Source organism: Cydia amplana, chromosome 7 (assembly GCF_948474715.1).
Source record: "Cydia amplana chromosome 7, ilCydAmpl1.1, whole genome shotgun sequence".
Lineage (NCBI taxonomy): Eukaryota > Metazoa > Arthropoda > Insecta > Lepidoptera > Tortricidae > Cydia > Cydia amplana.
The window spans coordinates 5,821,218-5,965,396 of NC_086075.1; the positions used below are offsets into that span (position 1 = coordinate 5,821,218).

The following is a 144,179-nucleotide window of genomic DNA, read 5'->3' on the forward strand; positions in this document are numbered from 1 at the left end:
TTTTCATGTTTCGTGTAACATGAGATCACATTGTTTCTCACTTGAGAACATGAGCTCGCTTTAAAGCTCCTTTGCTTAATGTTGATCAGATCGCTTTCCTCGCACAAACAGTGTGAAATACAATTGACAACACATGACAAGGAATTGAAGGAATCGGAAAGAAAACATTAGGTTCGTATCAAAAGTATTAGCTCAAAAAATATGTTATGTAAAGCTTTTTCACCGGATGTGTCAAATACATATTATATGTGACTAAATAGTTATTGCTACAACATAATAGTATTTTATACAATCGTGATATAATGGAGAGCATTTCAGTCGAGTACCGTGTTTAGGCAACGAAGCTTGCTGAGTTGCCTAAGTAAAGGTACGAGATTGAAATGAATATTATAGTTGACTAAACTGTATCGAAATAAATATTATAGTTGAGTTGGGGTCCCATAGTGAAAAAAGTATGCGATTTCACTTTGGTATACGAAGTCTTAATTGAAGCATTGCAGTCGACGAGTAGAATAATGAATTAACTTCCTTATGTTTTATGACAAATACCACTATTATTTTCCGTTGTCAAATAATTTTGCACGCAATGTACCTATTATAACTTTATTTTTATAAAACAACGTCGCACTTACAGACGTGACGTCACAATTGTCACATTTGATGATGTCTGTAAGTATAGTTGGTCAAACCAATTTGTCAGTCAGTAAGAACCAGGTAAACTATATTCATCCTTTTTTTTGGGCGCTAGACTGCTAGTACTAGTGTAAGACAAAGATAGTATGATTTTCTCTGTCTATGTTTGAAATGAGACAGTACTTTGACAAAATATGAACGCAAATCCACGTACTTTATCTTATATTTAGCACCTCTACGAGATTATCTTGTTAAATTATTCAGCAGAAAAAGAGATATTTTCTCAAAACAAGCTGTTTATATATTTTTTACATTACTCAATAGGTACTTACTCAACTAAACCGATAAAAAGCGGCAGATGTAAACATTTTGGGCGGATTACGATGTGCGGTTACCGCCGCGTCTGAAGTTCGTTGCGATAGCATCAATAGACTACAGATGAGGCACTCGGCATACAACAAGTATAGTTATGACAAGATATGTGGCATTAAGTTCGCCGTTCGTACAACTTTTACTGTGCAATAAAGTGTAAATAAATATATCGTCTATATCTTTCATAATTTACACAATCGTGTGGAGATTTAAACAGTTAAATAATGATAACATAATAATACCTAATTTCATTCTCGTAAACATTAGGTCAAATTCATTGGCTCTGTGATATGTCGATGATGTATTTAACTATGTTCGCTATGAGACACATAGTTTTTAACATTTGATAAGGTTAAGGTTACGTAATTCAAATAACAAACCCATATGGTTTAGCTGTGTCTAACAAAGTTGTACCGCAGAACGTACACTGGGTCAATTACAGGCTGATGAATAAACACCGACGCTCTTTCATTACTCCTAAAACATTAATTCAAAGAGAACGAAAAAACTTAACATATGCGCCCTAAATTGGAATTTATTGACTCGTTTTTTATGTTACGCGTGTAGGTAGTCGTAAATACATATATGTAAGAATAAGAGATAGTAAATGTCTAAGAACGAGCAGTCGCCTGTACTGTACAATAGATTAGTAATGTTCTTGAAAGAATTGAAATCGTATGACTAGAAAATTTAATCGCTAATAAGACTTACCTATCTCTAGCGCTTTCGATCCGTTGGGTTTAAAAAGAGTTTACTTTAACTGTCTTGTGGTAGGCACATTCATAATTTTAAAGGATGTTCCAACCGTTGAGCACGTTTATGTAAAGCAAGTCTGCGTTTCATTTATAAATATTCATTCTATGTAAATTAATACGAAAAATATAGGTATAATTATGAAAATTGACAATGTGTCCGCAATTTAAAAAGGGACCTTAACCAACCCCCCCCCCCCCCTACACCCCTTTAGCTTCACCCCCACCCTCCGGTACTTTTAGTATTTTGTTTAATACACCATTAATTCCCTACACCCATACTAAAATTGTTTTATACACGAATTAATTCCGCCGATTGGCAATGGTGTTCGTTTGGTGTAGGTACTATTATTTCGACGGGACGTGAAAAGTACTTTTAATTTTTATTTTTATTTATTTATTTAATTAAATGTGTTATTTTTATTTTGACATATACGCAATGCGAAACGAAATCACGAGACTTTGGTTCGTAACACTCGGCATTCGGCAGGCCTGTCGTACGCAGCTACAATATTTGTTAATCCGTGCGAAGCCGGGGCGGGTCGCTAGTTATTAATAATATCGGGTTGTAGCCACTTGCGTCAGTTGGCGTCTATGGCGGTCAAAAGTTTAAACTTAGAGGAGCAGAGCATCGTTTGCCATCTGACCTTTCAATCCAGAGGGAAAGCTGAGCATCGTTGTAAATTATCTAATGTCCTCACATTAGCTGCAAACTGCTGATACCAGAATATCTCACTTTAAATTTATTTAACTTTTCCAGAGGAGCTGGCATTCAAATCTTAATCTAGGCTAAATGGTTTCCCGAAAACTCAGTTATTGGTGGTCATGGAAGAAAAAAGTCTTAAATACAATGCCGAATTTAAAGTGTACTCTATTCAGCTCTGATTAGGTTCAATTTAACACAACCGTAAATTTTGATTGAATCATTGGCCTGCATCCAATATCCTTTGGTTTCACGTTTGTTTAGATCAAGAGGTATCGTTCCGAGTGCAGAACGTAAAGTTGAAGCTTCATCGAGCAAACCAGTGTAAGAGCATCCTGCATCGCCATCATCACTATAGCTCGTTTTTTTTAGCATTAGAAAGAACTTGCAAGAAGCTAAGCGATCTTGAGTCAAGATCGCTTAGCTTCATGTCAAGATTCTTGACATGATTGAAATACGCTTTTTAAAAATCAAAAACTACTTATTACTTATGAAAGCAGAAGAATATAAATGACCGTATTAGATTCATAATTGTTACATATTTGCCGTAACTTATTTTTAAAATGTCATTTTCAATTAAAAGACACATCAAGATTTACCTTATTTCTAATGCTAAAAAAACGAACTATAGTATTGTGTATATCTTTTTACCTATTTTCCAATGCCTAATTCGAACTTTAAGATAGGTACCCCAAAAATTTGCTAAAGATACGTTATGGATCGGATAAGTCGGTGTCAATGCGTGCATGCATGTGTGTGTCAGTGACGTTGCTGACCATATAATGTATGTACGTTGCAATGAGCAAATACTTTAATCCGTTTTCCACAGAAGTTAATGTTGTCCTGGTTTTCTCAGGAACTCGACTTGCCCGCAATTGTGCATCGAATGGGAACATGACCGCGTTACAGCGTTACTAAGCGATATCATTTGTCGGGAAGACGTGTGATTGACGCTGCTGGATACAAGTGATGTAACGTATCTTTACTCATGCGTATGCATCTGGACAAACATCCGCGTCTAATGTTTATTGGGCTTGGAGCAGTTTAAGTTGTGATTTGTTGTCTGCCTATAACGTCGAAATTACATTGTTTACAATTTACATAATACGACGCATTATGCGGAGGGCAGTGGACATCGTGAAATCACACCTCCCTGTTCGTACCACTTTCGCTGTTCATTTAAAATAATAAAATAAATGGCAATTCAGACAAAGTTATCCATACAGTGTTAGTAGAACATATTTAAAAAAACTTATATAACTATGTTAGTACCTACCTAAACCACAGGGTGGACACGCCATACATCATAAATCATTTGCGTTTATATGTGAGCACGGCACGTCTGTACACGCGTCATTGTGTATGTGTGGGTAAGTCGCTTTACTGAGAGCACGCCAGAAGTCCGCCAGATTAATGTCGCGGGATGGTCGCGGGGCGAGGTAATGCGAGTCGGGGCGGGGCGGTGCGTGGCCGTTCTGTCTGATAATACTATTTCTTATTCTGTGCCTAAATTTAAGTGTTGTGTGACCCAGTGCCTGATTAGGGCGCTGTCCCATCTCTCTGCCACGAGCCAAGACGACGTGTATTCTGCGGAGCGTCGCTTAGTGATATGATAAGTACCTATTTATAAGTAGTGTTAATATGTAGTAGGATTTTGTAGAGTTTTAATACTCTTATCCAGAATGCTGAAACGGTAATATTTCTGCCAACAAAATTGTCACTGTATTATCAAAACCGATGCTTGACAACCTAAGTTCACGAATGATCCCACTGCTGGGCAAAGACCTCTCCCATGGTTTTCCATAATTTTGTTCTTCCGGCCAGTTAAGGCCGGCCAGGAAGGTGTCAAAGTCGTCTCGCTATCTCCCTCCGGCTTAGGTCTCTATACATACACACTATAGGTAAGTCACACATTTGAACTTTTTAATTTCTTATTACTTCTCATGGAGTTAAATAATTCCTAACGTCAAAGTTTCAAGCATAAATATACGTTTATTCAAATTGTTGTTAGCTGGTTCTCAGGGCAGAATTTAGGCCCCAACTTTTACCAGCCCCGTATTTCCCTTTCAAAGCTATAGGGAAGGCTTTTAAAATTTAAATTGGGCATTAATTAAAACACCAATCAGAGTTTTAGCAATTCACCGGCGGCGGAGAAGTTGTAATGATCTGTTTTCATTTTTAGAATCTGATCTGATCCATACTTGAAGTCATATTTGATACATAGAGTAGTGCGCGACAACTCAAGTCTTACTAAACGGTCCGATTTCAGTTGTAAACATGCATGGATACCTGGAATTTATTCAAAATAGCGGAATCATATATTTAATATTTATTCAGTTTTAAGTTATGTTCGCGAGGTCTACAGCTCACAGGACCACTAGTATTCTAAATATCTACATTTAGCTAGCTAATTAATATCTGCCAGAGCTATTAAGATGAAAAAACTCATTAATATTCTTAAAACTGTTTGAATTTCCTGTTCTAAATCCTAATCCTAGTTTGGTACTTATTTCCCTATTTGGGTAATAACTACGATTTATCTTTATTCTTATTGCTTAACTGTAGGCGTGTAGTGGCTTATAAGCCAAAAATCGCCTTTAACATGCCTAAAATTTTAAGCTTGAGCCCACATTTTGTCAAAGGTCATTTAAGAGCCCATCAATAACGTGCATACTAGTGCCACTGCTAAATAATCGTGATTATTTAAATTTAACGAAATATATTTACAAAAGGGGGCCGCTACTTACTGTATCTTGTATTAAAGTACCTTTTGTATTACATCAAACTAGTTTCTATGTTGCTGGATTCGTCAATCTATGCGTCTACGTTTTTGTTTTGAGTTCATAGATTGACGAATCCAGCAACTTAGAAACTAGTTTGATGTATTCAAAAGGTACTTTAATACAAGATACCGTACGTAGCGGCACCCCTTTTTTAAACATCTTTCGTTAAACTGTTTATACGACAACGGTTTCACTCACTTGAATTTTAAATCGCTATTGGCGACATGTTTCGGGCCCTTCGGGGGTCCTTCCTCAGGCTCGAGTACTCGCGGCAACTGCAACTCGTGCACTGATCGCGCCGCCCGCCTCGTCGCTCGTTGCGCGCGCGCTGACATGTAACATGTCGCAAATAGCGACTAAAAATTCAAGTGAGTGAAACCGTTGTCGTATAAACAGTTTAAAATATGTCTCACGAAAGTTTAATATCGATTATCTTTCGTTAAATTTGAATAATCACGATTATTTAGCAGTGGCGCTTGTAGCCGCCGTGCAGGTCTGGATCTCGACGACTCAAATAAAAAGCTTCAATTCTTAGTGAACTGATATAATTCTCCAAAGTACTGGTTTACAAGGGGAGCCAAAACGGTTAAATGTAGAAGTGGTGGATATTGTTGTATGAAGGCTGATGATAGAGTGATTTGCAATATTTGAATAGTACAAAAGGTGGTTTAAATTTAGGTGCCTCTAATTGGCCGCGATACAAAGTATGTGGAGCGCTCCTATTGGTGCTTATTAAGAAAAAGCTTCCGAATTCTAGCCGAGCCCGACGGCCGCGTTTAGCTACTGCATTAGGAATATAAGTAGGTATTGAGATTTTATACAAATATAAAGGTTGCGTTCGCAACACGCTAGTGTGCACGTTGATGGGCTCTTAACTAATGTGTTCTGTAATAGCCGTCAAACGTGTGACCGTCACATACGCAACCAATAGAGAATATCGTTTTATCACTGACATGCGAAAAAAGGAACCGTCGTAGCCCCTATAATATAGTGTATATTATTATAAAAGTAAACATAGGGTCAGGTGGGGTTAATATAATATAAGACACAGGTAATACATAAGACAACTTTTTTAACACTAAAAAACTTATTTTATGTAATTCCTATTCCATTTATTAAGAAGTCTACACCCAAGGGTACGTACATACTGTGAAGTGTTTCGTTTAATTCAGTTACATGTTTTTAATATGCCGCAGACACACGTTGCAGAATATTAAAAAGGTAATCGTATATCAATGTTTCAATCGAAATAATAAGATAATAGGACCAGGATTGGTCATTCAGCGCGGTAACGCTGCCAGCGTAATGGGGACATTTGAGCCAGGTACGATTCGTGACGGTTATATTGTTTAACTTAGATTTTATAATGACGAAGCCTGTTGCGGATATCATCCTTGGTATGTTTGGGACGAAGCATGTTGCTGATTTGCATTTGTAGCCACCGGACGAAGCCTGCGTTGCGGATTTCTTACATATATAACTAGAGTTTTTTCTTGAATAAATAAATTATGGGATAAAAAATAAAAAAGGAATAGGATTATTGGTTTATCTTGGTTTCCAATATCGTAAGACTTAATGAACTTATTAGATAACTTAATCACTAAATACTAAATTCAAGCTATCGTTATGCCTGATGCGTGCAGAATGAATTTATACTGAAAATAATACAGCCCACAGCCCGCCTACAAGTTCATTTGTATTAGTGCAATCATAATAACAATATTAGTAATGGTATTATCTAAGCCTCTGGATCCCAGCATCCCAGTGGAATTATCCGGGTTACGCTTCTGTAATTTTACACGCCTTCCAAAATATCTTAAGGGATTAAAATTCTACATCTAGAAATATTCTTCTTAATACTGCTATCAGCTGAGTAATTTAGATATAGTCCGGGGCACCTATATCCACTCACATGATTCCAGCAACTAGAGTTTCAAGATTGCGCACCGCTAAAATGATCGTCGCAACTCGAGTTGCAAAACGGAGTGTATGCGGTTTTTTATTTATTATCTGTGAAGGGCTGCACAGATACGGTATAAACAATTTTTAAAACACAGACTACCAACGTGACAATATTTAAAAAATGTTTCAACCATATAGACATAACCACAGTATTTCTTATCTATTTTACTTTGCAAGTTGTTCAGGAAGTGCGATGTGTAAAAAGTTGCTGCGTGTTTTAAAATGCCTCAAGTATTCAAATTTAGATATTTCTATTAGTAATGTATATTAAACTACTCTGCGTTTATTGGTCTATTAGTTTAAAACTATATTTTAGACCTACTTAATATTGATGACCAAATAATATCACTTCAAAACAATAGTTCTGTAGATTTTTGACGTGTTTCTTATTTGAATGCCCTACATTTCTAAGATTACTAAATATATCTTGAGCAACCAATTGCCATTAAATAGTTCGATTATTAAGTTACATTAATAAACCATAGAATGTATTAAATCACTGTGTATTACACAGGATTAGCGATCAAAACATGTGACGGTAAATTGTAAGTACAAACCCGGCAACTGTGGTTGCTTAAAGCATTTCTGCATATCGTAAGGCATGTGGTGTACTAGACGCGTTGCATACGCGTTTTGGGATTTTTTTTACTACTTACTTATAATTTGTATTTACTAATATTTCTTTGCTATTTACATTGAATAAACTAAATAATTATACGATTAAATAAATAATTAATTAGGTATTACAATTTTAAAGTTCCTATTTCTGTTGAACATCTGCACCGCGCGCTGTTGTGTCTCCACCTTAAATGGGTAGCCATCTTTATTTTTGAGATGGAAGAAGTCAGTTTACCGGCTTATTTACGTTTGTAATCAGTATAATTTTATGCGTTAATAGTTATTATTGGTTTATTGTGCTTAATATGTTGTGAAGTGTGTGTTATGGTGGATGTATTAAACGTGTTAGTGTAGTTATAAGTTAGTTCGGTTGTTGGTGATCGGCAATTATAAAAACACCAAAATTTAGTAGGTACGTAGATACTCTTTTGTTATTTTAAGTTATATAGCTACTATCATCGTTATAATTGCATAAGTTATGCATTTTATTTCAAGATTCTTAGTGTCTTAAACTGTTTTTTACTATATTTTAGTACTTCAGTGTCTAAATTAGCCACAAAAAAATCATGAACATAATATATAGTTTCACAGCAGATTGAGCAATTCGAAAGTTTCTTATCGGAATTTGAATTAGTTTTACTCTGCAATTTCATAGGTGAGCTATCAAGGTGTTTAGTACCAATTAAAAGCTTATTAACTCTTCTTTAAATTGAATACAAAAAAAAGATATGTTATCGATTTAGATTTTTAATTAAAAATAGTTTTCTACTATAACGCGGACATTATTTCATTGGGTAAACTTTGTGAATTTTTAATAATTATTTTTAGTATAACAGCACAATGCTATAGTAGTAAAATAAATTCTTTGTTTCTTTAACATTAAAAAACCAAAAGAATCGTTGCAAATGATTTAGCAGAAGTAAAGTTATCGATTTTTGAAAATATCATGACACTGTGCCGTCGTATCTGCGAAATGGCAGAGCAGTTCAGGGCACCTTTCGTTAAAATCGGAATCATGTGAGTGGATATTGTTAATGAATAACATTTATATTTTCACATCAGCCAATGCCAGTTTACTCTCATTAATTATAAATATGGCTTAATACGCCACGAAGCCTACATTTAAGCCGAGAAGCCTCAAATAAATGAATCTTTAATAATTAAAATGCTGAAATTTTGAATTGATTTCAACGGAGTTCAAATTAAACGGATGAACGCTTAGAGCGAATAACCGTTTCGAATCTGATTTTATTACGGAGTTTGCGAGGATCACTCGTGCGTCTGTCTGTCTGTCACAGCCAATTTGTTCCGAAACATTAAAACAATGTCCTAAATTAAATGAAAAATAAATGAACACGGAAGTATTTTCTAAGTAAATTTTCTTTCTTAAGAAGCACACGAGCGGCACCAACGTTTTTTTCCGATACTTACAAACGCATTGTCTCGCGTGAACCAGTATGTGCCCTCAAGATGCCATTCGTTTTGAAAAGAGATAAGTTACTGACTGAAGAAATATAAATAGCTAATAGGTAACGAGTTTTGGAATAGTGACCACGTTTAGGTCAGCATGGGAATCCACTAGTCTGGCCTTAATTCAAAGGCAACAAAAGTCGCTAAAATAGCTAAAAGCTGTACAATGGCCCCACGTTGGGCGCCAATTTAATGTCGAAAATTTTTTTTTATAATATGAGCTGAATGCAATCCAAAATTAATTTTACGCTGTGTAATCAAAGCTCATTTATACTGGCTAACCCGAGGCGATACGCTCGGCAAGCGATAAAAACCAGTCAAGAAAATTGCTCCTCACAGAAAAGGTAATGGACAAATAAATTCTACGTGGTTTCACTAACACGCCATCCTGCTCTGATGAGTCTGATGTATCTCACGTATTAAGTGTGGTGTTGTAAAGAAGGCCCGACATTTGTTGACGTTGATTAGATTGTTAAGCCACAAATATTTAGCCATTAGAGTCCCTTCTTTTTATCTTAAATTTTATAAAAATATGTAAGATCCAGAGGCCGCGGGTGCCAGGATGCTACACTCATTTTTTTGCGTCAGTCGATGAACGTACGCAGGAACCAACACAATCCTAATCTAAACCCAATACGTAATTTCTTAAAGAACAACAAAAAAACATTGTTAATCATCCGCCAAAAATGTCTATTCCAGAATTGATCTCTTGCCCTTTACACGTGTACATATACGTTTTTTCCAACTGATGAGGTGGTAATGGGGTCTAATAAGCCGCAGGCCGTCTTAACGAGATAAGTTCCTGTTTTCGCTTTGATTGTGGGGGCTAAATCCGTTTGAAATCGAGTAAGTGTAATCTTGTTTGTGACGTGGCCACAGATTACATACTTAGTAGTAAAGGAAATTGAGGACAAGAAAAGACTTTCGCTATTATGATGCTTCCACACGACGCACGTAGCTGCTACGCACGCTACACGCTAGCTGGAGCTAGTAAAAGTACGACAAGTGCGCGAGCATTATTATATATTAGAACAAATTAAATTATTTTCAGAAAATATTTTAATTTGTTTTTATTTCACACACTACTATAAATTATAAACTTTGAATAAATGTCATATACTAAGAAAAAGTGACCAAGGCCTCCAGTGCCCCAGGCTAGAATCGAACCAGCGTCCTCTAAGATTAAGCGTAAGATTCCAGCCTGGGGCACTGGAGGCCTTGGTCACTTTTTCTTAGTGTATGACATTTACTCAAAGTTCATTATTATATAGGTACTATTAGCTTGTTGCATTATTTATTTATTTAAAAATTTAATTTAACAAAAAAACAAAATACTATTTTAGCAACAGAACGGCGTGGCTCCGTTGAATCGTCTGCCCTTGTGTCGGATTCGGCAGTTGGCCCCGAAACTTCCGAAACACGACACCTTTCGGCTAGAAGTCGCATTACCTTATAGGAGATTATACATGGTAATGGTTTTTTTTAGCACTAGACAGCAATATTTTTTGTTTAGCACTAGACAGAACTTCGTAGAAACAAGCATGGGGATTTTTATCGGGCACTTTTTGCGATTGACTAATCCTACCAAGAATGATTAATAATAACAAATTACTTCAAAATGTTATCGCATAAATTGCCTGATTTACTTTTTTGATTTGATCAGAAAGTTCTGCGCAGAAGTTTACTCGTAGTATGCATGAGGTAAAGTATAGTACGGATAGATAGTATCTATCCATAATTCTGCGGAGATCTTTTTATATATACCTAGTGCACGAAAGTGTACCTAACGAAAACTAATTTGCACAAGTTCGCTATACAAGTTGTTAGAGAAAACAAAAACTCGTATCAGATAATGATATGCGCTTCTGAGGAATCTCGATCAGTAGCCTGGACAGGTGATTAAAAATATGCAGATGGAGACAAATTTTAATGTCATACTCTACGTTGCAAGCTAAATGAACTTTAATAACGCAAAGCCAAAATTACTTTGAGCAATTTAAGCCAACCACCAGCCAGTTCAAAGCATTGGCAACCTCTTAGGACAAGTCAGATTTGACAATGATGTACAGCGAGCTGCAAAAGTGCATACCGACTTTATGAACGAATTCCATTCGTGTCATTTCGTGTGCACATATGTGATATCATATTTGGTAATCTGTGATTTGGCTTTGGAGTACATAAATCCTATTAACTAGGGATTCCGTCCATTTAATTTGTTTACTTCTCTTCCCAATTACCAAAAATAGATAAACAATTTATAAATAGAAATGGTTCTTTATAAATTTTCTATTTCGTTTTGGATTTGTAATTTAGTTCCCTCAATCCGAATTGTACACTCTTATAATTGTTTTTTTTTGTCGTCAGGTAAGCCTCAACGGAATGATCCAGCATGTATTTTATGCACTTTTTAGGGTTCCGTACCTCAAAAGGAAAAAACGGAACCCTAATAGGATCACTCGTGCGTCTGTCTGTCTGTCCGTCCGTCTGTCACATTGCCTATTTTCTCCGAAACTACTGCTGGACCAATTAAGTTGAAATTTGGCACACATATATGTAAGTCTGTGACCCAAAGATGGATGTGTAACGTAAATAAATGAATTTTAAATATGGATGCCATTTTTGGGTAAATGAGAAAAAAAAAGTTTTTCAAACTATATCGTGTTACATACCTATCAAATGAAAGAGCTCATTGTAATAATCTCAAATATATTTTTTTAAATAATTTTAGGATTAATAGTTTAGCAGTTATTCAAGAAAATAGGCAAAAAATTACCATCCCCCCCCCCCCTTCTTCTCTCCGAAACTACTGGGTCTAAAATTTTTGAAAAAAGTACACAAAATAGTTCTTTACCTACAGATGACAGGAAAACATATTAGAAATGTGCAGTCAAGCGTGAATTGGACTTAATGGAACCCTTGGAACGCGAGTCCGACTCGCACTTGGCCGGTTTCTTGTAGATATTAAGGTAATGTAATATGGTTGTTCGGAATATAATGGATAGCCTATCGAGGAAACTTATTGACACTGATAAGTCAAGACTTGCCCAAAGTACCGGTATGCCAGCAGTTCAATCATATTAACGGCCTATTATAGATAAAACACAGACAGATAATAAAAGAAAAACTGCATGCAAAATACCCTCTTACCTAGCCGGGAACCAAAAGACTTTATACGGGGTCTTTGTATGCGGAAATGACTGTAAAAAAGGAATATTATTGTATAAAACAAACGCATTGACGAACAAAACCTGCTTCTTTTCTTTTCATTTGACCAATGCTTTGATTTTGATAACTTGTAAAACACTTACAATAAATAACTTCTATTTCTATTTCTATTCTACTTCACACATTTCTCTTTTTACTTACCAGATTCCTATTTAGACAAGATTCTTGAAATTTTCTTTCAAAACAGATTAAGGTTAACCCTTAGCTAAAAAGTATTGCATAAATTTGCTTCGCGAAATCAAAGAAACTCTTTTGAAGGTGTGGGGTTATTACCAAGTGTTTATTTTGTGTTTACATCGCGTACGAGATGAGATTTTATTTTTTCCATGACCCAATTTTATATTTGTATCGTTGGATTTACAGGCTTAAATTAGGTGTTTTAGGCAGTTTAAACCTTAGTGGACAGTAGACACCTATAGGCGTAATCCCATTGTTCTTTCTATTTTGTATGGAATAGTGTTCAGCATATGGGACATGGCCATCTTATGGACACTTCTATATAGCGCAGCCCTAATAATATATTTATTATCATCATCATCGCAGCCACAAAGTGGCAAATGTTAAGCATTATTGCTCTCTTCGAATACTTAATTGGGTACCTGCGCCTATAATCTCTAAGGGTGTCACGGTGTCACCACACGCTCGTCGTTCTCAGTCTCACCCGCCACCTGCGAGCTTGACTACATTTTATGCTAGGTGTAGTCATGTTCTTCTTCTTTATGTGAAGTACCTAGCTGCATTTGAAATTGTATTAACATTTCGCTTCTCCTGGCGAGAATTGTATTCCGGGATTTATTTCATAATCTCTGCACTCGTTATGAGGGCGGTAAATGATAACTGAAACAGCGAATTGTGTTATTCTGTTATTTAAATAACATTACTGCTGCAGCATAGACGACGGCGCTGTCGCTGTCAATTTCATTTATAAAACGAGTAATGTTTTCAATGTTTGATTCCACTTTCCTCTACTGTCAAGAACTTGGGTGTCATCCTAGACCAGACACTCTCATGGACGCCGCATATATCGGAGGTCAGTAGGAAGCTATTTGCTTCGCTGCACTCTCTGAGGCGAATGCAAAACTTTCTTCCTCTTTCTACTAAAATCTGTCTTGCTCGCTCTCTCTTACTGCCACTCCTCGATTATGGTGACATTGCTTTTGTGGACCTAAGGGAGGAACTGCTTGACAAGCTAGAGCGCTTGCAAAATGTCTGCATTAGATATATATTCGGGTTACGTAAGTACGATCGCGTGTCTGCCTTCCGCTCGCAGCTTGGCTGGCTTCCGATACGTCGTCGTAGGGATGTGCATGTTCTGTCATTACTCTTTAACGTGTTATTTAATCCCGCATCCCCTACGTATCTATCAGAGAGATTTAGTTTTCTGGCTACTGTTAGCGGTCACCGTCTGCGATCTAGTGAAAATCTGACTTTAGCCATTCCGCCGAAAAAGTCGCGTGCGTACTGTAAGTCTTTCACGGCCTACTCAGTTAAGCTGTGGAACGATCTACCAGTGGACGTAAGGAAATCGCAATCTGTTGCCTCACTCAAGGAGAAGTTGAAAAAGTTGTGGTTATTAGACTCCTGATGTAGTTAGAACTGAATACTTTGTATATATATATTTATATATTATTTATATATAGATTATATGTTTATGTAGTTAGTAAACAGCGGTATGTTTATGTATACGTATATGTATATGTGTATATAGGTTATATATGTATAAGTATGTTTATAGTTTATGCGTATTTATGAGTAGGTAGTACTGGTTTTCTCTTTATTTATTGCTCTCGTCTTCCTTTATGTGTATCCAAAATTCTTATATTGCTATTTGTCCATATTAAATTGTCTTTCACCTGTTAGTGTTTGATCCTTTCGCATTTTCTCAAAGGTTAGCTGGAAGAGATCCCTTTTAGGGATAAGTTCGCCTTTGTACATAACATTCTTATTTTTGTTTTGTTTTTGTCCGTTTTATGTAAACCTGTTTATGTGCAATAAAGTGACATACATACATACATACATACATTTTCTGCCGCATTACTGTTGTAATTTGAATGTTTAATCCATCACTCAGTTTATCAAGGCAACAGACAGTGGCATCGCCCGTGTCAATTCCGCGCTGCAGTTGCCATCCGAATGTCACTTTTATGGGACACACACTTGACCAATTTTTATAATAGTTACAACTGTAACACTTTTAAATGTCAATTTATGTATCACGGTAGGTATAAGGTTGGTAGAGTAAAATATGATAAGGTAAAGTTCAGCTCACTATATTACGATTACAATGGCCGAAACGCGAGATGAGGAACCTTCGGGTGTCATATTCCCTACAACTTCCTAAATTCAATTATTTTCAATGTATTTTTTTTTTACTTTGATGCCGTTAAGATGTATTCTTGCGGCATATGTCGTTACGCGCTTCTCCGTAGCAACATTAAAGTACCTATTAGCCTATTATTCATAAAACTTCAAGCCTCATTAGTTAATTTATGTGTTTTGTAGAAAAACATTAATTCACTAATTGAGGCTTATAGCGCGTTTATGAATAACGCCATTAGTAAATTAATTGTTCTTACAATCTGACCTAATAATTAGAGATGCCACGAATATTCGGCAACTATTCGGTATTCGGCCTATTCGGCCACTTTGCCGAATATTCGGTATTCGGCCGAATGTTGCCTACTATTCGGCCGAATACCGAATATCTGTCGCACCTACTTAAAAAGAAAAATTGCACAATAAAAATAACCAAAAACTATGTAGGTATATTTAGAATGTGTTCTTGGAAAGTTGTTAAATACGAAGACCCTTTTTTGAGCATTTGTTGATTAAAAAACATTTTATTCTTATCATGAGTCTGTTTTGTTTGACTCTATTCTTTAATGCTGTTCAATAAAAATATACCTTAGCTAACGTTGAGCTTTGTTAGCGATCAGTTTTCATAATAATTGTGCCCCAAAATGTTCGCATGTGCCGAATATTCGGTATTCGCCCGAGAGTGGAGGCTTAATATTCGGTATTCGGCCAAAACCACTATTCGGGGCATCTCTACTAATAATACCTGATATGTTTTCGTTTCACCTTGAAAACATGTCGCTCAAGAAAGACAGTTGTTGCTGTAATGATTATATGTGACGTTATCTATGAAAAGGGACCTTATTGTCGATGGCGCTTACGCCATTATTAACGATGCTCCGATATAAATACAATGCCGCGCGACGTTGCGCGGCGTAAGTGCCATCGACAATAAGGTCCCTTTTCATAGATAATGCCCCATATTACGCAAGCGGCTCATCCGCATTATCGCGTGTCTACATTTGAATAACGTAATTACTGAAGGTTATTACTTTTACTTGGAAAATCCTTTTAGAAAACAGGTATTTTGGGACTAACTCACAGACATGACATCGAATCCTCTACACTGAGCATAGTAGCGCTACCCCCTCTCCCCTCTGCCACAAATATACGGTAGTTTTACTCCATTTTCGAGTCAAAGTGTCTTTGTGTGACGTCCGTGTCTTTGAACGGACCAATCACGGCACGGGACTCGGCTCACCTCGTCCCCCGCACCCCAGTATTTTTGGCAGCATCGGTTTCATGAAATAATTGCTCTAAACTCCGTCTAAAGGATTCCTAGTCTATGGACTAACTTTACAGGGTGATACTGATAAAAGCTCATCAACGTGGTGTCTAAACGTTAAATTTTCTTTGAATAAAATTAGGCGATAGAAATATTTCCTATATAAAAAAAAAAATACATATATTCTAACAATCCTTTTAACATTAACATTATATGCCCAGCCTCTAATCCTTAATATTTTTTTTTGCAAATTGTCTTAAAATGTAAACTTTATTCCCCTAACCCATTCGTTTTCAGGAGTTAACCATATCTCCTCTTATGCGCGAGAGGGCTTGGGCTATAGTCCCCACGCTAGCCCAATGCGGATTGGGAACTTCACATACACCTTTGAATTTCTTCGCAGATGTATGCAGGTTTCTTCACAATGTTTTCCTTCACCGAAAAGCTAGCTTCAGTTACATAACTGAAACTCGAAAAAAATATAAGAACGCGTAGTAAAAGTTACATTGTTTTAATTATATTTTGGAATGATCCCAAGCTAATTTACAGGTAATAGTTGCCCAAGGCCTTGTTTGTGTAGAAGCTTTAGAATGCTGAACAGTAATCGTTTTAAGGTTGCCTCAACTCCCTTTTGATTTAATAAGGAAGTTAAACAAAACAGCTTTTCAAGTTTCCTCCAAATCAAACGCTTGATCCTTGTCTGAGGAAGATGTATTGCTTATCTTGGCCAAATGTTGGATTGTTTTTGCTGATGTCGCTAGTACTTCTTCAGAGTGGTAATTAAGTTTGCATTGTGTTACCTTGAATAAATATTTTTGCTCCCGGGTATGTAGGTACTTAAACTACGCGCATGTAACACCTCTGGAGGCGTCAGTAGGCTACGGAGACTGCTTACCATCAGGCGGGCCGTATGCTGGTTTGCTATCGACGTTATGTAAAAAAACAACGCGTTTAACCACCATTCAGTATTTAAAGACCAGATATCGCGATTAGGCGCGCCTTACAAGAGCTCATAACCATACACTGTCTTGTACTAAGCGTACAATAATCAAAGTATAATTAATTTAGCTCTCAATACCTTGACACTGGCTAAATAATGTCCCACTGGACAGAAGCCATTTTATTAAAAGAACTGAACAGAACAAATAATAGAATAAGCCTCCAAAAAAAACAACCTCAGAAAAGTAATTTTGTGATTACCTAATCAGCCGAGCGTAGCCCGACATCCTTTACAATGAAATCGGGAAAGTACTTATTAGATAAAAGGCATAGAAAGACAAAAACAATTAGAGACGTAACGAAAAGTCGACGGCTCGATAAATTCCGTTTTTTTTTTATTTGATGAATAAGCCGCGGAAAAGTTTGTCCATTTAACCTTGGTATTCAATCAATAAAAGCATTGAATTAAACAGACAATAAAAGCTTTTAATCAAATAAAACACCGACATTTGAGTCTGCGACGCAGAATAACAATAAAGTCTCGAGTGATTCGCCGTCAAGTACTTTATTAAGGCAAGGCCACACAGTGCAAAGCGGTATCTTGATATTTAATAAATAAATAAATAATAATAAATAAATTTTACAGGACATTCTTACACAGATTGACTAAGTCCCACCACTAAGCTCAAGATGGCTTGTGTTGTGGGTACTATATTATGTATATCGTTGTCTATATACATAATATAATATACAAATACATATATACATAGAAAACACCCAAGACTCAGGAACAAATATCTGTGCTCAGCCATCACACAAATAAATGCCCTTACCGGGATTCGAACCCAGGACCGCGGCTTCACAGCACTACCCACTAGGCCAGACCAGTCGTCACAATTTAAATCTGTTAATGTTTTAATAGGTATCAGTGGCGGCGCGTCCATAAAAGCCGATTCTCACCAGCTTGCCTGTTTTTGGACGTTTGAGCAGAGTTCTAAAGGAAATATGTAAGCCAAATTAGCCCCGGCTTGCCTATGGATATGTTTGACGCGCCGCCACTGATAGGTATTGAGATTATACGACAGCTAGAGCTGATTGGTGTGCGCAAAGTGTTTGTCCTATCATTAGTCCCACGTACTCGTAGTAGTCCGCCAAAAATTGCGAGTGAGATGCACCTGCAGTAGTGTCAAGTTCATATCATAACAATATCAAAACTTTTTAAATTGTATTATAAGAATACGATTCCAGTTGTCTACACGTCGGTGTTCTACTTAGTTTTTCAGAAAAGTTATTTGACATCGTTTTTAATGGCTCGTACCGTACCATTACCAATACTAATTACTAACATACTTACACATTTTAAAATATAGTTTTAAAGGGTTCCTGAAATACCAACATCAGAACCCTTACATTATTTCGCTATATGTACCTATGCCTCTGTCCATCTATGTATAATGTATCTTACATTTATACGTACTCACGGAGGAACGGAGGCGATTTATTTAAACTTGCGGGTTTAGGGTGAGATGTTTGTTTGTGCATACTTTGTTCAAAATGGTTAAATTGCTTTCAGTACAGTTTCTGCAAATGTTTGTAATATGGCAGCCATTAGTTTCTGCGTCATAGTTTCAACTAGCTAAAGTAACCCAGGTCTCCAAATTTTTTGACCCGGCTGCCTGCCTGAAACAGTTGAATTCGGCACTATTCGCCAGGACCAGACCTGGGGCCGATTTTTGAAATTCGACCACTCGAAAATCGGTGGAAAACGGCGAAATGCTAATTTTTGAAATACGAGCGATAGAAATTGAGAATCTAGTGGTATGAATTTAAATGCCTAGTAGTGGAGATATTACTGAACGAAATACACGAAATCGAGCGGTCGAATTTCAAAAATCGGCCTGGCCCCCTGCTGAGAAGGACCCGGGGAGTTTGGAGATGGCTGCTGCTATATTTATGTTGGAGATTTACACGCCGCACTGTGTAGCTTAGACTTTACGACTCGAGGTTAAAAAACTAGTAATAAAATAGAAAAAAGAGATTGCTCGGTCAGAGAGCGAGTCGAATGAGCACAGGATTATGCAAGAGCCCGTTATTATTTTTATTGCCATTTACAACTCTCCAGTTGTTATAGTGGCCCAGCCAGCGAAAGAAGTCTTCTAGAAATTGATTTTCGCTCATGTCGTCTCGGATATGGATGAATATGGTATCGATGCATTCAGTGTAATGCCCTGAACCCAAATATATGAGATGACAAGCGCGAAAGTGGTGGGGGTAGTTGCTGTGACGTCTTAAAGTCGCCAGTACAAACTTTTTTTAATTTTCGTTTGAAAAAAATGAATGGCATGGACGGTTTACACGGTTACAATAGAAATTTAAATTTAAATAAACGCTGAAACACATTTGAATCCATACGTTTTAGGGTTCCATACCTCAAAAGGAAAAACGGAACCCTAATAGGATCACTCGTGCGTCTGTCATGGAATAATTTTCATGTCATGACCTTTTTACTTATTGAAACTCTGAACAAAATGTATCTATTTCATATTGTTTTACAAGGATTTGTTAAAAGTTAGGATGACGGTATTTCGCATGATATCAGCCTATCATTGCTTTTCAGAATGCTAAAAATTTGAACATTGCAAAAATAACAGAAATATAAACGAATAACGTTGTAAAAGCTTTGAAATCGTTAATAAATCCCTAGTAGGCAAATAACACATACCATACAAAACGCAATAAACGTGACAATGTCCATAGTTTGTGTAGGTACCTAGTACTATTATTTATTCTGTGGTATAGGTAGGTACCTGTTGCAAAATGGCGGACGGACGGACGCCGACATTTCCGCGCTGAGCAAATATTAATCGCGCCCGCAAAACTTTCTCACTTTGTTTCGATGCTGACGGAGTTCTGTTTGTATTGAACCATTGTGCCTCTGTATTGCGACTGATTGGTGACGGCGTACATCTAAAGTATTGTGACAGAATGAATAAAAGTGAAAAAAGCCCTACATTCCGTTTTATATCAAGCCTGTTGTTGTAAATTAAATTTCTATTACTACTACATTACTAGTTTTGAATGTAGGTAAGTATTATTTTAAACCAAATTTTTTAATTTTAGTTAGCAGATAGGCAGCCTTTGACAAAAATTTATAATTTGAACAACAAAAAAATGTCGTTGTTGACAAGTTGTGGTACGTAAAAACTAAAAACTAACTTGAACGTAAAATCATTGTCATAGACATAGAATTAAAAGATATTTCAGTATTTGATAAATATGTTTGACCACTGCAAGTGAAAACTGTTTATGTCAGCCAGTACTTATAGGTAACACTACTTTGACCGCTCGCTACGCGAGTTTTTGGATGGCGTACTTAATTATTTTGGCTCAGTGATCCAAAGTGAATCTTGGCCTCCGAAACGAGAGCAGCTGTCCTGTACTTAACTGCTCCTCCTTAATACTCGTCAACTCTCAACAAGCGTTTGGAATGACGCTCTTGCACTCAGTGCCCGTTTCATGCATGGAAAACTTTAGATCTCAGTTTAAAGTAAGGTGAGCGACTTTATGCAGCCATAGGTATGCAGTGCCATCTGAGACTGCTCCCGTCTAAAGGTCGCATATGTTACGTTCTACTTCGTCTGATATGGGTGCCTAGCTAATCGTTTGCGCCTTAGCGAATGATACGCTAATGTCTCTTTGTCACACTAATATGGAAGAGTGATAGAGAAACATAACCTTTTCGTTCGCTACGGTGCAAACGATTGGCATCTTGGCTAGGCCCTCGGCCCATTCATCCGGTACGGATAGAATGGTCATATTTGGTGACAACGTGGTGTCCGTTTTTGTCAATCACGTGGTGTTAAAAAGCAACACTTATTTAATCACGTAGATAAAGCTATCCAGCTATCCAGAATACACTTGAAGGGCAGGGGTGTCAAACTTTTGTCTGCCTATATATATTATTGTCTATGCGCCAGAATTTCTCATCTACATAAAATGGGTGTCATTCATTCCTTGGTGAATAAATTTGAATTATTTATTTCATTAGGTAAAGTAATCAAGTTAACTCCAAGCCAATGATTCTCATAGTATTAAACTGCCGTAGGAGTTCAAAATAATCCCCAGCGATGGTTTGTTTTTATACTTAAACATTAAAATATATGTACCTAGTTATCAGGTGTGTACCTAATGCTTCACTGCTCAGAAAGAAAAGTAAAAATAGATATAATAAAACTTTGAAGTTAAGCTGGAAACAAATTATCGGACGCAGCTGACGGACGCGGCTCACAGCCGCGACTTATAGGTATCTAGATAATGAATATACACTGAACTGTGCAAACTATCGGAGGTAAGCCGTGGACGTAACCTTGAGCCTTCAGACATCTGACAGAAATCTGGCGCGCTGGATGTTCCTGACTGTGCACACTTTTATGTCGCGCGCGTCAGCCGCGTCCGTCAGCCGCGTCTGATAATTTGTTTTCAGCTTTAGTTAGTTAGAACCATTCCGCGGGCAGTCCTATACAAACGCATTTTTTTCGTGTTTTAGAACTCATTATTATTTAGTAGGTATTCAAAAATATTTTCAATTGCCGAAAATTCTCCCAAAAATCCAGTAGGTGGTAGTAGGTAGTAAAGTCCATATTGAAGATCTCGCGTGAATTTAATGGTAGGTATGGTAGATACTTCTACGCTACATATATAATATGTATAGTCTGTCAAGCTGGATATGTCAGCAGCGAAGTATTTCGACTGACAAAATTTGCTTGACCAACATCTCTGCATTGTCAGCTCTTAAAACAGAAAGTATTATAACAAGCTTGGTTAGCTGAAAACTCTTTATCATTAAGCGGTGCGCGAGTGAGTTGTTTTTCTTTGTTTATTAAGAAGGTGAACTTGTTGTTAATGGAAGCATTTTTGCTGTTCAAGTTTAGTTTTAATAATGGATTTATCTCAAGAGCGTGCATTTGAATTTTCTTTAATAAATCCACGCACATGGGAGGATAAAACTAGGCTATTATAAATATAAATTGGCGCTCTTAATGAAATGCGGCTTATGAATGGTAGGTACTTAGTTAGAACAAACAGAAACTCGAGATCATAATGTTGGACTCAAGTTTATATACCTATCTACTGGAAGTTGTAGAGATTAAGTCATTAGTTAATCGTAGTAGTCTATATATATAAACGTGAAAGACCTGACTGACTGACTTAAATCAACGCACAGCCCAAACCGCTGGGACTAGAAAGTCCAAATTTGGCAAGTAGGTTCCTTATAAGGTCTAGGGGTCCACTAAGAAAGGATTTTTCAAAATTCATAAAAAAAAAAATTTAAAAAACTCTCCTGCGCGTGCGAAGCTGCGAGCAAAAGCTAGTATTATATTATCTGTGTTGTAGTAGATATAAATAAATGACACAGAGATCAAGGCGAGATATAAGGCTGAGTAAGCCATCATTCGCTTGCCCTTATCACATTCACCTGCGCCTACCGCAGCATGTTTTTTTCTTCCATACCAGGCGTGTCTCACTCCGCGATTTCGTCGCTTTGCTACAGGTAGCTAAAAGTACATCCGTTCGGCCCCAATTTTGGGGAAAGCCATAAGCCGCGCGTGGCGCTGTCGCCACCTAGCGGCCATATCTGTGCTGATCGTAACAGACGCGTTTTGTTAGAGAGTGAGTCTTCTGTACTTAGTACTATTATTTATTCTGTGTCCATACCTCTCTATCACCCGTTATCTCACAACTTGCGTTCGTTTCATATCTTCTAGCATAAAAGACGGTCATATAAGGTAGGTACCTACACCCGGCCGCAAAATCAGATGGCCGGCACTTTATGGATCAATTAGGGCCTTTGGATGAATCCATGGCAGCTCGCTGTTCTAACGTTCAAGTTTTTTTAGTTAAGTAATACTTCTTATCAAACTGATCGAATGGATAATAATATTATCTTATTTTCAAATTTCTAATCGAAGATTTTCTACACAATTTGCACGAAGGAAGCCTTTCAAATTAATTAGTTATCTCTCGCCCATTTCTCCCACGTCCTCCCGAATTTTCTAAAATATGATGTAAGTAAGTACTTATTTAGCTACCTACACGTGTTAAGAAGACCGGCAACGAATTTATAAAAATAAAAACAAACTGTTCTAAATTTTTCAGGCATAGCTACGGGCTTTGCTACGGGACGGGCGATACTTTCAAAAGCTTATTCTATTCTGCCAACCCGCTTCAGTTAAAATATCATAAATATAAATTCTATTTTCTTTGTGTAACGAGGCTTCCCTAATTTTTGGTTACAAGAAATAAAAATAAGAAACACTCTCAAAAGTCTCGAACGAAACATTTTTTAAGCTTAGAATAAATAAAATAGGAAAAATTACTGTCATGGGTGTGGACTTGAACTCACGGCCTCTGCATCGATACTCCAGCGCTCTGCCATCTGAGCCACCAAGAACTTAGCCATAGCCAGCAAATCTTTCCACCATATGGGTCATGTGGCTAAATTTATTCTAAGCTTATTAGCATCGTTCGCAGACTGCTAGTTAAAAATTGATTTTTTTTCCAAGTACATACATCCAAACGGAAAACACATAGAAATATGTTTTTAATAGGATAATCACCGAACTTTTAGACGGACGGCCGGTTTCCATCCTTACTTGGTAGATATTCCACCAATTCGCACGAAGCGCTTTGCTTCCTCTTTTCTTATGCGCACTGCCAAGGAATGGAATTCCTTGCCGGCGTCTATATTTCCGAGCTCATATAACCCGGCAACCTTCAAATCAAGGGTGAACAGGCACCTTCTGGGCAGGCTCGCTCCATCGTAGGCCACGTCTTCGCCTCGGCTAGTCTGTGGCCATGAGTAAGCCCAATAATTATTTAAAAAAAAACAGTTAGTTTATTATAGCATAGTATGTATATTATAAGTAGGCTTTCACTACAGGTTGGCCTAAAAAAGGTGTCTCTCATGTGTCTAAGTAATGGAAAAATAACGGAACTACGAGTATTCCTACGTAAAATACATAGATAATCAACAATATAATTTTATTATCTTAAAATCAACATTAAGAATTTCCGAATTTATCCCCGTTTTTAATGGCAGCATGCGACATTGTCACGTACAAGGGATCAATGTAAATTAGGGAGGAGAATAAAAATAACGCTAAAATATAAAGAACATTTGCAGATTGTGTAATAATAATTCCAATCCAATTTGGTTGATACGGTAATTTATGGTTTAGCTTCAAACGATAATAATGTGCCAAAAATCAGCTTGATAAGCTTAGGTTATTAACAATATTAACACGCTTTTATTAGGTCGACCTGTATGTAACTATGTAATGGAATCTTGCAAGTTAAATTTGATCCACTTCCCGGTTTCCGATTGAGCTGAAACTTTGCATACACATGTAAGTCGGATGACAATGCAATATTATGGTACCATCGAGCTGATCTGATGATGGAGACAGGAGGTGGCCATAGGAACTCTGTGATGAAACAACGCAACCTAATTGTGTTAGAGGTTTTTAGAATTGTCTCGATGAGTATTAGTTGTCTGTCGTAAGAAAAGTACAGTCAGCGATAAAAGTACCAAAAATGAATTTTTTGCCAAAAACTCATTACAGGTTAATTAAGGCAAGTTATGTTCATAATTCAAAATGTGTTAGAAAATCAAAGTTATTGAAAGTAAAAGCTACAAACTAAGTAACTAGGTAATAGTTTATGAAAGCAAAAAGGGTTTTAACTATAAATAAACGGAGAAATTCTGAAACCATGGGCCCAAAAAATAAGTAACAGCTGTTACGCGGCAATTCATCTTAGCACGTATACACGTAACTGACAGCAACCGAAGAGGACGGTGGAAATTCCATGTGGAACGAAGAAATGGCGTAACTATACACTAAAGTTACCTGTGTATCAAATAATCAGTGTTGGGTAAATTGACTAGCATAGACCGTGGGGACTGACCTGGAATCTGGTATGCTGTTTCCTTAGGGGCCCCTGGTCTGGTTCCTTCGATGATGAAATGTAGAAATCTCATAGGCTGGCGTCGGCAGACGACTTCTATTTGTGCTGGACACTTGTAGGTTTGATTTTGGGTTTAAAAGCTCAAGCTTTCGACGGAGCGAGCAGATACGGCGCGTTTCGATTTTTAGATCGTTGAGAAGAGTATGGCAACACTCAAGCTTTCAGTGTTGCGCGCTTTTAGAAAAGCGTTCCGTTTTAGGCTTATCCCGTTTGGAATATGCTAGTCGATTAAGTATTAATCGATTTGAAAATAATGAACGAAAATACGTAGTATTTGTGCGTACATATACAAAAGTACCGAACATGCCGCCGGCCATAAAATAATGCTTATTTTATCTAAGAACTATCATACAAAATGCTATACTATCTTAGGACTAAAACATGTAGGTAATGCTATACCTAAGAGGTGCCTATTCAACAGGCAGGGGGCAGACCTTAACTACAGGTCGCTTAGTAAGAGTATTACCGATGCGTACAGTTACGACTCTGGTAATACCGTCGGCGCCGGGATGCAGTTGATGCACGCGCGCGAGACGCCATTGCAGTGGTGGCAGTGTGTTGTCGATCAACACTACTACAGAACCCTCCCGAAGGGGTGTGTTAGTATTGTCGTGGAACCATTTACCTCTTGGTTGTAGCTGGTGTAAATATTCTACGCTCCAGCGTTTCCAAAAATGTTGAACAGCTTGTTGAATAACCTGCCATCTAGCGAGGCGGTTTGGATTGTCGTTAGACAAGTCAAATTCAGGTAAAGACGTTAATGGTTCCCCGATGAGGAAATGTCCAGGAGTCAGGGGTAAGGGATCAGTAGGATCATTACTAAGTAGACACAGAGGTCTTGAATTACAGACCGCTTCAATTTGACAGATCAAAGTGTTAAATTCGTCCTGAGTTAGTTTTAGTGTACCTATGACACGATGTAAGTGTCGTTTCAGACTACCTACGGCTCGTTCGACGAGACCGACAAAATGCGAAGCATATGGAGGATTAAACTGCCAGGTGATTTGCATGTTTGTCAGCTGGTTGTTTATAGCAGTCTGATTTGACTCGTTTCGCAGAAACGTGTAAAGTTCGGAAAGATACCTGTCACAACCTACGAAATTCTGTCCGCAGTCAGAACGGATTGTTTTGCAATACCCGCGTCGGGATATGAACCTACGCAATGCGTTAAGAAAAGATTCGGTTGAAAGATCGGGAACTAATTCCAAATGGATTGCTTTCGTTGATTGGCAAACGAATACGCATACGTATGATTTATAAACTTTCGCGTTACGAAGTTTACTTGTTTTGAGAGAGAAGTGTCCCGCAAAGTCAACGGAAGTATTTAAGAAGGGACGAAGTGATCGGACCCTAGTAGTAGGTAACTGAGCCATTGATGGCTGTGGTGCGACAGGTCGTGCACGAACACAAGATACGCAGCGTCGTGTGCGCATACGCACAGCATCGCGAGCACACAGGATCCAGTAGGTCTGTGCGAGGGCAAACTGCAAAGTTTGAGGTCCCACATGTAAATGTGTTTTATGATAGTAATCAATGAGAAGATTCGTGAAATGGTGTTTCTTGGGTAACAGAATTTGATGCTTGGCATCATACGGTACGTTGGCCCGATTTATTCTGCCGCCGATCCTGAGGAGTCCGGCATCGTCCAAGAAAGGTTTCAGTTTCTGAAGATGTTTTGTACATCTATCGTCGTCCTTGAGACGCGAGATGTCTTCAGAAAAGCATTCACTTTGGACAAGTGATATAATTCGACTGAGAGCTTGTTTTGTCTCAGGAACTGTGACATGTTTAGTCGTAGGACTATTGGCTTTACGACATTTGTTTATGAATCGTAACATATACGAAATGACGCGTAGCATCCTTGGAAGCGATGAGAATCGCTCAATGAACTCTAAGCTTTTAGGTTCATTGGTTTGTGTGAGAAGAACATGCTTGCGACGTTCTTCGTCGGTGTGACATACGACGTTAGTCTTAGGCCACTCTGACTCATCTTTACTGAGCCAAGCAGGTCCCTTGAACCACAGTTGATGGTTCAACTGTGATGGGAGAACACCACGAGACGCGGGGTCTGCGGGGTTATCTGCGGATTGAACGTGATGCCACTGCGAGGCAGGCACGTTGCTTGTTGTCTCCGCTATGCGGTTAGACACATATGTCCGCCACTTGTCTGGAGACGAACGTAACCAGGCAAGAGTTATAGTGGAATCGGACCAAGCGTAGACTTGGTCGAAAGACAATCTACTGCTGTAAGCAGTGAGGACCTTTTTTATAAATTTTGACAGAAGATGAGCACCGCATAGCTCCAATCGAGGGATAGTAAGCCGTTTCAACGGCGCAACTTTTGTTTTCCCTATGAGAAGGTGAGTGCTAATGGCACCGTTCGAGTCAACGACACGAATGTAGACGCAGGCGGCGTACGCCTTTTCAGATGCGTCTGAAAAACCATGAAGTGACACTTGATGTGTGCTAGGGAGCACATGACGAGGTAACGCAATATCTTGTAGCAACGGCAGTTCGTCGATGAACCGAAACCACAAGTCACAGATACCCTGTGGAGGGGCAGCATCCCAACCTGAGCCTGATACCCATAAAAGTTGGATTAAATGCTTCACGAATACAGTCACTGGACTTAGAAATCCGAGGGGATCGTAAATCTTAGCGATTTCTGCTAACATTATACGTTTTGTACATTTGCGTGAGTTAGCTACTCCATCCGTTTGATAGGAAAAAACGTCAGATTTAGGGTTCCACTTGAGCCCTAAGACTTTGACGGAAGTGTCAGTGTCAAGTGCTGACAGAATAAGAGCGTCATCATGACTGGAAGCATCATCGTTTAAATGCGATAAAAACTCGGAACTATTACTGGTCCATTTGCGGAGTTCAAAGGTTCCTGCCTTGCAAATGGAAGTTAGCTGATGCTGAAGAGTGATAGCATCTTCAACCGTATCAACTCCAGTAACGACATCATCCACAAATACTTCGTTAAGAAGTACTTGCGAGGCAAGTGGGAAGTTGGCAGCTTCATCAATTGCTAATTGACGAAGTGTTCGCAAAGCGAGAAAAGGCGCGGAAGCGACGCCGAATGTGACAGAGCACATACGATATTCCTTTACGGGATCATGGGGAGAGAATCTCCAAAGAATCCGATGGAAGTCACGGTGTTCTTTACAAAGACCGATGTAGCGATACATCATTTTGAGATCAGCCGTAAAGACTATTTTATGAAGTCTGTACTTCAGTAAAATTTCAGAAATGTCTTGATGCAATTTCTGACCGGTGAGAAGATTATCGTTAAGAGAACGACCAGATGTAGTCTTGCATGAAGCGTCATACACAATACGATGCTTCGTAGTAATCGTAGTGGATGTGGAACTCTTCACCACAATGTGGTGGGGTAGATAGTAGGGGGGAGTGCCAGGACTCGTTGAGTCAGTGACCGGCTCCATATGTCCCAAGTCTAAGTATTCTTGGATACCTTTGTTATAGTTCTCACGTAAGGCAGGGTCGCGAGACAGGCGTGCCTCTAGTTTAGTTAAACGCGAGAGAGCTATAGCACGAGAATCGCCCAAGGGCGGAGCGTTCTCCTTGAAGGGCAGAGAAACTGTATATTTCCCATTTGCATCTCGTGTGTGAGTATCGACGAAGATCGACTCACAGCGTAATTCATCTTTTGTAAGATGTGGATGTTCTGGTAGGGATTCCAACTCCCAGAACCTTTGAAGTTTCATGTCAAGTTGGCAAGTGTTCAAGTTGACACTTAGTCGTTTCATACTTTCATATGAAATTCTACCACCTATCAAATAACCAAAAATGCTATTGATGGCCACGGGTGTGCCCGGTGGGCCCTTGATATTATCCAGTAGCAGTATGCTATCCAGATAATCAGATCCCAGTAGTAGTTCAACAGGCCGCGTTGAGCGCAGTTCTGGGTCCGCCAGATCAAGATTTTGAAGGTGTTGAAACTTCCGAATATTCCCAATTGATTGAGGAATATAATTAATGTAGCTTGTCAAGTCAGACAAGATATAAGCTTCGATGTGAAGCTTCGGCTCGGGTTTGTTGTGAGGTGTGACCTCGCACAACACGTAACCACGTGGTTGGACTTCGCCACCAATGCCGGTGAGAGTGGTGCCCGGCGGCGCGGAGTACCGCGGCAGGCCGAGACGTTGGACGCACGACTCAGAAATGAGCGTGGTCTGCGCACCTTGATCCACAAGGGTGCGAACGGACCGCGGCGTGTAAGGCCCTTGGTTCCAGGGTCGTAAGTTTACAAGCGCAGTCGTAAGTAAGACCGTACAGTTCTTACTAGAAGGATGCCCCGTAGCTCCATGTAATGGAGTGGGCGTGAAGGTTTCCGCTACTGAGCGCAACTCAGGGGAAGAAGAAGACTCCGTAGTCAGTAAGACGTTTGGAGGCGGCGCATCTTCATGTAATGAAGAATGATGCCTTTGAGTGCAGACGCGGCAAGCATGGCGCGACTTGCAGTCTTTAGATTCGTGACCACTAAATAAACAATTGGTGCAAAGTTTATTTTGTTCCACGAAATGTTTTCGTTCCTTTAAAGTGAGCGTATTAAACTTCTCACATTTATATAAAGGATGCGAATTGTCCTTACAATACGCGCATTTAAATTTATTTAAATAATCCACCGCAGTTGTAGCATGTACACTCATAGTACGCGAGTTACGCGCAAACGAAGAGTTATTATTGCGCGGTGCATTATATTGCACGTCGGAGTGCGCGCGAGTAAGCGACATCGCACGCTTTCCCGCCAAAGCATTGCGCGATGACGTCACCGCAGCTGACCGGGCCGAGCCGGCCGCTCCGCCAGCAGCAGCGAGCGCGGGCGCCGCGCGCTGCGCAGGCCCCGCGGATGTACTTGAAGTACGCGCGGACGCGGTCATCACTTCGGATGCCGCTAGTTCCTTATCGAGGAAATCGAGTAATTCGGTCACGTCAGGAATTTCACATGAAGTTTTTAATGATAATTCAAAACGCCTACGAATATGAGGTGTAATTTTGCGTAGCAAAATATTTAAAAGTACGAAACTCCAGTCGTCAACTGGTAAACCTAATGATTTTAAAGCAGTAATATTCTCGTGATAACAATTCATCAAGTTACGTAAACTTGATTCAACATTTTTCTCGTTAACTGACTCACAGTCAAAAATGTTGTCAAAGTGTTTTGTTGAAATAATTCGTTTGTTTTCATAACGCGAAATTAATACCTGTAAGGCATTTTCGTAATTAGAATCCGTAACAGGAATCGATTTGATAAGATTATACGGTTCATCTTTTAAAAACAATAACAAATACCGGAAGCGTTCGACATTTGTTAAAGTGACGTTGTCATGTACAAGTGATTTAAATAAATCATAGAAAGCATTCCATTCAGTTAGAACGCCAGTGAATGTTTGAAGCGATAAGCGCGGTAAACGAATATGCGTTTGATTTGATTGCTGAGCGCAGCAATTTGCATGTGACACCCCATTTAGTCCGCCGCAAGCAGACGTAAATGACGCAATACTTTGTTTACGCTCCTCCTTAAACGTATCCAAGGCAACTTGGACCTTAAAGTACAAAGAATCGAATTGGTTTCTCACAGCTAAATTATCATCACGGTTGAATGACTCATTCTTTGCCGATAACTTTTCAATTTTCGCTTGAACTTGGAAAAATGATTTTTTGATTGAGGCTAATTCTTTAACTCGAACTCGAAATTCGGCTACATTATCCGAACAGTCTACAATTTTTTGAATATTATTAATCGCTAAATCACGTTCGAATGTCAATGGTTCAATCTCCATAGCTGTCATCTTGTAAGAAATTGAGTTATTTTACTGTGTAAAATAATAACGTTATCACGAGATAAGAGATGATTGAACTTGTTAATCTGTATAGTAGGTATATACGTTATGTTAAGTTATAAGACCTCTAAAAATGGCTAGGTACTAGCAAATATGTTAGTTTGTTAATAAAATAGGTATATATAATTTGTCGCAAATTAAAAGTAAGTTGTAATTTAACATGCAATGTCAAATACAAAGATAATATTTCCCGTCGGTAGAACCCGAGCTAAAGAAATTTGAACTCTGTGCCGTACGCAATACGAGCGACAGTTTACTCGATACTGTAATTATGACAGTAAGCGATAACTTCGTTTTCCGGTATGTAATACCTGAACCTTAAAATATACACTTAAGTACGTAAATACTAAATGTAATGTAATGTACGTTGTACAAAATAAAGAAATGAGTTGCGACAAACTATATTTAGATCTAGGTATTAGTACTAGGCAAATGACTCCACGCGCGCCGCTGTAGGTATCTACCGCCCGGTTCTCGGAAATTATAGACGAATGTAATTTCGCAAAAAATGCTCAAAACCATATAAAACTATATATAATTAGAATGATCTCGTTGAGATCTAACTGTACGTATCAGTATTTTTGAGAAATATTGCACGACGTTGTCGGAAACTCGATATTTATAATTGTAAGCGGAGGTAGGTTCTCGCTAACTTACGAACAAAGGAATAGGAATTTACTTGAAATTACTTTGGTACAGCACAAATAATACGCATATAAACCGATACCAGATAGTAATATCCGGCTCGAACACAATTATGTTGGGTAAATTGACTAGCATAGACCGTGGGGACTGACCTGGAATCTGGTATGCTGTTTCCTTAGGGGCCCCTGGTCTGGTTCCTTCGATGATGAAATGTAGAAATCTCATAGGCTGGCGTCGGCAGACGACTTCTATTTGTGCTGGACACTTGTAGGTTTGATTTTGGGTTTAAAAGCTCAAGCTTTCGACGGAGCGAGCAGATACGGCGCGTTTCGATTTTTAGATCGTTGAGAAGAGTATGGCAACACTCAAGCTTTCAGTGTTGCGCGCTTTTAGAAAAGCGTTCCGTTTTAGGCTTATCCCGTTTGGAATATGCTAGTCGATTAAGTATTAATCGATTTGAAAATAATGAACGAAAATACGTAGTATTTGTGCGTACATATACAAAAGTACCGAACAATCAGTATCGCCTTATTTGTAGCATAGATAAATATACATAAAGGAAGAGAGGTAACTCCATACATCAGTTTTCTTACCAAAACGCAAGTTACTTCGTAGTCGACATCTAGCGTCAAGTAGCGGACATTCTCAGTTCTGCTAGTTGACAATAGATGTCGCTTTAATGCTCAACCATTTTCAGCTAATTTTATAACCGGATGCACCGGAAGTCTATTTTCAACTCCTTCTGCTTATAATATTAGTTGTAAATTGTTTTAGTAGTACATTTTTCGTCAGTAGCGAGACTTGTGATATCTGGCGGTCTAGCATGAGTAGCGGTACGGATAGTTCCACTACTTGACGTTAGATGTCGACTACGAAATAACTCGCGTTTTTGTAAGAAACCTGATGCATGGAGTTACCACTCTTTCTTTACTTATATTTGTCTATGTTTGTAGGAATTGGCACCTTATTTATAAGTTTCATAACGTAAAAAGCAAACGTCACTATCCTAATAATAAATAAATCTTAATGCTCCAGAGCCTGCTAAAGAAATGGACATAGTTCGTTGTTTTTAGCATTAGAAAGAACTTGAAAGAATGTAAGCGATCTTGACATGTATTTTAATTGAAAAACGCCTTTTAAAAATCAGTAACTATTACTTATGAAAGCAGAATAATATAAATGATCGTATTAGATTCATAATTGTTACATATTTGCCGTAACTTATTTTTAAAATGTGTTTTTCAATTAAAAGACACATCAAGATTGTTTACCTTATTTCTAATGCTAAAAAAAACGAACCATAGCAATAAACATTAACATCGGTTCTTGAAAAATAGTATTTTATAGGATTATCCTTAAGTTTTTTAAAATCACTAAAAACTCGAAAATATTTACCTACCATTGCTAAGTTTCCACAGGTACTTAACTAATTTGTTTTTATTTGACACAACTATAACGATTCAAAGTTATTGAATTTCAGTTAGTCGGTGTCGCTACGTTGAAAGTGGAAATGAATACCAAGACGAGAGTTCCTTAGTTGATTACAAAATGAGGCGGTTAGTCCAATCAGCACAGGATACTCTTAATCTACTTCGCAAAACAGTATACTGGCCTACTCCACTCCACCGATGGATAGCTGCCAGATGCCATGAGGCGTATTCTGATTGCAATAACAGATTATGAATTTGATCTGGATTTGTTATGGATACGATCTGTCAGTACCTATCAATAGGTTCGTTTCTTGTTGAGGAAATGTAGTAAAAAATAGGTACCTACTTATGTATATCAGTCGCGATTATTTGAACTTGAAAATATATTAAAACTGATTTAATTTAAGTAGTCTTTATACATGTTTTAATGACCACTATACGAAGAGTAAGTAAGTACACATAATAAAGTCAGTTAAACGTTTTACGGTTATTCGTCTGATGAATTTGATGATTCTGAGCTACTTTTTGAAGGCGACATGACCTTAGACACAGTACCACGTAAATCACAGTCACTGCCATATATTTCATGGATTTTCTTCCCATTCTTTACAAAAATGAACCTTGGGACAGTAGGCAGGTTGCTCAGCCCGTACTTCCAAACATCTTCATCGTTTTCAAGGTTATCTCTATCGACCTGGAAAAGAGAACATTTTATATTTATTACTTCACACACTGATTATGAAAACGTGATCTGCCGCGGTGAGAGTGGTGCCACATATATTCAATAATGCATGCAAGCACCTACATCAGATTGTTTCAATTATTACCAGCCTTTGTTTAAATTAGGACCTACATGATATCACCAAGGTACCTCAGCTCAGTTGATATTGTTAAGTGGCTACCTACCAACTGTTAATAACGGGGTTCTAAACGAAAAAATTGTAAAGACGAATAAATACACAGCGAAAGCTAAGTAGTATAAAGGGTTGGCTACCTTTAAAATAATTCAGAACTAAAAAAATCCTTAAAATGTTTTCCGTTAAAAACTTAATAAAGCCATGCCAAGTAGACACAATCTGACACTAAAGGATGACTCACGCGAGAACGAACCGGGTTCAGACTGAGGCGTCCAGCACTTCGTTTTATGTAGAAAGCCATTCCGAGCCCCGGTGATCATGTGATGACTTCGATAAAAAAGCGGCCAAGTGCGAGTCGGACTCGCCCATGAAGGGTTCCGTATTTAGGCGATTTATGACGTATTAAAAAAAACTACTTACTAGATCTCGTCCAAACCAATTTTCGGTGGAAGTTTACACGGTAATGTACATCATATAATTTTTTTTAGTTTTATCATTCTGTTATTTTAGAAGTTACAGGGGGGGGGGACACACATTTTACCACTTTGGAAGTGTCTCTCGCGCAAACTATTCAGTTTAGAAAAAAATGATATTAGAAACCTCAATATCATTTTTGAAGACCTATCCATAGATACCCCACATGTATAGGTTTGATGAAAAAAAAAATTTTGAGTTTCAGTTCTAAGTATAGGGAACCCCAAAAATTTATTGTTTTTTTTTCTATTTTTGTGTGAAAATCTTAATGCGGTTCACAGAATACATCTGAGAAAAGTGACTGTGACATACACGGACAGACGGACAGACAGACAGACAGACATGACGAATCTATAAGGGTTCCGTTTTTTGCCATTTGGCTACGGAACCCTAAAAAGTGTCGGATGCCTCGGCCCGGACCCAGGCCGTTTTAGAATGAGTCATCGTTAACTTATCAGAATACCAGGATACACAGTCGTCAAAGCACCTTACCATCAGAACGATTAGGTTGTCTGTCTTGGCTGCAATGTCTTCTACAGTGGGATTGACCTTTTTGCAGTGCGGGCACCAAGTTACCATGAAATAGATGATCGCCAATTTGTCGCCGGCCCCAGCGATCTGAGTTTCTAAGTCCGTCGAGTTTTTTATAGCGATTATTTTGCTACTGAAAAGTAAGTATTATTTTGAAAGGTCTTGATTGTATAATAGTCAAATAGTAAGTAGTAGTAGTAAGGCGACCAACTTTACTTGGTAAAACTTGATTTATTGTATAAAGCTCTTAATTTGAAGAGCAATGCTTTTGAGCCTGTAGCCAATTCGGAAACCATGTCATTTTGTCACTGATGTGTGACAAATCGTTTACAGAAAATCGCAAAGAAATCGGTCAAATTAAAATATACGTCCGACGAAAAGGTGTAAGGATTTCGTGAAACGCATAAACTTCTGTCCTTACTCTGGTTTAACAGTAGTTGTGTCAGGTATGTTCTGCTCTCCAGACTCGTCAGAGTCAGATTCAGCTCCCAGGGGTCTCTGCAATTACCAAAAAACTGCCTTTATTATAAATATTTTATCAGCAATGAGCTATCTTAGCCTCTATTTCACCATCTCGACAACTGCCTAGCCTAGTTGACAATAGTACATCGAAAAAAGCCAAACTTACTACGAAAAGTCAAGTGACTTATTCCATACATTGCTTAAGTTTCAATATTAGGCGTTTTCGGTCAACGATTCTCACCTTAGCTAAGCCCCCTGCTGTTCTGGAGAGTGGAGTGATTATTCAACAGGTATTTTTATCACAAAGTACCGACGGGAAATTTTCAGTAAGGTGAAGTTGGTAAAATATCAGATCACAAGTCATTTATAGTCTATAGGAGACTAATGTAGTAGAAGACCTTTAGGGGTAATGGTCCTTTGAAGAACTTAAGTTTAGTAAAATGATACAGAGTATTTACATCTAACGGTTGTCGTGTATAATAGTAGTAGGTTTAATCTACTATTATAGACGACAACCGGGATCAACACGTCATATAAAACACTCACTAAAAAAACAACTGACCTTGTCTTTTGCCAGAGCAGTAGCAAGCGCACATATTGCCAGTAACAATGGCAATTTGCATTGCATCTTGGAAAAACAACAGTGGCTAGTTTTCAAAATATCTGAGAACTCAGCAGCGTAATGGCTCGTTCGATGCGCAGTAATGATCTATCACCTCCGTCTCGTTATCACTGTATTCGCCAGAAAGAAGATTAAAAAGCTTACCTAGTGCCTCGGGGGTTATCATCGTCGCAAGAATAACAAGCGTTGTAGCGTTAGGTATGCCTGTGTGTCTTTCTGGTGTTAAGATAAAAATCTTCGGGTTTTGTCCATTGTTTTTAGGGTTCCGTGGACAAAATTCCAAAAACGGAACACTTATAGTTTCATCATGTCCGTCTATGCTTTCTTCAGACCGTCCAGTTTGTCTGTCCGTATGTCACATCTTAAAAACTAAAAGGTAGGTTAAATACATTTCAATTAAAATTAGAACACAGGTGTGTTTTGTGAACCGCAACTAAAGTTCAGTAGAAACTATATACCGTAAAATGGGGTGAGTAGTGTCAAAACTGAAATTTAAACCTCGATAACATTTTATTTTTACATATGAAAACTGAATGGTGTATATAATAAGTGTTCCGGACGTTTGTATTTTAGTTTTTATTTATTTTAGTTGTTTTTGGGTAGTTCCATTTTATAACTTTGACGATAAAGAGGAAAACCCACCTTACCCCGTAGTGCCTCGTATTTGGGGTGAGAGGGGTTTTCATACAAAGGTGATTTTGGAAGATTGTTGGATCGATTTTTTTTATTATGCGTATTACTATAGCTCCATTTTAAATTGGAATACATTATTTTTGTAGCAGTAGCCTTAAAATCCCTTCTCACCCCCCCTCTCAAACCTTCTCTCCCTATTCATAACCCACCTCTCCCCGCGAAACCTACTTACCCCGTTTTACGGTACTATTTTCTGCTTTCATCTATTTAACAAAATAAGCTAAAAGAACTAGGTACTTAAACGATTGAAGGTTAATGGTAAATTTATAAATAATATAATCCCTTATTGATTGGAGTAAGCAGTGAAAGGAAATGTCACGTGCCTTAGTGGCTGTAGCCACTTCGCCTTATTGGCCGCAGTGCGGTAGGTTATATTCTACAAATTAAACCTGCCTTTTAGCCCAATCAAGTCTTGACTTCTGAAGCAATTCAGAGCTTCATTGATTATGGTTCCATTGCGTCTTGACTAAGGCCCTTTAACCTTTTGGACGCCAACGACCGATATTTCCGCACCGTAGGTTCAACGCCAAAGACCGATTAATCGGTCATATATCACAGAGCAACATAGACCTACGTGCATATGCATAAAGTTCAATTTCAGTTTTGACACTTCGGTGACGTGGCCTCAGCGTGACAGCTTTTGTGTTTGACACGGCGTCGAAAAGATTAACTCAAGCTAAAATTCCCGTCTAAATCATTTTGTTGAAATAACTACACTCAGAAGCACGAGATTGTTTTAAAGTGTTTCTAGATTTTGTCTCCAAGGACACAACTGAATAGGAATGTACCAAATGTTTTAAGTTTGATGCGCGAACTTCGGTCTGTGGCCTGCAACTTCAACTCCAAGGCTTCGCAGTTTGTATACAAGTTACTATGTAAATACGCTATCTTGATAACTTAAGTAACTTAAGGTCCATCGACCTTGGATAAAAGTGCACAGTACCAAACAAAATCCATTATTTAAATTTCATATTTTTATTGTACGTCTATTGCATGCATCCGGATAGGTGGGCTAACATAGCCACCAAGTGGATACCTATGAAGAAGCGTGGACGGGGCAGGCCCAGGCAGACATGACGGGACGGCTTTGACGCCTTCCTTAACAACTGGCTGTAAGAAGCGCTAAATCGGGAGTCATGGAGAACCAGGGGAGAGGCCATTGCCCAGCAGTGGGACACACAAATAGGCTAAGAAAAAAAAATACAAAAAAAAAGGTAGAGGATTCCCTTATTATTAAATATATTGTAAGTTTAATAGCCAGAGTAATGTATTCGTAATTCAGTGCATTCAAATCAAGCCGTTTTTATCTCGAATGGATCTCGGGCGAATTGGTAATTGGTTTGCCAGTCATGACTACCGTTATTTTAAGGCTGTTGGGTGATTTGGATTAATTGAATCGGTGCCTGGGGTGATATAAAAACAGGTAAGGTTTGCTCGCTTCTCCTATATATAGATACCTGTTTATTTGTGTTTGAAGGTTGTTTACCTTTACACGTACGCCTACAGATTTTCGCCAAAGCTAATAAAATGTTAATTTAATGAACTTAACGAACTGTAACAAATGACTTAAATTTGACGCACAGTCAGCAGCAGAAGTTGCTAAGCGGGCGAGGTGTTCAAAATTACGCTCTTGTTCTCTTAACAATAAAGTCGCGTCAAGACCATTTTTGGCCCGCTTAGCAACTTCTGCTGCTGACTGTACCTACGCACATTGACTTTGCCCACTCATCTAATAAATCAATTTATCGATAGGATAAACATACTCAGCGGCAAATCCAAGCACATTTTGTAAACAGGTTGTTTTTTGCAATCCTTTGTCATATGTTGCTAGATGGAGCATTTCACTCCAAGCGGGCAGCACAAAGAAATATCCAGTTATAGAATTTGTTGATATTTGTACATTTTGTCGTCGGACATATATTCAGGTTCAGAAGCATATATGAAATCAAAGTATTGCATTTTTCAAAGGCTGAAATGAAAAATAAGATTAGTAGTGTTTTTTCGACAATTTGAATGGGTACCTATTTTCGCAGTTATAATAATTTTGCGATTGCCAAGGTTTCTATAGCTCCAATAATGTTTATACTCTTATCTGGATATATAAAATGGTGAGCATACAATTTATAACAAGTTATTTTTCATACGCTTAACATTCATTTCATTCATTCATTTTTTACAGAACTGTTTTTGTTGCAACTTCTGAGGTGAACCCACAGTGAAAACTGTTAAATATGACCTACCTACACCACTAGCCATATATCATCTTTTAGATTTCTTTTACATATTGGTAAATAATAAAATAATTGTATTGTACATTACATAAATATTTTGATTCGGATTGTACAGGTACCTTTAAGATATCTCCAAACTCCTACTCCACTTAGGTACCTAGTACCTACCTACCTTTAAGATATCTCCAAACATGCTGCAAGTTGCAGTAGAATTCCTATTGAACGCATGAACCTATAACGTAAACATTCAGAGCATCGAGCCGCTTGAACGTGTATCTTTTGTTAGAAACTTGGTGTAACACAGCGTTTCCAACCCAATTGTGCTTAATGGAAATCCATTAGGAACTGAGCCATATTTGCAGCCTCAAAGCAATTTTTTTCAATCGCGAGTTAATGCAAGGCGATGTTTAGTCCAGTTTATGAAAACTTTAAAAGTACAGATGGCACTGACATGTCATGCTCTCAATTGCCCAAAGGTTGACCCTTATAGGGATAAGTTCGCCTTTTGTATACTTTCTTTTTAATTTTATCTTAACCTGTCTTATGTACAATAAAGTGTTTACATAAGATAAGTACTTAGACAAAACTATCCTTCTTAAAGAAATCTCCAACCATTCTATACCTGTGTGTGTAATTTTCTAATTTTGCTGCCGCTCTCTAAATGACAAATCTATACTCTATACTGCGAGCTCAAGGTACTTACTGTGGTTATAAAATAATAAACTTATTGCTTATAACAACCGTGGAATAATTTTTAATCAGCCATAGTTGTAGTGTGATGAAGTTATTCATATAACTTCATCACGCTGCACCGACAAGAGCACAGCTCTTAAATTAAATTAATTATAGTTGTAGTAGATTTCCTATAGAATGCAGTGAGCCGCCTGGAACGCTTGCCTATTGTTGGAAACTGGGTGTAACTACGATTACGTGGCAGAGTAGTTGAAATAAATATACTCATACAGAGGCTTAACTTAAGAGGGGACGTTACCGTTAAGCCAGAATATTAGAAGGGGACAAAAGGTATGGCTCGCCGCGCGACATTTGCGACTTTTACCGGCGGGACGTAGAGTGTTTAACTCGGGTGAAAGGCATCATTTTAGCCTCGGACTATTGGCGCTCTCACTGCGTTCGAGCGCCAAACAACCTCGGCTGAAATGAGTGCCTTTCATCCCTTGGTTGACAATCTACTATTATCTTTCTGGTATCTTGTTGTACATTTTGCTGCATTTGTCACCCTCTTTTCACTCTCTTTTCTCATTTACTCAAAGGTTAACTGGAAGAGATCCCTCAAAGGGATAAGTTCGCCTTTGTACTTCTTACAATTTTTTTTGTTATTTTAATGTCTTTTTGTACAATAAAGAGTTTACTACTAAATACGACTACAAAAAATAAAGGGGATAGAAATTATTTCACCCCGACTGCAGTCTTCTGCAGGAAAGCTCGATTTAATTCAATGATAGCTCGTGAAGTCGTAAACGACGATAGTAAAATTTAGCTAAGTTTGTGGAAAGTTCCGATGCCATCTGGCATGCTGTAAAATCTGAAAATGTATGGAAATTTTTGTGAAATGCAATAAATGTTTTCTAAATAAAATAAATGAACATAACAAACACCTTAAACTACTTATCTAAAATTAAAAACTAAAATTAAAAATTAAATTTAAAACTAAACTACTCTAAATTAAAATAAATCTAAAAAAGGCCCCCGCGGCATTGTGCCAAAGATGCTGGCAGCATTCCCTCGCTGAATGGCAATACTGATGCGCTGCGAGAGAAAGCTGCCAGCTCTCTGGTCACCGCGCGGTGGTATCAGCCAGCTTTTTGCACAGTTCTTTGAAAAGAATTTGTGCGCTTGGACCCCACGGCCCAGTGTCTCGACACCGAATGCCACAAAATGGTATCGGGGGCCGAGACCCTGATATTTTGAGAACTTTTCTAAATTGGAAGTGATACTTTTCTGAAATTTTAATTATATGACGAACTTACCTTGCTTTCTGTGCTGATCATTAGTAACTACATATATACTCGTACCAGGGATGTTGCGAACATCCGCATCCGCATCCGCAACCGCGGAACATCCGCATTATTTTCAACATCCGCATCTGCATCCGCATCCGCATATAATCGATGCGGAGCTTATGCGGATGCGGATGTCGAACAAGTCGGTAGGTACAGGAACGTCTTAGCATCGGCGTAAGTGCTAGACTGCTAGGTAATTTAGTCATTAGCCAAAAAAACTTATTAGAAATGAGCAGTCAAGCGTGAGTGGGACTTAATGTACGGAACCCTTGGAACGCGAGTCCGATTAGCACTTGGCCGGGTTTTTGAAATAAAAATTACTAAAATGTAATATTTGACGTTTTTTATGTACCTATCTTGACATCCGCATCCGCATCCGCGGATGTGAGCCTTTAAAAATCCGCATCCGCATCCGCATCCGCGGATGTCAAAAAATCGGCATCCGCAACATCCCTGACTCGTACCTATGAAGCCAGTAAGGCAAAATCGAGTCATTAAATACTACGTTACCGTATCGTATAAAATTTCTCGAATGAAAAAGGAAACAGGAATCCATCACAATTATCTCGATCCAAATGTTCAAAAACGTCAAACTCACAAATTCGAACCCTCGTCTAAATATCGGAGAAAGCCGAAACAATCATTTCATTTGTTTAGACTTACTCGAGTGACGCCTCGCTTAATCTATAGGGGGCTTCATTTTACTTTCAAACCGGATGATCCATGCCTATGGAATTACATTAGATACAGGGTGCCATATAAATTGTGTCAATTTCTTTAACAAAAATAGCATCGGCACCACATCTGCACCGATTATAGGACATTTAAGAGCAAATTTGAAGACATACCTATTTTTGATATTTTACTGACTACTTAATTCTACTGCTTAGGCTCACTTGCACCATCCCACTAAAGTAACTTCTAGGTGCTTAAAGCTAACTTCGAGAGCTGGGTTATTTTGAAAATGGCAAATATTTACCTAGTAAACTAAAAGCACATCTAAAAGCATGAAGTGCTTCTGGTTTTCCTGTCCTGTCAAATTTACGCCATCTTATTTTTTTTATTTCATAAATGTTTTAAGAGTGGCAACCATGGCAACGCTGAATCGCTGTGTTTCACTAGTGACTAGAAAGAGTTGATACACCCTATGAATTCCACCCTGTATTTTTATCCCTTAAACCTGCTTGTTATTCAACTTGGGACGCGTTTCGAAATATCGTTCATTTAACATTTATAATTTCGTGATCGTTTGAAGGAGTCACGAAATCCGTTTTATAACGTGTTTTAAAATTAATTGATGGAATTTAAACTTAATACAAAAGAAGATAAAAATGCAGATTAAAGTTATTAACTACATACTTCTCTTATAATATATGTAATATAAAAGGTACATAATGTAATTAGTACATTATTGTCGAGGTTCGGAAGTAGCTACTTGCAGGCTGAGGATTCGTTTTAAACGGACGACCTTGGGAGTCCGTTTAATTGAATCCGAAGCCAGCAAGTAGCCTTCCAGCCGAGTCATATATAGTGCTTTTGTCAAAAATGGTGCAAGAAATAGAAATATTTTACAGAAGCAACGTTCTAATTTTCACAGAAAAAAGTAAAACTATTAAAAAGATTTGCTTACCGTTGCTTGCCTTTAAAAAAAAAGTGTATTTTTCTTTTTTTCTTTTTTTTTTTTCTTTTTTTTTTTTTTTTTTATACGCCAACGTATTTGAGACACCTAAATAGTCGCGGTACAAACATTATATACTTGGTCAACCAGATCTTGACAGTAGAAAAAGGCGGCAAATTTGAAAATTGTAGGCGCGAAGGGATATCGTCCCATAGAAAATTTAAATTTCGCGCCTTTTTTTACTGACAAGATTTGGTTGACCAGCTATAATAATAAGTGCTGATCATCTGTTTGGCTGTTTAATGGACCTATGCCTTCATTTGATATGGCCATTTAAAATTTTAAAAAGTTTGGAACTCGTTAAATAATGGAATTTGTATGCAACATTGCAGTCCCGAAATCGAGACTGCAATGTTTTTAACTTTTTAATTTTTTGAATGACCATAAACTACGCACTTCGCGACCTATTTTTTAACCGGCAACCTCGACTTTGCCGTCCATTTTTGAGAAAAGGTACATTAATTGTAAAAGATGAAAAGCTTTGGAAGTGCCGCAAACCTAGGTATGTACTTATTGTGTACCGAACTTAACTGAAGTTAGGTATGCTAAAAAAAAAATGAAACGCTGTGTGCATACATGTTAGGTACTGTAAAAATATTTAGCATAATGTCAATATCCAGAGAGGAAAATGGGGACTACGTTTGTATGGAAAAGCGGCCGTACTCTTTCCTCTTAAGTTTTCGAGCTACAGATTAATAATGTAAAGTCATCGAAATCCCTCCAATTGGCTAAAAGCCAAATCCTCATTTAATTAAAGCCAACAAAAAACTGTAAAGGAAACCAATATTTCCAATACTCTTGAATTTTCATGAGAATCGCAAGAGCAAAGTGGCTGAAAAATCGATTGCTGGATTTGATTGCACTGGGCAGAGAGAAATAAAAGCTGCGATAAAATTGCTGTGACATGTGGGGCTACGTGCAGCTCATAGACATATGTTTAGATAGAAGACGCATGTTGGATGATTCATTACATTTGCAACACCTGCCTAATATAAATTTCTTGATGTCCGATACCTAAGATTGCGTAGAAGAGATCGCTTTAGCGATAAAATGATGTTATTTACTTTTACTTCAATTACTGATATATAAGTTTTTTTTTGTGATATGGAATAATTTGAGTTTGAGTATTTGTTACTCGTATTAATCCAAGCGTACAAATATGAAAACTACTTGTGTAGCCTTATTACGAGTAAGTTCATATACCTACTTATACAGATAATTTTATAAAATAGTCGGAAAATAGATTGCATTGACCACAAACATAATGGTATAAGTTTTATTGGAGTGGTTTACATGGGTATGTAGGTATGTGATGTATGTCTGTGTTTTATATATACAGGTGTATCGAGTTTAAAGCAATTCAATAGAAACCACTTTACGAATGCGGCTTCGAGAAGAGAAAAGGAATTGACTAACAACTGAATAAAAGTTTTTTTTTATCCATTGGTTTTCTGTCAACATTGTTTTATGCCAATTGGTTTAAGCTTTTTATTCGTAACGACAGACTTTTCATGCCAAAGAATATTACTCACGCTGATTGGTGCATGCAAAACGAAGGAACGTGTCAAGGTCGTATCAAAACCAGTTCAGAATGGTATTAAATTGTTAAATCTTAATCCGGAAGTTTTTTCACCACTAGCCATAATATACATATGTTGGTAAATGGTGTGAGGTTGATTAGATACTGAACAACTTTAATTACGGCACAAATCCCAAAAACAGAAAAAAAAATGCATGTTGAAAACATCGACATCTGATCAGCTGAAACGTTTCTTCAAACAAAAACGTCACTTTTGACATTTGTTTGACACTGACATATCCGATCCATATCGATTGACACTGACAAATCCGATCCATCGTTTCTATATCAAATATTTGACTTATCTTAAAGTTCCAATATGGCTGTTGGTCCCATAGTAAAAGTCACAAAATGGCTATGGACTGGAAAAAGATCCCGTATTTAAATGGTTACCTATTAATGTTGCCCTATTTTCTCCCATTATATGGAAATTTTTAGCTTCAAATCAATTCTCGAAAATGGTTTCGACGGTGTCGATGAACTTTACAATAAGTTTCCGAAGACGATAAATCGAGATAGATAGACGATAATCGGTTTCTTGAGTGTTCATGCACTCGCAAAATTTTCGTTAGAATTATATAGATAAACGAAACAGATTCAGAGCCATATTGTCCCAAACCTGGCAAATTGTGCCACGCCATTCGTTTTGCTTTGTACCAAAGTTAGCTTTGCGTTACTTTGAAACCTTTGGCCATAATGACGTAGCCCGTAGGTCGTTACTAAAATTAGGGATTAAGTTGGTCAAGTAGGTACTATTGTGGCAATGTAAACAGTTGGGACCGTACACCGGAACGAGCGAGATAACGATACATGCTCGAACAAATTACGTAGTTCGATAAAGCGGTAATAAACACTTTATTGCATAACGGGTACGGATACGGAACGGATACGACCAGATTACTACGAGTTTCAAAACGTTCACACAAACACAAAACAACATAACTATCTTAATTGAATTGAATTTAAGTAATGCCACAATCAGGCGGCAGATGGCACTTATCGAAGTCAAAAGTCGAAGTCAAAATCGCGCTATAAAGATTTTCATTTGCGTTTGTATAAAGGGGAATAAGAGGTTCTCAGTTCTTAAGGCTCATTTTATTTGATGTATGTTTTCCGATTTCTTGAAGACAAATGCGCCAAGTTTTTGTTTGAACTTCACGAGTATAAAGAACCCGTGAAGATATTTTGTAACTCGCGCTTTTATTTTGTTCGCGGTAAAATTACCATTTCGTGAAGTGGAACAGCTGTTGAAGTACAATTATTGTAAGTTAAACTGTTATGCGAAGTCAATTCTGTTCTTGTTTTGATACTAGCAATTAACTACTGAGTATAAGAATATGTTAAGCATGATCTATCCAAGCTGTCACAAACAAAAACTAAGTTTAATTAGCTTCATTGCGTAGATAAAGCAGCGTAAAACGTATGTGCACCCTTATGTATCTGTTTCAGACAGTTGATAACAATGCATTGCAGAATACAATAATTAATCTGTCGTGTTCAAGGCATGCGTGATGAGTTGAACCTATCTCGCTGAATGCAACAAGTTTTAATAAGGAAATATGGGACAACTACATTTAAATTAAAGTTGAGAACCAATGAATTGCATGCTTGTGGCGACACACGGCAAAATAAAATTGTACCGGTTTAAATTAGCAATTACGTAAATGTAAGTAACTGTTAGAACCTGGTACCGTCAAATAAATGTATTTTTTACACACTAGGACTCGATATTAGAAAGGCACAAGTAACTTTATGTATTGTTAACCGCCAATAAGTATTCATGCGATTGAGATCATTTGTTCAGCGATGAGCGAGTTAAGACTTATAGAATTGAGTTAGGATTTATTCTTTGAAATCAATAGGCAACAGTCTATTTCATCTTTTAAAGTGGTAATGTAACTTAGCTTAATGCATCTCTTGAGTTTCTTAAACAATTATTTAGGTTAATATTTATTTAGCTCGTGGTAGTGAGTTTAAAAAAAATATATTTAGCTTGGTAGCAAAGTTTGTTTACCTAGCTAGAACACTAACTTATAATAAAATAATAAATAAATAAAAAATAAAAAAGCCTTTTATTTGTGATCCCTTTGAACACATAAAGATACGACATGGACCTGATATGTCGTATCTTTAGCAAATTTTTGATGTATCTTAAAGTTCGAATCAGGCCGCAAGTCACTGGGGCATAAAATAGATTACTCAGGTTTTATACTACCTACCGATCAAGATCGTAAAGAAGAAATGTAAACAAAATATTTGAATGATTCTCTTCCAGTTAACCAGTAGACAAAAGGAGAAAGTAAGAAGAGGGTGACAAATGCAGCAACATGTACAAATAACTCGTCTCTGTTTTGCGCTATATAAGAACAAAGTCACACGTTAGAAATTTTCAATTAAATAGGTGCTATCGAGGTGTATACTCGATTAACTGCTCTGTTGAATACACGCTTACAATGTTTGCAGGACCTATAAAAGTGGCGATAGGTTTTTGTCAACCACTAATCGATTTTTAATGTCACTTTCACACTGCCGTATTCTTTACGATGGTGATTATGAAAAAGGGCGATTAAATCGAAGATTGATTTGTTCTTAATTAAGGCCTCCTCATGTTTTATGCCACGTCGATGATAAACAAACTTATTGTGTATACGATACCGTGCGCTATCACCAGTTTGGCACTGACATAAATGCCATCGAGAACGTAATTTACTTTATATACAACTCGCTCGCACTAATATGCGAGTACGTGCGAGATCCGAGATAGAAAGTAAATTACGTTCTCGATAGCGTTTATGTCAGTTTTGACACTGTCAGTGACTCATGGTACGGGCTTTGTTTGTACGGCGTTAAATATGTTCCTAGTGACGGCCAAATGACCAAATATTTTAGAGGTGTCACATGCGTTTTTCCAACACTTACATACCGTGTCCATCATTTCTTGAAAAATCTCATGCTACAGTACCTACTGAAAAAATAGGGACAATAATAATAAATATTAGAAGGGTTAGTTGCATCCTTTTTTACATACATCTAAAAATCGCGATTTTTCTCACTGACTTTTTGACTTACTGACTCACCTAACATCAAAAACCTAACCCACTTCCAGATGACCTAGGCTAATTGAACTTGGCTCTCATTTCACATTTATGTTTTTGATGGGATTAAAACTTTCAAATTAACTATAGGCAGCAGCAGTTTCAAAGCCTATTATAAATTAATGGCCGAGTTTGGAATACTTCTAAGGACCTTAATATGACTTTTTTCGTTTTAAGTGGAACATACCTAATTGGGTAAAAAGGACTTAAAACTTACAGTTAAATAGTTTTGAATCCTAGGTACCTATTGTTAACCTTTTCGACGCCGTGTCAAACACAAAAGCTGTCTCTCAGACGCCACGTCACCGAAGTGTCAAAACTGAAATTGAACTTTATGCATATGCACCTAGGTCTATGTTGCTCTGTGGTCTATGACCGATTAATACGTGTTTGGCGTTGGACCTGGGGTGCGTATATATCGGTCATTGGCGTCCAAAAGGTATTTAATTGAAAATTTCTAACGTGTGACTTTGTTCTTATATAGCGCAAAACAGAGACGAGTTATTTGTACATGTTGCTGCATTTGTCACCCTCTTCTTACTTTCTCCTTTTGTCTACTGGTTAACTGGAAGAGAATTATTCAAATATTTTGTTTACATTTCTTCTTTACGATCTTGATCGGTAGGTAGTATAAAACCTGAGTAACCTATTTTATGCCCCAGTGACTTGCGGCCTGATTCGAACTTTAAGATACGTCAAAAACTTGATAAAGATACGACATGGACCTGATATGTCGTATCTTTAGCAAATTTTTGATGTATCTTAAAGTTCGAATCAGGCCGTTAGTTGTGATGGAAAAATTTGGCCAAATACCTAAAGTGTACATGAACTCAAACAATTTAAGCATTCATAAAACTTTATTTCGTGTTCGCAGTTTATTTATGCCGTAGTAAATAAAATATAGTTTTCCATTAAGCTTTTACAACTAATTTTTATTTAGGTACAATGTACTACATTTAGTGTGCCCTAGCCTAGGCACTCTGTAAGTTTTAGAGCGCTATTAAAATATAGACCAGTTCACTGGAAAATGGAACCATAATTTAACTGGGATACTTTGCACTGGACGCTTACATAGTTTGTAATCTACTGAAGTAAGTACCTACTAAAAAAATAACTCCCACGATTACAGCATTTGCCATACGCCATACACCTACAGGTACTATAGTATCCCTAAACTTACTTGCGCTGAAGATTTTTTTTTAAGTTCCATGCCTACTTAAACCTTTTTAATAAACCGATCAAACATTCTTATAAAGTGATAATCAATGGTAGGGGAGCTTAATGTAACAGGGGTAAGTAGTAACGCTCAATTTTGACGGGGAATCAAAAACATTTTAATAATTTTTTTGCTGAATGACTCTCTTATAATTCGAGGAATAACGTAAACACCGCCATTGCCCCGCCAGACATCGAAGCGAGTGGATGTGCATACGAGCTCTGTTTCGACCAGGTATTGAAAAAAAATTACGGGGTAAGTTGTAACAACTCCCAGTTTTTCAAAAAGTGTCTGGTGTAAAAGATGCGTGAACATTTAAAATTATTTTGTAATCAGAATTAGTGCTTAGATCACAAACCCTCATACTCAGAATCATAAAATTATACATATATTAGACAATACAGGCCTTTTTCCTAAAACTGTTACAACAAGCCCCCCCCCCCCCCCCCCGCTCCCCTACTCACGATAAAGTTCTTTAATAACTATCTTCATCATTAAACTCCCTTACGTCCCGCTTCGAACAATGCTTATAAGAAGTCATAGCGATACGACACCGATCAGTCAGTGTCACAAAAAATGGAAAGTTTGTTTATATAAAATTTCTTGAGCGCACCTGCCCACTAATTAAAGTTTAAAAAGCAACACTTTGTGATTAAATTTAACGAGGTGTAACTTAAAACTTCTTCTTATTTCTACGCAAATTTTATTTAAAAAGAATTTAGCTGAAAAAATTGCGGGTCAGGCCCTCTTTTCTTCCTCAATTTCCGATTCAGAATACCTTACATCTCCGATGCTTCATATTCATATTATGTTTCTCAAATTATCCTTATAAGCGAGAAACATCCAGAGATCATTAAAACGGATGCCATCGAGAGAGCCGACCGCATTATTCTCTTCGTTCAATATCTCGGGAAAATTCCAATAAGCATGCGGCTAGTGACGTGCCCGTGACAATATCGCCATTGAGAAAAATAAATATGGGCTGGGGTTCAACTATTAAGCACATACACACGAGCTAGTATTTTTCCGAAAATTAATGCTTGTATCTGAATTAAGTCAAAGACTATAAGGATCATTCCTTCACAAATCCGCATGATTTGTGGAGTATGTGCCGACAACCTCCGAACGCCCAAGAAGCGGAGATGGATCGGACATGCCCTTCGAAGAGGAGCTACGAACAAGTGAACTGGAACGAGGCCAAGACGGTCGCTCAAGGCAGGAAGGCGTGGAAGGATCTTGTGGAGGCCCTATGCACCTCCGGGGTACCCTAGGACAGACAACAACAACAACATCTGAATTAAAGTCAGATATACCATGACCATAGATATTTCTCCATATACAAATAAAGGTGCATACAATATCAGGATTTCTTAAGTTACCATAGATTCAGGCTATGAATTTCTGAAAAATTTAAGATGCCTTTGTGTGGGTATCGGCAGAACACAATGTTTTAAGTTTTGCCGCTCACTGGGGAAGACAAATGACAATCGAAACAGTCGTCGGCTGTACACTGTTTGTTCAGCGTGTTTGGATTGCACCTCCTATACGTATACGCGGTTTCATGAAGTTGGTCAGGAGCGTGCTACTGAACGATCAACCAAGCATGACTGCACTTCGCTTTTGGCGATTTTGGTCTGCTCAGAGATTCTCAGTGACTTGCATCCTTTGTTACCATACAAATACCCACACAATGCTGTGCTCAGAACGCATAAGCGAAGCAGATGACATGTTTTTAATTAAGCCGCTGACGTTTGACAAATTCAAAAATGTCACACACAGAAAATCATATTAAATAGAGTCTGTACGGAAAGAGAAGAGTCGTGGAAGGTATGGGGCCCAATACAATCCACGACTCTTCTCTTTCCGCACAGACTCTATATTAAAAAGGAATCACTGACGTGTTTTTAAGTCAAAATTACTCGACATGTTTCGAGCTATAACGAGAGCATGCGTTGGTGGACCGACCCAGATAAACATCGCCAATCATGTATGAGCAATAAGCAATGATGTGGAGCGAAACATGTCGAGCAAAGTCGTTGCACGTTGGTAGGATTGGCAAGAAATTAGAGCGCCTCCCTTCGGGAACTCGTGCGTTCTGATCTCTTGCCAAAGCTATCCAGGGGAATTTCTGCACGCCATCTTTTCCGCCCCTGGCTTGTGTAAAAAACGAGTGCCGTAAGAAATACGGCGACTTCCACCGTAAGAAATACGGTCACTTTGAATGACAGTGACATTGATTTGAATCGCAGTTTGCTCAATTTGTTTTATATCGAATAAACACGGTTTTCTGAGCCATATCATATGTGTATATAGTTTGTCAAAGGACTGTCTCATTTCAAACATAGACAGAGAAAATCATACTAGCTTTGTCTTACACTAGTACTAGCACTCAAAAGAAAAGGATGAGTACAGTTTTTTTTGTTCTTATTTACTGCCAATTTGGTTTAACCAACTATACATTACATATTTCTAATTCCATTTTCAATGACTGATTGTTTACATTTTTTATTGGTACAGAATTCTGATAGGCCCTAAACAATGATCGATTGAGCGTAGATCAACGAGGAATACCTAATAGGTACTTACCTGAACCAATTTTTGGGCACTCGCTTTCGTTTGTTTTCGCCACTCATCGGAAATTGCTCACTTTTCAACCCTGAGCCACTTGAGTAACCATACGTTTTCAATACTTACTTTCAACTAAACTTTGATACAGTTAATGGTTTGTCTTGAATAGTGGACAAGCAGTCTCATACATCCATCTGTGTAGTCTCTGACTTTCATGTCAGTAGGCCATCAAAGAATCTCAATGTGATATTATTTTAAATTAATAGAATAAAAGATCCTATCACGAGTCTTGACTTCAAGCTCGGTAAGCCTCTAAGCGGAAATGAGATACCTATCGAGCTTTATTATATTTTTAAGAAATCCATAAAAATAATGCTTGATATAAAGTAATTCACCGGATGGAGAGAACGCGTCGTGAAAATTTATGAAAATCCCAGTGTTATTTTAAAATAATTCGTATTGGTCCTAATATGTGAGTGATAAAAATACGAGACCACTGCTTACTGTGATTACCTACATAATTTTATTTACAAATGCGAGGCAAGATCATCCAATTATATTTTTCCACAGATGTGATATTTATAATGTGAAGTTATTCTAGACGCTATTAAAACACACGAGTGACTATTACTCGTACGTATCTTAAAGGTTGAACACGGATTTACACGAAAGATGGATATTTCAAGATGATGGACGGTAATGACTTCACATTTCATACTTTTAATTTAGGGTTTAACCAAACCGTCTGTCATTGTAGTTTAAAGTTAGTTCATTTTAAATTGTATTTTAATAAAATTGGCTTGTATAAGGGTCGGTTGCACCAAACTGTTTGTCTTCGTTAAAGAGTTCGCTATGTTTTATTGTATGGGAAGTTTCATAGTAAACCGCGGCACGCCGGGTGACGTTGATCAGTCGGTCAAGTGCGGATGGTGCAAACGGCACTAAGAATAGACAGTTCAGGGGGCAAAGCCTGATGGGGGAGCTAGATGACAATCGTGCATCGCATCGACAAATGCGAAACGAATAGAAAACACCGGACAAGTGCGAGTCGGACTCGCCCATCGAGGGTTCCGTACTTTTTAGTAGTAGTATTTGTTTTATAGCAGCAACAGAAATACATCATCTGCGAATACCTATTTCAACTGGCCAGCTATCACCGCTCATGAGATACGGCCTGGTGACAGACAGACAGACAGGTAGACGGACAGACGGACAGTGGATGTTAGTAATAGGGTCCCATTTTTACCCTTTGGGTACGAAACCCTAAAATTTATCGGGATGACAAGTGCTACAAAAAGCCAAGTGACTATTTTCTTACATCCGCGGTCGGCAACCCGCGGCCCGCGGGCCGCATGCGGCCCGTGAACCTGTCACTTGCGGCCCGCGAGCCTCCCTGGCTATTTTGTATGTAATATTGACAAACGACAATGTCTAGTATAGTCATAAAAATTAACAAAGTGCGGCCCGCGTCAACTTCGTTAACTACTATGTGACCCTTGGCTGCTAAAAGGTTGCCGACCGCTGTCTTACATTATTTAAGTTTAGATTTGTCTATCAACGATCGTCATGTTGGATTGACACCCGCTGCCGCCATACATAGTTAACGTGTGTGCATGGAGGCCGCAAACTTGCCGACAACTCGGTAAGCTCAAAGTGCGGTAAAATATATGACATGCAATCCAAAAGAGCTAACTTTAGACTTTAAGTATAGCTAGTATTCTTAGATCAGAGGCCCGGTTCTCAAAAGCTTGTAACTTGTAATACAAGCGAATGTCGCTTTTTGAAAGCTTTTGTTAGAAAGGGACTTCCACTTGTATTACAAGGTACAAGCTTTTGGAAAACGGGCCCCAGGGTTCGGCAAACTTCATGGTGTTCTTTCAAATCTCTAAGACATTTGTGGTATTTTTAAAGATTCCATAAACTGACATTTATTTCCGAGGATTACCTAGTTTATTTTATCAAAAGATCACCGACCCATGAATCATACATTAAAGTACCTAGCTGTAATTCATATGCACAATTTCCCTTCTAAAGAAAAATAGCTTGAAATAAACGCAAACCATATTTTCCGCTCAATAAGATGGAACAAAAGTTTTTATTCATTTCAGTTTCTTCAATACTTCCAGAAAAGTGCACTACGAGTACATAATGAAAGTGTATTAAATACAATTTATTCACTTCAGTTTCTTCAATACTTCCAGAAAAGTGCACTACGAGTACATAATGAAAGTGTATTGAATACAAATACATGCATTAAAGTTTTCCAATGACGCGCCAATTTTTGTGATCACGTTTATATATTGAAGAATATTTCCGTTATTATTTTATTCGCTAAACAAAGGACTGTACGAGTGTATTAAAAATTACTTAGCTCAGTTTGTTCCTCAAGCTTGACTTTACTTACTTCTTACTTACTCCTTTTCTTTTGTAATGTTTTTATATAGTAGCAGAAGCGGACACAGTGGTGTAATTAATTTGTGCAGTGGCTTTTAAACAGAAAGAAAGAACAACAGAAGAACAACAACCACAGTGCTCCATACATCAACGTCAGTTGGGTCTTAGCTGATTGTAAGGATACGCTCAGCTAGAGTAGTGCAAACAATGTTTCATTCATGAGTTCATGACAATACACACAGTACAACGATTTAATTACACTGCAAACTATAAATCGACAACTATAATGGGTGCCTGGGTGGTTGAGTAAATGGTGATATAGGTATTTCCGAGCATACATATAATATAATGCTCAGGGTTGAATACCCTTAAGTTGGTATTAGTCAACATTGTCTAGAGAGGTCTTTGAAACCCGTGGGTGGCCCGTCGTACATACGTCATACTTTACGTTGGTAATATTTTTCAGATTCATTCATGCTTTTCACATAAAAGTTAAACATTAACATACTGCCCGAAATATAAATAAAACAAAACTATAAACTGAAATAGATATGTTTTAATGTTTTAATGTAATAATATCCTACACAAAAAAATATATATTTCATAAAATACTTTGATTTGTTCCCTCGTTGGTAATATTTAACTTTACGGGGCTTGTATCTCAAGTAGATGATCGGTACTTCCTAATTTAGCATCTTTTGGGCAGACTTTCAAATAAATAAAAAATATTAGACAGTATTTACTGACAATTTGGAATCTTTAAGACTCTAATACTTAGAATAAAATGTTTTTAAAATTTCAGATTATGATATATTTTTTCTACACATAACATAACACACATACCTATAAATAAGTATAGTTCTAGCGTAACGATATCAATATTGAGGCTAAATACCTAATAAAATAAATAGGTATAGAATAAGGCCGTTCCAAAGCGTGACCTTACACGTCTAATTTAAGATTAAAATCCAAAAAAATTTCTAGGCACTAGACCTACTATCAAAATTTAAGGGTGAAATGGTAGCTTAGTATACATTTATGAGAAAAGTGGATATAATAAGTACTCGTATGCTGATCACACCTGTTACTTTTAGGGGGCCTATAGGCGGTCATGTCAAATTATTCTTGATATTACGAGATTCTGAAAGCAATCAAATGTTTTCAATGCTATAGCATGTTATTTTTTTATTTATTTTTTAAGGTTCACCAACAGTTATTAGTTATTACATTGAGGCTTAAGTACATCAATACAAACTTAAATAACATGCTGAATGTATAACTAATTAAGTAATTACTGGTAAACACCACATACAAAAATTAAAAAAGCAAATTCAACAACAAAGCCGACACATTTGAACACCTTATTACTATAGAATAAGGAGCAAAGCGCAACCACGATGTAGACTGGTTAAGTAGGTATATAACTAAATATGGAATTAAAACTAAATATATTACTAAGGGAACGTTCAAGTATTACGTAACGCATGGGGGGGGTCTTGTAAAACGTTGCGTTACAGGGGGGGTTTGAACTACGCGTTACGTAACATTGATTTTAACCCTTCAGCTGGCCTAGCCAAAGTGACAATCGCTATCTCTCCGTAGCGATCGAAACGCAACTGTGACTGTCGCACTAATATGGAAGAGTGAGTGATAGAAAGACACAAAGCGTTTCGTTGTCGAAGCGATAGCGATTGTCACCTTGGCTAGGCCGGCAGGTACTTTACGCCACATAATTGTGGCCTTTAGGTAAAAAAATCGTCACTTGGTGGTTACGTAACGTTTTACTAGGGGGAGGGAGGGTACAGAAAAACGTTACGGCGCGTTACATAGGGGGAGGGGGGGGTCAAAAATGTCCAAAAATTGCGTTACGTAATACTTGAACGCTCCCTAACTACTAATGAATAAATTTCTAATTTTGGTCAGAGAGTCAAAGTGAACATCAAACCTGTTGCTATATTCAAGATTGAACCCTTTTTCAAGCCATATTTATTAGCTATCTCTCTTTTCCAAAATTAATCCTAATTTCAACTTTAAGTTCAAGTCTTAAGACTTTACCCCTGTTCAAGTCTTAAGAGTTTAAATTCTAATGTTTAAATGCCTGGAAGAGCGTTAAGACGCACGGATGTAAGGAAGGCCGCCTTAATGGCTATGACATCATTAATTTGCGTCATCGGCATCGCCCAACCTAGATGTGTCACTTCCAAATTAATGTAAATATGCTTTAAGCTTAAATGTTCATATTTGCAGCTCGCGGTTTTAAGGGATTATTTGAAAATATCCCGAAGCTTTAAGGCGGTGAATATAACATGAATAATTATGCCGTTTTTATGTAATTTTTCCTCACTGAAAACTCACGCATTCCGAGAAATTCGTTATTACGAATCATCGAACGAACCCCGCTTGGCTACCACCCTACACAGACAAATCTTGCACACCTCGATCTGTTTTTGTGTATGGACGAATCACAAGTGTCACAACACGCACACCAACACATTTTCGTCAAAGAATTTTATTGTTTTCTGAGAGATGAGAAGTCGGATTTGTCGCTCGACCGATCCGCAATTAGTACTGGGCGAGCAAAATCGATAAATCCAGCAATTACATGAGACTAAAATATAATAATTGTGTTTAAATGTAATTAAACGTATGACATGTAAAAAAAATATTACATGTGAAATGTAACACCTTCTTTTTGTAAGTTTGATGTTACTGACCTCTTATTACAACAAAAAACCGAGCAATTAGGCATTTTTCTGCTGCTGTGTTCACTCGCGCGTCTGGACTCTGGACTCGGTCTAGTTTAAAATCCGAGCGCAACTAGTTTTATTACCCGCGCTAGATCAGTTGATCTTGTACCTAGGCAGAGGGGAAATACCTCTCCCTTCCGTGTTGCTTTAAGACTAGACCTATATTCCTAAATATTTTTTAACCTTCCACACTTGTCAAATGTTTTCTGTCAATAAAATCATACTTTTTACCCGACTTGACACTCCGCTTCTATGGCTTGTTGTCGCTTGTTGTCAAAACAACAGCAACCCATAGCGCAAAATAATAGTTCTCTGTGCCGATTCTATACGTAGTAATAATTGTTCAACGCTGCCTCTGCATAATATGCTTAATACATTTTCTCGCCGCACATCATATTTTATAAAATAAACTAAGTACTCGACTATGAGGGAATCTTGTAAACTAAAATTGGTTTAAAAGCGTACCTAATTAAAATAGTACTACATCTAAGATTCAATTTCAGAAGACGTACGTAAATTAAGTAATTTTCGCTAGCAAACGAGACTTGCCTTCTGCTTTATATTTCGTTAAAACTTTACAGTTACTGTGCCACAAACTAGGTGAAACTTGACTTGTAAGTCTCATTAATATGAATCAGATGTTACTAACAGGTTTTAAACGACTTTAAAATGCAAAGGTATCTTCAAAATTCGCAAGATATTTAAAGTTTTCTATTCGATGGGATCTTTGTTTTCAATATTAGGTTCTGAAATAAGCAGACACACTCTCTTTCTGACGTTTCAAATAGGTATGTAATCTAATTGTGCATCGAGTCCTATAGGATTGTAATAAAGATCTTCATTGATAATACAAAACATCTTACTAATTTCTTAGCGGCTTCCGATACCTTCTTGCGTGTAAGGTTAACCGGTGGCAGTTCCTTGATATTTATAACTGCATTGTATGCCTATATTTTTCTAAACATGCCTAAATTTAAGCACAAAGATTTTTCTTTTCTTTTTGGGAAGTATTTTTCGAACTTTCATGGTTCGGCCATTTCAAAGCTGAAGAAACGGGAATGGGGATGAACCGAGGCCCGTGTATACAAATTTTAATGGATTTTGCAAGGTAAATTTTGTATAAAAGGTCCACGCTTGCCTCGGTCGACACAACCCGACTATACGGATTACGAAATATGGAAGAGATTTAAATCCCATTATCACGAAAATAATTTAAGTGCATATGAGAAATGGATTTCCCTTATTTTTCGATAATTGCTCCCTGCCAGACTCGTTATATTCAGATCAGTTCAATAATAAGTTTATGGTAAGTGACAGATTTAATAATCAGATGAATATCTGGAAGCATTTAATTCTCTCTTTAATATTAGGTAATAAAAAGTCCAAGATTTAAGATTTCATGCCCATTTCTTTTCTACTGCCTTATTTGAATGTCACTTGATGAGCCATAATTAATATGTACTTGAGCGCTTTACGATTTTTACTTTCTTATCCCATTTAAAAAATACATTGGCTTTTTCAATTGATTGCATATAAAATAAGTATAGACATGAGTCAATTAGAGAAGAGCGACGTGTGGTTTTTCAAGTTATTATTGCTTATGTAAAATACAAGTTTTACTGTCTATATGGAGGGTCTAGCTAGGGAGTAAAAACTACTAGCAACTATCATTTATTATTACCGAATACAGGATATAAATACTCTACATCATCAATTATGTATGTATAACCCTGATTCGAATCCAGTGAGAATTAGTCGAACGCGGCCTCTGCTTTAATCGCGCCTCACATTATTTTTTTAGGCGGTGTCTACATCTAGGATGCCAGAAACGTAATAGTACCTACTAAAACAATTATTATTTTATACAATCGTGATATAATGGAGAGCTTTTCAGTCGAGTACCGTGTTTAGGCAACGAAGCTTGCTGAGTAATATATGTAGGTAAAAATCCAAAAGTATACAGCTAAGATGCGCGAGCAGCCGCGATACCTTCATACTCGTACGCGACCCGGCCCCCGCGCCCCGCGCCCCCGGCCGGTTGGTCAACGACACCTTCTCGTAACTCATGAGGCCCTGGTACTTGCTCCGCGCTTTCGATTGGTCAATTTCATTATAGTTGACTAAACTGTATCGAAATGAATATTATAGTTGCCTAAACAGTATCGAAATTAATATTATAGTTGCCTAAACAGAATCGAAATGAATATTATAGTTGAGTTGGGGTCCCATAGTGAAAAAAGTATGCGATTTCACTTTGGTATACGAAGTCTTAATTCAAGCATTGCAGTCGACGAGTAGAAAATAGTATTTTATGCAACCGTTGTTTAAGAGAGGTCAAAAAACGCGAGTGGCGTGAGTAACAATTTGAGGCGAAGCTGAAAATTGTTAATAAAGACGCCACGAGTATTTTTTGACTCAGTTAAACAACGTTGCATACAATACTTTTTCTACGACCAAGCACTTATTTTGAAATAAAATTGTATTTTTAACAAATATTTTTAATTCAAGAAGTAGCAAAAATGGAGGGTATGGGCGGGAAAAGAATGAATGAATGAATGAAATTTAAAAAAAACATGTCTATGGTTCACTTATTTGTCAGAGATGACATTTAAAATAAGGTTGGCAACACTGTATTTCATTCAATATTTTTTAAGTGGTCATTACACGAAGTATCGTAAAATCGCCAAAAAGATACTGCGTGTTAGCACAAATTCTTTTTTGGGGAATAGACTAAAGACTTGTCTTGACAACTATAAGGTAGGGTTTTAAAGGTGTGTGCACGACCCTTTATAAAATAAAAGTACGGGAGTAGATAGTAGTTTATGCAACAGTGATATAATAAGGGTTCTTAAAATTCAAGGGTCGAAGTTACAAAACGAGACGTAGTCGAGTTTTGTAAAAAAAGACCCGAGAATTTTAAGAACCAATTATGAGCTGTTGCATACATTACTTTTTCTATGACAGCTGCAGCAAAAAAAAAGAGTTATTATTAAAAAAAAAGAGTTATTATTTAAAAAAAATTGAGTTATTATTTAAAAAAAAAAAGAGTTATTATTGTAAATGAAAACATACCTCTTTCAATCAAGATGATCGGAACTTGTATCTTTAAAAAAAATAAAGCAGTTGTATTATACTCATAAGATGACTGCTAGCAGTCATCTTATGAGCCTATAGACAAATCATTCAAATGACATTGCTTTAGATATCACTGTCAGTCATTTAATTGACACATTTAAGTGCTGGAGTAGAAAAAAAACTAATTAATTAATGAGATTATGACGTCATTGGGCTACACTTAACACATTCCCTATCCGGGTGCCCCCAATGTGGGGTCATTTTATGAGTGTCATACCGTTTTGTATGGGGACAGCAAAATACCCTATTTATAACTAAAACTAGCAGTCGTCGCAGCCGCAGCTATGCATCTGGCTACAATGTAATATGACTATTACTGAATAAATGATATGATATGACACAGCAGAGAGACATTTACTATGTTTTAGGGTTCCGTACCCAAAGGGTAAAAACGGGACCCTATTACTAAGACTCCGCTGTCCGTCCGTCCGTCCGTCCGTTTGTCCGTCCGTCTGTCACCAGGCTGTATCTCACGAACCGTGATAGCTAGACAGTTGAAATTTTCACAGATGATGTATTTCTGTTGCCGCTCTAACAACAAATACTAAAAATAGAATAAAATAAAGATTTAAGTGGGGCTCACATACAACAAACGTGATTTTTGACCGAAGTTAAGCAAAGTCGGGCGGGGTCAGTACTTGGATGGGTGACCGTTTTTTTTGCTTGTTTTGCTCTATTTTTTGTTGATGGTGCGGAACCCTCCGTGCGCGAGTCCGACTCGCACTTGGCCGGTTTTTTCGTACTCATGTGTTTCACTTGCTGTGCCGCATCGGGAAGTCTATTCAGTCAGGACAAGGCCTAAAACATAAATGTTTATTTAGCAACAATAAAATTTAACGAACGCAATATACGAGGGGCGTTCAAAATATTCTCGGTATTGATATCTTACGACCTCTTCTAAAATTTCTTTCGTTACTGGCCGCTAAGGTTTATTCATTGACATTAAAAAAAAGTATAATTCGAACCGAGATAGTCTTTTGTTTTTCTGCAATTGCTGAACAAACATGAACATCCTGTGCGAATTGACAATGTTAACTAAATTAGAACATCGATGCGTGATAAAATTCTTGACAAAACAGGGTAAAAATCAAAAAACCATAAAAGAGGAAATGGATTGTGTTTACCGTGAGTCTGCTCCTTCTTTATCTACCATTCAAAAGTGGTCAAGCGAGTTTAAACGCGGAAGGGAGAGTATTGAAGATGACCCTAGACCTGGCCGGCCTGTAGTAGCTACTTCACAAGAAAATATTGATAAAGTGGAAAAACTTATATTGGAAGATGGTCGAGTGAAGGTAAAATCTATAGCACAAGTAACCAATCTCTCTATTGGTACCGTACATGATATTATACATGACCATCTTAATATGTCAAAAGTAAGTGCAAGATGGGTTCCGCGAATGCTGACTCGGCTTCAAAAAGACATGCGTGTAGCTTGTTGTTCCGATTTTATTGACCTGTGCGGTGAAAATCCTGATGAGGTGCTGCAAAGAATAGTTACTGGAGATGAAACCTGGGTTCATCATTATGACCCAGAGAGTAAACAAGAGTCCATGCAGTGGCACATTAAGGGTTCAGCTCATCCCAAGAAGTTGAAGGTCATCCCTTCAGCTGGCAAGGTCATGGCCACGATATTTTGGGATTGTGAAGGAGTATTACTAATCGATTATAAAGAAAAAGGTGTAAATATCACAGGACAGTACTACGCTAACATTATACGTCAATTAAAGGATGTAATTAAAGAAAAGAGGCGAGGAAAGTTAACCAAAGGTATTCTGCTTCTGCATGACAACGCCCCCGTCCATACTGCTCATATTGCCAAGGCAGCTATTGTTGAACGTGGGTTTAAAACTGTTACTCACCCACCGTATAGTCCGGACTTAGCCCCCAGCGACTTCTTTTTGCTCCCCAATCTTAAAAAGGATCTGCGTGGAAATAATTTTTCTGACGATGAAGCATTGAAGGCGGCAGTGGAGGAGCATTTTTACACGAAAGATAAAAAATATTTTTACGAGGGATTAAAAAAAATAATTGATCGATCTTTTAAGTGTATGAACATAGGGGGGGAGTATATTGAAAAATAAAAATATCAAACTTTTCGTACTTGTTTGTTTTCATTCTCATACCGAGAATATTTTGAATACCCCTCGTATTTAAGGCCGGATTACTATCTGGCACAATTATTTGACCGAAATGCCACCGCAGCGGCGCTCGGTCAACATTTGCCAACTATGGAACCGTTGTTGGTTTAGGACTGTATCACATTGAAGGCGTCAGGAGATGGGCCGATTGTTATCTTGTTGTAGATTTTTATTGTTTTGCAGTTGACAGTACCTACTATTGATAGGGATATCTTTATGTATTATTGTACATTTTTGATGCCAACTTTTTGTATCCGATTTTTTGAGATTGTGAGCATAAATTATTAAATAAATAGGTACCAAGACTCAAGACAAATTATGAAGGGAGGTAATAAAGACGAAGATTTCCCTCGCGGCATTGGTGTCGCTCATATCATAATAATATGTGTTATTATGTAGTCATAATGTGAATATTTTAATGTTAATTTTTTTCAGCTATCAGCAATTTTTTTTCAAATCGAAATAGAAAACTGAAAACACACACACTTGACATTTGATTTAGAATATTCGCGCACATTTATTAAAAGACTTCCTATTTTGATTTCTGTGTAGCATAATTTTCAATCCACAGATATGATTTGTAGAAGTCTGCACCGACTGTGACGTGGCAAAGTATGAAAGTCCCACTATAAACTTTATATTTTCATAGATCTTTGACGGTTGTACTGACACTGCTACACTTTCTCGTTGCCAAGTCTGTACAGGGTTAGCTTAGGCCATTTTTTGACAGTTATCGCGGTGGTTTCCATAGTAACAGTCATTCAGAGTGACCTCCAATCTCGCCGAGAACGCGCGGTTAAGGGCTAAACCGTCATGTATTAGAGCAAGCCTAAGCTCATTCACAATATTTAGCGCCCAGCTAACGCCGGTGACACGCCCACCAATTTCATTATCGACTCAAGTTACTTCCATTAAAACGAGTTTATGTGCCTAGTGGATATATACATACTTGTCCAATTTTACCACGAGCGTTATTCAGAAAATTTTCATAAAATGCAAATATGATACCTACGAAAATATTAGAGCTTAATACGGCTTAGAGAACTCGCAACCAGGCCATAATTGTAAAAAAAAGAAACAGTTTGAGTACGCCGGAAATTTGATTTTAATTTTCTAAGTACTCAAGGTCTTTTAACCACACCAATATGTTTTTATAATTCACGCGTTATTTTTTTATCGTCCACTAGCGTTTACCATTTACATGTATCCTATTTTTATAAATTTCCCGTCCTCTTTTTTTTTAACGAATTCCTTTCTGGGCATAAATCTTATTAATTGATTCTGAATTGAAAATCTCTTCGGCTTCGAAATTGCAGCTAAAGTTTAAGTAAAATGAAGAAACTTTCGTTTGACCCTGTCAAGACTGCCTGAAAGTATCTCTAGACGATAGCAAAAGTAACTGGCTTTCCTTAGTCATAGTTTACTATCAAAAACATAACAGACTGCTCCTGAAAGAAATATTTCTTTTTTTGTAGCTGTGATCAAAAGGTATCGGACGAAATAAATTACAATATCTGTCACTCGGCATTTCATTTTCTTATATTCCGGCCTTCAAGAAACGGGTTACATTTTTGTAATAGACAATTTAGGTAATGGACTGGAAATTTCCATTATACTTTTTCGTATTGTATTATAATATTTTTGATAAATAACGTCTAAATTACCGTCGGACAACAGCTGCATTATTTGCCATGTGTGAAATAAAATCAGTTGGTTAATAGCGGTCGGACCGGTGTTTCGAAAGGTCGCAAAAATAGAACTTGGAAACCACCGTAAAAGATACAGCTTAAAGAAAAACAATTCCATTCCATTCCATTTCCATTTTTCCTTTAATATAAAAAATACGTAGTACTCCTACTATATTTAACGATTTATACTGCACCGACCGTAACCCTAATAACATAATCTTTTTATTAATAAGGTTAAAGTTGTATTATTTTTGATCCATTGAAGGATTGATAGGTAAGTTTCTTACTTCTAATAATTTCAGCTCAGCGTAGTAATTAATAAAACCGGCCAAGTGCGAGTCGGACTCGCGCACGGAGGGTTCCGCGCAAAAAATAGAAACAAAAAATTAGCAAAAAAACGTATTTGTTGTATGGGAGCCCCCCTTAAATATTTATTTTATTTTATTTTTAGTATTTGTTGTTATAGCGGCAACAGAGATACATCATTTGTGAAAATTTCAACTGTCTAGCTATCGCGGTTCATGAGATACAGCCTGGTGACAGACGGACGGACGGACGGACAGCGAAGTCTTAGTAATAGGGTCCCGCTTTTTACCCTTTGGGTACGGAACCCTAAAAACCACTGGTATCAGCGACTACGTTTCTCATTTTTCTACAACAGAAAATCTTGGTCGCCTTTATCTTGGAGAACATGAAACGGTTTTCGATTAAATTATCCATCATCCCGAATTCTCGATTCTCTTTTTATCGGAGCAGGCCATCTCAATGTTCTGAGGGCCTACCGACACGTTCGACGTGTTGCCTCTCTATCGCACTTGTAAATTCGTACGTAAGTGTAACAGGGAGGTAACACGTCGAACGTGGTTCGCGGTAGGCCCTCTGTTTATGGCACATGACAGCTTTGTCACTGAGAACACTGTAATATGATAATAATATGTATTTATACACTGTAGGTATAGGGCCCGGGCACATTTAGCGTCTTTCGAGCGTCGGCGTCTAGTCAGCGTTATGGAAAATAGCGTTGCGCCGACGTTGCGTAGAGCAGCAGCCATGGAGTTGGCTAGACGCCGATGCTCGAAAGACGCTAAGTGTGCCCGGGCTCATAGTATATACAGCTCTGTAGAGTTATAAGTAATAAGTGAGTAAATATTCTTTATTGCACCAAGTACGTAAGTAGCTATTGAAAACGGATTTTAAACACTATGTCAAACTCAAACAATTTTTTTTTTAATTAACGAAATGACGGAAATTAAGATAAATTAATCTTTTCTTTCACACTTGCACGCACTTCCATAAAAGGTACGGTACCTGACTGTTATACCCCGACTCGCCACTTGGTGCTGCCGCAAGTATAGCAATAAAGGATAAAGGCGATCAATAACTACATATTAGGAATTACTTATTTCAGACAGTTTGGTATAAGGGTAACTATCCGGTATCCCTTGTTTTTAAACAGGCAATGTTTGCCTTGGTACCTATGTGAAACAAAGACATTTGATTTCTCAAAGTTTTGTACAAAAATTAACTAAATAGGTACTATTGTCCGCAGATCTAATGCGATGATGCCATCAGGCGAGTGGGGCCTAACACTGGCGTATACAGCAGGTAAAATATATTTACTAAAGTTTATCACGTGGTAATGATAAGGCACTGATATTACTAGTCGAATCATTTATTATCTACAACTGTAAATACCAGCCTATTTCAGTACAGTGCTCCCAATTTAGACGAATGATTTTCAGACATACTCGGAATTTTTTTGCCTAGATACCGCATCGGTAGAGCGTCACTTCACCTAGTCTGCAAAATTACCACATTCACACTTATCGAGCGCTGTCCTCCACTTTAGAACACGAACGATTTTGTTCTTAGACAGATCTAAGGGTAACAACGGCTAGCCACTTTGACTAACTAATCCGCCTTGCCTTGTGTATAGAGTAGGTATCCAAATGCTCGTCACCCACCCAGTATACATATATGTCATCTTTAAACATGCGTCCTTAGCAATCAATAGGGGCATTCCATGAAACAACATACCTAGTTTTCTCAAACACATCCATTGTGATAAAAAAAACCTCCTATACCAGCAAATCTCCCGAAAGTTGAGCACTGCTGGGACGTTCGATTTTCTCGTTTTTATATTGAACCATCTCATTACATATTATTATTTTATGCTATTTTCCATTTGTTGCAGGCGCGACAGGATGATGGCGGAATCGCTCCCCACGAATAACTACGCCAACATCACCACTTTCTACTTCACGTTCTACGATGAAATCAATAAGCGGTATATTAACGACAGCAACAGCACAGAGGTATGTTATACAATTTATAAACTAACCATACTGCCACCTTATAAAATAAATAGTTTTTACACCAGTTGGGCCCAACAGCTAGCTATAGTACTAGGTAGTGTAAAGGTGATGTTTGGATGTCAACTGCAGTCGCATGTCGCAACAGAAATGCAGCTGAACCTAATTGAAACCGAATAGTTGAGCAGATATGGTTCCAACTTTCTGTTAAACTGTATAAATAAGTTCAGCCTTCTCAGAAGTCAGATAACCAGGGGCCCGATTTTTGAAATTCGACCGCTCGATTTCGTGTATTTCGTTCAGTAATATCTCCACTACTAGGCATGTAAATTCTACTAATAGAATTGAAAACGAGAGGTCAATACTACTAGATTCCCAATTTCTATCGTTCGTATTTCAAAAATCAGCATTTCGCCGTTTTCCACCGATTTTCGAGTGACGAAATCGAGCGATCGAAATTCAAAAATCGGCTGCTCTTCCTACTTTCTTCTTAGTTTTCTGTCTCGGTTTAAAACTTGATTGATATCAGCGTCATTAAAACATGAAATATTTGAATCATAAAAGGATACTTTTACTTATATACAAGCACGCAGCGTTGAATCTTATTAGATCGAGCACAGCGAATTCACACACGACACGTCACACGTCAAAGACACGTTTTTTTATCGCTGAAAAAGGCCTGTACTCAATGACAAACATTAATCATACATCAGTCTGGCGCAGCGCTCCGTAGCACTGGCGTAGGCGTTCTGACGAACTTGTACGATAAAAGTTAATTTCACGGTGACATGCCACGAAATCGTGCCTACTCGTATCTTAGAACTACTCAAGAGGTTTCATATCCGCCCTTCCGCCATTCTTCCTAGTTTTCTGCCGTGTGAATGAATTGGGCATTTATGTATTCAATTACTAAGACCTATAGGTACTAGCCACAGTTGCCCTTGAAAAGCCTCATCTATTTACTTAAAGTCCCAGAAGAGTAATAAAAATGTTTATTTAAAACTGCTATTGAGCTCGTCTACTGGTGAGGCGTCTTGATTGTCTATATTAGAACTTATTATGACTTAGGAGTGTCCGGATTGTGTAGGTAATTTGGAACAAACTCAAGAAATATTCAATGCTTTATTGTTTTGTATTTACATGTTTTATTCTTGACAATTATGAATTAACAAAACGCCTATTATGGGCTCTTGAATCTATTGATACACATTGGCAAGCGACGACCTTATTATGGCGGATCAGGATCTAAATCATGGCTAAATCTGAAAACAAAATGCAATATAAATAAAGGAAAATAAAACTAAGCGAAGAAGGAAAGCGAGACAATTACAGCTAAATAATGACGACATTACAAACAAAAGACATGTAAAATGACAATATACGAGCTATTATATTTAGTAACTTTATTTTTGAGGATAATTACATGGACACACTTCGGTTCTCGTACGCTAAGTATTTTATTTTTATTATCATTTTCTCTTTTAATGAATGTTTTAATTAGGTATACAGGATTCTGACTCTTGGAGACCATAATACATCTCTAAGGATAATTTGATTAACTATATACTGTAATTTTTTAGTTATGACACTTAGAGACATTTACACCTCTAAATAATTTTAGATTATAGTTTTTGTATCTTTGTGTTTTTTTTAATACTATTATTATATTTCTTTTTTTTTGTAATTCGACATTTAGAGACTTTATATCTCTATATAATACTTTAGTTTGATTTGATATTTGAGGCTTAGATGTATTTTATAATCGCTGATGTGTATTTTTTTTGCTTGTATGTAAATTCCATGTTGACGTGTAAAAGTGCCCTTGCGGCCTATTTGCTGAATAAATGTTGATGTTTGAATATTAAACGAGGGTTTGTTTATCTGCTAAAATATACATCGAATGTAACACGTGTAAAGTGACATGGGTACACTCTCGTGATTCGGAATAGTAAATAACATCTTGCTATTATACTAACAAGGAAATATACGTCACGCTCGCAGTCAACCTATTTTCACATCTGAATTTAATACGAAATCTTATTTAAGAGGATTTCTCTGCACTTTTCCCCTTTACATTATATTTCTGCCTTCCTTTAAAAAGGCGCATTATATGTGCAGAATCGATACTTAGTTATGACCTTTTGAAAAAAGAAGTTATGGAAAAGATTCGTGACTCCAAGTCGGCTTTAACAAATGCGAAATGTGCATTATATGAATTCATATGGTACTTTTATACGAAGAGGGTTGGCTTCAGTAGGATATAATATATATGGCTGAGTTAGCATAGTTATAACGAGTCGTTATAGATTCAAGGTACAAGGTACCTACGATCGTTGATAGCTCACACATTCTTACGAAGATTCGGCTATGTACTTAAATACCTAATTTTGATTACTTTGAATAAATACCAAATGAATGAAACAAGTTTTTGTAACGGCTATTTAATTTTGTTTGAAATAAATGTTTGACATTATATTTGGCTGATAGAGTTCCCCAACGTTCACCAAGTATTTCAACGTTCCGTAACAGTTTTTATATACGAAAACTATATCACAATCTCATTTACCTAAATGTTATAACCATGATAGCAGTGATGGTCTTTGAAACGACATATCATAATATATTTCAACATACCTACGTTACGTACCTACCACAACATGGTAAAATTTTGGAGCGAAGTGGCATATTTACGGTACTTTAACAGTGCAACAAAGATAAATAATTATGTTATCATCCTAAAATTCCCGTTTTTACGCCCCGATTAAAAAGCATCATTAACCTCGGTAAGCCGGCAGTAATCACATTGTATGGATGGACGCTCCGGCTGCTCTTACGCACTTATGTTGACGTAGGTAAGTTAAGATTGATTGTGAGGGTTTATATCCCTTTTACACAGCATAAATTATGTATTTGTGCAATTCTCAGCCAAAAGGGCACTTGTTGTTGGTTGTCAATAAGGGTTTGAAAACGTCACATTTAAGCAGTAGCAAGATTTTATGTTTTGAATTTTTAAAGTAAAGCGACCAAGATTTGTAATTAGTAATTCCATGCGACAAAATAAATAAATGTTGCTAGTTTTTTCCGCTGAAGTTCCTTAGGAGTTAGGAGTACGAGTACGGCTTATGGTATTTATTAATTACCTCAATTCCTGTCTATTACCATACAAACAAACATATGTAAGTATGTACGGTCGGTGCCCCACCTTAAACACTCACGTTGCCATACTAATAGCAAAGTGGATACTTATGTTAGGTAACCGACTGTACTATCTTGTGTCTTCACCCGCGACTTTGTCGGCGTAGCTTAGTCATTAAACAAATTGAACCAAGTAAAACAATCAAGGTTTAATTTGAGTTTTGTTTATACTGTGTGACCGTGCGTCGTCTTTCAGTATTAGTAGGTAAGTGACGAAGTTTCCAAGTACCGTAAAATGGGGTGAGTAGGGACAAAACTGACATTCACACCTCGATAACATTTTATTTTTACATACCTACCTATGCAAACTGAATGGTGTATATAATAAGTGTTCCGGACGTTTGTATTTTAGTTTTTATTTTATTTTGAGTAGTTCCATTTCATAACATTGACGAAAAACAGGAAATCCCACCTCACCCCGTAGTCCCTCGTAATTGGAGTGAGATGGGATTTCATACAAAGATGATTTTGGAAGATTGTTGGATCGATTTTTTTTTTATTATGAGTATTACTTGGATTATGGATTACATTTTAAATTGGAATACATTATTTTTGTAGCAGTAGCCTTAAAATCCCATCTCACCCCCTTTTCATCCCTTCTCTCCCCATTCATAACCCAACTCTCCTCGCGAACCCTACTCACCCCATTTTACGGTACCAATAAAAGAAGCCTTATAATGTTACTATAAAACTTGAGTCGATTTTTGTAAGATACTTATTTACCGCTTAGTTTTCTTCTTTCTGTGACAAGTTGACCCTGTGGATCGGCCAATTTAAATTTAAATTTGTAGGAACATTCTCAAATCAAACGAAAAATAAGTGTATAAGTACATTGTTTAGTTGTTGTTTGTTTGTTCTGGACGTCAAACAACAACAACTGTGTGTTGTGTGTGTATGTATGTGTGTGTGTCTGCGATAGTGCGATAGATAAGCGTAAGCGATTAAGCTCAATTTTTTTAGAATATTGTACTGTAAAATATTCAATGTATACTGAGTCCGTACCTTTCTCAATCTCAAATAATGCTGCGATAAAACGGCAGGCGAGAACTCTAATGCGACGTGTGATTAAGGTAGCCCTTATTCAGATAGATGCATACTGAAAGGTTTATCTTAGGGACAAAACACAATAAGAATACTTTTACAATTAAATATAATTATGTACAGAAAAATAACTTGGTGTCTATATCTATAAAACTAATCTATTATTTATATCTATAAAACTAAAATATTATTTATAAAACCTTAAATAAACTTACAAACCAATAATGCTCCCAAGGTAGCCTTTTGGTATGGTGAAAAAAAAAATGTGTTTCTCGGTAACAAAGTTTGCTTAAATTAAACCCCTCGTACCTTGATAGCCTTGACCAACAAACAAATACAATACAATACAAATACTCTTTATTGCAAATAGTGCGCCTTCTGGCCTACGGTAAACTAAATCTACAAAATGTGTCTCCGAAAGTGATTCTGATTCTTAACAAATGATCCAATATGGCGTCCACAATAAGGGTTCAACAAAAGCGTAATGCCTTAGCAACTTACCATCACAGCACTTATTACTATACCTACTAAAAGCTGAATTCTCATCAACAGTAAGTACCCATTTTATAAGGAGTACGCCCGTAGCGAGAAAATTGATAAATCGACAATACTCGAGTTCCTAATACTTAAAACTGTTTGATGTTAAAGGAAGTGTCTTCGACGATTCTTCAGTTTGACTCGCTTTTATTCTTGTTTCTTCTTGTTTCAAAGTTAACCAATCAAAATCTTGAAACAAATGTCTACTTTTGTGTGTATTATTTTACTTTAATATGATTAGGTATCGACCTTTGCACGCGAGCAGTACCTATTTGTGACGGTTTTATAAAAACGTACCATATTTTTCGTAGTAAGGTGATTTCTAAGGACATCCCTTTAGCAGGAACACCTTGTTGACTATGACAACCAACAGACTATTTGCCACAAAATTTCACATTCTACTATCAGATAGTTAATACTATAGATCACAAGTATTACAGGGCATAAATTGAATGGTAGACAGTAATAAACCCCAAAGAGCAAAGTGAAAAGTTCTTTATCGATACTATATTTCTTAACTGTCGAACGCTCAAATCGGAAGTCGTTTAGCACTCACGTTGAGTTAAATTGCCTAGAAAGTAGAAATCATGTTTTAAGTATGTTCTACTCAAAGGTTAACTGGAAGAGATCCCTCATAGGGATAAGTTCGCCTTTGTACTTCTCACTACTTGTATGTTATTTTTAATATGTCTTTCTGTACAATAAAGAGTTTACTACTACTACTACTAAGTTCAATACAATAACATTTTGTAAAATAGGTACCTATAAAAAGATATTTCAATAAAATATGATTTATGTACATAATTCAAAGCAATGTTTAAGGTAAGTAAATAAAAAAAATACACACAATAAAATAAATCGATTTCCTTCCGCCTTATGTAGGGTCCTAAATATACAAGTTCCTTCCGAGTCAAAAACGTTTGGGAAAACCAGCGAATTTTCTGTTGAAATTACAAAACTTAACGATTTGGATACATTTTCCTAAGAATTTCATCATAAAACTTTTAAGAAATAGGAGGCTTAACATGCCTATAAGGATAAAGTAAGAAAATGAGGCTTAAAGTCCGTTTTATGTTGTGATGTCCACAGAATAGACGCACCAAAACTCGGATCTATATCTGAATCCCTAAAGTCTTTTCTCCTATCTTTGCATTCCCTAATATTGTTTGTCATAATGATCAGTTGTCCTAACACTAAAATCCCTAATTTTGGTTTCCCTAATTATTGATTGCTTATCCTAATGTAATTAAGCTAATTTTCTTTTTTGCGAGGGTCGCAGTTCTAACCCTAACCTAACCCACTTTTGTGGCAGCAAGTTCTAAAACCTAACCATTTTTCAGAACCTTACATTATGGAAAATAATCGTTATGACAATTGATCGTTAGCTAGGACATGTGCCCATTAGGACAAACCAGCTAGGACAAGTGACTTTAGGACAAACGTTGTTAGGGATTCAGAATGACACCCCCAAAACTCATACTAAAAAGTTTTTGGCCCTTCTAGATCCCGTCTCATCCGCACTCGCGTAACCATAGAGAACGCAGGTCTTTCTCTACAATGTAACATGAAATTACTCGTCGCTATTCACCGGAATATCTACTTTCGTGCTAGTGTACCAATTTTACAAGCACTTTACAAGGTCGAAAGTGTTTAACTCCACTGTCTCCACTACTAACTATCTGTACCTACAGAATAAATGAAAGCAAAGGGTCCACTTTAACAGCGTTATTTTCATGATTGTATTATATTATAATATTATTATTTATATAAATAAACTCTTTATTCTACAAAACACAATATTATATTTGTATTAAATATTCAGAAATTTAGACGATTTCCACCGTGTCGTGGCGGAATGGTTCTTTTTTACAGTATAATAAATAAATAAATAAATAAATATTATAGGACATTATTACACAAATTGACTAAGCCCCACGGTAAGCTCAAGATAGCTTGTGTTGTGGGTACTCAGACAACGATATATATAATATACAAATACTTAAATACATAGAAAACAACCATGACTCAGGAACAAATATCTGTGCTCATCACACAAATAAATGCCCTTACTGGGATTCGAACCCAGGACCGCGGCTTCACAGGCAGGGTCACTACCCACTAGGCCAGACCGGTCGTCATAGTATATTGTACAAATTGTACAAGTTGCCTTTAGTCGCGGCTAGACAAGCGAGAAATTTGCACGGGCTAACGAGCTCGTATATGTTTAACAACGAGTATGACAAAAGTAAATGGAATGCGAAAATTAATCAAGGTTAACAGATTTCTTCGTAGCTATAGAAATAAATATGGAAGTCTGTTTTGTGCTTCATAGGTACGAGTAATATCATTGAGTCGGCCTACTTTTCTTTATTACTGAGCCCTCTGGTATTATTTAATTTATGGATTACACGCAAATTATGTACTTATCCTAAAATAATATCCACTGAATAGCAAAACGTTTCAAACTGGTTCAAATGCTAATGAAGATAATATAAGATGACAGGTACAGATGAATATGGCGTAATTATGACGAAAATTATGATAGCAGGAAAACTTAATGAATAACGTGCGTGTTCGTTTTAGAAGATACGTGTAACGTACACGTAGACACGTCTTTATTCGTACACAAAATGAACCAAAATCTTAGTGTAAGGCCTGAGTGGACGCTCGAAGCGGAGTGTTCGGCGGGGCGTGCAGCGTGGCGTCGGGCTCACAAGTGATGTGAGCAGCGTGCACTAAGGCCCAGGGCTGCCAGATCGTAGAATTGGATACGAAATTCGTATAATGGATTTTTTTTCGTATCTATTACATATAGGCGGTCAATCGGTATAATTGGATACGAAAAAAAACACCGATGTCAAACTACTGACAATACTTCAAAAAACAGTGTGTCAATACTGTTATACAATTTAATGGAACCGTACGTCAACCTCAGGGTTATACTTAATTGCAAAAATCGAAGATCGCATATTGCGGGCGTCCCTCTCTGTCACTCTTATTACGCCTTCATTGGAGTAAAAGAGAAAGATCCCCGCAATTTGCGAATTTCGGTCTTCGCGGTAAGACCCCAGTTTTTAAAATATCGATTTAATATTAATCGATTGTTTTTTAATTGTGTTCTCGTATAATGCAATCGAATTTCGTATAATTGCAGGCCCTGGATCGTATAATCAAAAATTATCTACTGGCAGCCCTGCTAAGGCCGCTCCTATACGCTTGCATTTGTTTAACATGCACGCCGCACGCCCCGCCCCGCTGCATGCCCAACTCGAGCGTCCACTCAGGCCTTACACTTATACATACTCGTACATGTAGGTACTACAAATTTGGGTAGGTATTAAAATTATGATATAAATTATAAAACGGTTCCGTACACAACCATAAAGACGAAATGACGAATGAAAGGTGAAATAGGTTCAAAGGCGAAGGCTTGTACTTATATTACACCAAAGTCAAAATGAGATCTATTGCCTCTTTTTATGATGACTTGATGTACTCGTATCAATGTATTAGCCACAATAGAATTGATTTGATATATTTTTACTTATTATATATTTAAACTTTATTGCACAAAAGAAAAACGCGAATTTAATATCATGAAGCATTCTCTACCAGTCAACCTCAAAACTGAAACAATTTCTTGCTTGAGTATTTAGGGTAGGTATACTAGTTAGTATACTCTCTTTTTTTATTATTTTATAGTTTATAAACGCGAGTGTTTTTTTATAAAATAACTACATTATCTCAAAAATAATGTTCGGTTCGATAACGTTAAGTCTCTTACTAACACACTGATATACAAATCATAAAACTAAAACAGTTTGAATAGACTTCGCCGTAAGTATTTTTTTAATGTCTATGATTTCTGAGAAATGCATTGCACGACGTAGACATCGATTCGCAACTGTAGACAATAACGTGCATGGCTTAAATAGTAATTTATACAATCGTGATATAATGGAGAGCTTTTCAGTCGAGTACCGTGTTTAGGCAACGAAGCTTGCTGAGTTGCCTAAGTAAGTTTTAACTCGTCAGACCGGAAGCAGACAATAGGATGATCAGATAAACTTGGTCGCGACGTCATATTTTACTTAAATTGTTTTGTTTGTAAACTGATAGATAAAGAAGGGTGACATTCGCTTAGTCTGAGCGCAGTCTATATCGACATCGTTGGCATCTAATAGGTGATTCATAAAAGCTGGCGTAAATCTGTACCTATTCCAAAAGTATCTTTATCTCATTTCTGTTGGAATTTTCGATTTCATTTAGTTTGAAACGTCCTATACGGATATGATGGTCGTTCTTGTCTACGTGACAGCGTGATAAAACGGTGTCCGTCACTTTCTTTCCCACGGTGTTAAACAGTGACAGTTATTTTATCACGTGGATAAAGATGGATAAAGCTATCCATAATAGGCTGGCTGAATTAGTATTTTATACAATCGTGATATAATGGAGAGCTTTTCAGTCGAGTACCGTGTTTAGGCAACGAAGCTTGCTGAGTTGCCTAAGTAAAGGTACGAGATTGAAAAGCTTGATTATATCACTATTGTATACAATACTTTTTCTACGAGTCAACAAAAAAAATACTTAAAACTAGTACAAGAATAAAAGAAAGAAAGAAAGGAAAAAAAAAGAAAGAGTATGTAGGTAAAAAAAACAAAAGTATACAGCTAAGATTGCGCGAGCAGCCGCGATACCTTCATTCTCGTACGCGACCCGACCCCGCGCCCCGCGCCCCCGGCCGGTTGGTCAACGACACCTTCTCGTAACTCATGAGGCCCTGGTACTTGCTCCGCGCTTTCGATTGGTCAATTTCATTATAGTTGACTAAACTGTATCGAAATGAATATATTTGGCGACCGGTCTGGCCTAGTGGGTAGTGACCCTGCCTGTGAAGCCGCGGTCCTGGGTTCGAATCCCAGTAAGGGCATTTATTTGTGCGATGAGCACAGATATTTGTTCCTGAGTCATGGTTGTTTTCTATGTATTTAAGAGCCAACAGGAGTGGTCATTTCTCCATACAAACGTACTCGACTGTTTCCTCCGTGGGTTTTGAAGCTAGAGCAATGATTTTTTCAACACAGATTAATATTGTCAATATCTGTGTCGGACCGTTTTGCTTTTTTTGATATTTTTGTTTTTTAAGGCGCTAGAGCCCTTCAAAAATGGCCAAAATGGCCTAATTGACTATGCCGCAATGAGAGGCATGCTATTCAAAACTGACATCAATTAGTCAAAAAGCAAAACGGTCCGACACAGATACACTCTAAAAAATTAAGACCAACTAAGAGCAGTTTTCTCTTAGTTGACGTTAAGTTAATTATAACAATAACGATCTTATATAAATCAAAGAAACCTGATTACTTAAAACAATAAGTGTATCTGTGATTGAACTAATAAAGTAGGTATGTTATTAATCCTAACAATTGTATACTTTGCATCTATCATTAACTTGTTGGCATAATTATGTAACGTAGGTTGATTCAATCCTTAACAAATTAATTAAAACAGATAAATATGGTAATAGTTATGAACATTTTAATAGTTTATGTGATTATTTCCTCTTTGTTGATTTACATAAGACTTGGTATTTTAATCAACTAAACATATAATATTTAGAACAACGAAGATAAAACATTCAATCCCATTATGATCAAGTTATTGTATTAATTACGAAACTAATATTCCATTCTATTAAGAATTATTTGTTAAATCGATTTTCTTCATAATTAAATTAAATAATCAGTTAATCCGTTCAATCAAGAGATAAGTAGGGGGGCGCCGGTGCACCCGCGGTCCTCCCCGCCCGCGCCCCTGCGGCGCCTGTGACCGTGCGAGTGGGGAGTCAGTCTCAGCCTCGACGTTCAACATTCGACTACTTAGTCATTCAAGTACGCGTCAACGAAATAAACTTTACTTGTGCCTTTATTTCACGGCAAGCCTGGAACAGTGAACGTGTTACCTTTGCTTTGTGTACCTAATGTATAATAGTGTATGTGCAACATGGAGCAAGTGATTAGCATTCCCCTGTTGTGGACTAATGAGACCCCAGGTCTACCCAGTAAAACCCCTGTTGGCCGCCTCAAGGCTTTAAGGCGAGGCACGGGAAACGATCGGGACCATGCTTCCGAAACCCCGCCAGCGGCTGTCCGAACTGCGGACTTGACTTCGGAGGAACTGTTTCCCTTTACTTCTCTAAGAGTGCGCCATTTTTTGCGCATTGGCCATCCCAGGGACCCTCGTGTAGGCGACAGACGTCCCCGAGCCTGCCGCCAACGGGTACCCATAAGGGGGAAATCGACGGTTGTACGCCAAACGGTCATTATATTTGTAGCCCGTTTTAAATGTTAATTATAATATATATGTAAGGTATGTAAAAGAAAGTTCGATTTTTAAATGTAAAACGTTTAGTTTTCTAAATGTTTAGATGAATAAATAACATCTTATTATATATATTTTTTGTTTTATTCATTTACCCCCTTTTCATAAAACTTTACTTTGTTAAATTTGAATCTCAATTGTTTAATCAGTGCAACTATGAACCTTGTTGTTTGTTGTTGTGTTTTATTGTACTAGTACAATTGATGAAGAATGGTATATTGTACTAGACAAGCTTCATAGTTGAACTGATTAAACAATTGAGATTCAAATTTAACAATTTCTTAGTTCTGGCTAATAAGATGCATAAGTCGATGCAATCATGTTCTTAGTTGAACTTATTAGGGTCAAATAGTTGATACAGTAATTCTTCATGTTAACATTGATTTACATCTTAGTTGAAATGATTAAACAATTGAGATTCAAATTTAACAATATCTTAGTTCAGGCTAATAAGGTGCATTAGTCGATGTAATCATGTTCTTAGTTGAACTTATTTGGGTCAAATAGTTAATACAGTAATTCTTCATGTTAATATTGACCTACATCTTAGTTAAACTGACTTGTTTGTATTAGTTGGTACAGTAACTTATCATGATAATAATTATCAAGCCCTAAGTTGATCTTGCTAGGATCAATTAGTTAGCATAATTATTTTTCGTGTAAATATTGAACAAGATCTTAATTGGTTCAGTTACATAGATATAGTAATAGCAATCAGAATTACCTTATTTGATGTGTCTAAGTTCTTGTTAGGCTCGTATGGAATCAAGATGCTTGATTACGACTATCAAGATATTGATAGGGCCAACCAAATTTTTTTTAGAGTGTAATGTCATAATCATTTAAATTTCCAAATTTGGTTACGATTGGTTAAGTTTTGGAGGAGGAAACAGTCGAGTACGAAACCTCGATTTTTGATATTTTTACGCAGGATTTTTCGCCTTGTCCTTATCGCACTAGTTTTAGGAGCTGCTTCCGTTAGCGAGACGGGTATATTTACCTAAAATATTTAAATCTTAGCTCCTGTTGACTCTTAAGTATTTGTATATTATATATATCGTTGTCTGAGTACCCACAACACAAGCTTTCTTAAGCTTACCGTGGGGCTTAGTCAATTTGTGTAATAATGTCCTATAATATTTATTTATTTAATTCTCATTACAAATGAAAATAGGCCTCCAGTTCCATTAAGCAAAGTTAAGAACTCCGCTAAGTTCTGAAGTTAGTAAGTTGGCTGTAAAGTTTAGTCCGCAAATACCTACTCATAGCGTACACCAAACACCAACGTATATTCTGTAGTTACACAAACTTGTGGATACGTATTTAATAGTGATGTACCGACTATTGATTTGGCCGACTAGCCGACTAATCGGCGCTCGGATAGCCTTTTAGTCGGCCGACTAGTCGGCTAGTCGGCCAGATCATTAGTTTGGTCTAAGTTCGGTTCAAATGCACTAAAAAACAATCGTTTTACCCTTTCGTCGCGCTATTTATCATATAGTAACGCTAAAAAATTAAATAAAAAAATCCTATGGTTATACCTATTTCATACGGCGACCGCACAATCGGACATAAAAAGCGACCACAAGGTCAATAATTTCGAACAAAAGTTTTCGTAAGCACCCTAAATAAAAAAATTTGTAAAATAGATAAAAATCTTATGAAAATATGTGCTGTTTATTTCTTTTTGCCCTGTTTTTCTGTCACTTATAAAGTGCCGACTAATCGGCCATTTTTGCCGCCTAGTCGCCGACTAATCGCCGACTACATATGAGGCCGAATAGTCGGCTTTCCCGACTAGTCGGCGACTAGTCGGTACATCCCTAGTGTTTAATGTTCCCACGCCGGTCGTTAATTATCAGGAAACAGAGAGATATATGTGAATCGAACTCACCTATGATAGTCTTGTAGGTATTTCCCTCTCGAATTAATACGGAAATTCGAACGTGAGATATGGGAAACTATTATTATTTTGGAAGATTGTGCGAGCCTTGAAATACAAAGTGTAACAAAAATACTGATGAGCCGTTGTGTGAGTGTAACAAAAATACTGAATGTAGCATTAGAGTCTCGGTATTGTATTTAAAAAAACATATGTAGGAAAAAATATTTAACGCCTCATAAATAATATTTTTCACTACACCAGCTCCAAAAGGCCCTTTTTATTTTTGAAAAATTCGGTGCGTAGGCTACGCTACGCAGCGTAGCTAACATGCCAATCGTTTACGCTCCTTAGCAAACGAGACGAAACAGTCGCACGAATATGGAAGAGTGAAAAGAGAAACGTTTCGTTGTCTTAGCGCAAGCGATTGTCACTAGCTAGGCACCCTGATGAGAGAGTTGTATTATATCCACAAGAGTGGAAAAGTAAGTCGATGCACATTTTGAGTCGTTACTTCTTTGTTGCAGCCGTTCCAGTCGTTTATACTACCATCATGGCGGCAGGCGGTATGGACGGTAATCTTCGTCGCCATGGTGGTGGCGGCCACCTTGGGCAACCTCGTCGTCATCTGGGTCGTGCTGGCCAACAAGAGGATGAGGAGCGTCACGCATTACTTCCTAGGTTAGTAATAAATCAGAGGTCTAAATGGATTACGCCATGGCCGAACTCCCCTCAAAAATAGTTTTTGAAGTGAAAACTTCTTTAGCGGCGCTGGGCACTTTTTGTGGTGGGGAAAAAATTATAAGTAAACTCGAGACAGCATAAGGCGATCACGTGACCGTAAACCCCGTAAGGTGGCCACTCATAATTTAGATGGCATTTAAATCAATAAAGAAAAACTCAATGTTATTTGACATTTATGTTGCGGACTCCTTTTCAAAACCTGTACTTACCTTTTTACACACTCTTTACCTATGTTCAAATAATTTGACGTTGTCATGGCAGTATGTAAATAAACATGTCAATGAAAAAGTGTGATCTTATTTGAGAATGATAATAACATATAAAAAATAAATAGAATACCTCCGCTAAACGTATGTATCGTGTTACCGGGCGTCGGTAACATAGTGAGGTGAGTTTTCACTTCTATCGGCACTCCCGGAGTGCAACCCGTTGTTTTTTTTTTTCATAATCAGTAAACCGTCTGACCGCGCGACTTGGAACGTTGGTTGGGCAATGGTACATTCCCAAATTGGTCTTCGTGTAAGGCCTGAGTGGACGCTCGGAGCGGAGCGTTTGGCGGGGCGTGCAGCGTGGCGTCGGGCTCACAAGGGAATTGAGCAGCCTGCACTAAGGACGCTCCTGGAATGTGTAGATCGGCTTATGGCAAAACGTGGGGTCTAAACCCAAAGGTACTAAGATGGATCTATACCATGATGGTAAGACCAATCATCTTGTACGGATGCCTGGCATGGTGGCCAAGGACACTAAAGAGCACATCCAGGGATGCCCTTATGAAAATACAAAGAACGGCATGCATGGCTATTACTGGCGCGTTTAGAACGACGCCAACCGCGGCGATGGAGGTACTGCTAGACCTCCCGCCGCTACACCCAATGATACAATCTGAGGCGCGGAAATCGTTACACAGGTTGGCCCTAACAGGCCTCTGGAGCGATAGCAAGCCAAAGACCAAACACACAAACATGGAATGTGACAATTTCATGAAAAGGATTACGAATATGGGCTGCGATAAGATGCAACCCAAGTTTGTGTTCCATAAGAATTTTAACGTTAAAATTCCAACAAGGGCTGAATGGACCGAAGGTCTTGAAGCACCAATCTCTGATGAAAACGACATCATATGGTATACAGACGGGACTAAGACAGAATCTGGTACGGGGGCAGGCATTTATGCAAATGACTTTAGTAGTAGTACAAGCATAGGCAATTACGCCACTGTCTTCCAAGCCGAGACATTCGCTATAATTGCCTGTGTGCATGAGAATATAGTTAGGCAAACCCAAGGGAAGAATATCTATATACTCAGCGACAGTCAGGCTGCACTCAAAGCGCTTGAAGCGCCTAGAGTGGACTCTAGACTGGTATATAATGGCGTCCAAGCTCTGAACCAGCTTGGAAGGCAAAACAGAGTGCAACTGGTATGGATCCCAGGGCACGAGGGATTAATAGGCAATGAAAATGCAGATGAACTTGCCAGAACCGGATCTGTAAATAATCTTATAGGTCCGGAACCATTCGTGAGGCTCTCACAGGGAACCATCACAACGGCTATTAAAGACCATACCAAGACCAAACATCAGGAAGAATGGGACAGTCTGACGGGTCTAAAGCATGCAAAGCTCTTTATGCAAGGAGTAGACTCCGGCTGGAGCAAAAAGCTTTGGAAACTTAGCAAAAGAAAAAGGAATTCAGGAAAGGAATAAAAAAAAGGAATTCTGGCCAAGATGGGACACTCTGACAACACCGATTGTCGTATGTGTGGCGAAGAGGAAGAGACAGTGAAACACTTAATGTGTGAATGTCACGCCCTCGCCAGACAAAGAATGAAGGACTTTGGAGCAGGATATCTGGAACCAAAGGACTTTAAAACGCTACCCATGAGCTCCATCATCCGACACATGGATATGGTGGAAAAAGCTCTTGAGTAGTTGACGGATCTTCTCTAGGGGGTAATTGCACAAAAGATCCCTATGGGTCGAAGTGTATCCGCAAGGGCCCCCGAAAACAATAAGATAAGATAAGATAAGACCGCTCCTAATCGCTTGCATTTGTTTAACATGCACGCCGCACGCCCCGCCCCGCTGAACGCTCAACTCGAGCGTCCACTCAGGCCCCCAGTTGGCACTTTTACCAAAACGTTCCCGGGGTAACTCAAGTGACAAAAATACAGGAAGGGCATCCCCAGCCAGCGATCACATTCTTTTTAGAAGTAATGCGCCAAGGAAAACAGTTTGTGTTGCTAATTTAGACGAACTTGAGTAAGGTAAGCCTCCTGAGGTCCCAAGGGGGATCTAAATCTTAGAATTTAATGGACGGAGGCTGGCTAATGGTTCTGTTTATATTAGTGTAAACAGTATGGAATAGCAACACTGCAGTAGTATACGAGCGCCAGACCAGGGGGACGATTTTTGAATTTCGACCGCTCGATTTCGTGTATTGCGTTCAATAATATCTCCATTACTAGGTATTTAAATTCTACGAATAGAATTGAAAACGAGTGATCAATACCACTAGATTCCTAATGTCTATCGCTCGTATTTCAAAAGTTAACATTTCGCCGTTTTCCACCGATTTTCGAGTGACAAAATCGAGCGGTCGAAATTCAAAAATCGGCCCCCAGAGGCTTTATTTATCATACGATAATAACTCATCACAATAGAAACCTGATGAAAAAGCATTAAGCTTAAAACAGCACCCTAGGCACTATATATAATGTAGCATTTTGCAAGCCACAAGATTTACAAAGTACCTAACGGGCTGTCAAAAAACAAGCTGGGTACAATATAATTTGTGGTTGAGGTTTGTGACATTCTTCTTACCAAAGTTGCTAATAAGCTGCCATCAAAACGTGTCGAACTTCATTCACTCGCTTCATATTTCGCAAAGAGCTCTATTGCTAAGCAATAAGAGTGATTGCTGGTAACTACAGTTGCCAAAAGTAAGTGTGTGATTAAAATATATGTTATGCTTTTAATTTTACGTGACGTGACACATGGCCCCTAGGGAACTGCACGGCATTTTTTTAATTTACTAAGTAGTAGCGTCAATATCAACATTCATGTCACAGTTGTGTCTCCGGGAAATTTGCACGTCATATTTCTGTAGTATTTGTACGAGCATCGAGTTACAGCGTACCTTAATGTTTTTTAACCACATTGGTACATATAATGAACTAGCTGTGCCCGCGGCTCCGCCCGCGTGGAATTCGGTCTATGTCAGTTAGCTAATTCATCCCTAATTTCTCTCCCCTGGAGGCGGAACTTGAAGTAAAGTTGACAGATGGATACGATTAGCGGACTGAAGTCCAGATAAAATATTTTACAATTAGGTAGGTACCACTAAACAAAACTACACTCCAGAACCAATAGTTTTTCTCGCCCTTATTCCAATATTAGACGTGATTTAAACGACACAGAGTATAAGTAACGGACAATACAGTACTACTTTTGTATTTTTACGTTCTTGACTGTACCTATCCAAATCATGTCCATGGCAAATATCATTAAATTCTGTCCACCAGTCAAATCATTCTGAGCATGAAAAATTAAGAATTATACACATAGAAATCCATACTTCCTAACAAACTTTAGAATTTAGGTGTAATATTGTATTAGTTAGAACTAAGATTAGAGGAAAGGAGAATATTATAGATATCAAAAACTTGAGGCCGAGTATTTACACTTCATTTACAGTTAGGTATGTTTATGTATGCACAACTAAATATCTACATATATGTATGTACCGGGGATTACTTTTAACAGTGTAAAAAAATGTTGAATTATAAGTTTTTAATTTAAATAACACTTAAATAAAATAAAAATTGGCCTAAGTCGTAGTCGCTTGGTAGGGTGTCCAGAATACCATCTTTATTAAAGTAGGGCTTAATCCTTAAAATCGTATTAAAAACGCGAGCGTAGCGAGCGCGAAATTTTTTTGATAGATAAAAAATTGGGAGATGCTATGTCAGGGACACAGCCGCAATGGTTTACGTGATACGTTGGTGTGGATATCTAAATAATGCGAAAGCCGAAGGCCGAGCTCCATGTAGGGCCGAAGGCCCGAAGCGTCCAGGCTGTCAGTGCTTAAGCACAGAACAATAGTATAAGTGTCTAAATACGAAGACCGAAGGCCGAGCTTCGTGTAGGGTCGAAGGCCCGAAGCGTCCAGGATGTCAGTGCTTAATCACAGAACAATGGTATCAGTGTCTAAATGCGAAGGCCGAAGGCCGAGCTCCGCGTAGGGCCGAAGGCCCGAAGCGTCCAGGATGTCAGTGCTTAAGTCGTAGTAGTAGTCGCTCGGTAGGGTGCCCATCAGAATGCCACCTTTATCAAATTAGGCTTAACCTTTAAAATCGTATTAAAAACGCGAGCGTAGCGAGCGCGAATTTTTTTTGATAGAAAAAAAAATAGAGAGGCTATGTCAGGGATATAGCCGCAGTGGTTTACGTGAAATTTTGGTGTGGATATCTAATGCGAAAGCCGAAGGCCGAGCTCCATGTAGGGCCGAAGGCCCGAAGCGTCCAGGATGTCAGTGCTTAATCACAGAACAATGGTATCAGTGTCTAAATGCGAAAGCCGAAGGCCGAGCTCCGCTTAGGGCCGAAGGCCCGAAGCGTCCAGGATGTCAGTGCTTAAACACAGAACAATAGTAGGTATAAGTGTCTAAATTCGAAGGCCGAAGGCCGAGCTTCATGTAGGGTCGAAGTTCCGAAGCGTCCAGGATGTCAATGCTTAAGTCATAGTAGTAGTCACTCGGTAGGGTGCCCAGAATGCCACCTTTATCAAAGTAGGCTTAACCTCAAAAGTTAAAAACGCGAGCGTAGCGAGCGCGAATTTTTTTGATAGAAAAAATTGAGAGAGGCTATGTCAGGGACACAGCCGCAATGGTTGAATTTTGTTGTGGATATCTAATGCGATAGCCGAAGGCCGAGCTCCGCGTAGGGCCGAAGGCCCAAAGCGTCCTGGATGTCAGTGCTTAATCACAGAACAATAGTATAAGTGTCTAAGTGCGAAGGCCGAAGGCCGAGCTCCGCGAAGGGGGGAAGGTCCGAAGCGTCCAGGCTGTAAGTGCTTAAACACAAAACAATAGTATTAATGTAGGTTAATGTGTGTGCTGAAAGTCCTTATTAAGCACTCAATGAGTTTAGGAACTCCAGGGGTCTGTTGTGACGTTGCCTTCATCCAAGACGGTGTTAATGGATTTAGGTATATACTGCCTGTTCACTTTCGATTTCGGCCAATATCCGCGCATGTGTAGGTAAGTATAGACGTACGACTCTCTCCAGTACCCGCTGATGCACCAGTACTTACCGTCGAGCGCGTCTGTCGTGCGAATACGCTGAGCGGTCAACCGTTCTTCGCTCTGCGTGAACGTCTCCGAATATTCCTCAGATTCCTGAGACCGTGCTACCTTGTTACCTCAATACGTTGCGAGAATTTCGCGAAAAATTCGTTTTAAAATGCAAGTCCCAAATTGTTTGACATTTACAAAGACATAATACCTATTTAAAATGTAAAAACTTTCGCGTTTTGAACACATATTATTAACTCTCATTTATAGACGGGCCTATCTCGAAATTTATTTTATTATCTTTATTTACCGATGTTTCGACACAGGTTTCACTGGTCGTGGTCGCGGCTACCTGATGTCCCAATAAAATGTCAAAACAGAGATTTGTGCAACTACCCGACGAAAAGTGTATGAAAAAGTTTGGGGTAGACATCATATTTTCAAACCACCCACTTCACACAATGTTAATTATTGTCAATAGACCCGTCTATAAATGTGATTTACTTAATATGTATTTGCAAAAACGTTTGACATTGACTAAGAAAATTTTGTTATTTTTTACAAAGTACATACACAAAAAAAAAGTTTGCACCACTTTCTTAAGTTAGCGCCATAAGATTCAGGTGTAAACATAACTTAATTGAGTGTAGTGGCCACCCCCCCCCCTTTTAGGGGTTGAATTTTTCTAGCCTAAAATAGGGCCAGGGATTTTCTTGACAGATTAGTAAAGTTTGCATCAAAATCCGTTCAGCCGTTTTCACGTGATGCGCGGTCAAATAAACAGATAAACAGACAAACAGATAAACAGACAAACAGACAAAAATTCTAAAAAGTGTTGGAACGTGTTCTGTTATCGATTCTAAGTATCCCCAACCAACTTTATTTCGAATATCTTCCATGTACAGACTTTCGACCCTCTTCAGCTTTGTATAGCCATGTATAGAAGATGTATAGATGAAAGGATAAGTGACATAAATAGTTTAAAGTAATTGAGGCAACAGCGCGATGTGAAACTGTATGGGAGTAAAATTGTGGTGGTTATTTTGGTATTACGGAAAACCATTTAAAATTAAATTCCTATACAAAATGTATTGTATCTGACGGCGATAGTCGAGAATAATTTCATCCCGTAAAATGTGGTGAGTAGGGTTCGCGGGGAGAGTTGGGTTTATTAATGGGGATAGAAAGGATGAAAGGGGGGTGAGCTGGAATTTTAAGGCTACTGCTACAAAAATAATATATTCCAATTTAAAATGGAGCTATAGTAATACTCATAATAAAAAAATCGATCCAACAATCTTCCAAAATCATCTTTGTATTAAATCCCATCTCACCCCAATTACGAGAGATTACTACGGGGAGAGGTGGGATTTCCTGTTTATCGTCAAAGTTATGAAATGGAACTACCCAAAATAAAATTTAAACTAAGGCTTAGCACGCACTGCGGTTTTTAAAAAGCGGTTCCGCTACCGCAAAAAATGTAACGTACGGCATTCTTAAATCGCAAGTGCGTGCGCTTGTAAAGAATGCCGCACGTTACATTTTTTGCGGTAGCGGAACCGCTTTTTAAAAACCGCAGTGCGTGCTAAGCCTAAAATACAAACGTCCGGAACACTTATAATATACACCATTCAGTTTGCATAATGTAAAAATAAAATGTTATCGAGGTTTGAATGTCAGTTTTACCCCTACTCACCCCATTTTACGGTACTCGATAACTTTAGTTGCCAGAAGGATAAAGTTTTCTGGAAACTTGCCAAAGTCATGTTGGAAACACAGTCAGTTTTAATTAGACACTTACTTAAGCCTATTTTATAAATCTACTGTAATCTTGTTTGTGCGCCTGAACAGTAAACTACTAAGCCACTTGCACCGTCCCAGTAATACGGGGTTAACCGGTTTAACCTCGGCCTCAAGAGGGCCTTTACCAATTGGTGTGGTGATAAATATCTCAGTCGTGTAAGGCAGGTTTTCAAGCCCTAACGTTTCACTACGTTAGAACCACAGAACAAGTTAGAATGGCGATGCGAGCAGGGTACGTGTCGCCGCCGGTTGTGAGCAAACGCTCGCATGCTACTCGCCCGCGCTGACCGAAAAACGAAGTAAACATGCCTTTTGCGCCACAATAACGTTCAGATTAAGAAGCCAGACATCAAATCTGTCTAAAGGAGGCGTATCCATTCACCACGCACACAAGTTTTTACTACCGTTGCGCGAGTGTTAGTAAATGTGGAGAGGAACGAGCGGCGACACCGGTTCCGATACTAACTGCGCGCGATAGCCATTCTAACCTCTTTAATGTTCTGTGGTTAGAATCAGAGAAATAAATTCAAACTTTCACAGTGAACCTGTCAGTGGCCGACGCGATGGTGTCCACCCTGAACGTGACCTTCAACTTCACGTACATGCTGCACTCTGATTGGCCATTCGGCGACTTCTACTGCAAGTTCTGCCAGTTCATCGCCGTGCTCAGCATATCTGCCTCGGTGTTCACGTTAATGGCGATCAGTATAGACAGGTAAATAAACTTAATTATATTCTTTATTTATTTTAGTTCTTAAATATGGTCATTAACTGTCAAACAACAGCCAACCTGCTGAACTTACGATTCCCTAGTGTTTCGTTTCGCCAGAGAGTCCGTACCTGTCCTGCTATTATTTACGGCCATCTTTAAGTCTAAGGATGAACGCCGTGACCAAGAACGATGAACAATAGTATTTTATACAATCGTGATATAATGGAGAGCTTTTCAGTCGAGTACCGTGTTTAGGCAACGAAGCTTGCTGAGTTGCCTAAGTAAAGGTACGAGATTGAAAAGCTTGATTATATCACTATTGTATACAATACTTTTTCTACGAGTCAACAAAAAAATAAATATTATAGTTGAGTTGGGGTCCCATAGTGAAAAAAATATGCGATTTCACTTTGGTATACGAAGTCTTGATTCAAGCATTGCAGTCGACGAGTAGAAAAAAAGGATTTTAACCATGCATTCCAGTGGTCATATAAGAAACAAAAAATATTACCGACATGACTATAGGTCGAATTGGCCTATTTCCCGTCGATATTTTTAATGATAAAATAAAATTACTTGTTAAACTCACATAAAATGAAAATTAAATTGCTTTCGTAAAAAAATGCATTACCTAAGTATCTCTGAAACAGGGCCCAATGAAGTAAACTTTATAAGGCATTTCATTTTATAGTCTCTAAATATGACCACGAATACACCGTTAATACCCTTCAGGCTCCAGTCTCGGTGTAAATTAATAACACTCTAACTTTTTATGAGACAAAACAATGTTAATAATGTCTAAAAATTCCTCCCAGAGGACATTTTCGCCACTTTTAAGGAATGTCGTTTAATCAGTTTTATTGAGCCGTAAATCACCGATGTTACATTTCCACCCGCTGTTCGCTATTAATTAAAACTTCCTGCAGAGAAATGACTAATTACGGGGTCTGGGTAGAGAACAAAAACGACCCTAATATATATGGTCGAGCGAACGAAGGTACCCATTTTAACAAAAATCTCTAGACCTGCTTGAAATACAGGCGATTATTCGTATAACTTGTGTACTTTGTGAAGTCATATTGATTCCTTTTTTTAACTTTTACAGCAGAATAAAATGAAATATGAAAAAAAGAACTTTTTACAAAATAAGGTTACTTATCTGAAGTTACAAAGGATACTTTACAGTCTTTGTTATAAACTCGTATAATTTTCGAAGAAAATAACAAACTAAAAAACCTAAGGGGATGCAATGGGAGTTTAAATTTAGTACGTGAGCAATAAGGAGCATTAAGGATGACTCGCGTTAGACCGGACCGTGTCCGGGCCGGAGCTTCTGGCGCTTACTTTTCTATGACAATAACAGGTGATCACGTGATGCTTTCCATAGAAAATGAAGCGCCGGAAGCTCTGGCCCGGACACGGCCCGGTTTAACGTGAGTCATCCTTAAAGGGGTTTCTAAATGCAGCGACCTATGGCAGCGACGGTGTGATAGCCGCCTGAGTTCTATGCGGATGAAGTCACGGGCCAAAGCTGACGCTAGTAGATAATAAAAGCTGCTCACCCAACATTTTAGTTACGTTTTTCCAGAACAAACATAAATAACCTAATCGTATTTTATCCTTTGCTACCCCTTTTCCTTGCCTCTGATTAAAATTCAGCGGAGAATCCGCCCTGAAAGCGATTTTAAATTTATTATAAACAGATTAAAAAAATAAAAGCAAGAAAGTCCAGTGGAATTAATTTCGTATTTCGTTTCTTTCTTTGAATTGTAACAGATTCCAAAGCGAATTCTGCCAATGAATGTTAGGCGATACTTTGATTAAAGTCTGGGTTCTAAATGATTAATTGAATTCAAACTTTTTTTTATCCGTATAAGATGCGAATTGTTATATAGACCAGTTAATCATTTCACGAGAAATTTACTGAGGAACACATCGCAACTTAGTTTAATAATTTACAACTTGTATTTAGGCATTGCACACTATGTTTCAGAAAGTCATTTTGTAGTACTGTAGGGCTATGATGGTCGACTGTATAAATGATATAGCTGTATAAATGGTGATAAAACTGACATTTTATCCAGTTTTTATTGATTTGTCGTCTTTTCCACTTTTGACAGCGATAGTCGTTAAATGATTAACTGCATAACATGGTCGTTGGATAATATGTCATTTGTCTACTTTTCCAACTTAAACTTAGTTGATAAGTGGATAAGTTAAATGATATAAAAGACACTTATCTAGATTAATACATTTTTATAACATTCATACCGTTTTGTCCACTTTGACAGCGATAGACGGTAAATGGCTACGTTTGTAGGATAATTAGACATATAGTCGATTTTTGACGGCTAGCCTTTGATTAATTTATCGTAGTGCTCACTGGGTCACGATAAGGTGCTCTCGTGTTTTAAAAGTGGTGAAAAATATTTATTTTTGGAATTACTTAAATATCAGTAAGTATCTGTTTTTTTTTTCAATATAATATATAGGTACAATTTGAACTCCATTTGTTTCCATATAACAATATCATTACATTATTTGTAGGAATGGCAAGATATCACTTCTTCTTGGCCGCGGCTGTCATGGAAGAAAAGCAACAAAGGAAAATCCAGCGACGGGCCATAAGGGACATATGCAACCCCTTTGATATGCCCAACGAAGAGTTTCGGCACATATATAGAGTGCGCAAAGAGTTGGCACTCTATTTGTGTGCCGAACTCGACGCCGACCTCAAACCTAACCATGACGATGGATTGCCGGCACATCTTAAAGTAAAGATATAATGTTGCACTATTCCTCAAATCATTATTGTCACTTTTACCACCACCTTGATCATAATACTTATTTAATAATGACATACCAACTTACAACTCTTTGTTTTAGGTTCTAACATCACTGCACCTATTGGCTGACGGTAGTTACCAAAGGGGAACTGGTCAAGACCATGGCTTGTCTATTGCTCAGTCCACTGTCAGCAAGTACCTGGACCAATTTGTTACTGCAGTCAATAGAAGGTATGTCTATTTTGGTACTTAACACCACTGAAACAGGGGGTAACAAGGTAAAAATATAAGAGTGCAGTGAGATATTTTTTCTATAATGATGTTCCTTTTATACGGCGTAATCACTACAATCAGATACATTGGAACGCAAAAATGACTCAGTCAGTAACATCATATTAAATCTTTTTTCTTACGCAGAATTTTGGGGACTAGAGCCCGTACCATGAGTCTCTGACAGTGTCAAAACTGACATTTACGCTATCGAGAACGTAATTTACTTTCTATACATCTCGCTCGTACTCGCATATTAGTGCAAACGAGATGTATAGAACGTAAATTACGTTCTCGACGGCGTTTATGTCAGTGCCAAACTGATGGTAGCCGTATAGGTATGAAATAGAAATTTATTAGGCTTGAATGTGTTATAATTTCTTTTTTTTAATTTTGTACTTTTATAGGGAATTTGAATTGTTTCAAAATATTTAATTGCATAATAATCATACCTAACTTTTGTTATTACTTCCATATTTATGTAAGTATTATTCAATATTAGCTACATGTAGCTAAGGTACCAAATCATTAAAGTGGTGGATTGTTTACAGACTCAAGGACAAATGGATACTCTTCCCAGGAGACGAGCAGTCCCGGCAATCCATCGCCAGAGGTTTTCAGGAGGCATATGGGGTTGCTAACATCTTGGGTACAGTAGACTGCACCCAAGTAAAAATATTTCCACCTCCGTTACCACACGGTGTACAGTATTTAAACAGAAAAGGAAATCATGCACTCAACGTTCAGTTGGTATGTAAATAATAACTTCAAAATCATAATTTGATAATTTTGAATAAATCTAATGCATTTTGTTTGCTTGTAAACCATAAGATCGCCAAAGTAAAGTAATCCCTATTAGCGTTGCTTCACCACAGACTGGTACGTTTTGTTACAAATAACTGGTAAACATCTTATTTAATTAAGTACACGTTTTTAGATCGCGGACGTTAACTGCAAAATACTGTCGGTGAATGCGAGGTTTCCGGGCCGGGTACATGACTCGTTCATTTTCAATAATTCTTCAATAAAAGACGAGTTACGAAGATTGCATAACGAGCATATTGGAGAATACTTTCTTCTGGGTAAGCAGCAAGTTATAATATACTCGTATTATCATGGAAATAAGTATTTTTTCATAAGTTTAATCTTTTATAAAAGCCTTTATCTTTCTGTTCTTACTGTTATTTAATAAAAAAACACCTAATATTCATTCAACTAAATTAGGATATAAATAGGTGGTCGAGTATTTTGTTATTTTGAAGATAATTAAGATATTACATATAATATAACCATTGTTATAATGTTTTAGTTTATACTAAACATAAATTGTAAATAAATAAAAATTGTAAATGAATGAATTAATTAATTAAATTCGTAAAGTGACCATGTAATATTTCGGCAGGGTTACATCGATTGCCACGGCCAAGACTGACTAGTTGGTGTAAACTTAGCGTGCTAAAATATATATAGGTATGTCCGAAAACGTAGAACACCAAAATAAAATATAAATATAAACATTTCAGGTGATTCGGGGTACGCTCTTGAGCCATGGCTCATGACGCCCGTGATGAACGCTGCCCCGAATAGTCCGGAACAAAGGTTCACGGCCTGGCACTGCCGCGTGCGAAACACAATAGAAAGAACAAATGGATACTTAAAAAATATATTCCGCTGTCTGGGGCACGACCGTGTGCTCCATTATAGCCCGGCTAAGGCTTCGGCTATTATTTATGCTTGCTGTACACTATATAACATAATGGAGCATTACAAGTAAGTGAGCTCTAGCATTTACATAGAGAATCAAGTAGGTATGTTACAAAAATGTTTTAAAATACAGTACTTGTACCTAGGTAGTAGGTAGGTACACATAATGAACTAAAACAAAGGTTCAAGAAAAAATAAGGTTTGCCTACCGCAAATAATAAGGTTTGGCTCCGCTGCTCAAAACTAAAGAACCTAATACCTATATAGTAACCCTTGTATGATCACTCGAATCTTTCTATCCGTCCGGTTGTCGCGTAATTAAACCACTGACATATTTTTTTGAGAATGACCCATTTAAGATTTAGGAGGATAACACTTTATAAAAACATTAAAATTACTCAACAATTAGACTAGGGTAGACGGGGGTAAATTGAAACATTTATTGTTTGATGGCCTGTAACTATTTTATTTTTACAGTTAGCTATGAAGGAAAACATCGTGAGGAAACCAGCATACATCCGCAAAAAACATTTAAAGGTGTTTGAAATTTCACAAATTTAACACATATCAGTGAAAGAACAAGGTTCAAAGTCAAATGGCGTTCTACAAGTTTTAATCATGTGTCTAAAGATGGCAGTAAATTTACTGTGACTACAAAATTTACTTTGACAATACGCCTCTTTACTAAATTCTCTTTGATATAGGTATTTCCTTGTTCCAGAATTCTGCCAGTAATAGAACCAGAGGCAGTATTTGAAGAAGACGCTGCTCAAGGTGGGATGCATTATCCGCAAAACGGACTTCTGTTAAGGGTGGCACAGGAAAAACGTGCCCAATTAATAAACGATTATTTCGCCTAGTTCCGTTCCACGGGGCCTAGGGCCGTTCCACGACCGATGCTGCTTCGGTACTCATTAAACATATTTATAATATTTGGGAAAATTCTTGTGATGCAATTGGCATATTTTGTGATCTTTCTAAAGCATTTGATTGTGTGGATCATGGAACGCTCATTTTGAAATTAGAACACTATGATCTGTCAGAAAATGCCCTAAACTTTATGTCTTCTTACCTTAGCAATAGAACACAAACAGTTGTTGTAAACAAAACCCAGTCTAGCGGAGCTGTAGTCCAATTAGGAGTACCAGAAGGTTCTATTTTGGGTCCATTCCTGTTTTTGGTTTATATAAATGATTTGCCATGTATAGTAGAAAATCTTTGTGAAATAGTCCTTTTTGCTGATGACACATCATTACTTTTTAAGGTTGATCGTAAATCTTCCGATTACAGTGTAATTAACAGCACACTCGTTGATGTAGTTAACTGGTTTACTGTGAATAATTTGCTTCTTAATGCTAAGAAAACCAAATGTATTAGATTTTCTATGCCGAATGTTAAACCAGTCGATACTAAAATACTTTTGAATAATGAATGCTTAGAGATGGTAGATCAAGCACTGTTTCTTGGTTTAACATTGGACAAAAATCTACAATGGAGTCCTCATGTAGGAACACTGGCTAACAAATTAAGTTCGGCCGCTTACGCCGTGAGGAGAATTAGACAATAATGACCTACATAAGTATGTATATTTGCACTGGATTTAGTATTTTCGTACCAAATAACATTTTTAGGACTTTGATATTAAAGTACAGTTAGTGTTGTTATGGTTGATTTCAATATGCTTCACGATCGGATCAAGAATGTTTAATCCATCATTGTAGTGCGACCGAGGGAAAATGCGGTGGAACGGATCGGCGTACTGAGCTCGCGGGGCCTGCCGCAGCGCGTAAAATACCTAAACTCGCTCATCCCCGAAATGTAATAGCACTACAATTTTATGCATTACTTGACATTGTTTCAAAATTAACTGTAACCTTTACTTAAATCATATTGGAAGTAAAAAAAGATCTTCTTATAGAAATTAGTTCGCGTTTATGTCAAAACTCTTACCTGTTCGCCAAAATCCGATTGCGTTCTCTTAAAGCTAGAAGTTTTTGTTCCTCAATAGTGTTCCTTTTGACCAACTGTTGTAGTATGTCCTGTGAAAATAAAGTCATTAAGATGAAAGGGGACAACCGTCAGTTTCATGCTTATTCTGTATAAGGGTGTAATTACTTTTAAAATTCCGTTTTGTTCTTTCTGCATCTCCACGAAATTTGTGGTTGTAGCAGGCTCTGCACGGTTGCGGACGGAAGGACGGGCGGGCTGCTCTGGTTGAGCTGTGCGTGGGAGTGCGTGATGTTGCGGGACAGCCAGCTGGGGAGGGGTGGCGGCTCGGGGGGCAACATATGAAGAAGCGTGAGCTGCACGTGCAGGGGGAAGGCGTATAGGCTGAGTGGGAGGGTGAGCGGAAATGAAAGGTGCGGATAGAGTAGGGAAGGAATATGCAGGGCTGGCCGGCGAGACGTAGGAATGCGTAGTAGTGGCGATGGGTGTGGACGAGGGCGCAAAGAAGTCCATGCTATTTAAGGTAGTATCACTGCACCCAGCAGCGATAAAGTGCAGGCAGTCTGTCAACTGGGGTCATCAGCACATGCAAGTTTAAAAGATAATTATTAAAACCTAACAAAAAAGAAACAGTTTTATATAGGTTACAAACAAATAATGGTTGTGTCGTTTCGTTTATCATTTTCATATAATTTAGGGCTGAAAACATTATATTCATACTTTTAAAACGCAGAGTTGTTTTTTTACATTTGTAATCATTGGCTTAGGCCATAATTTTACATATCTATGGAAATCGCCACTCAATCCTTTGAAGTGATACTTTATAGAATAAGGAATCCCTAAATTATTTATGTAGCATGTATGTTTTGAACAATAAAGATTTATTTATTTATTATTTATTATTATTTATTTGAAAATTATAACTAAAGTTACTGGATTATTATTATTAGTTGAGGTCTGGCCTAGTGGGTAGTGACCCTGCCTGCGAAGCCGATGGTCCCGGGGTCGAATCCCGGTAAGGGCATTTATTTGTGTGATGAACACCAATATTTGTTCCGGAGTCATGGATGTTTTCTATGTATATAAGTATGTATTTATCTATATAAGTATGTATATCGTCGCCTAGTACCCGTAGTACAAGCTTTGCTTAGTTTGGGGCCAGGTTGATCTGTGTAAGATGTCCTCCAATATTTATTTATTTATTGTATGTAAGCAATGGATTCTCTTTTGTTTTTGTAGGTAAGCCTTACCATATATAGATATTATACTCAATTAATCACATTCCCAATTCCAGTTTCTCGAGGGCCCACTCCCTCCGAGCTCGCTGTCCCGATTGCTGATAACACCAGCTGGTCCTCTTCACTAAGCGCTGGCACCTCCACCACATTGCCCGTCCTTCCGCGAGCACGGTTTGCGGCCGCATTGTTTTGCCTCGTTTTCCTTCTTATGTCGCGCCATGTCTGACATTAAAAATATGCTAATATTTAAACCTACACATTTAGTAGTATTGTTAGCCTATCTGCGGTATTAATCTTAATAAAAGGACAAATGTGTGATGTGTGATAAACACAAACGTAATTTAACTCTCAATTACCTTTCACTCTGGTAGGCCACGGGCAGCGACAGCTACCGTTAAACAAGTGAAGAGCGAAGTTAAGAAAGGAGGGAAAACGGCAGCGATTGGTTGAAGCTTCTCGTAGTATGTTGAGATGAGACTATGACAAAGACTGGATGCAGTAGGTACCTACTCCAGTTGCCATGAGTGGCCATTTTAAGCCTGTGCGTTTTATTTCACAAAACTTTAGTTTTCGTTTTTACAAGTTTGTGTAGAAGTTGCGTTTGTATTATTTTATTTCGATTCTAAAGTTTGTTTACTACTTAAAGTAATTCATAAATAACGATATATTTTTTCAAATACTTTTATTCATTTCAAAAGGCTTAGGCGTCGGCCACTGGGGGACTTCCCCCTAATATAATAAATTACACCGTAATTACTTACCACCTTCCAGGCCTGTACCGATTTTTTTGGCCCATAGTTACCCAGCTCTTGGGCTAGTTTGGCCCACTGGGCTTCATGCCCTGCTGCCCCGAGAGGCCCGCTGTATTCACCATTGGCGAATAAGTGGTGGTTCGACATATATTCGCACAATATTCTTTTTTGTTGCGCAGTGCATCGGCTGAAATAAAGAAGCTCATTGCCAAATTTGATCACAACCAAGTTAACGAACTATACTAGAATTGTACCTATTAATAGTTACCTATTTGTTTTACAAGGGGGCAAAATACCCGAGCAAGCGAAAGATTCAAAAATTAAAAAAGAAAATGTAATCTTGAGCGTTGCGACGGTTTCAAGGCACGAGGGTTAAACAAATTTTGCCACCGAGTGAAACAAAATTTTTCGCCATACCAATACAAGGGAAATACTAACTGTAAAATATCAAACAAAATAGAATCATCGAATTTAAACTGTTGTGAGACATACTAACATTGAACCGCACACTGTCGTCAGTCCCACGTGCACCGATTAACAGAGCTCTACGTCTCTGTGATCCGCAATATATACAAGGCGAGCTGCGGCATGTACGACAGGCGTTAGAGAGGAATGGGTATGGTTGGAGACAGAGCCAGCGGGCAGCAGGTTCGTCATCGGTTCGAAAGAAGCATACAGCGGAGAGAGCACCTGCTTACCTACGCACCTGCTTACCTACCGTACATTAAGGGAGTGACGGATGAAATTTGACGCCTATTACGCCGGAGGTTTAGCATTAGGACAATGTTCCGTCCTCATAAAAATTAGAAGTGTGCTGCGCTCTCCAAAGGACAAGGATCCGCTGGGTAACCCGGGCATCTTCGAGATACCATGCGATTGCGGTGTCCTACATCGGAGAAACCGGATGCAACGTGTCCACTAGACTCGTAGAACACATACGGAGTGTAAAGAAGATGGACTGCAGCATCTCCGCAGTGGCAGAGCACGCCCTGGGTACAGGCACGTCGCACTATCTTCGATTCGACAAAATTAAAATCATTCAAAATTTAGTACATTCTACCAGCAAACATAAGAAAACAACTCAAAATTTGCATTTGATTGCTTTGCCTCACATGTGAAGAAAATGTCACTTCTCGAACTAGTGCGAGAAAGAGCACTTTCCGTGCGTATGTCGAAAGTTTAAGTGCCATACGTACTGTAAAACGTTGTACGATACACGTGCGAATAGGTAATTCGCAACTCGTGTCGATTTAAAACATTCGCTTCGGTCGTGTTTTATTTTATCGCCACTCGTTTCGTATTTCCTCTTTTCCGCACTTGTATCGTAAATAATTAATGTCGTGCACTTACATTTTCGGAGGCATGCTTATATAAAGTCCGTCAACCAAATCTTGTCAGTAGTAAAAGGCGGCAAATTTGAAAAATCGCGGGTTAGCAACACTGTGTTCAAATAATTCCAAAACGCGTGTCATCTGTGTTTTATCTGTGGAATGTGGACCGTGAATGACAGCCGTCACCTTATTTGTTTTCATTTGGTTTTCATTCTGAATCGTTTCTGTTTCAAGAGATATTTCTGCTGACACCATTAAATACCAATACATTAAATAAGAATAAGCAAAGCTAAGGGGCCTACAATGTACAATCATGCTCGTTGATGGTAAACATTACTAAAAATTGAGGTTATGACTTGTCTTCGAAAGAGTTCTTCCAATACTTGTATTGGAAGAACTCTTTCGAACTTTTAAGATTATGTTCAGTTTTTTTGTTTTAGGGTTAAAAGGCATAAATAAAATTAAAACGTATGCCTAAATCTATCCAACAAGACCATAAATTGTGTCCTGGAAACCGTCCATAGGCCCACATGTCTAATATTTTCAGCAATCAGTTGTGACTATTTACAAAGGTAAACCTTTTAAACAGTATTAAGAGCCTTGATTATATCGCCGTTCTTTCGCAATATCTACCTAATCCATACATGTTTGTTGCAGGATTAAATCTTGCCCAATATAAGGCGTTCGTAGTAGGTAGTATCTTTTCAGACAATACTTACCTATGGCGGTTTATGTACGTGTACAACGCAACCAAGTCGAAAAGTGACCCTTATCTTATTTACCTTTAAATTAAATAAACACCCAAATATCAGTTGTTTTATTTTTAATATGTATATTGTACAATATATACCAATCAAAAAAATTACACAGGTATGTCATATTCATCCAGAACAGTACACTAATTTACATTAACAAGTGGCATATTATATTGTAAATAACAAATATATGCACTATCTAATTATCTGCATTTTGATATGATTTTATTTTAGTAAACTTAGAAGACATAGATAGGGAACAAAGAGAATATAAGCACTACAATAGGGAGTTGTTTTTGATATCTTCAAATTTGTTCATCATTTTGATTAACATTGTTTTATCATCGCTTTTAAATTGTCCGTCCATGTTTCAATTTTTTTCAATAAACCGCGAGTGACAATTTGAATTGACGTACGCAGGGCGCGCTCAGCGGAAAAAAAAACTGTTGGTTCGATGTACATTGCTGCTTTTCTTAGCGCAATACTGCTCTTTGAGTGTTGCCCTACTTTAGTTTGCTTTACATTGCTACTGACAAGATTTGGTTGACGGACTATAGTAGTATAATAAGTATACCAAATTTTCTGCTAATATAGTTGTACATACACGAATTAACATGAACGAATGTCAATATTGACAAAGAAAATCAACCGAGTACCAGTGTCAGTAGTATACATTTTTAAGTACTTACCTTCATAGACATTGCCTCTGTAGACGCATAGGTACGTATTAAGCCGGAAACCCACTGCTGCGCACGCCACGCACGGTGCACATCAAGTGTTTGTATCCACATTCCCCATTTTCGAGCACGCGGCCCGTGCTACGCACGAAAAGGGCCTTTACATGTGCACGTAAACTTTTTTTCGAATTGATACTGTCGTGAGACTCGTGAGTCATAATAACTTCAGCCACAAAATAAGTGTACCGCGAACAAAGTTTGTGCGGTACACTAAAAAAATGACCATTGTGAAGGAATATAGGGAATATTACTGCAATGTTCTGTCGCCAGAGTGCAGCTCCTAAACCATGGAGTAATTTATACATACTATATGCCTTAAACAGTTTTTTGACAAGTTTTCACTATGACATTGATGCAACAAGGCGGTTTGTTTGACAGGTGGCCTACCGCGAAACGCGAAAATCGAAATTTCTTTATCTGCCTCTCTATCGATCCAATAAGTGTGATAGAGAGGCAGAAACAAAAATTTCGATTTTCGTGTTTCTCAGTAGGCCTAGTGATTGTGCTAGTGACGTCCTCTACGCAGAGTTTTGCGTAATATTCCCTATTGTAATCTTATACAGTGTGTAAATCCCATGTAAATCCAACACGGGCGAATATACTTACCTATATATGTACTTACTTTACTCTTTGGTTTGACGTATACAATTCACCGTATTTGAGGTTAATAAGATCTACTGTCCTTAAAACTTTGTATGAATTTACAAGCAAATATCAGCCTTCGTTAATTAAGTATTGCAGCCGGGTCTACCTTAATCGGTTTCACTTTAAAAATCACCTTAAATAAACGCCATTAGAATTTATATTTCAAAAGCTTTAACCATGGATAACTTTTAACTATAAATGTCACATGTGGATAAGTGGTGATAGGATGTCATTAATTAAAATACGCTTTAAGTAAACTTGTTTAGAATTGATTTTTCAAAAGCTCAAACCACGGATGATGTTTATGATCAATGGCAAAAGTAGATAAGTGGTGGAATGTGATTAAGTAATCTATTCTTTAAAATAGGCCTTAAGTCATCGAGATTAAAATTGATTTTTCAAAAGCCCAAATCATGTCACGCTATCATTAGTCACTTGTACTTTATCCTCGCGTCTTTTTTACCATATTTAATCACTTATCAGGTATTTCACATATCACGCAATAAATGATTAATGATTTGGTGACAAAGCATCATAGCCCTCGAAAACGGTTTACGTCACATACGTATATGGCGCCTCAAAGTTTGAAAATAGAGACATCACATCACAAACATGTCATGCGTAGTGACTAATATACAGTAAATACGTAAATACCACAGAAAATACTTATTTCTGTTGTAAATACATATTAAGAAAACCGTAAAATTATATAATGTATATTCCATAGGCTTTAGATATCATATTAAATTTTTTCTACTCCAGCACTTAAATGTGTCAATTAAATGACTGACAGTGATATCTAAAGCAATGTCATTTGAATGCTTTGTCTATAGGCTCATAAGATGACTGCTAGCAGTCATCTTATGAGTATAATACAACTGCTTTATTTTTTTTAAAGATACAAGTTCCGATCATCTTGATTGAAAGAGGTATGTTTTCATTTACAATAATAACTCTTTTTTTTTTAAATAATAACTCAATTTTTTTTAAATAATAACTGTTTTTTTTTAATAATAACTCTTTTTTTTTAATAATAACTCTTTTTTTTAATAATAACTCTTTTTTTTTTTTTTTTTTGCTGCAGCTGTCATAGAAAAAGTAATGTATGCAACAGCTCATAATTGGTTCTTAAAATTCTCGGGTCTTTTTTTACAAAACTCGACTACGTCTCGTTTTGTAACTTCGACCCTTGAATTTTAAGAACCCTTATTATATCACTGTTGCATAAACTACTATAAGGTATCAGCACCTAAAAGGTCGGGCCGCTAAAAGTTGAAATTTACGATTATAAGTATGACGTTAACAGTAAATATCCATCTTTTTTTACCTTCGTACAAGATCTCTATAAAAATATACCTAAAACACGTCTTTTGTTTTAAGCCAGTCGTAAAAAGTTATGAAAATTCGCACTAGGCAGTTGAGCGTGCAAATACACTTAATGTACAGCTGGGCACTTTTTGAGGTGGGGAAAAAATGATAAACTCGAGACAGCGTAAGGCGATCACGTGACCGTAAGGGGCGTAAGGTTTAGATGGCCACTCATAATTTAGATGGCATTTAAATCAATAAAGAAAAACTCAATGTTATTTGACATTTATGTTGCGGACTCCTTTTCAAGACTCTTTACCTATGTTCAAATAATTTGACGTTGTCATGGTAGTATGTAAATAAACATGTAAATGAAAAAGTGTTATCTTATTTGAGAATGATAATAATATATAATAAATAAATAGAATACCTCCGCTAAACGTATGTATCGTGTTACCGGGCGTCGGTAACATAGTGAGGTGAGTTTTCACTTCTATCGGCACTCCCGGAGTGCAACCGTTGTTGCTTGTTTGTCAGCAAGTTGTTTGTTTAATTAAAAAGTTAATTCAGTAATATTGGAATAATAAAATGTATTCATAATCATAATCATTTAATCGCAATCCATGGTATGGTATTCATCAGATACGTGGCTATCATCAGCCCACTCCGCCCACGATTGGGCAAACGGGCAACGCTGGGCATCGCTGCTGCCATCTGGGCGGGCAGTTCTCTCATCAGCAGTCCCAACCTTGTGTACTTCACCACCGACACGGTTGACTTACCGGATGGGACTAGAAGGTAAACCGATTGGGACCTTATTACCTGGTACATAGAGTTAATTCTATCTAAACAGGCAGCACTCATCAGTAGTTCCCACCTCGTATACTTTCCCACCGACTCGGTTGATCGGCCGGACAGCACCAGAAGGTAGACCAATTACGACTAGCAGGCAGGCACAATCGGTTGCGTCGTTCAAGGAGACGTTAAAGAAGCTATGGTTATCTGATTTGGTTGTTTAATTTGTCTTTATTTCTATTGTATAGTTGCTTTATATTTTTCTAATTCTTTCCAATTTTTAGTGTATCTTCCCCATTCCTTTTTGTGTAATATATGTGTTTTTCCTATAAATGTTGTATGTATTTATATCCTTTATATTTTTGGTACCTTGTTGTACATTTTGCTGCATTCGTCTCACTCTTTTCACTTTCTCCTCTCATCTACTCAAAGGACTGGAAGAGATCCCTCATATGGATAAGTTCGCCTTTGTACTTCTCACTACTTGTATGTTATTTTTAATATGTCTTTTTGTACAATAAAGAGTTTACTACTACTACTACTACTACTACGACTATAATATCTGGTACGTAGAGTTCATTATTCTTTCGATCTCGATGGGCATCGCTGCTACCATTTGGACGGGGAGTTTTCTAATCAGCAGATCCAACCTCGTGTACTTCACTACCGACACAGTTGACCTACTGATGGATGGTACTAGCTAGAAGGTAAACTGGTTGCGACTTTATTACCTGGTAAAAGTTCACACTAAGCTTGGCAGCAGCCAAGCAGCCAGCCAGCCAGCCAGCCAGCATAGGCAGTTCTCTCACCAGTAACCCAAACCACGTGGATTTCACAACCTACAAGGTTCCTCCTTCCGGAAAACTATGTGTACTTACATAAAGTTATTTAGAACAGTACGGATATGATGGTCGTTCTTGTCTACGAGACAGCGTGATAAACCGGTATCCGTCACTTTCAATCGCGCTCTGTTAAAAAGTGACGGATATTTTGTCACGTGGATAAAGCCATCCATAATAAGGTAAAGGGCCCCAAGTTCGTGATAGTACGTTATTTCGTTAGTTTTGTTTCTGGCGCAAATAATAAGGAATTCTAATATTTTTTATTCAAATTATACATATGATAAAAATCTGTATTATTGAATCTCTTCAATAAAATAATAACCAATATTTTAGTGATTAAACTGAGAATAATACGACCGTCGAAACTGGCAGACGGCCGCGAACAGCTGTGTTGTATGCGTGCACTTTTCTTAGGCGTAAGGTGCGCGCTCTCACTTGTTAAGCTTATAGGAAGGAAAAACTAAACCCATTCGAATAAAAGTTTTTGGGAGTGTTTCTGTAGGTTCCTTAGTAATTGATTTGATAAGAAAAAAGATTGAATATATGCATAGAAATACCTTAAAATTGCAATAAATCGACTCACGAAATAGCGGTCATTTAATTTTTCGTGTGTCTCCTATTTCGTGCCACTAACGAATCAAGGATTTTCTAGATACATTTTGAGTGCTTGTTTTTAAATATAACAACGAAGATAATTAAATAAATAAATTAGATAACAATTAATTTATTTCATGAAGTTTCGTATGAGCGAAATTCGGTATATGTTTTTTTCACTAGAATTCTCATAAAACAAGTTTGAATGTGACCCGAGTTTAAATGTTTAAGGTATATTCCACGTATATTCTCAATATTCTCATATTAACTATTTACTAGCACAATTTTATTTATAATTCAATTTATTTGATTTATTTTTGTGTATGTTTACATTTAACGTAAGTATAAGTTAGTTATTTTTTTTTGTAAAAAGTTTTTTTTGATTTTTTTTTTAATTTTTTTTATATAGTTTCGGCTTTTAATCAAGTATTAAAGTACACATATGGTTTATGAAGTCTTAATTCAACCATTAAAATCGACGAGTACAAAAATCTTTAAGCTAGCTCTCAATTTATTTATTTTTTTAAATATTATTTTTAATTTGACCTTACAATTACTCGTAAGTAGGTAAGACCGTTATAGTAGTTTATGCAACAGTGATATAATAAGGGTTCTTAAAATTCAAGGGTCGAAGTTACAAAACGAGACGTAGTCGAGTTTTGTAAAAAAAGACCCGAGAATTTTAAGAACCAATTATGAGCTGTTGCATACATTACTTTTTCTATGACAGCTGCAGCAAAAAAAAAAAAAAAAAAAAAAAAAAAAAAAAAAAAAAAAGTTATTATTAAAAAAAAAAGATATTATTAAAAAAAAGAGTTATTATTAAAAAAAAGAGTTGTTATTTAAAAAAAATTTAGTTATTATTTAAAAAAAAAAAGAGTTATTATTTAAAAAAAAAAAGAGTTATTATTGTAAATGAAAACATACCTCTTTCAATCAAGATGATCGGAACTTGTATCTTTAAAAAAAATAAAGCAGTTGTATTATACTCATAAGATGACTGCTAGCAGTCATCTTATGAGCCTATAGACAAAGCATTCAAATGACATTGCTTTAGATATCACTGTCAGTCATTTAATTGACACATTTGAGTGCTGGAGTAGAAAAAATATTTAAAATGATTATCAGAAAATTATCACCAATTACTCTAAGAAAACTTTATACCGAAACAGGGGACACGAATTCACGAACTTAGGAGCTGAGCTAAATTCGTATCACGAAATGGGAGCCAATAAGAGGTTCACGAAAAAAATCATATAAAAAAAAGTTTCAACTAAACCCTATAATTTATACATTAAATTATTAACAAAGAACTAATATAACTTACTCAAAAGCTTTCAAGGTATTGATATTCTTAGTAATATTTAAAAAAATATACAAACTCTCAAGAGCGCTTAACCTGCCGAAACAGGGGCCCTTTACCTTAGGCCTGTCGGCTTGCAGCATATCAAAACTATTCGATTATGTGATTATTTTTGTTTGGTGTAATAAAATCTTATTGACATGTTATACATTTTACAGACGTGTATGTTTCGCGAAATGGCCGGACTACAACATAGCTCCTGTTTCACTGTACGACTACTAGTAAGTATATTTTTACATAAATGGTCAATAGGTACTATTGAAAAATTCAGCGTTCCCTATAAATCATACCATAATACAACAATAACAACGTAACAGCACGGATCAAACGAACCGTAGTTACATATCCTACATAGTTGATAATGAATAATTGATGTGTTCCCCATCAATTATTCATAAGCAAGCATAATTAACCTATCTAAGACAACATTCTCTAAAACCACGTTTTACAATTAAAAATGACGAATTAAAGTTCTTCCATTTTCATCCTTTCATTCCTTTCCATCATCCATATGACATGAAATGAACATTTCTATTTCGAATCGACAATAACGCAGGCACATCTGCCTGCACTATCACACCCTACCCGCGTACGCTATTAACGTCCTAAGCCTAATAGCACTATAAATCAGAAAGACTTCTTACTAGACACATTTTTCGCTTAAAAGATACGAGTAAACTCCTACAGTCGAAATAAATATATTATATTACCACTTTTGAAATAAGAGAGCATATTCAGAGACGTGTTTATTCATTATTGTCGATATGAAATTAATACCATATTCTACGTCGATGTAATAATATCGTTTAAGTACCTATAAAAAGTAAATTTTCTGCTACCTACAATAATGACGTGAACTCGCTGAACTCGCTCGACACGTGTAGTCAAATTAATAAGCTGTCGTTTTTTTTCACAGTTACAACGTAGCGTACATGATCCTGACGTACTTCGTGCCGATCATATCCATGATGTACACGTACGCGCGGGTCGGGATCGAACTGTGGGGCTCCAAGTCCATCGGCGAGTGCACACAGGCTCAGCTCGAGAGCGTCAAGAGCAAACGACGGGTTTGTATCTGACTTACTCGTAGTTGCAACGACTAAATAGCATATACGACAAGTTATATAGTAGGTACCTATCGACATCGTCATCATGTTTCGTTCTAGTCAGGCGGCCTAGCCGAGCTGATAATCGCTATCGCTTCGACAACGTAATGCTTTGTGTCTCTCTATCACTCTTGCATATTAGTGTGACAGTGACAGTTGCGTTTCGTTCGCTACGGAGCGTTAGCGATTGGCATGTTGTCTGAGAGGGCCTGATGTCGATTTTTTTTATATTTAAACAACAGCAAAGATGCTCGAACAGATGTTATTTCAACAAGACTTTACCTCAATCAATATAGTAACGGCACCAGTCATGGGACATTTAAGGGGAAATTTGGAGTATTTGTGATATTTCCCTGATACATGTAAAAGTTCTACCGCTTAGCTTGTTAAAAGATGAATATCCTATCCTTCTTTCATGTTTCAGGCGTGTTGTATCAAAGATACTGCAGTCAGTTTCCACATAATTAATAAATTAAAAGTATGTGTTTTTTCTCCAGTCATGGACACCAAAGCTCCAGTAATGGAACCCCGGTAATGGACGTGGATCCAGTAATGGGCCCCCTATAATGGGCATACCCTATCAGTATAAGATATTGGAATAGGGAATAAGTTTTTGGCAAAAAACTAGTTATTAGTCATTTTTGTCACCCGATTGCATTGTCATCCGATTTGCATACGTATCCAAAATTTCAACTCAATCGGAAATCCGAAAGTGGCACAAATGCCATTTCCAAGATTTGAACCACACTAACTAATACAGGATGGATTTTCTTTTTGGGTCAGTGAGGGCAGCTACCACATCCCGTGCTGCTACGAGAAAACGGTCTTAGAAGACCTTCCCTCGATTTCAAATTAATGAAGATTGGCTTTTACGGATTTTGGAAAAAACATACCGGGTGCGAGGAAAAGGTAATTTTTGACAAACTTTTTTTTTGATGCCAATCGATCCCATTCCTATTGAGGATCAAAAGCTTGTATGGAACAAAAAAATAATTTCCGGCTAGAAAAGCCACAAATCGAGGAAAACATTTCCCATACAATTTGTATGAAAATGAAAACTTTTATTTTTCACATGCTATTTTTGTATGCCAATCGATTCCATTCCTATCCAGTCTCAATAGTTTTTTTGGGGTCAAAATTAAATTTCTCATTTTCTCCATAGTAAATGTATGGAAAAAGTTTTTATTAATTTGTGGCTTTTTAGTACATTACCGTAAGTTGACCCCAAAGAAACTATTGATACTAGATAGGAATGGAATCAATTGGCATAGAAAAATAGCATGTGAAAAATAAAAGTTTTCATTTTCATACAAATTGTATGGGAAAAGTTTTCCTCGATTTGTGGCTTTTCTAGCCGGAAATTTTTTTTAGTTCCATAGCAGCTTTTGATCCTCAATAGGAATGGGATCGATTGGCATCAAAAAAAGTTTGTCAAAAATTACCTTTTTCTCGCACCCTGTATGTTTTTTCCAAAATCTGTAAAAGCCAATCTTCATTAATTTGAAATCGAGGGAAGGTTTTCTAAGACCGTTTTCTCGTCGCAGCACAGGATCTGTTGGCTGCCCTCACTGACCCAAAAAGAAAATCCATCCTGTATAGAAACTACAGGGCAAGTTAAATAAAATTATGTAAAAACGATATTAATTTATCCGAAGTCCGAGGAGACCTCCTGACATAGTTCGTACGAGTAACTACATTATACTTCTGTATTGTTTAAACATGAAATTACGCCATGGCAAGCATCATTATGTAAATTATCCCATCATAGGAGGTATGCAGTTTTACAGCTCCTATAATGGGATTAGGCAAAATACCACTATTTTTTATACATCTCTAGAGTCACAACATAATGTGTTGTATACCTTATTTCATGGTAGATGCAATTAACAAAACACATTCTAGTTTACACCAAGTAATAATTAATAACAATTTAATATATGAACTCACCTCTCTTAGCGAAGTTGTTAAGAATTCTTACTGGTTATTTTTTCCAGTGACACGACAACTTTTGGGTTGGCGCCAATTTCTTAAAAAGTAACCGAAATTAATAAAAAGTCAAACTTAAACAGCTCTATGACTCTTATTTATGGTAAAATATTGCCAGTGTATATAAACTACTTTTACATACTTATTTTAGAGGATTTGTGGTTTTATGTCCCATTACCGGTTCCACGTCCATTATAGGGTCCATTACTATATCACTTTATTGGTAAAACTAACAATCATTGAGATACAAATTCTGCCGACAAAACATTTTTCCGACCGCTTTGGCCCTATTTTGTTTATACTCCAAGGAAAACAACTAAAGAAAAGGCCTCCAAAATTACATTACAAGGGCGTTTCACCTATTTACCATAAAAGCATTAAGCGAGTACACGTCCAACTGTCCGTGTATTAATGACCCGAACCTACGCTCGCATAAATTTCGCAAAAGTGACCCAAGTGGGGTATAAGTATATCGCACTTAGACACATTTATTTCGCTTTCGTGACGTGCATTTTTAATTTTTATGTTGTCGTTTTAACAACACGAAAAGTATATTTCGCAGTAAATTGACTTATTAACATTCACCTAGAGTTCGACTAAGCCAACTCTGCGCCGACTTTGACAGAACAAAGTGAGTGATATGTCATGTATATAGAAATTTGACGTATATTCTTAATTTTATCTTGACTAATTTTCTAGTGCCTGAATATTTCCCATGCATGGCGAAGAAAACTATAGAATAGTTTATGGTTCCTTGTGAAAAGGTATTATAAATAGGTAGGTACAGAAGGGTACAATAGTTATTTGTACAACAAGAGATCAAAGTTTGATATTTCTTCGAGTGCTTATTTTGAGTCCCGTGCAAGCGAAAGATTCTATAATAGATTCTTCTTGAATCTTGAGCATAGTAAGGGACTCAAAAGCGCACGAGACGTAAATAACTTTGATCTCGTGTAGTACACAACATTTTTCACCTCAGCAGTGAGAACATATTAGAGAACCCGAAAAATGTATTCCTTCTTCATCACTTAGGTAAGTGAATAGAGGTCTATTCACTAATGTTTTCTTAATATATATACCAACAATTAAATTTTCACCTCAGCAGCCCGAACAAGGGTACTTGGCTACTTAAAAACAGTGAGCAAAATCGCGTTTTGCTCACTGAGTGAGCAAAATCGCATTTTGCTCATTTTGTCTCACTTAGTGAGCAAAATCGCATTTTGCTCACTGTTTTTAAGTAGCAAAGTACCCTTGTTCGAGCTGCTGAGGTGAAAATAATATTGTTATTCCTAGACTTAGCTGTTTTAATTGTTAATCCAGGTTATATTTATCTTTTATTTTAGTTATTGGAATTATAACTTTCTGTCAATTGAATAAATTTCAAATAGACATTCCCGCTGCGAAAGTTAGTCACGCGAAGGCAAAATGAAACAGACACATGTTACTATTATAAAAATCGCCATTATAAAATCTATATAACAAATATAGGTATTACCAAGCACCCGCCTCTTTTTCGGTCAAACTAAGTTATCCTAACTAAAATTTACGACGTGCCTATTTATTTTGCGTCCTTTGTGTTTAATTTTACTTTAATACGTTGGTGTGATTTAGTTTAGGTTAATTGTTTTAAGTCGGGTATTGGCTGGCAATAATGGTGTACGTTGAGGGTCGCTAGGTTTGTAAAAGATTGCTACGATTATTTATCGACAGTGAGTCTAGACTGAAAGATGTTTTTGCTTTTGAAGTTTTATAGCGTTCAGCGGGCTCAGCACGGTTCCATTTTTATCGACTATCACTAAGCCCGTCACTTTCGCACTTACATACTTGTTAGAACGTGACAGGCATGGTGATAAATGATAAAAATGCGACCGTGCTACTAAGGCTGGACGTACCTAAGGGCTGAGTTAGACGGCGCGAACTCGCATGCGATTTTAGTTACATTGCGGACTGTTTATTACGTCCAATTCAACCGACCGATCAAAACCCGCAATGTAAACTCGCATGCGAGTTCTCGCATCTTCTAAATGAGCCCTAATTTTGTTCTTGTCTTGAAGCAACTAAAGCAACAACACGATACGACTCAACGTCGTACATTGACCTTTAAGTGCAATACGCGACAACATGACAGGGTCAGTGACGGTGACCGTATAAAGCGACAGATGCACGTATCATAAAAATGTCGCCCTTTTTTTAGTTTAGGTACCTATATTATGTTATTTTTACCCAGAATCACGAGCACATTTTGTCCAAATAGGATGGGAGAAGGGCCCCGCATTGTTCAATATTTTCTTGGTACCTATCTCCGGGATGACAGGTGCTACGTAAACTTACGTGACTATCTTCATACATCAGTTAAGTTTCAATTGGCATCTTGGCAATGCCTCCCGCCAACTCCTAACCAGTTGCATCCATCTCCAATCGAACTTACCTTCCAACATCTTCGAATCTCTCTCTCTCCTTGACCTTCTCAAAACCAGAACCTTCTTTCCCAGGTAGTAAAGATGATGATAGTAGTAGTACTGATCTTCGCTGTGTGCTGGCTGCCGTTCCACGTATACTTCGTGGTGACGGCGTATTACCCGGAGCTGACTAACCAGGAGTACATCCAGGAGGTGTACCTCGGCATTTATTGGTTGGCGATGAGCAACTCCATGTTCAATCCTATGATATACTGCTGCATGAATTCTAAGTAAGTACTTATTTGTAACGTTACAGGCCCCAATGGTCCCTATATTAAAAAAAAACCTATGAATAAATTGTCACTTTTACCTACTAATTAAAAAGGACCTAATGAATTTTGATTTAAATAAAAATTTAAGACGTGTAATGAACAAGACAAGTTCGTGTTTCCAACTTGACAGCTAATGTCAGCTGCAGAGAAAAGGTACCCCCCCCCTGCATACAAGTTTGTATGGAAAGGTGCTAAGCGAATAGTATTGCTGACAGCACCTACACCCAGCTGCAAAAGAAAACTGCTCTGAGGGAATGCACTTTTACAGCTCGCTGTACATGGCACTGTACGGCACCATAAATTATTCTTTATTTATGTAAGCGTTACCTAACTTTACGCCGCCATGTTTACCAGTATGTGCGTTTTACCTGTGCTCATATTCGGAATAACGGAACGCAGGATGTATAGCTGTTCAAGCAGATCTTGTCAGTAGAAAAAGGCGGCAAATTTGAAAAAAATATGAGTGAAGAGATATCCTCCCATAGAAAATTTGAATTTCGCGCCTTTTTCTACTGACAAGATTTGCTTGACCATCTATATTAATATTTAAATCATCCACAGATTCCGTAGAGGATTCAAGCAGTTCTTCCGCTGTTACCGCACGCTGGGCCCGGGCGGACTGCGCAGGCACCGCGCCTTCGGCACGGACCGGCTCGAGCGCTCCGGACACAGCCTCTCGCCTAGCAGGAAAAACGGTACAAGTACGTTTATACCCCCATCCCTGTTACCTGCCCCAGGCTATATGGCCCAAGCACAGACAAGACATCCTCTAGACTGAGCATAGTAACGCTACCCCCTCTGCCACTTATACGGTAGTTTTACTCCATCTTCGAGTCAATCCCGTGCCGTGATTGGTCCGTGTCTTTGAACGGACCAATCACGGCACGGGATAAGCTCACCTCGTCCCCCCGCACCCCCGTATTTTTGGCAGCATCGGTTTCATGAAATAATTGCTCAAAACTCCGTCTAGATGATTCCTAGTCTATGGGCCCAAGCTAACTCTCTACCTAGACGTGGCAAAGTCCGAAAGTGTCATAATAAAAAATGTCACTATTATGGTGACACTTTCACTTTTTGTCATTGAAAATTCTAGTTTGGTCCAACTCTAGAACGAGTTGAATTAAATATCTCGATTGTTAATTCAAGTTTATCGTAAACCTGCTCAAAGTTGGCTTGAAAAAACAGTGATTCTAAAAACAGCAGTATATAGGTATCTAATTCCTAGTACTTGTTGCCTTTCTATGCTAACTGAAGTAAGATATACACAGCTGTTTGGTAGAGTATAACTATTTTATTCAAGCCAGCAAAAACTGAGCAAGTTTATGCTACTACTTACAGATATCAGAACCTGTAAAATGCATTTCTGCATTCTGCATTGAGGTTAAGGACTCTCAACTGCTCACTATACCTACAGAGGAGAGGACTTAAGGGGGAAATTTTCCTTTGACAGATTTTCCTACAGTTTATTTTGTTATGGTTTTTTCAGCATCCACCTTTATAAAAACAAGGCACCCTAAAGTACAAATTGACAAAAAACTACGCTATGATTTTTCTGCACAATTACAAATTCTGCTATCTAATCTGGCAATGGAATATTTTCACCAGTCCACCATCTGCGTTGAGCTTACTATAATAATTGTAAATAAATCCTGTACAGTTAAAATTTTGCTTTTACTGCATGTTTAGTTTAAACCTAACTGTAATATAATGTCCAAAATTAATGGATTGTTAAGCTGGAAACAAATTATTGGACGCGGCTGACGGACGCGGCTGACGCGCGCGACATAAAAGTGTGCACAGTCAGGAACATCCAGCGCGCCAGATTTCTGTCGGATGTCCGAAGGCTCAAGGTTACGTCCACGGCTTACCTCCGATAGTTTGCACAGTTCAGTGTATATTTGTCACCGTAAAATTGTAAACACTCGTCATATTATAATCTCGCTAGTTATATTATAAACTGACGGTAGGGAGATTATAATCTAACCTAACCTAACCTACGTTAGATTATAAACTAACGGGTTCACAATCTTACGGTGTCATATTCATTATCTAGATACCTATGAGCCGCGTCCGTCAGCCGCGTCCGATAATTTGTTTCCAGCTTTATTTCACGATCCTAATGGTGGTCTTACACTTAATAATAAATTTTACTTACGTAACTGCGATAAGATATTGTTCTCACGGCATAATATAATTAATACTTATACGTGTAAGTCCAGCCTAACAAACGAAATTACGAACAGTATATTCTTGTTCGTAGGTTGGCCTAGATTCTTCAAGGCACCACCAACAAAAACGACCAAATTCTCTACAAAACCGCCAGGGTCCCCTCATTTGCTGCATGCAAACAAAATACACAAGTAGGAGGTGTAATTTGGTAATTTATTGGTGTTATTGTGTGGATCACACAGACAAGACATCCTCCAGACTAAGCATAGTAGCGTTACCCCCTCTGACACAAATATACGGTAGTTTTACTCCATTTTCGAGTCAACGTGTCTTTGAACGGACCATCAATCACGGCACGGGACTCGCTCACCTCGTCCCCCGCACCCCAGTATTTTTGGCAACATCGGTTTCATGAAATAATTGCTCTAAACTCCGTCTAGAGGATTCCTAGTCTATGATGGATCATAAATAAAGAATACTGGCATAATAGAAGTCTACTCCGAAAGTTCCGAAACCTTTTGACGTGATAACGTCTTATAAATCGATGAACACCGGTAGCATGCACGATAAAGTGTCACGTTGTGGACAGATTTCCATATGGTAACGTTGTGGACAGATCTCCATGGTAACGTAATAAAAGTATGCAATTTTTCATCAATGTTTTCTTATGACGTTATCACGCAAAATTGCCATCCGTAAACCGACTTTACAGACACCCATATTTTTTAAATATAGTTTGGCCAGGGACTGGCTCATTTCAAACATAGAGAGAACGCTAGTGCTAGTACCCAAAAGAAAGAGATGAGTATACATTTTTAGGGTTCCGTACCTCAAACTATGCAGGTTGTGGTTCAGTTACCTCTGCAGCTTACTATACACCCAACCTATGCACTACTGTAGTATGGCAAACCAAACCAGTTTGGTCAGTAGAAAAAAGGAGCATTTGAATTTCGCACCTTTTTTACAAAAAAAAATGGTTTGCCAGACTATATATAATTAAAACGGCAATTTCATCTCTAAGATACCAATGTTGGTATGAAGAGGGTGGATATGCAATCGACACTGGCTTGACACATTTAATTTGAACATAGAAGCTCAAGTTTGAATGATGTTTAATTCAAACTTGAGAATGTCAAATTACTCTACTTCCAAAAGCCGTCATGAAATGTTGTGTTTGTGTATTAAATAATAAATAATGTATTGACAAACTAAAGTGCCTTCCAGTATTTATAATAAACCTCCAAAGACCTCCTGCAACCATTAAGAACCAATGAACATTGAAGAAACCAGTATGCCAGTATTAGTTATTTTCTGAAAAAATACAAAATTATTCTAAAGTTTATTTTGTCTTCAATTATTGGTAGTCTTTTATTGATCAGTAGGTAGGCTAATTCGACGTTGGTTGTGCTTGCTCATTCACGCTTGAATTAACTGTCGCCTCAGACATTTACAGAATCATCAAATACATTATCTTTTTTTTGCTATCCCTAAAATTTTAAACAATTCATTTATTTATTTGGTATTTAATTTTTACGATAAATTAAATACCAATTGTTTGCATTTTTTTTAATTCTTGCGTGCATCAACACCCATATTCTACCACTGTTGTTGTTTTTATTATTATTGATTACTAGGACTATTTAGCTACTTAAGAGCCAACAGGAGTGGTCATTTCTCCATACAAACGTACTCGACTGTTTCCTCCGTGGGTTTTGAAGCTAGAGCAATGATTTTTTCAACACACATTAATATTGTCAATATCTGTATCGGACCGTTTTGATTTTTTGATATTTTTGTTTTTTAAGGCGCTAGAGCCCTTCAAAAATGGCAAAAATGGCCTAATTGACTATGCCGCAATGAGAGGTGTGCTATTCAAAACTGACATCAATTAGTCAAAAAAGCAAAACGGTCCGACACAGATAATGTCATAATCATTTAGATTTCCAAATTTGGTTACGATTGGTTAAGTTTTGGAGGAGGAAACAGTCGAGTACGAAACCTCGATTTTTGATATTTTTACGCAGGATTTTTCGCCTTGTCCTTATCGCACTAGTTTTAGGAGCCGCTTCCGTTAGCGAGACGGGTATATTTACCTAAAATATTTAAATCTTAGCTCCTGTTGGCTCTTAAGTATTGTAACTAAGAACTAAGTTCACAATAAAAATACTCATTCCCAAACATATAATATGAATCACTACTTCCAAACTTTTATCAGACGTACACACACACATTGAATTATAGTAAAAGTAACTACCTACTCATATAAACAAACCACCTTATGTAATGTCCTGTAATTATCAGAATGAGAATATGCTATTATAGTCATCTGTAGGAACATTTGACGCCTCTGCAGCTAATTATGTATTACATAATTAGATTAGTTATCTAACTGCTTAAATTACCTGCAATTAACAATTATACATACATACTGATACATATAACAGCGATGAAATATGACATTCAGCAGAAAGCTGTTTATCGGTAGGTATTCTACAGGATACATTTCGGGGAGTGTGCGATGGGCTTTACATAATCTAATCCCCCCTTCTCCGTTCTGCCACCGTGGGACTAGACGCAAACTTGCGTTTTACCCTTACGTTGTTGCTCTGCCACTGATTCGTACTAAACGCTATGCATCCAGCTTTATCATGCGAACGGCTAAGGAGTGGAATTCACTATCTGCAAATTTATTCCCAATCCACTATAACTTAGATCTTTTTAAATCGAGAGTGAATAGACATCTTTTAGGTAGGCATGTTCCATTCTGGACTGCATCGGCACTTACCATCAGGTGAGATTGTGGTCAAATGCTTACCTATTACTAATAAAAAATGAAAAAAATTACGCCATAACGTAAGCCACATAAAGTAACTTATATATTATGTAACTGAGAAAATGAAATCACGCTAGACTTAACTAAAATCATTTATTCACAAACAAGATATATACAGTGGTACTACTAAAAGAAATTTAAAACTAGCTTAAATCTAAAATAGACCCTTGAGGCATTGTACCAAGGATGCTGGCGACATTAGACTTTATATCAGTTATTTTAAGAAAATAGGTGTACCGTAAGTACCTACCTACTATGGCGCCTAATATATACGCGGGGCGGGCCCGAAAATTAAGTCACGAAAAGCCTGAATTTTCATCAGAAGTAGGTTACCATGTAACATATTTGGAACGCATTAACATATTTGAAACGTGATGTGTCACTATGAGGGCGACGTTATTATTTCCATGCTTTTTAGGGTTCCGTATTTATTTTTGTACGTGTATGTTTACTGTATCTAATATAGTAACGGCACCAGTCATGGGACATTTAAGAGGAAATTTGGAGTATTTGTGATATTTCCCTGATACATGTAAAAGTTCTACCGCTTAGCTTGTTAAAAGATGAATATCCTATCCTTCTTTCATGTTTCAGGCGTGTTGTATCAAAGATACTGCAGTTAGTTTCCACATAATTAATAAATTAAAAGTATGTTTTTTTTCTCCAGTCATGGACACCAAAGCTCCAGTAATGGAACCCCGGTAATGGACGTGGATCCAGTAATGGGCCCCCTATAATGGGCATACCCTATCAGTATAAGATATTGGAATAGGGAATAAATTTTTGGCAAAAAACTAGTTATTAGTCATTTTTGTCACCCGATTGCATTGTCATCCGATTTGCATACGTATCCAAAATTTCAACTCAATCGGAAATCCGAAAGTGGCTCAAATGCCATTTCCAAGATTTGAACCACACTAACTAATACAGGGTGGATTTTCTTTTTGGGTCAGTGAGGGCAGCTACCAGATCCCGTGCTGCTACGAGAAAACGGTCTTAGAAGACCTTCCCTCGATTTCAAATTAATGAAGATTGGCTTTTACAGATTTTGGAAAAAACATACAGGGTGCGAGGAAAAGGTAATTTTTGACAAACTTTTTTTTGATGCCAATCGATCCCATTCCTATTGAGGATCAAAAGCTTGTATGGAACAAAAAAAAATTCCGGCTAGAAAAGCCACAAATCGAGGAAAACATTTCCCATACAATTTGTATGAAAATGAAAACTTATATTTTTCACATGCTATTTTTGTATGCCAATCGATTCCATTCCTATCCAGTATCAATAGTTTTTTTGGGGTCAATGGAAAAAGTTTTTATTAATTTGTGGCTTTTTAGTACATTATCGTAAGTTGACCCCAAAGAAACTATTGATACTAGATAAGAATGGAATCAATTGTCATAGAAAAATAGCATGTGAAAAATAAAAGTTTTATTTTCATACAAATTGTATGGGAAGTTTTCCTCGATTTGTGGCTTTTCTAGCCGGAATTTTTTTTAGCTCCATATAAGCTTTTGATCCTCAATAGGAATGGGATCGATTGGCATCAAAAAAAAGATTGTCAAAAATTACCTTTTTCTCGCACCCTGTATGTTTTTTCCAAAATCTGTAAAAGCCAATCTTCATTAATTTGAAATCGAGGGAAGGTTTTCTAAGACCGTTTTCTCGTCGCAGCACGGGATCTGGTAGCTGCCCTCACTGACCCAAAAAGAAAATCCACCCTGTATACAAACTAACAGGGCAAGTTAAATAAAATTTTGTAAAAACGATATTAATTTATCCGAAGTCCGAGAAGACCTCCTGACATAGTTCGTACGAGTAACTACATTATACTTCTGTATTGTTTAAACATGAAATTACGCCATGGCAAGCATCATTATGTAAATTATCCCATCATAGGAGGTATGCAGTTTTACAGCTCCTATAATGGGATTGGGCAAAATACTACTATTTTTTATACATCTCTAGAGTCACAACATAATGTGTTGTATACCTTATCTCATGGTAAATGCAATTAACAAAACACATTCTAGTTTACACCAAGTAATAATTAATTACAATTTAATATATGAACTCACCTCTCTTAGCGAAGTTGTTAAGAATTCTTACTGGTTATTTTTTCCAGTGACACGACAACTTTTGGGTTGGCGCCAATTTCTTAAAAATTAACCGAAATTAATAAAAAGTCAAACTTAAACAGCTCTATGACTCTTATTTATGGTAAAATATTGCCAGTGTTTATAAACTACTTTTACATACTTATTTTAGAGGATTTGTGGTTTTATGTCCCATTACCGGTTCCACGTCCATTATAGGGTCCATTACGTTACCTTTAAACGAGCAATTCTTGCATATTTATTTATTTATTTATATATATATATATTTCGGGGATCTCGGAAACGGCTCTAACGATTTCGATGAAATTTGGTATATGGGGGTTTTCGGGGGCGAAAAATCTATCTAGCTAGGTCTTATCTCTGGGAAAACGCTAATTTTTGAGATTTTATATGTTTTCCGGGCAAAGCTCAGTCTCCCAGATATTGCTAATTATGATGCACGCACAGCATAATCATTCGCTTGAGTATGGTTTTGTTGTTTTACCTATATTCATTGTATTTATGATAATCACAATGTATTATAAATAGCTGTTTAATACCCATTACTGAAATCATGTTTTGGAACCGCATCATTCAATCTTTACGTACGGGCCCAAATGAAGTAGCAAGGGTCTATTATAGATTAATTTGGAACGGAGACCGATTTCTCAATTTCTTTCTCTTCCCACAGGTACGCTCAGAATGTCGATGCACAGCACGTACAACAATACAATGGTGATGTCCACCTGACAACGGCGTCGCGCGTCCGCCGCGCCCGGCGAGCGAGCAACGACTGAAGTCGAACGCACGTGGATATGACGCGCTCACCCCCCGCGACCTTACCTCACCCCGCAAGATCTCTACGCGTAAGCCGATTGGTCGACCAAACGTAGTGACAGTTGGCTTTAAAATGTAAATGAATACATGTGCAATGAAAAGTTTCTCATAAGGCAGGTTTCTGCTTTTTTCAGAACTACTCATATTTGTCTGTTGTACTGTAAGTTCTTTTTGCCGCAAAAGAGCTATGAGTTAATTGCCAATTTATTTATTTATTTATTTAATCTTAATTGGACAAAAGAAAATAACCTTATAGTACAAAAGGGGGACTTAATTTATATAACTTAACATTATTTACCTACATTCAATCAAAATTATTATGTGATACCAATTTAACAATCCAAAACAACTAAATGTTTCAGATAATGGTATGTAATATAGTAATATCGACACGAGTTACGAATTACCTATTACCTATTACTACGATACACGTATATCGTACAACGTTTTACAGTACTTACATACACAGACAAGACATCCTCTAGACTGAGCATAGTAACGCTACCCCCTCTGACACTTATACGGTAGTTTTACTCCATCTTCGAGTCAATCCCGTGCCGTGATTGGCCCGTGTCTTTGAACGGACCAATCACGGCATGGGATTCGCTCACCTCGTCCCCCTGCACCCCCGTATTTTTGGCAGCATCGGTTTCATGAAATAATTGCTCTAAACTCAGTCTAGAGGATTCCTAGTCTATGACCTACATATGACCCTTTAAATTTTCGACATAGAAACGGAAAGTGCTTATTTCCGCACTATTTAAATTATACGTTATATATAAAGTATATGTATGTATATAAGATAAGGTACTTATCATAAAAATGTTAATGTATTATTGCAGTGATAAGCCTAATTAAACATGTATCAGAATGAAACAATGTGTTGTGTCATATTTACTTACTGTTTTACGAGTAAAAGCAGGCGTGTCTCACTCCGCGATGTCGTCGCTTTGCTACAGGTAGCTAAAAGTATATCAGTTCGGCCCCAATTTTGGGGACAGCCATAAGCCGCGCGTGGCGCTGTCGCCACCTAGCGGCCATATCTGTGCTGATCGTAACAGACGCGTTTTGTTAGAGAGTGAGTCTTCTGTACTTAGTCTTTATTCTGTGGTAAAAGGCACAGTAAATAAACAATTAATCTTACCCGAAAGCCCCAAAAAGTGAAGGATTCGAAGGCTTTATATCTCTCCGGTTATACCTAGTAGGAATTGGAATCCCTAGAATTGACGTAGGCACTAGTTTTCACGAAAGCGACTGCCATCTGACCCAAATCTGACCTTCCAACCCAGAGGGTAAACTAGGCCTTATTGGGATAAGTCCGGTTTCCTCGGGAGTCCGGGATAAGGATGTTTTCCTTCCGCCGAAAAGAGACTGTTAAATATCAAATGACATTTCGTACATAAGTTCCGAAAAACTTATTGGTACGAGCCGGGATTTGAACCCGCGACCTCCGGATTTCAAATCACATGCTCTTACCGCTAGGCCACCTTAGCGCTTAGATTATTAAAACTTTTATATCGATAAGTAGATATATATTTATAAATACCTATTTAAATTTTACAGCTTTTTTAAATAATACTTACTGTGATGTAAATATTAACGTCTCAAAGAATAGCCTAAGTATATTATTATAAATTCTATATAATACTTACTCACTCAGATAAAAAGTGTAAATAAAACAACATGTGTACATATATTTTTCATGTGTTAATACGTAGAAATGGACAGATTATAGAGGTTAAGAAGATATGTGACAATGGGAAAGAAATAATATAAAAATGATAATTTCTTTTATTTTTATTGCTATAGTTCCCTTCAGTTAGTATAAGTCCTGAATCCTGAAATTCATGTTATTTCTATACAGGCGGCCTAGCCAAGGTGTTAATCGCTATCGCTTCGCTATCGAATCGCTTTGTGTCTCTCACAGACCTAGAATCCGCTCGCGCTGTCTCTCTACCTATCACTCTGTGACAGTGACAGTTACGTTTCGTTCGCTACGGAGCGTTAGCGATTGGCATGTTATCTACGGGGCCAGAGTGGGTCTCTGGGGCGGCGAACGTGCGCCCGGGGCGCCAAATTTCAAAATACGCCCCTCTCTCAGTCTTCAATTGAAAGTAAACAAATCTTGGCAGCATTGGTACCAATTCGCTATTTCAATTCGTAGCACAAACAAACGCCAAAGGGTGTGCTACGATCGTAGCTTGTGTTCGTAGCAAGTATGTAGACTATGTATGAGACCGATGCAAATTTAACAACTTGTGGCTTTGATTAAGATCGTTGATGTTGATTAAGTCGTATCAAAATAACTTTTGATACGTCTTTTCGCTCACCTTGATTGGTGCATGCGGAAGTGAAAGTCGTGCGTGAGATGCGCGCCAATCACCAAGACGATCGTTAATTAATGTCGTGTCAAAACCTATTCGAAATCGTAACAATTTGTTTAATCTGAATCGCGTTCCTGTAGAAGTGTAGACCGTCTTTGTAGTTTATGCATAGAATCAGAAGCATAATTGTAGATAATTTTGGTAACGTAATTATAGTAAATCTATACCTACATATATACACGGTATCGTTTTCAGTAGGGATCGAAAGAAGGCCATTGATAAAGGGCATAGTAGCGAAATTTAATAAGGATCCAATCGGTAGGTTTTATGTTCACCTATTATTTCTTTTACCCTTCGTTTGGTCCGTACTGAACTAGACACCCTGTATACAAAAAAACAATCCCGTCACTTATACTGATAGACAACACACAGCTTAAACTATTTAACATAGGATACATGCATATTTATTCTTAGATATAATAATTTAGAATTCTCCTAACAAAGGAGTTTTTAAATTTAACCACTAAAGGGGCCCACTGATTAACAGTCCGCCGGACGTTATCGGCCTGTCAGTTGTTCGGAGCTGTCAACTTTTTGTTCTAACTGACAGGCCGATACCGTCCAGCGAACTGTTAATCAGTGGGTCCCTTAAGATTACAATTTCGGAATCCAATTTCGTAGGGACATTACCATCTAAGAGCTCACCACGTAAACATCTAAGGAAGTTTCTTAATAAATAAACAACCTTAACTCTCAACAAAGTGTTCTAATCTCTAGTTAACGACTAAAAGTTACTAAGGTATTATAACGATCGTAATACAGTTTCAGATACTCTATATGTAGGGTTGCCATACGTCAGGACTTCCCCTGACATGTCAGGATTTTTGGTCCTTTGTCAGGATCGCGGGATCAGACTTGGCGAGTGTTAGGGTTTTTTAAACCTCCACACTAGGAGCTAGCTCAAAATTTGTAGTTGAGCAGAGGAAAGGTAAAGTAAGGTTATGCTGTGACCCACGAAAGGTTTTGGAATAAGGGATTTAACGGGTTATTTTTATACTCTATCGTGGTAATGGTAAATCGTCGATAATAACGTCCATCCCGAGTAGCACGGTCGCATTTTTATCGTTTGTCACCATGCCTATCACGTTCTAACAAGTATGTAAGTGCGAAAGTGACGGGCGTAGTGATAGTCGATAAAAATGGAACCTTGCTGAGCCCGCATGATAGTATAAAAGCAACTGCATACAATCTCATATATTTAGATCCTGATCGACACGATAAATAGTGTCGACGGTCCAGAAAATGTCAGGATTTTAGAGTATTGTATTGTACTCTAAAATCCACAATACTCTTTATTGCACACCTCACATACACGTAGTTTACAATAAATGTACAATAATATAAACAAAGACAATAGAGGTAACAACAAGCGGTCTTATCGCTTAAGAGCGATCTCTTCCAGACAACCTTTGGTTATCGGAGACAAAAGAATTAGAATATACGGTAGGTGGCGCAAAGAAAAAATATGAATTGCATATAACCAAACAACACAAAACAGTAGTTCATATGTCAACCCTATCCACATGGTACCTGGCAACAAGTTATAAACTTTGTAGACGTATCAAAACGAGCTTATTACGCCGTCTGATAATTTAATATAGACCCATTTAGCGAAACAATTTGTAACTTTGGTTTCTGTGGGCTTAAACAAGGTACTTAAGTACTAACTTTCTAGTTACGTCTGCGTCTGTGAACACATGTTGCGGCAGTTTAAACCCTCGTTTTCTCGGAAAGCTATAGGAGTCTACGATAGTGACTGCCATTTGTTACACCTTCCTGAACTTAATAGGTTTCATGATATTTCGTTCGTAGTTCGTAGTTCCGAAAACTCATTGGTACCTACAGTCCTACAAGCCGGGACCGGCGGCCTCCGGATTGAAAGTCGCACGCTCTTACCGCTAGGCCACCAGCGATTCACGCAAAATGATTAATCAAATAAAGTCAGATACCTATCAAATTCAGCTCTTTCAATGCTTATTGGTTCAGCACAGACATGCTTTGTTTTTAGAATTCCGTACTTCAAAATAAAAAAAACGGAACCCTTATAGGATCACTCGTGCGTCTCCCCCCCCCCCTATCTCCGTAACTACTGGGTCTAAAATTTTGAATAAAATACACAAAATAGTTAATTGCCTATACATGCCAGGAAAACCTATTATATAGAAATGTGCAGTCAAGCGTGAGTCGGACTTAATGTGCGGAACCCATGTAACGCGAGTCCGACTCGCACATGGCCGGTTTTGTAAGTATCTACTGATAGATTTACAACATACATAGTTTATAATTACAAATTACTTATATTCAATTTTCAGTGTCCACGTGTCAAATATTCCCTCGTATCCTGGCCACAGCAGATCATGTTCCGTGCATCCTGAATTATTTTCGAACTGGAATTACTCGCCAAAAGTTTGAAACGGTGTTGAATAATACATGTCAAGAAAAGTTGTCCTCAACATTAAATTACACGATCAAGGGAAAATAATCGAGTGTAAAGTGTACCTAATAAGTTTTCTGTAGGGAAAGCAGAAAAAACTGGATTTTCAGAATGCAGGGGGCCGATTTTTGAATTTCGATCGCTCGATTTCGTCATTCGAAAATCGGTGGAAAACGGCGAAATGCTGATTTTTGAAATACGAGCGATAGAAATTGGGAATCTAGTAGTATTGACCTCTCGTTTTCAATTCTATTAGTAGAATTTACATGCCTAGTAGTGGAGATATTACTGAACGAAATACACGATATCGAGCGGTCGAATTTCAAAAATCGGGCCCCTGGCCGATGTTCGTATTTTGCTGACAGCCAACTTCTGCTTGTCAGGCAAACATCAGAGGGGCTACCGCGAAAACCGTTTTCCGCAAATTGCGGGGATATTTCTCTTTTACTCCAATGAAGGCGTAATTAGAGTGACGGAGAAAAATGCCCGCAATTTGCGAACTTCGATTTTCGCGGTTATAGCCCTGCATAAAAACGGATGAAGAAATTTTGGAGGGGAAGTTAAAAGAAGGTTGCAATGTAAGTAACACACTGTAAGTAAATAACAAAGTAACACAACCGTATAGATAGGTGTAAGATTTTAGAGAATGCTGTTTAGAAATGTACCTAAATTGTGTCTGACTAATGAAACACATATCTGGAAACAAAACGGATCAGTTGGAAACAAATTCCGACATCCGAACTGCAAAAAAATTATCGCACAAAAGTATGACTGAATGAACCGCTACTTTTGACCGATAGTATATGTGTAGATATGTAACTGTAATTATAAAATTTGCGACTTTGAACCTCCACTTACAAACGTGCGATGAACGAATGTGCGATAGTGCGAATGTGCGATCTTTCGAACAAACATTCATCGCAAAACCATTCTGTCGAGCAACCGTTTATCGCGATTTCGATCTTTCGAACAAACGATAGTTTCGAAAACGTTCTGACGATCAGCAGATCGCAATAGCGGTCTGTCGCACAAAAGTGCATTTGTAATTTAAGGTTCAAAGTCCGCTATATGCTTCAAATATATGCTTAGCTACGTTTCATATTTAAACTAGAAGTCCGTCCGTCGGCGGCGCTGGTATTTACAGCGCGGTGCACTATCGGAAGCCGTCATTTTGAGGATATCCGTCAGATAAATGTTAATGCCATTTGCCTAAGGGATAACGACATCACTCACAGCCGTGTGTGTGCAGAAACCGACGATCAGTTTTCTTTGAATGTGTGTGTTTGTTAGGACCTAATGACATCGCGACATATATGGTGCCAATATTGAAAGGGCATTCCAGAAAAGTGTCGGGGACTTCACGCTAACTTTAACTTTTTTAACACTTCTAAGAAAGCCAAGAAGCCGATATCTGGCATGCATGATAAATTGATAATGTTTGATAGGGCATGACAACGCTCTACCATCTAACATTATAATTATAAAACAGATTTCTGTAGTTTATGGTAGCTGCTATACATGTCTCGTCCCCGACAAAGTAGATTTGTGGAATGCCCCTGAAGACGCTCTTGAGTGCATGTACCTGACTGTACTGATAATCATTGTGGTAAGTTACGTAGTATTTTATCTGCGCGTAATTAGCACAATTACTTACAATCAGGGTAACAAAAAAAACTGGGAAACCCTATTTTTTAACGGATCGTTGGATTTGTCGTTTCCGTTAGGTAAATCTAGTTAAATTCATCCAGTACTTTAGAAGAACTTCTAGTGCTACTCAAATCAACTGTTTCCTGTCCTTTGTCGGTCAAAAGCTTAATTCCCTTAATTAAAGGTCTGTAGCAATTAATCACAGCGAACCTACCCCATCAGCCGTTGGTATTCTCATTCAATTGTTTTCCGTATTTTCGCACAACAAATTCTAAATTCAAACGGTTTTTCGAATGACTGTTTGTGTGTAGAATACCGATGCCATTGGTGCCAGTCACCTGCAATTCCAAATTTAATACGCATTAGGTCTAAGTGGTCCACCTCAGGGCTCATATTTTCCGTAGGCAAAGTGGTAAAAACGGATCCCTATAGTTTCGTCATGTCTATATATTTGTCCGTCCGTCCGTCGTAATTACTTACTGAGAATTATAAAAAAGTACCTATAGGTGGTCAAACCAAATTGACAGTATTTAGTATTTTATTTAAGAACAAGAAAAACTATACTTTCCTTTTGGGTGCTAAGTACTAGTGTAAGAAAAAGATAGTATGATTATCTCTGTCTATGTTTGAAATGAGACAGTGCTTTGACAAACTATACGAATAAATTCCATGGCCACTGGTGATAAAAAATTATGATGTTTACACTTTCTCGTTCCTCGCCCAACGGATCGGCATAGCCATCCAAAGGGGGAACGCAGCCAGCCTTATGGGAACCCTCCCACAGGAATCGGACCTGGGTGATCTAGCCTAATATATACATATTGGGCTAGGTCACCCACGTTATTTTTATTTATTTTTTAGGTATTACTTTTAGTTTTGTAGGTAGTTTTAATTTTAGGTTACTTTTTATTGTAAGTTTAGTTTATTAATTATGTTTATGGTTTTAATAAATAAAAACTAAATACTTTCTACTTACCTGCTATGACGATTTATTTATTTTATTTATGAAACCGTGTTACCGGCAATACCTATTGCCGCCGCACCTGACGCTAAGCAAAACAAGATTACGGTAATCCGGTGCTCCGGTGACCGGTTGCTAGTAAGTATAGGGCGGTGACAAATCACCGGCATTAAGCGGACTAGCTTCACAATTTTTCCGCACATTTGTGACATTATCTAGGAAAAGGGACCTTATTGTCGATGGCGCTTACGCCATTATTAACGATGCTCCGAAATAAATACAATGCCGTGTGACGCTGTACGGCGTAAGCGCCATCGACAATAAGGTCCCTTTTCATAGATAATGCCCCATTTGATCGATCCTGCGTGCTCGGAATATATTTTTTAGTTTTTGTTTACAGATTATTAACTAGATTTTCAGCTCAAAAACTAGTTTGCAGACGTGATGACCAGGGGGCCCGTTTCTCAAAAGCTTGTTACTTGTAATACAAATGGAACTCCCTTTCTAACAAAAGCTGTCAACAAGTGACATCCGCTTGTATTACAAGTTACAAGCTTTTGAGAAACGGGCCCCAGGAACTCGATTCAAATTTAACAGCTTGTTACGGTTTTAAACTGGTTTTGATACGACCTTGACGATCGTTTGGTGATTGGCGCGCATCTCGCGCAACACTTTCGCTTCATTCCGCATGCACCAATCAGCGTTAGCTATCTTCAAGGTCGTATTTGTTAAATCTGGGGGCCTACCGCGAAAACCGAAATTCGCAAATTGCGGGGATCTTTCTCTTTTACTCTCATTAAGACGTAAAGAGTGACAAAGGAGTGAAATGCGCTATTATAACCCTGAGTCGGGCTTCAAAGCTCACTGGTTCAGTAACTTCCAAGCAAAAGAATGGCCGCCATAATAAGTACTCGTATTCGTGATATTATAGGTGCATTAATTTCCGTCTCCGAGAATTCGTCTCCGAGAGCCTGTACAGCCCCATCTTTCGTTACTGGTCATCCGTTCACCACAACGAGAACAAAAAGTGAAAGAAATACCTATAGTGACAGTAGGTAACTATAGTTATTTGTACAACAAGTGATCAAAGTTTGATATTTCTTCGAGTGCTTATTTTGAGTCCCGTGCAAGCGAAAGATTCTATAATAGATTCACGAGCGTAGCGAGTGAATCTAATTTAGAATCTTGAGCGTAGTAAGGGACTCAAAAGCGCACGAGATGTAAATAACTTTGATCTCGTGTAGTACACAACATTTTTCACCTCGGCAGTGAGAACATATTAGAGAACCCGAAAAATGTATTCCTTCTTCATCACTTACCTCTATTCACTCATGTTTTCTTAAGATATACCAACAATTAAATTATCACCTCAGCAGCTCGAACAAGGGTACTTTGCTACTTAGAAACAGTGAGCAAAATCGCATTTTGCTCATTTTGTCTCACTCAGTGAGCAAAATCGCATTTTGCTCACTGTTTTTAAGTAGCAAAGTACCCTTGTTCGAGCTGCTGAGGTGAAAAATACATTGTAAAATTTGAACAAAATAAATATAAGACTAGTCATATGGCGACTGAAGCAACTCTTAGTTTAAGTTTAATATTTTTATATTATAGTAATTTTAATTTTATATGGACTTATTGTCTGAAATAAAGTGATTTTTTTTTTTATTAAGTGGGTAGAGCATAGAGATGGAAGGAATTTGAGTCTTTTGAGGCAACCTTTAAAGAAATCGTCTCGTTTTTAGAAGACTCATCGTCTAAAAAACTACGGAACCCTTGGAACGCGAGTTCGACTCGCACTTGGACGGGTTTTTTAATAGATAGAGTTATTCAAGAGGAAGGTTTATGTATAATTTGTTAACCCGTGCGAAGCCGGGGCGAGTCGCTAGTTATTAATATTCTATGTTATTGTTGTCACCGTAAAATTGTAAACACTCGTCATATTATAATCTCGCTAGTTACATTATAAACTGACGGTAGGGAGATTATAATCTAACCTAACCTAACCTACGTTAGATTATAAACTAACGGGTTCACAATCTTACGGTGTCATTTGTCATAGCACTCATAGCGTGGCGTCCATTCATTTCGTGGTTTGGGTTTTTGGCCAATCAAGTAAGACTTTTTCAAAGTCCATCCGTCCGTCCGTCTGTCTGTCAAGACCCTTTATCGAAGGTATCGAGTTCAAATTAAAACCGTATAGTCAGGTCTACAGTCCCCTGAAGCTGTGAAAAAATCAAACTTACAAGCTAACCGAAAAAAAAGATACTTACAGCCGTTTATTCCGCAAAAATAGTATATTTCAACACTTCACCTTGGCTAGGCGATTTCGGGGTAGGCCCATAGTTAAATGTGATCGCCATCGATTGGTGAATTATAAAAATTGGTTCCTGATCACCGATTAAATCTCATCGTGTATCAAATACATTATAAAATACTTTACCTACGACAACAGCGATGATAATATTTTCCATAGAGTAACTTTTATGTTATATTTTCATACAAGTGCCCCACTGAACGGATGTTGACATAGACACCGACACCGCTAACATCAGCCAGCGACCTTCAGTGAAAGTAAATCAATCATACTAATTGGACTAAGCTTTGCAAAAGATCAAAAGCTTTACCTTTAATCTACATCAAAGATGCAAAAGTAGGTACCTATTGAGATGTGTATTAGTCTAATGGCGTGACGCTGTGGTTGCCACAAGACATGTACCTAGGTTTTATGGCAACAAACTAGGATCACTAATATCGGGTGGCCCTAAACCCAACGCCAATACTTAAAGGGCTTAAAGAACATCTGATGGGCTTCATTAAGCATATTTATCTTTTATGAAATTTTATAACCAGGATTCTTATAAAAGTGCCGATATCTCAAAAAAATGAGATTTCCATTAAGGGTAAATATTTTGCTTAATTTTGTAGCTGTTCTATAGGCCTTTTAAGTCTTGGCATTGGTTTTAGAGCACAGACAAGACATCCTCTAGACTGAGCATAGTAGCGCTACCCCCTCTGCCACAAATATACGGTAGTTTTACTTCACCTTCGAGTCAAAGTGTCTTTGTGTGACGTCCGTGTCTTTGAGCGGACCAATCACGGCACGGGACTCGCTCACCTCGTCCCCTGCACCCCAGTATTTTTGGCAACATCGGTTTCATGAAATAATTGCTCTAAACTCCGTCTAGAGGATTCCTAGTCTATGTTTTAGAGACAACCTGTAGAAGTCGAAAATGTATTGAGAGCTTCGTCTGAAAATATTTCACCGCTGTTTTGTGGTTATTGAATTCTCAAGCTTCAAACATAGCTTCAACCTTTTAGTGATAAAACTAGTATCAATAGAGTAACCAGTGTACAGTTGTACAGTTTTACAGTTTTACAGGTACAACAATCCTAATCTGGCACTAAATAGGGTAAATACAAGACTGCACTCCACTAAGTAGTGTTAATAATCTGTCTGGTTTTCGAACGTGCCGTTTCTTGATTCGAAATTCGAATTGCGTAATTGAAATTGACGCCCAAGCCCTATGAGGCAAATGCAAATGTCCGTTGGCAATAATTGCCGTGTACTCCGTGTCAATATTTGCATGGAAACCCAACCCAGGCCACATCCTGTTTAGTTAGGGTTACCGTAAATGAAACTTAAAAATCGTGAGATGTTAGTTGTCTTACAGCAAGTTGCGAAAAGATTTAAATAACTTGGATAAAATCTTGGAAATTTAGGAAAATTTCACAGGAAACAAAGAAATTTTTTATTTTATATATGGAAAGTTTCTATGAGAAGATTGAGAAGTTTCCTAAATTTTTCGATGAGGAAATTTTAATTTTTCGATGAGGAGGTACATACCTATAAGTACTTACGACCAATGTACGACCAACAACATTTCAGAAAAGCCCCGAGAAACTTGCAACGTAACATGCACGATCTGTGTTTGGCCGCAATAGGCTTTAAATTCGGACATGTCCGGAAAAATCTTGACAAATGGACGTAGTTACGCGAAAACGTTCCAACCCACAAGTCACTTGAAAATGAGTTACCATAACCAGGGTACTATTTTTGACATATTACATCATGTGCACACAAAGATGCTAGTATTTTTAGGTTAGTTTCATCAATAAAATTTGACCCAAATGTTCCAACCCACCATTATGCCAAGGACGTGTACTCAAAATAAAGTAAAAACATTACATGCATACTGAAACATATTGTTAAAAACTCTTAATAGAATAACATATCGTTATAATGTTCCACTTGTCTTGGAACATTATACTAAATTCATAAAACGCACATTTAATTGTTTCTTAAATGATCCATGTGGGTTGGAACGTTTTTGCAAAATCTTTATACATTTTTTATTTCTGCAAAAATGTTCCATGTGATTTGAAACCTTTTAGATTAATCCATACTGTTTTTTTAAGCTGCGAAGACTGTTCTAAATAAAGTGGAACGTTTTATTATAATATATTATTTTCCAATTTTTTGCTATAAACGATCCACATATACTTGATCCATTTTTGCTATTAAATATGTTCGAGAGAAAAAACTATTTTTTACCAAAATATATATATATATTTTTTTAATAGCCTATATTGTCCCACTGCTGGGCAAAGGCCTCCCCTGTCTTTCGCCACTCGTCACGGCTTTGTGCATGTTCCCGCCAGTCGCCACAGAATGAGTCCAGGTCGTTTCGCCATCTCATTTTTGGTCTGCCTCTGCCTCGGGTGATCTGTGGTGCCCAGTCGGTCGCTATTTTGGCCCATCTGTCCGGGTGCATCCGACAGATATGTCCCGCCCAATCCCACTTGAGCTTGGCGGCCTTCACACCCACATCTGCGATACCAGTTTTGGAGCGCAGCTCTGTGTTCCTTATCCGATCGGTTCTACGGACTCCGAGTATACTGCGCTCCATTGCTCGCTGGCAAATCTTGAATCGGGACTTTTGGGCTTCTGTTAATGACCAAGTTTGGGCGCCATAGGTTAGGATAGGCAGAATACACATGTCGACGAGTTTGCGTTTTAGTGCTAGTGGAAGGTTGCCCTTCATTAACGCCTTCATGGACCAGAAGCTCTTCCAGGCGTTTTCGATGCGTCGATCGATTTCCTTGGACTGCCTGTTATCGAACGATGCTATCTGGCCCAGATAGATGTATATCCTGCCCATCTACCTTGACCCCATGTTTCGCGCCATTGGTCATTAACTGGGTTTTCAACCTGTTCATTTCCGACTTCAAGACTTGCCACGGCACGCTAAGATCTTGTAGCATTTTCTGTAGATGGGGTGCAGTGTGGGAGAATAGCACAATGTCGTCGGCGAAACGTAGGTTTGTCAACCTTTTTTCGCCGACGCCAATGCCCATTGTTTCCCACTTGGTCGCCAGCTTCTGGAAGATTTCCTGTAGGCAAGAGGTAAATAACTTTGGAGATAGCGGATCACCTTGTTTGACTCCTTTTTGGATGCGGAATTTAGGGCCGGGAACATGCAGTTTGATACTTGCAGTACTATTGCGGTATATGGTCTCAATAAGCTCAACATAAGTGTTGTCGATTTGTTGTTCACGCATAGCAGAAAATACGGCAGAGTGTTTAACACTGTCAAACGCCTTACTGTAATCCACAAATGCAAGGTAGAGTGGTATTTTGAACTCATTGGACTTCTCTATTATTTGATTGACGGTTTGCAGGTGGTCAGTTGTCGAGAAGCTGGGTCGGAAGCCAGCTTGTTCTGGGGGTTGGTGTTTATCCAACAGTGAGGCGATGCGGTTTTCGATGACTTTGATAAATAATTTATAAATGTGTGAAATTAAACCAATTGGTCTATAGTTTCCGATGTCGGATTTGTCGCCTTTTTTATGGAGAAGGATAATATTAGAGTGACAGAAATCTTGAGGAAATTCGCCGGTGTGCAAAATTGTTCCGTAGCCAAATGGCAAAAAACGGAACCCTTATAGATTCGTGATGTCTGTCTCTCTGTCTGTCTGTCTGTCCGTCTGTCCGTGTATGTCACAGTCACTTTTCTCCGAAACTATAAGAACTATACTGTTGAAACTTGGTAAGTAGATGTATTCTGTGAACCGCATTAAGATTTTCACACAAAAATAGAAAAATAACAACAAATTTTTGGGGTTCCCTATACTTAGAACTGAAACTCAAAAATTTTTTTTTCATCAAACCTATACGCGTGGGGTCTTCAAAAATGATATTGAGGTTTCTAATATCATTTTTTTCTAAACTGAATAGTTTGCGCGAGATACACTTCCAAAGTGGTAAAATGTGTGTCCCCCCCCCCCCCGTAACTTCTAAAATAACAGAATGATAAAACTAAAAAAAATATATGATGTACATTACCGTGTAAACTTCCACCGAAAATTGGTTTGAACGAGATCTAGTAAGTAGTTTTTTTTTAATACGTCATAAATCGCCTAAATACGGAACCCTTCATGGGCGAGTCCGACTCGCACTTGGCCGCTTTTTGTTTATTTTGGCCTAATGGCAAACCGATTGCTCCAGCGAAATTAGTGGACTTACAAATCTTACAATCCATGTACCACTACATACCTGAGGATTGCCTTCAATTTTATAGAACGCTTCAAAGTTCTGAAGAAGCTACTGATGATGTTGATGGGTTTGGTGGAGTTCCGGACTTCGAGATTATAGAATACGATGATGATTGAATGTTTAATATAAGTTTTTGATAACTTTTGGAACCATATCAGCAAATTTTTGACATAGGTTCTAAGCTCAAAATATCACGTCCTATTTTTTTTGTAATACATTTTCAAGTTTTTTTTTGTTGTTTTAGTATGTTCCTCATTGTTATTTATTATTTTACATATTAAATTTATTTTAGATATATTTATAAAAATAAATAATACACATAAATTCGTTTTGGAACGTTTATGCATAATTGCTATTTAACAAGGTTCATACAAAATTAAATTTAGCAAAAACGTTTCAAACTCGTTTTACCTATTTATATGCCCCTTGTATTATGTATTTACAAAAAATATGCATATCATTCAATAACCAGTTTGGCATTCCACAGTAAAACCAATAGTATTTGCCTAAAATAATTACAGGGAAAAAGTGTACCGCTAAAACACAAAACTGCGTTTATCTCAAAATGGGGTCGCTGTGGATTGGAACGTTTTCGCGTAACTACGTCCAAATGGTAACCCTAGATGTAGCGCATCACTATCCTCGCCTGCGTCGCTAGATAGCGGTACATGATTAATTAAAATCGGTTATGCGTGCCGTCAATTTAACTTGATGTCGGTTTAGTTCGGGTTGAAGTCGGTTTATGTGTTCCATACATCTCACTCTTGTTTGAGTTGGACAATTTTAGATTAAATACGTCCTACCATCACTTACGCTTTCAATATAGATAGGTACTATTAATCTTAAAGCTTCCCGATTACATCGTAAACGGGTATATTAGGGTCGGGAAGGATACCGTTGCGGTACCTACTTTATTACCTACTTTTTTTACCAAATTTACTGCCTGTAAGGTATCGCATACCTATAAGTAGTATGTTTGACGCTTTCCGGACATCCTGTCACCACCGCTCTAGCGTCCACTCCGTTTGCACCCCATAGGTAAAGGCCCCAGTACACAATGGGCCATCGCCGGCCACTCCAGGACGCAGCCATGCGGTAGAATGAGATAGCAATATCACTTGCTTCCTCTAACGCATAAATGCGTCCCTTGCAGTGGCCGGCGATGGCCCATTGTGTACTGGGGCCTTAATACGGCCTTAAGTGGTCGCTCCGATATACCTATCTGATGGCATAGGTATATCGGAGCGACCAAGGTGCTCACAAAAATACCTGAACACGCCTCAATTCCCAAGGCGTTAGGTAGAGTGCGTGTTCAGATATTTTTGAGCACCTCGTCCTCTCCTATATACTTACCTAAAGTCTATTTTTTTATTCCGTAGACTAAAATGACATTTCATAGTATGAACATCATTTGTCATTTCAAACTAAGAAATGTCATTTTAGTCTATAGGTGAACCCACAGACATACAATTCCCGCTCGGGTGAACCAGGATCTATTGAGGGTGCGCCATGTTGCGGAATTTTACTGGAACTAATTTTTTCATACTACACTGAATTGTCACCCTATACATGAGAATAACAGCACCCTCTTGACAATTATCATATATTACTGGTCAGGCTATACCGAATAAAAAAATAGACTTTATGTAATAGCAACTATATACTAAATTAAAACAAGTCAGCGTTTCGAACTTTGCGCAGTTGAGAAAACATAATCTTCTTTGCAACTGTTCGCAATTAATTTATCATTAAAATCCTTTGCTGGCTTTGAATATTTCTGCGTTTGGATTCAGAAATTATTATTAATGTATACCATTTTAATGAACAGATCGTTCACTATAAATTATTCATAAAGTCCGGTCCGGAGTACCTATTTAGGGCGCAATAGTTATTTTCACCTCAGCAGCTCGAACAAGAGTACTTTGCTACTTAAAAACAGTGAGCAAAATCGCATTTTGCTCACTGAGTGAGACAAAATGAGCAAAATGCGATTTTGCTCCCGGCCGTTGACAATCAACGTAACGTAACGCCGTCTAGGAAACCGCGCCATCTTGTTTACATAGACAACGTTCTAGTGACGTCAGTCAAGGCTATATAGCGGCCGTAATATGACGGCACCGTTTTCGGAGGAATCCAAAGCTTAGCAACCAAAAGAAAGGGATGAGTATAATTTTCCTGGTTCTTACTGAGTTACTGACTGATAAGTTAGCCAGACTATAAATGACATAATAGACTACCGCACCGCACCGCGACCTTGGTGCGGCACGTATCGATAGTGTATAAAGTGGTCGCCGTACGTGCGTTAAGGACGCAGCTATAAGTTAGAGCGAGAAAGAGATATTTTGACTGCACCAAGGACGCGGTGCGCTGCAGTACTTAGTGTGTTAAGGCTTTTAATAGTCAATTTAGACTCTCGCGCGAGCCACGAGACGAACCGCGAGCCGCGCCACGAGACGCGAGTCCACCGCTTACACTCGCGTTCGGCTTGTCATTCGGTTATAAACCTTATGCCGTGCCGTTAGGGTTTAAATTATATTAGCTCGACGAGCTTGCGAGCCACGAGACGAGCCGCGAGCCCACCGCTTACACTCTCGTCTCGTGGCTCGGCTCTCGGCTCGTCTCGTGGCTCGCGCGAGAGTCTAAATAGACTATAAGACGTACCGGACCGCGACTTTGGTGGGTGGGGTGGGTGGTTGGTTGGTGATTTAGAGCGCTCAAATATCACCATAAAACTAAAATCGGAGATTGACACCATTTTATTTTCTGATCTAATCGGTCGATTTGGTCATCCCGTCTGGCTTGACTCCACTTTACACGGTTTCCAACCCAGTTTGGACAATGTAATGGCCCCTTCAAACGTCACCAATAATTCGCATGCGTTGCGACATTTCATCGATCGACTAAATTCATTAATCCTACTTAGCAGGCAAGTATCTAAAGCGGCATGCCATTTATTGCAACGTTTGTAGAAGCCTTGTTATGATGTATAGCGGGCTTTATACCACCATAGGACATCACTGCACCTCTTAGGCGAATTAGACTCTCGCGCGAGCCACGAGACGAGCCGCGAGCCGCACCACGAGACGCGAGTCCACCGCTTACACTCTCGTTCGGCTTGTCATTCGGTTATAAACCTTATGCCGTGCCGTTAGTGTTTAAATTATATTAGCTCGACGAGCTTGCGAGCAACGAGACGAGCCGCGAGCCCACCGCTTACACTCGCGTCTCGTGGCGCGGCTCGCGGCTCGTCTCGTGGCTCGCGCGAGAGTCTAAATTGGGGGTCTGACTGACTGACATCAATCAAATAATCCAATATGGCCGACTGCTACAAACGGAGGTGCTCGCGGTTAATTTTTACTAAATTTCTATTTATTTCGGTAGTTGAATAGAAAACTATACTGTCTTACTATATAATGTAAGTCAATACGCCTAATGAAAACGTTAATGTAAGTAGTTTCGTAGAAAAATCCGAGGTTCCGGCAAAAATCCTTGACATGCCTCGGGAAAGTTACGAAGTCGTGGCCCCTGCATTTTGCTCAATTGATATTACCATTTCGTAACTACTTCACAGGTATCCTGAAGATGCCAGTTAATTTGGTTGAAACGAAAAAAGGAGTCGAAAAAGCAAAGTTTTCACTGTCCTTGAATAGAAATGCAACTTATCTGAGCAACGAAGACCGACAACTTGCAGATCCAAAAGAGAAATCTGTGCCTGGCAAGTTCGGAAATCACGATAATAAGGAAAACAGGCCCGCGAAGCGGCCATTCAGAGGCACTTATAATAATACTTTGAGTTCGGCTAAAAAGTTAAAGCCACTGACTGAATCACCCAAGCCACCAGGTATGTTTCCATTTATTTTGAGTTATAAACATCGAGGTACCTTTGGAATAAGACTGCCGAATTTAATGCTATTTTCACTTTCATAACTGATGAATATAAGTCATGCTCAGAAAGTAAAAGTTATTTGGTAATATACCCATATTGCTTATTTACTTTTGATCTTGGACTTTCTAAATGACTCACCCAGTCATATGATAATATTATTATGTTATATTAGTCGACTTGTATAAGCCAGTGCTGTAAATCTACCTTTATTGTAGAGTACTATTGTGTTACTCGTACAGCCAATACTTATTTACCCGAATCACCAGTATGTTCATTATGGAAATTCTAACCCCATTATTCATAAAACTACAAGCCTTATAGTAAAAGTACAGGCCCATATGAAAGATTCGGACAAACAATTAAATTAAAAGCTAATTTATGAATAACACCATAAATACCTCTTACTATTACAAATAGGAGAAGGTCTCCTATTTCTAATCCTGATCAATGACTTGAAAATAGATTTCTCATTTAGTGTTTTTATTATTTCAGTATTAAAACCTGCCCCGGAAACCGAGCTGATAATACTGAAAGCGCCAGTGGCAAGCGCTGCCATGTTGAATGGCCACCACAATGACAATCAGTATGGGACGCAGCGCAAGATACCCATCGCCACCCTGTCTAACCTCGGCAACACTTGCTTTCTCAACAGTGTGCTCTATACCTTGCGGTAAGTCGGTGACTGATTTAGCAAAAGGGATACATCCCACAAAAATCTGTGAGCAATAGTTCAACTTTTGGTAAAAAAGAAGTCATGAATGACAATTAATTTTTGAGGATTGATTAGTTTTGCTAATGCACATCCACTTTCAAAGGCAAATTTTAGAACTCCATTCCCAACTGATATTAAACTGAGCAAGCTTTCACTTACTGCCTTTCTGTGCATATGTTTGTCTATCTATCAGCATATATATAATTAACCATAACAGGAAGACAGTTTTCATACAGTTATATATTTGCTATTACTGCTGTAAGATCAGATAATGGCCTGATGCAAATATGTTTAATTGCAATAACGACTAATTTGCCGCAGCGCAAGTGTTAATAATGGGGCTCGCCGGACAAAGTATTTAGCAGATGGAGCCATCATAGCTTGCCCCGTCAATCCCTCGAATTGTGTCATATTTTTGTTTTAAAAAGGGGCAAGCTATGATGGTGCCATTGATGCAAACCTTTGACAGTTGCCAAACCCCATTAAAGGGAACATCCCATACTGGAAACACTACTAACTTCTCTTGTGAATTAACAAATGCCATAGATAATGCTGTCAGATTTTGATACCTCTAGTTTTCTTTTATTGAGGCAATAAAGAGTATGGTATTGTATAGTTTTATATACCCCAGCTCGTTTATATAGATTCAATGTGCTAACTCCCTTTACTTCTCAGATATGCTCCAAGATTCCTCCACAACCTCCACCACCTCGTGTCAGACTTGGCCAGTGTGGAGCAGAAGCTCGGCAGCATACGACTGAAGAGTTCCTCGCTCGGAAGAAGCGCAGCTGGTCTAGCTTCGTCCGGTGCCCGGTCCTGGAGCAGCAAGGATCTGCTCTCGCTTGGACAGTCGGATAACTGTTCAGAGAAGAGTAAAATAAGGGTAAGTGCCTAACGTAGAATCTTCAGTTATCTTCCAAATAACCTGATTTCCTCTTTCTGTCACAGAGCAAGCCTGCAATCTTTTTGAAGTGACAGATTAATGTCACAACCATATGATATTTGGACATACCTTTTATTTTAGTATATTTTTTGGCAAAAGGTCCGGTAACACCACTCAACTTACATAAGATACAATTTCTGAAAATGCTGGAATTGACTATTCGTTCGAACAATCTGTTGGGAATGTCACAGGAGACCACATAAAAAACGAGCAAAACCAGAATAAATTTCAAAAAGTGTTGAAACAATATCTCGTAGAAAAAGCCTACTACTCGGTCGACGAATACCTACAGAATAACAATGACTAATTACACAAATAATATTCCGGAGAAACACATGCATCTCTCTATCTTTCGTTCCTACTCCTATTCTGTAAATGTGAAGTATAAATTTCCTTTTATTCGTTTTATATTTAGTAGATTGTAAATTGACATATAAAAATTATAATATTGTAATGAAACAACTAACTATTTAATAAGTGACATATATCTTTTGTTAATGCATGATATTTTGATGGCGACTGTACTATATCATTATTCATATCTGACGACTGTATTATATAGATTTTATCTGTAAGTGAATTGCAGTGCCCTCTCAGGGTTGTGTTGAGACATAAATATTATTAATAAGACCTACTGTACACACAAAGCAAGGAAATAAATGAAATGAAATGAAAGGAAATGGTCACATGTCCCCTAATTTCTAATTACAAAATTATCATTGCCTGTCGAAAGGTATAGGCTAATTTATGTTATCAAACATTGATCTATCTTTATCTATTATCGAATGCCCTGACATTATTTTACATGTACAAATATTTCTGTTATCTCTATCATACACAAATATTGTATTAAGGTAATGGGGCTGAAGAAATTTGACATTCATTGTTACACACTAAATTTCATGTAAATTTTTATTAAGGTATAAATTAACATGCTATCTTTTATAATTATCAATTGGATTAACATCCATGTATACGTGATCTGATAAATACTAGGAGTAACAAATTCAAGTATTTAAGATAGTCTTATCATATCAATAGGTAGTGAATAGGGTATTTGACTACTACTCAAATCAGTTTCTTTTTTCGAACTGTCAAAACGATTTTGCTACTAAGGAATTTATATGAAACACGTCTATTTTTAGGGTTCCGTAGCCAAATGGCAAAAAACGGAACCCTTATAGATTCGTCATGTCTGTCTGTCTGTCCGTCTGTCCGTCCGTATGTCACAGCCACTTTTCTCCGAAACTATAAGAACTATACTGTTGAAACTTGGTGAGTAGATGTATTCTGTGAACCGCATTAAGATTTTCACACAAAAATAGAAAAAAAGCAATACATTTTTGGGGTTCCCCATACTTCGAACTGAAACTCAAACATTTTTTTTTCATCAAACCCATACGTGTGGGGTATCTATGGATAGGTCTTCAAAAATGATATTGAGGTTTCTAATATCATTTTTTTCTAAACTGAATAGTTTGCGCGAGAGACACTTCCAAAGTGGTAAAATGTGTGTCCCCCCCCCCCCTGTAACTTCTAAAATAAGAGAATGATAAAACTAAAAAAAATATATGATGTACATTACCATGTAAACTTCCACCGAAAATTGGTTTGAACGAGATCTAGTAAGTAGTTTTTTTTTATACGTCATAAATCGCCTAAATACGGAACCCTTCATGGGCGAGTCCGACTCGCACTTGGCCGCTTTTTTTTATTCGGTAGACTGAACTGACAGTTCATAGTATGAACATGAAATGTCATTTCATACTATTAAATGTCATTTTAGTCTACCGAATTAAAAAATAGATTCAAATTACCTACTCTTTATACTATAAAGTTTATAGTTTTATACAATAGAAATTGTGTTTAAACATAACTGCTGTCTACGTTTCTCTATTAATCTTCTGGTGCTTTTTCCTAATATTCAATATCAAATATCAACATTTATTCAGCAAATAGGCCACAAGGGCACTTTTACACGTCAATATGGAATTTACATACAGTAAAAAAAAACACATCAACAATTATAAAATACAACTAAGCCGTAAATATCAAATCAAACTAACATAGAGATGTATAAAGTCTCTAAATGTCGAATTACAAAAAACGCAATAACAATAGTATTGAAAAAAAAAACACAAAGATACAAAAACTATGATCTAAAATTATTTAGAGATGTAAAGGTCTCTAAGTGTCATCATAACAATTGGGATGTTATAATAATAATAATTCAGCCTTTATACGTCCCACTGCTGGGCACAGGCCTCCTCTCATGCGCGAGAGGGCTCGGGCTATAGTCCCCACGCTAGCCCAATGCGGATTGGGGACACATACACCCTTGAATTTCTTCGCAGATATATGCAGGTTTCCTCACGATGTTTCTCTTCACCGAAAAGCTAGTCGTAAATATCAAATGATATTTCGTACATAAGTTCCGAATAACTCATTGGTACGAGCCAGGATTTGAACCCGCGACCTCCGGATTGAAAGTCGGGCGTCATATCCACTCGGCCACCACCGCTTAAATAAATAAATCTTATTCTTTACTCAATAGATAGCGACCGAGAAACTCCACGAGACCTATCTAAATCTTCGGGCAGCGGAGAGCAAGTGCTTCAACAGCAACTCGTCCGACGCGTCGCCCGAGCCCTTCGCGGCTGACGCTTTCCTCGCGGCGCTGCGAGACGTCAACCCCACCTTCGAAGGTATAGTTTTGTACTATATGCCCAAGTTAACATATTAACAGTAACTATACGTTACTGCCTGCGACATAAATATGCGACGCCATCTCAGTTTGCAGGGATGCTGCGGATGCCGATTTTTTGACATCCGCGGACGCGGATGCGGATATTTAAAGGCTCACGTCCGCGGATGCGGATGTCATGATTAGGTACTTAGAAAACGTCAAATATTACATTTTTAGTATTTTTTTATTTAAAAAAAACGACACGTTTAGTATTTAAGCAAAAATAAAGATGCGTTATATTTAATAAACAGTAACTTCGCCGACTTTTCTGGATCTAGACGATTTCGTTATAGGTAATGACGAAATTACCTAGCACTTACGCCGCCGCTAAGACGTTCCTGTACCGACTTGTTCGACATCCGCATCCGCATAAGCTCCGCATCGATTTTATGCGGATGCGGATGCAGATGCGGATGTTGAAAATAATGCGGAAGTTCCGCGGTTGCGGATGTTCGCAACATCCCTGATAGTTTGTCAAAGGACCGTCTCATTTCAAACATAGACAAAGAGAATCATACTATCTTTGTCTTACACTAGTACTAGCATCCAAAAGAAAAGGATGAGAATAGTTTTTTTTGTTCTTATTTACTGACAATTTGGTTTAACCAACTATAACTCGGACAACAACCTCACATCTGAACTTGTGGTAGAGAAAGCAAATGATTTAACAGTAATTCGTCGGTCAAAGAACATAGGACAAATTCTTCTTCAAAGGTGACTTGCATCCAAACAAATCTATAGACAAATCCGTACCATCCATACTTTATGAGTGCTTGGTCATAATGGCAGGCCTTTCGAAATCGATTAAAAAGCCCCAATGAGAGAATAGAGGACCCCAGTTACAAGTTAGTTCTTTACAAAATACCTGTGTCAATGACTTCACGCCGTTTGTTGATTAATATAAAAGTAACTTACATAATCTATATATATAAACGTGAAAGACCTGACTGACTGACTTAAATCAATGCACAGCCCAAACCGCTGGGACTAGAAAGTCCAAATTTGGCAAGTAGGTTCCTTATAAGGTCTAGGGGTCCACTAAGAAAGGATTTTTCAAAATTCATCCCCTAAAGGAGGCGTGCGAAGCCGCGGGCAAAAGCTAGTTTGTCTATAAGCATAAAATATAACTTTAACCTTGTAAAATCCAGGCAACCGGCAACAAGATGCCCACGAGCTCCTGGTGTGCCTCCTCGACAACATCCGCGAGACGTGCCGCGCGCTCAGCGACCGCGCAAGGTTACACTTGCCCGAGAACGGAGACAGGTACTGTTGTCGTTACTCTGTCGCTTTGGGTTGATAATTTGATAAAAGCGCTCTAGCTGTCGTATTGTGGTCGAGCATACCGCGCATAGCATAACACGACTCTAAAAGCGATCGTCTCTTATTAACACGCGGTCTCAAAAAGTCGCTTGCTATATTACTGTCATGTAACGCGATTAGGTGGGTCCACGCAGAACGAAGCTGCCTCGCGGGGAAATTGGCGCCTCAAGCAGCTCTATTATTAGCACGACTGTTATTAGCTTGGTTAAACATGATTAATCCCTTTGCATGAACATAGTATTGGCAAGGTGCGAAGTCGGTGGAGGGGAAAGTGGCGCTGATCGTCACAAACACAGGTAATCTTATGGAATGTCCGCCATTAGTACTAGCGGCAGCCGCTTGAACTAATTTTACTCCATAAGATTTAACGTAGAAAGTCCGCCAAAATGACGGCAGCACCAGTCGTGCACCTAGCGAATAGTCCAACGAGAACATTAACATCCGAATATAATTATAAATATGGAATTATTAATTTTCAATGTTTAACAGCTTATGTGATATTTATAGTAACGGCATCGGTCGGCAACCTAGTCTCGACGGCGACAGCAAACCCGGGCTCGGCAACCTTCGCAAGTCGTGGAAAAAACGCAAGGACGGCAACAAGAGACACTCGCCTACTGAAGACAGGGCGCCTTCCCCGGCCGAGCCCGACCACAGGCCTGGGTGGGACTTCGTTGCCGACGACTTTGAAGGTAAATACCCACTGACAATCCAACCTCTAGACTGAGCTTAGGCCAATTCTTTCATGAAACCGATGCTGCCAAAAATACGGGGGTGCGGGGGGACGAGGTGAGCGAATCCCGTGCCGTGATTGGTCCGTTCAAAGACACACAATCACGGCACGGGATTGACTCGAAGATGGAGTAACGCTACCGTATGTGTGGCAGAGGGGGTAGCGCGACTATGCTATGTCTAGAGGTTGGATTGTCTGTGTAAATACCACACGGTGGTCAAGCTAACGACAGTTTTGGCTTGGCAACCTGCGCAAGTGGAAGAAACGTAAGGTCGGCAACAAGACACACCAGTCTTTACATTCGACGACTTAGAAGTACGTCTGATTAGATTACTAGGAACAATTACCCTGTCGAGTTTGTTTAATAAGTATAGTTTTTTGAAGTAAAAACTTCTTTAGCGGCGCTGGGCACTTTTTAAGGTGGGGAAAAAATGATAAACTCGAGACAGCGTAAGGCGATCACGTGACCGTAAGGTTTAGATATCATTTAAATCAATAAAGAAAAACTCAATAACATTACATGAAAAAGGTTCTAATCTTGTACGGGCTGAAATACGAGGATCTCACAGTTACATTCTAAGTTTATATCACTCAAATATAATTCAATAAAGCTACATCTTGATGAAATCGCTAATAAAAGTGAACTCTAGTACTAGTGAATAAAACTCAAAATATGACCAAATATATTTAGATGCGAGGTTTGCAAGGTAACTTTACAATTTCTATTCGAGTTTTAAACAATTAACGCTACAAATTTAAGCTCACTGGCCAGCAATTTCGGAACTAAAGTTTTTCAATAGAAAGGAGGATGGGTCAATTATACATAGTGCTGCAGACATTTTGGACTAGTCATTGAGTTTTCACTTCTGCCGGCACTCCCGGAGTGCAACCCGTTGTTTTTTTTTTGCAGGCACGATGGTAGTCCGCACAATGTGCCTGGAGTGCGAAGCGGTAACGGAGAAGGCGCAAGCCGTGCTCGAGCTGTGTGTGCCTGTGGGCGAGGAGGAAACTCCCGACTCCGAGCCGTTCCGGGCCGCTTGCCTCACCAGCGAGTACCTAAGGGACCAGAACAAGGTATAATAGTGCTATCTATATACAGGGTGGAAAGATAAGAGCGGCATCCCTATTGCATAGAGTGCAGGGCAGCACCAACAGTCTCCTAAGCGCATTTGTCGACAGAGTAGACTGCCCACTGATGAGGCGTTGGAATCAGTTGCACGAACCCAACGCATCATCAAAATAAATAGTATTAAGTAGTTTTAGGTATTTATTCTTTTACATATTGTACACTAACATAGATATAGGTAGTTAAATTGTATATTTTGTACTAACACTATGGGTTATATGCTTGAAATAAACGATTTCAATTTCAATTTCAATAAGTCGGGCCCTGGAGGGAAACTACCTTAAATCCTTAAGCTGGCTCATTTTACTTAATGGAGACATTCCTTTATTTTTAAAAAGAAACAAAACTGCATTCAACGTATTTTTCTTTTTTTCTTTAATTTGGCTTTTCTAAAAAAATCTTGAGTACTAAATATTACATTTCATGGATATTTTGTACGACAGACGAGTTTAAAACCTAATGTTTCTTGGAGAAATGTTATCATTAACATTAACTGTATCGACTAGTAGAATAAAATTGCGAGTTTTTATTTTTTGGAATTTTTAGTCGGTTCGAGTCCCGGGCGAGGCAAGCGATTTTTAGAAAATCTTTGAATGAAGTTTTGTTTCTTTTTAAAAATAAAGGAATGTATCCTTTAAGTAAAATGAGCCAGCTTAAAGATTTAAGGTAGTTTCCCTCCAGGGCCCGACTTATCTTTCCACACTGTATAGTTATTTACACCGTTAATGAATACTCATCCTGACATCAAAATGTTTACAATAACTATACAAAGTCCTAGCCATAACCATGATATAATATTATGTTCACCTCCAACCCAAATTTTAATACCTACCTAACTACCGTATTGTTATTTTATATTAACCTTGACAATTTTACA

At 37.8% G+C, this 144,179-nt stretch overlaps 5 protein-coding genes across 11 annotated transcripts in view; 3 read left to right on the plus strand and 2 right to left on the minus strand.

The window, feature by feature from the left end:
* Positions 1–26,386: 26,386 nt before the first annotated feature.
* Positions 26,387–29,966, minus strand: LOC134649748 (uncharacterized). Its single transcript, XM_063504579.1, has 3 exons — positions 29,869–29,966; positions 26,656–29,565; positions 26,387–26,546 (listed from the first exon to the last, which is right to left on the minus strand). The coding sequence occupies exons 1-3, from the start codon at positions 29,964–29,966 to the stop codon at positions 26,387–26,389; spliced, it is 3,168 nt and encodes a 1,055-aa protein (XP_063360649.1).
* Positions 29,967–33,461: 3,495 nt separating this feature from the next.
* Positions 33,462–35,959, minus strand: LOC134649823 (thioredoxin-2-like). Of its 2 annotated transcripts, none has more exons than XM_063504654.1 (4): positions 35,891–35,959; positions 35,288–35,364; positions 34,828–34,996; positions 33,462–33,698 (listed from the first exon to the last, which is right to left on the minus strand). In XM_063504654.1, exons 1-4 carry the CDS (start codon positions 35,954–35,956, stop codon positions 33,492–33,494), a joined length of 519 nt encoding a protein of 172 aa, XP_063360724.1. In that variant the 5' UTR covers positions 35,957–35,959; the 3' UTR covers positions 33,462–33,491. The 2 variants fall into 2 exon arrangements, with proteins under 2 accessions (XP_063360724.1, XP_063360723.1); XM_063504653.1 differs by having other exon boundaries at positions 34,828–34,999.
* Positions 35,960–65,323: 29,364 nt separating this feature from the next.
* On the plus strand, positions 65,324–117,936 carry LOC134649383 (tachykinin-like peptides receptor 99D). Of its 6 annotated transcripts, none has more exons than XM_063504117.1 (10): positions 65,324–65,448; positions 79,012–79,165; positions 86,861–87,035; positions 101,148–101,303; positions 104,258–104,320; positions 105,016–105,166; positions 109,684–109,880; positions 110,484–110,623; positions 112,183–112,282; positions 117,712–117,936. In XM_063504117.1, the coding sequence occupies exons 1-10, from the start codon at positions 65,338–65,340 to the stop codon at positions 117,815–117,817; spliced, it is 1,353 nt and encodes a 450-aa protein (XP_063360187.1). In that variant the 5' UTR covers positions 65,324–65,337; the 3' UTR covers positions 117,818–117,936. The 6 variants fall into 6 exon arrangements, with proteins under 6 accessions (XP_063360187.1, XP_063360188.1, XP_063360189.1 ...); XM_063504118.1 differs by having other exon boundaries at positions 110,484–110,617; XM_063504119.1 differs by having other exon boundaries at positions 112,183–112,299; positions 117,712–117,852.
* Positions 89,583–90,926, plus strand: LOC134649824 (putative nuclease HARBI1). Its single transcript, XM_063504655.1, has 3 exons — positions 89,583–89,806; positions 89,919–90,049; positions 90,640–90,926. Exons 1-3 carry the CDS (start codon positions 89,618–89,620, stop codon positions 90,848–90,850), a joined length of 531 nt encoding a protein of 176 aa, XP_063360725.1. The 5' UTR covers positions 89,583–89,617; the 3' UTR covers positions 90,851–90,926.
* Positions 117,937–135,132: 17,196 nt separating the features above from the next.
* Positions 135,133–144,179, plus strand: part of LOC134649363 (ubiquitin carboxyl-terminal hydrolase 1) — a 15,649-nt gene continuing 6,602 nt past the window's right edge. The window contains exons 1-8 of the mRNA XM_063504078.1: positions 135,133–135,173; positions 135,408–135,677; positions 136,215–136,392; positions 137,110–137,317; positions 139,932–140,082; positions 141,272–141,386; positions 141,951–142,135; positions 143,087–143,250. Coding sequence (XP_063360148.1) covers positions 135,419–135,677; positions 136,215–136,392; positions 137,110–137,317; positions 139,932–140,082; positions 141,272–141,386; positions 141,951–142,135; positions 143,087–143,250 — 1,260 coding nt within the window. The 5' untranslated portion in view covers positions 135,133–135,173; positions 135,408–135,418. The remainder of the gene's footprint in view (positions 135,174–135,407; positions 135,678–136,214; positions 136,393–137,109; positions 137,318–139,931; positions 140,083–141,271; positions 141,387–141,950; positions 142,136–143,086; positions 143,251–144,179) is intronic.

Bases quoted from the DNA above. Each gene is read 5' to 3' on its own strand.
- LOC134649748 (XM_063504579.1), bottom strand. From the start codon at position 29,966: ATGACCGCGTCCGCGCGTACTTCAAGTACATCCGCGGGGCCTGCGCAG. The intron at 29,566-29,868 runs GTCAGCTGCGGT...TTGTTTATTTAG, and splicing joins GGAGCGGCCGGCTCGGCCCG to TGGTCACGAATCTAAAGACT. The intron at 26,547-26,655 runs GTATGATGCCAA...CAAACTTTGCAG, and splicing joins ATAAATCGGGCCAACGTACC to TTTGCCCTCGCACAGACCTA.
- LOC134649823 (XM_063504653.1), bottom strand. From the start codon at position 35,956: ATGCAATGCAAATTGCCATTGTTACTGGCAATATGTGCGCTTGCTACT. The intron at 35,000-35,287 runs GTAAGGACAGAA...CTTACTTTTCAG, and splicing joins ACAACTACTGTTAAACCAGA to TAGCAAAATAATCGCTATAA. The intron at 33,699-34,827 runs GTAAGGTGCTTT...TCTCTTTTCCAG, and splicing joins ACAACCTAATCGTTCTGATG to GTCGATAGAGATAACCTTGA.
- LOC134649383 (XM_063504117.1), top strand. From the start codon at position 65,338: ATGATGGCGGAATCGCTCCCCACGAATAACTACGCCAACATCACCACT. The intron at 104,321-105,015 runs GTAAGTATATTT...TTTTTTTCACAG, and splicing joins GTTTCACTGTACGACTACTA to TTACAACGTAGCGTACATGA. The intron at 110,624-112,182 runs GTACGTTTATAC...TCTTGTTCGTAG, and splicing joins TAGCAGGAAAAACGGTACAA to GTTGGCCTAGATTCTTCAAG.
- LOC134649824 (XM_063504655.1), top strand. From the start codon at position 89,618: ATGGAAGAAAAGCAACAAAGGAAAATCCAGCGACGGGCCATAAGGGAC. The intron at 89,807-89,918 runs GTAAAGATATAA...TCTTTGTTTTAG, and splicing joins GATTGCCGGCACATCTTAAA to GTTCTAACATCACTGCACCT. The intron at 90,050-90,639 runs GTATGTCTATTT...GATTGTTTACAG, and splicing joins GTTACTGCAGTCAATAGAAG to ACTCAAGGACAAATGGATAC.